At 60.5% G+C, this 139,181-nt stretch overlaps 3 protein-coding genes across 9 annotated transcripts in view; 2 read left to right on the top strand and 1 right to left on the bottom strand.

Moving 5' to 3' along the window:
- The window catches only part of TRAF3IP1 (TRAF3 interacting protein 1), a 59,638-nt gene extending 5,714 nt beyond the window's left edge, over positions 1–53,924 (bottom strand). Inside the window, exons 1-14 of one of the 2 annotated variants that reach the window (XM_062193889.1) lie at positions 53,767–53,924; positions 48,942–49,010; positions 46,123–46,284; positions 42,086–42,229; positions 41,658–41,996; positions 37,429–37,500; positions 36,572–36,647; positions 32,249–32,344; positions 23,501–23,521; positions 20,777–20,858; positions 20,272–20,355; positions 18,623–18,746; positions 18,388–18,424; positions 15,450–15,526 (exon numbers count right to left, since the gene is read on the bottom strand). In XM_062193889.1, the coding sequence (XP_062049873.1) occupies positions 15,450–15,526; positions 18,388–18,424; positions 18,623–18,746; positions 20,272–20,355; positions 20,777–20,858; positions 23,501–23,521; positions 32,249–32,344; positions 36,572–36,647; positions 37,429–37,500; positions 41,658–41,996; positions 42,086–42,229; positions 46,123–46,284; positions 48,942–49,010; positions 53,767–53,889 (1,506 nt within the window). In that variant the 5' untranslated portion in view covers positions 53,890–53,924. The remainder of the gene's footprint in view (positions 1–15,449; positions 15,527–18,387; positions 18,425–18,622; positions 18,747–20,271; positions 20,356–20,776; positions 20,859–23,500; positions 23,522–32,248; positions 32,345–36,571; positions 36,648–37,428; positions 37,501–41,657; positions 41,997–42,085; positions 42,230–46,122; positions 46,285–48,941; positions 49,011–53,766) is intronic. The other variant, XM_062193898.1, reaches the window with a different exon arrangement.
- Positions 53,925–83,852: 29,928 nt separating this feature from the next.
- PER2 (period circadian regulator 2) lies at positions 83,853–128,735 on the top strand. Of its 4 annotated transcripts, none has more exons than XM_062193887.1 (22): positions 83,853–83,901; positions 101,586–101,834; positions 103,513–103,667; positions 105,051–105,172; positions 105,986–106,187; positions 109,046–109,097; positions 109,818–109,960; positions 112,508–112,586; positions 114,018–114,124; positions 114,468–114,621; positions 114,895–115,003; positions 116,049–116,174; positions 116,487–116,568; positions 118,283–118,442; positions 118,519–118,625; positions 119,923–120,087; positions 120,680–120,934; positions 122,360–123,042; positions 123,916–124,084; positions 124,545–124,737; positions 125,531–125,681; positions 127,059–128,735. In XM_062193887.1, the coding sequence occupies exons 2-22, from the start codon at positions 101,605–101,607 to the stop codon at positions 127,191–127,193; spliced, it is 3,579 nt and encodes a 1,192-aa protein (XP_062049871.1). In that variant the 5' UTR covers positions 83,853–83,901; positions 101,586–101,604; the 3' UTR covers positions 127,194–128,735. The 4 variants fall into 4 exon arrangements, with proteins under 4 accessions (XP_062049871.1, XP_062049868.1, XP_062049872.1 ...); XM_062193884.1 differs by having other exon boundaries at positions 123,913–124,084; XM_062193886.1 differs by lacking the exon at positions 83,853–83,901 and adding an exon at positions 84,044–84,115 and having other exon boundaries at positions 123,913–124,084.
- A 6,717-nt stretch (positions 128,736–135,452) lies between these two features.
- Positions 135,453–136,977, top strand: HES6 (hes family bHLH transcription factor 6). Of its 3 annotated transcripts, none has more exons than XM_062202697.1 (4): positions 135,453–135,602; positions 135,679–135,765; positions 135,852–135,927; positions 136,080–136,977. In XM_062202697.1, exons 1-4 carry the CDS (start codon positions 135,522–135,524, stop codon positions 136,502–136,504), a joined length of 669 nt encoding a protein of 222 aa, XP_062058681.1. In that variant the 5' UTR covers positions 135,453–135,521; the 3' UTR covers positions 136,505–136,977. The 3 variants fall into 3 exon arrangements, with proteins under 3 accessions (XP_062058681.1, XP_062058671.1, XP_062058689.1); XM_062202687.1 differs by having other exon boundaries at positions 135,846–135,927; XM_062202705.1 differs by having other exon boundaries at positions 135,846–135,887; positions 136,080–136,208.
- The last annotated feature ends 2,204 nt before the right edge of the window (positions 136,978–139,181 follow it).

The raw sequence follows: 139,181 nt of genomic DNA, 5'->3' as shown, positions 1-139,181 counted from the left end.
CAAGGAGAGAAGCAGCAGCTTCAGGCTTTCAGAGACGGGGCGAGAGCCCAGAACTCAGTTCATTCTGAACTCTGCCAGTAAATCAAGACACGTGCCATGCGAGGGGAAGGAAGCCACAGCCCACTGCATTCGTGAGCATCAATGGGAAACACTAATTCACAGCCAGAATCTAACAGCGGATACAAAGCACAAACCATAGCAATGCTGGGCTTATCCCATGAACGTAAGGAGAATTTAATATTAGAGAAACTACACAGGCCATTAGTTAAGTAAAGAAGAAACATAACAGGATCATCTCAAATGCAACACGCACTCACAACAAGGCCCTACATTAGCAGAAGAAACAGACCTTTCTCAATTTGCTGAGTCACTTAATAACAGAAACGGGAAAATTCTAGAAGCATTCCCATTCAAAGCCAGGAGGGAAGCAAGGTTGTCCACTATCATCACTGCCATACCCACGCACTGTAGGCCAAGCCACAGCAGCCGGACAGCGAGGGAGGAGCAGACAGAGCACCACGCCTCTCAGGCCCAGGATGCCAGCGCCAGGCTGAACCCAGCCTGCTGCTCACCCTCCCGAGACCCAGCCGCCAATGGAGATAACGACCACACCCCTCACCCCGCCCTGCCGTCACCTAGCTGAGCCCCTGACAGCGCTGCTAACCGTGTGCTGGCTTACAGCACAGCAAACAAAAAGAAGCAACAGACGTATTCTTTAAACAAGGGAACTGGGTAAGTCCACAGTATTTCCACCCACTAGCAGCGATTACAAAACACACACAATTTACAACAGACTAAACTACAGAGCGGCAGATGAAAACATGCACAAGACATGAACAACCACACACGCACACCCTAGGATCATTTACTGGGGGCCGGCCGGGGGCTTAAGCTGCTGCTGGAGATGCCAGCACCCCGCATCAGAGTCGAGTCCAGTCCTCACCAGCACCCACATCAGAGTCGAGTCCAGTCCCTGTCAGCACCCAGAGTCAAGTCCAGTCCCCGCCAGCACCCACATCAGAGTCGAGTCCAGTCCCCACACAGCACCCACATCAGAGTCGAGTCCAGTCCCCAGCACCCAGAGTGTCGAGTCCAGTCCTCACCAGCACCCAGAGTGTCGAGTCCAGTCCCTGCCAGCACCCAGAGTGTCGAGTCCAGTCCTCACCAGCACCCAGAGTGTCGAGTCCAGTCCCTGCCAGCACCCAGAGTGTCGAGTCCAGTCCTCACCAGCACCCACATCAGAGTCGAGTCCAGTCCCCACACAGCACCCACATCAGAGTCGAGTCCAGTCCCCAGCACCCAGAGTGTCGAGTCCAGTCCTCACCAGCACCCACATCAGAGTCGAGTCCAGTCCCCACACAGCACCCACATCAGAGTCGAGTCCAGTCCCCAGCACCCAGAGTGTCGAGTCCAGTCCTCACCAGCACCCAGAGTGTCGAGTCCAGTCCCTGCCAGCACCCAGAGTGTCGAGTCCAGTCCTCACCAGCACCCACATCAGAGTCGAGTCCAGTCCCCACACAGCACCCACATCAGAGTCGAGTCCAGTCCCCACACAGCACCCACATCAGAGTCGAGTCCAGTCCCCAGCACCCAGAGTGTCGAGTCCAGTCCCCGCCAGCACCCAGAGTGTCGAGTCCAGTCCTCGCCAGCACCCACATCAGAGTCAAGTCCAGTCCCCGCCAGCACCCAGAGTCTCGAGTCCAGTCCTCGCCAGCACCCAGAGTCGAGTCCAGTCCTCGCCAGCACCTGCGTAGAGCATCAAGTCCAGTCCCTGCTAACGTATCCAGGGCAGCCACAGAGGACGGCCCAGTTCTCGTGCTGCTGCCACCCGGGGGGGAGAGACCTGCAGGAGCTCCCGGCTCCTGGCTTCAGCCTGGCCCAGCCCTGGTTGTTACAATCATCTGGGGAGTGAACCAGTACGTGGAAGCGTGTGCACGCGCGCGCTCGCTCGCTCTCTCCCTTGTCCCTCCCTCTCTGGTGCTCTTTCAAGTAAATCTTAAAACACAATAAACGGAGACGGTCTCGGTCACTAACACGCCGACCACCCCAGGAGGGTTTGCTGGCACCCAGTACTCTGGCTGCAATGTTTGCATAGGAAGCACCAACACATGTCAAGGCAGCCGTGGACACGCGCGTCACCTCTCACGTGTCTTTCCCTGAATGTCCTGGAGCCCCCAGAGCTGAGACGAGGAATGGCGGGGCTTTGCCAGCAGACACAGGCCTCACGGAGCAGCTACAGGCAGAGCAGAGGCCGCCCTGCGGGCCGCCCAGGCAGAGCCCATGGGGTGGGAATGGCTATCATGGAGAAGATGGCCAGCAAGGGCTCAAACGGCAATATTCTGTGAACAAAGCGCTGGACAGAACTCACATTTCAGCCGGCGCCGTGGCTCAACAGGCTAATCCTCCGCCTTACGGCGCCGGCACACCGGGTTCTAGTCCCGGTCGGGGCACCGATCCTGTCCCGGTTGCCCCTCTTCCAGGCCAGCTCTCTGCTGTGGCTAGGGAGTGCAGTGGAGGATGGCCCAAGTCCTTGGGTCCTGCACCCCATGGGAGACCAGGAGAAGCACCTGGCTCCTGCCATCGGAACAGCGCGGTGCGCCGGCCGCAGCGCGCTACCGCGGCGGCCATTGGAGGGTGAACCAACGGCAAAAGGAAGACCTTTCTCTCTGTCTCTCTCTCTCACTGTCCACTCTGCCTGTCAAAAAAAAAAAAAAAAAAAAGAACTCACATTTCAGTGCCCACAAGTCACTAGGGACGCTTTACCGGAATCAGCCCCAAGCCCGAGCTACACATCGTCCATGGGTGCCACTACTCCAGGCACAGCTGAGCGGCCACAAACCCGAGCACAGCTCCCGCAGCCGACAACGCCCATCGCCTGAGCCCTCCCAGAGAGCGTGCAGGAAGGGCCCCGGACGTGGGCACGAGGAGACCGGGCACCCATGCCAGAGGGGCGACCCCTCTGCTCTCCGCCCCAAGACAGGAAAGCCGACTCCAGGGGGACCGAGCACGTAACTGTCAAAACAAAGCTTGAACTTTTACAGGAAAAATACCTCTGATCTCGCCGGGGAGGTCCTAGCTAACACACAGGAAGTACCAGCCCTGGAAGGAAAAGCTGAGGCGTCTGACCGGTTACGACTCAGGAACTCGGCCCTCAGAGCAGAGCAGAGAGCAGAGGAAAACGCGCCTGCGCAAACCATGACCCCCGCACCCCGGTCCTTACTCCTGTTATTTTAACATAAAACCGACTGTTGGGGATCCAGTCAGGGCCTCTGCGGTCACCGGCAGTGCCAGTGACTCTGTTCCAGACGCTCCACTGGCGCCGGAGCTCGGAGCTCATCCGTCCATCCACGCCAACGCCCCAGAGAAGTGTGTGACCACGTACCTCGTGCCAACCTTCTACTGCCTTCTTACTTTATAAAACTTAAAAAGGGCGTAGCTAATTTCAATGACTTTTTATAGCCAGGAGGCCCCTCCAGGTCTCCCACGTGGGTGCAGGGGCCCAAGGACTTGGGCCACCCTCCACTGCCCTCCCAGGTCACGGCAGAGAGCTGGATTAGAAGTGGAGCAGCCAGGTCTCGCACCAGCACCCACATGGGAGGCTGGCACTGCAGGCAGTGGCTTAACCTGCTATGCCACATTGCTGGCCCACCAATGAGTTTATTAAGCCAAATATATCTAGAATACTGTTGCAGTAAGCAAGCAACACAAGAATCACTAGCAGGTATTGGTGCTGCTGCCCGCGAGGCCCAGGCCTGGGTGTATTCACAGGGACAGGTGCCCCTGCGGGGACACTCGGCTGTCGGGATGAGCGGCTGCTCTGCGGGACAGCACAGGCCCACCTCATACCTTGCCTCTGGCCTGGAAAGGGGCTTCAGTGTGGTGTCTATCTTTTTCTCCTGTTTTGTTTTTAAGATTTATTTATTTATTTGAAAGGTAGAGGATTAGAAAGAGAGGAAGAGATAGAGAGAGAAGGATCTTCCATCTGCTGGTTCACTCCCCAAACGGCAGCAAGGGCCGGGGCTGAGCCAGGACAAAGCCAGGAGCCTGAAACTCCATCAGGGTCCCCCACGTGGGTGCAGGGGCCCAAGCACCTGGGCCATCTTCTGCTGCTTTCCCAGGCCACAGCAGGGAGCTGAATCAGAAGTGGAGCAGCCGGGACACAAACCGGTGCTCATACGGGATACCGGGGTTGCAGGAGACAGCTCGACCTGCTGCACCACGATCCTGGCCCTTTATCTGTTTTTCCTAAGAAAAACTCAGAACAATATTTGTTGAGCCCGTGAACACATGGGCGGCCAGCTCTCCATTATTTTCATGTGTGAGATGACAACTGGCCACACAGCATGAATCCTGTCCAAATGCAACAGCAACCGCTCTCTCTGCTGGCACCGAGAGCGGCAGAGGTCTACGGCAACCTGACTGCTCTCTCAACAACCATGTGCTTTTTTTTCTTGCTCTACTTGTAGGATGATTTTTTGTCATTATTGCATTGAGAGAGAGAGAGCGAGCGAGTGAGAGCGAGCCCTTGGCTGTCAACAGCACTGCCAACGTCTGAGTCCCTTTGTACCGGGGACACGGAAGCCGATTTCCGTGCAGACTCACGGCAGGCTAAGGGTCCTTCTCGTCACAAAAGCACCAAGCCCCTCTAAAGGGACACACCTCTGCGTTTTACGGCGCAGTAACTTAGGTCAGAAAGCGACTGAACTTTATCTCCATGGCACATTACTTGGAAGTCTGCACGGAGGAGCCGCTGCTTGGGATGCCTGCCTCGGCGTGCCCGGGTCGAGTCCGGGTCCTCCACTTCCAGCCCGGCTTCCTGCTGAGTGTCCTGGAGGATGGTACCTCCAGGTCGTGGCTCAGGCGCTTGGGCCCCTGCCACACACATCGAAGCCTCAGACCGAGTGCCAGGCTCCTGGCCTCTGCCTGGCCCAGTCCTGGCTGTGTGGGCGTCTGGGGAGTGAACCAGTGGATGGAAGATCTCTGTTTCTCTGCCTTTCAAATAAAACAGAAATTGAAATTTTTTAAAGGCTGTGGGAAATGGTACTAAAAGATAAGTTTATTCATAAAAAAACGAAACCTGTGTCCCTGTCCTAACTGCAGCAGAAAACCACACAGGCTGTGCCCACTCCCCAGTGGGCAGGGACGGCAGGAGACCAGCCAGCCGGTGGGGAGGGGCTCACAGAGTGGTGGGCAGGTGCACAGGAGGAGCCCCCTCTGGCAGACCTGGACTGTGCGTGGTGAAGTAGCTGCCTGCACGCCGCTCAGTACCAGAGATACGGACATCCGGAAACACGCGTGTGTCCCGAAAGCCGACACGGCAAACTCTGACCCCGGCTGCTCCCGGCGCGGACTCCCAGGGCGCATCTTACTTGTAAGGTATTAACAGCGAGCCTACAGTAAACACACTTCCACTTCACCATCTTTTATTGTCTGTAAGGGGCTTACAGAGAGTACCACCTGACCCAGTGCAAGCCCCTCCCCCTGAGACAAGCACCCTCAGGAGGCTTGCCCTTGACCAGCCATGACAGGTGGCTCAGAGACTCTGGCGACTGCAATATGGAAACGAAACGCGACACACGCAGCCTTGCTGTAAACAGGGACTCGAGCACCTCCACGGGCAGCGTTCAGGCCTCTGAAGTCACACAGCTGCGCCACGCTCCACCCACTCAGCACCCTGAGCCTCTTCTACCCACACGGAATTAAAAACTCAGGGGGCCGGCGCTGTGGCACAGCCGGCGCTGTGGCACGGCTGCTTCAACCACCGCCTACAGCACCCGGCTGCTCCACTTCTGATCCAGCTCTCTGCTGTGGCCTGGGAAAGCCGTGGAGGATGGCTCAAGTGCTTGGGCCCCTGCACCCACGTGGGAGACCCGGATGAAGCTCCTGGCTCCTGGCTCCGGCCTGGCCAAGCCCTGGCTGATGCAGTCACTTGGGGGGTGAACCAGCAGATGGAAGATCAATCTCCCCATCTCTCTCCCCGTCACTTTGCCTTTCAGATAAACGCATCTTTAAAAACCGGAAAGAAATGAAAAACCCAGGAAAACCGGGCTCGTTCAGCGCTGCCCTGCTGGTCCAGGTCTTCCCCGGAGGCAGAGCGGACAGGGAGGATAAAGAGATGGGGACTAAAACAAACACGTGTCTCACTTAAAACCCCAGCACAGATGAGCGAGTTCTAAGGCAGGGGAAAAGGAAGCCAGAATCACAGAGTTCCATGAAATAAACCTTTCCTGAAAGTGAGGACAACGCCGCACGGGTCAGGATGATCCCGGCTCTGGACACGGGCGCTCAGCCACGGCCCGCCCTCATGCTAACGAGGTAGCTCCGGCTCTGTGGCCTGCAGAGAGCCGGGGCCGGGAGCTCCCACCTGCCTGTGGCTGCAGCCCTGTGTGGACACAGCCGCTCAGCCACGGCCCGCCCTCATGCTAACGAGGTAGCTCCAGTTCTGTGGCCTGCAGAGAGCCGGGGCCGGGAGCTCCCACCTGCCCGTGGCTGCAGCCCTGTGTGGACACAGCCACTAAGCCACGGCCCGCCCTCATGCTAACGAGGTAGCTCCAGCTCTGTGGCCTGCAGAGAGCCGGGGCCGGGAGCTCCCACCTGCCCGTGGCTGCAGCCCTGTGTGGACACAGCCGCTCAGCCACAGCCCGCCCCCTGTGCTGATGTGGCAGCTCCGGCTCCGTGGCCTGCAGAGAGCCGGGGCCGGGAGCTCCCAACTGCCCGTGGCTGCAGCCCTGTGTGGACACAGCCGCTCAGCCACGGCCCACCCCCTGTGCTGACGTGGCAGCTCCGGCTCCGTGGCCTGCAGAGAGCTGGGGCTACGGCCTGCATGGAGCCAGGGGACAGCACGCAGCAGCTCTGGAGCGCAGGCCTCAGAAGGATCAGGCACTTCAGACTGTGCCGGGCACCAACCTCCTCAGCCCCAGGCCAGGCTCAGCGACAGAACTGTCATCACCACGCTCTCTCCAGGAAAGCAGGTCCCCAGAGGAGCCGAGGGCAAACCACACGCACACCTGGCACAGGCCCGCTGTGTATGTCATTTGAATGTCATTTCTACGACGTTCTTTAAAAAAAATTTTTTTTTCATTTATTTGAAGGGCAGTTAGCGAGAGACAGAAAGAGGCATCTTTCACTCACTGGTTCCTCCCCAAATGGCTGCAACAACCAAACTGGGCCAAGCGGAAGCCAGGAGCCAGGAGCTCCACCTGGGGGGTCTCACATGGGTGGCAGGTGTCCTGGGCTCTCCTAGGCGCCTTAGCAGGGAGCTTGGATCCAAAGTGGAGCAGCTGGGACTCAAGTGGGACCCATGGCAGCTGATCCTGCTGCAACACAGCGCTGCCCTCCCTTTTTATATAGGTTTGTTCATTTGAAAGGGAGAGACAGAAAGAGATCTTCCATCTACTGGCTCACTCCCCAAATATTTGCAACAGTCAGGCCTTGTCCAGGCTGAAGCCAGGAGCCAGGAGCCCCGTCCAGGCCTCCTGCAAGGGTGGTAGGGGCCCAAGCAATTGGGCCATCGCCTGCTGCCTTCCCAGTGCACTAACAGGAAGCTGGATCCGCAGCGGAACAGCCGGGACTCAAACGTGCTCAAGCCCCAGCCTGACCAACGCCCCACCACGCAGGCCCTCCGCTCCTTTTAAACCCTGGCTTTCAGTGTCTGTGAACCTGACGTCTCACGGGGCACGTTCCAAGCTCTTCACGGTTTGTTCCCCATCAGGGTTCACGCGACACCAGACCCTCCTGCCCAGGGGCCCAGAGCCCAGAGCCCAGCGCCCAGCGGAGGCTGCCACAGTGCAGAGGAAGCTCCTTGGACTTCTCCACCTCCTGCGCCCCAGGAGCCGCTCCGCCTGGGTTCTTATCCTTATCAACCCATCTCCATCCCCTGGGGGACACGCCCTCACTCAACAAACAGAAGATAAGGACCACTCAACTCGGAAATGTTTTCAGGAGCCCTGACATGAGGATGTCAGATACCTATCATTCCGCCAGGCAAGGCACCCTGATACTTTACCCGAACCGGGAACGTCGCCCAGGGAAGCCATCCCAGAACTGTCCTCAGGAAGTCCCATCCACGGGATGTCGATGGCTTCCAAGTCATTCTTGTGATCTACAGTACTTCCAAGGCATGTATCTGTGGGTTTTTCTTATTAAGATTTACTCAAAAGGCAAAGTTAGAGAGAGAGAGATTAATCTTCCATCCACTGGTTGTCTCCCCAGATGGCCACAATGGACGGGGCTGGGACAGGCTGAAGCCAGGAGCTTCTTTTGGGTCTCTCACAGGGGTCAGGGGCCCCATTACTTGGGTCATTTTCTGCCGCTTTTCCCTGGCCATTGGCAGGGAGCTGGATCTGAAGTGTAGCAGCTGGGACATAAACCAGTATCCGTGTGGGATGCTGGCATCACAGGTGCTGGCTTCACCCGCCATACCACAATGCCAGCTCTCCATAAATATTTTTAAGTGACACTATTGGTGCCCGATTTTTATAAGATAATGTGGTAACAATTTAATTTTATATCCAAAACTTAAATCCTCCAGCCCGCATAGAAGGTACTACATTCAGAGATCTGACTTGGGAACATAAAACTACCACCTTGCCTTCTTAAAAACTGAAACAAAGTCCCTTCAAACACACCCAGCATAGCCCTTCATGATCAAAATGAACACTTCAGGGTGGGTGTTGTGGAGCAGCTGGGGGAGTCCCAAGATGCTCACATCCCGTATTGGAGTGTCAGTGGAGCCCTCGCTACTCCACTTCAGATCCAGCTTCCTGCTGACGCACGCTGGGAGGAGCAGCCAAAGACTCAGTGCCTGGGCCTCTGCCACCCACGTGGGGACCCGAAGAGAGCGCCAGGCTCCTGGCTGTGAGCATCTGGGGAGTGAACCAGAGGATGGAAAAGCAAGTGATCTGTCTCCCTCTCTCTGCCTTTCAAGTAGATTGAAATAAATAAACAAGCATTTAAAAATAATAAAATAAATTCCAGGGGTGCCCAGACTTAGCTACGGATGTCATCCCAGTAGAGAATTCCTGTATCCTATGTTCCTTCTATTCCTTTCACAGCAGTTTCTATGGAAACAATATTCCTCGCAAGAGAAGCACACCATAACACAGGGGCCACAAACATCCAAACAGCGTATTTTTGTGGGTGCATACCCACAGTTCTGGTGGCGAGGCTGAGGGTTGAGTATTTGTGGTGAAACTGCGCCCCCTAGCGACCAAGGGAAGAAATACTGACAACCTACTCAGATCACCAAAATAAAACAGGGACTGAAATCCAGGACTGTCACACACAGTTTTAGCAAATTATTCACATTAAAACGTGACAAGCTGGTTGCATTTGCCATTTTACCCAGCAAGAGGCCCTGGAAGACACCCTGGCTTCTGTGTCCCCAGATAAACGCTGCTTTAAGTCTCACCCACAATCCCGACCCACATCTGTGTGCCACATGGGCCCTGGTTATGGCTTCCTGTCAGCTACAGACATGCAGGTCAAGTTCAACCCTGCCAGGTCCTCGGGGCAGAGGGGTCTGTGCAAGCTTGGAGCCCCCGCACGGGCGCAGCCTGCAAGAGTGGGTCGGATGCCTTTCTTGAACTAGGGGAAAGAGGCCACAGAGGAGCAAGGGCTCCGAGCTCCCTCGGAAACAGAGCTGACGCGAAAAGAAGCAGCGTCAGAAACTCGCACTGGCGGAGAACGGGTCGAACATGAAGAGAGAAGCATCCAGAAGCTAACGCAGACAAAGCGGGAAGAGGCGTCCGGAAGCGAGCTTTGTAGCCAGGAAGCCACCGTCAAACCGCCGGCCGCTCCTCCACACGGCACCTTCCCTGACAGCATTAAAAACACTGCAGTAAAACTGCTCTGTGAAAACTTCAGAAACCGAGCTAGGAAAAAAATGCTGGCAAGAGCTGGGATCTTCCCATTAACAACGAATATTTTCCTTTGCAGAGAGAGCAAATGTCAGGATAATGAGGAAAACACGCAGCGCATCTGACACACACACTTCTTCTGTGACGTGTTCCCCAAGTCCATTAGTGCAAAAGCAACGGCTTTCCTCCCAGCGCCGCTTCAAAGGCAGGCTGGACGCACGCCCAGAGCACAAATATGTAAAACACTCCCCTCTCAAAAACGAAACACGCTGAGACCACGGCCACGCCAAATGCACGCAGAAGCAGAGAGCGGGCGACCTGGTGTCTGACAGAGACAGCAGCAGAGATCACCATGGCGAGTGCGCACAGATCACTCCCGGCAGACACCAGCGAGCCACACGCCTCGGCCGCCTTCCCGGGAGGTCCACCAGGGTGCACGGCAGCTGGCACCCAGGGCCACGCAGGAGGCCGACCGGCTCTGCCCGCACCCGGCCCCGCTGACGCGACCCAGCAGAGCTTGGCACCCCAAGCACTGGCGTCGTGCGTCACCGTCAGTAAGACGTCTCAGGAACCTCAGTGCTCGAAAACATAAAAAAAGACCCCAGATGTCAGAGAAGTCACCAGGCAGCTTGTCCCGATGAACACTCGGGTCTGAAAGCTCAATACGGATTTAATATTCAAGGCCTGCAGAAGTCAAGGTTAAACCACGCTTAAAAGGAGACGCATAATCTTCAACAAAAGAGGACAAAGACCAGAAATAAAATGAGCGGAATGTTTTACACACAAGGCTAAAAAGTAAACAAAAAGAGGAAAAACAGGAAGAATAAAACGAAAACAAAACGTGATTATCTACAAAACTGGAAGCCGATACTTTGAGAAAGTGTCTCTTTTAACCCTTTGTTCAAAGTCTCACCAAGGAATAAAAAAAACTTCCTGGAAGAAAGGAGGAGAAACTGTAACTTCAGATATAGTGTTCTCAAAATCCTAGAGACACGTTCCACATGTCTGCACACACAGTGTAAAAGGCAGACGGACCTCCCGCGGCAGCCGAGAGGACGGCGGTGACCATGCAAGGCCCTGTCCCGGACACAGCCCCCAGGTAAGGGATGCGCTGGCCCCGGAGCCCTCGGCCCCTGGCCGGCCAGGCTGCCTCCCCCACCTACCCATGGCCGTGCCAATACTGAGCAAGCGGCACGCTCTCATCTGTGGAACAAACCCCTTATCCTTAGATAAGGGGAGCCTGACACAGACTTCACCGTGGTCTCTGCTGACAAAGTTCCAGCGGACACAAGTGAAGCAGTCGCAGTGTCTGCACACACCCTGGAGGAAGGCCAGGCCTCTCCTCCCCCCCTCCTCCTTGCCGCTGGCTGGAGCGCCGTCCTGAGGGCTGGAGCTGGCGCTGCCCTGCTGGCCCAGGAGGGGCCTACACGACGGAGGCCAAGGATGTGGGGGAATGAGGCAGAAGGCCACCTGGCTGCCACCTCCAGACTCACAGGATAAAACACGTTCTACCACAGCGAACCCACTACGGTTCCAGAGTTTAATTCTTTTTTTTTTTTGACAGGCAGAGTGGACAGTGAGAGAGAGACAGAGAGAAAGGTCTTCCTTTGCCGTTGGTTCACCCTCCAATGGCTGCCACGGCTGGCGCGCTGCGGCCGGCGCACCGCGCTGTTCCGATGGCAGAAGCCAGGTGCTTCTCCTGGTCTCCCATGGGGTGCAGGGCCCAAGCACTTGGGCCATCCTCCACTGCACGCCCGGGCCACAGCAGAGAGCTGGCCTGGAAGAGGGGCAACCGGGACAGGATCGGTGCCCCGACCGGGACTAGAACCCAGTGTGCCGGCACCGCTAGGCGGAGGATTAGCCTATTGAGCCGCGGCGCGGGCCCAGAGTTTAATTCTAACCAACCCGCATGGCAAGTACCAAACTGACTCAAGAAGAAACAGAAAAATGGCACCAAACCATCCAAGACGTTGAGCTGGTCGGACAGCCGAGAACAGGAAAGGACGGAGAGGCCGGCGTGGGGGAGGGTGTGGGAGCCCGCGTCCTGCAGGGGGGAGAGGAGGCGGGGAGCTGCTGCTGCCGCACCGCCTGAGCGCTGGGAACGGACTGCCCGCGCTTAGTGGTCTGACCACCCCAGCCAGAGACCTGGACCCTAGACGAAGGGATCGGGCCATCCATGGAGGGCCATCCATGGAGGGTGAGAAACAGGCACCGAGCGGCCGGTCCTGCCCAGGGTGGGGAGGGGGATCTGGGACGAAGGCAGACGAGGTGGCAGAGCGAGAGCCACTGCGAGCTGAAGGAAGCCTAACGCAACTCCATCACACTCCCGGAGCCACACGGTCCGACCGTCACACTCCCAGGCTTCCCACGGAGTCACGCGGCCCAACCGTCACACTCCTGGGCTTCCCACGGAGCCACACGGCCCGACCCAGTCAGACTCACAGGCTTCCCACGGAGCCACGCGGCCCGACCCAGTCAGACTCACAGACTTCCCACGGAGCCACGCGGCCCAACCCAGTCAGACTCGGGCTTCCCATGGAGCCACGCGGCCCGACCCAGTCAGACTCACAGGCTTCCCACGGAGCCACGCGGCCCGACCCAGTCAGACTCACAGACTTCCCACGGAGCCACGCGGCCCGACCCAGTCAGACTCACAGGCTTCCCACGGAGCCACGCGGCCCGACCCAGTCACAGAAGGCCATTCAGACTACCAACAAATTAAGATAGGACAGACGTTTGGGATAAGAGAAAAATACATACAGAATTTTGTATCAAAATACAAAAGCTCTACAATACAAAGACGTGAAATCAGACAAGTGACAGACTGGGAGGACACTTACAACCTTTGCGACACAGGGACCAGATTCCATCAGACACGTAACTGCAATGCATGTGCTAGCCATAGCACGCACAGGACACGTTTTGTGACTAGATGCACAAATAAACAGCAAACAGGCCAGCAACACACGGGCCAGCGGGCAGAGGCGTGACCACGCGCTCCACGGCCACAGCACACGGGGGTAGAGGTGTGAACACGGGCTCCACGGCCACAGCACACGGGGCGGCGGGCAGAGGTGTGAACACACACTCCACGGCCACAGCACACGGGGCGGCGGGCAGAGGTGTGAACACACACTCCACGGCCACAGCGCACAGGGCGGCGGGCAGAGGTGTGAACACACACTCCACGGCCACAGCACACGGGGCGGCGGACAGAGGCGTGAACACGGGCTCCACGGCCACAGCACACGGGGGGGGGGGGGAGGTGTGAACATGCGCTCCACGGCCACAGCCCACAAGGCTCAGCTGCACAAATGAGAGGGCTCGGAAAACGCAGTTTTTTTTTACGAACTTGGCACCAAAATACACCCGAGTCCATGTTCGCGTCCTGCCCAGCCGTGAGGGAGACTTTCAGCTCTCCTGAGTCATGGCACCGACGCCCTGATCTCCTCCCCGGAGGGGGGGGCGGGGGCGAGCACGGCACAGGACGGCACAGAGCAGCCACGCTCCCCACGTGCTGCCTGGGCAAGTTTTGCTCAGCCCTCCGCCTCAGTGTGTCCCCAGCGCTCTTCCTGGCCGTTTCGCAGTCTGAGCCATTGCTGCACAGGGCATGAGGCTGGCGGCATGGCCAGTTACGGGCTTCCTGTTGCACGTGGCGTCCCCGGTCCCAGCGTACTGTGGTGGGTTCTGGGTGCATCTGGCCAATCTGACGGTGTGAGAGCACACGCGTGCTTCTGCTTCTGTGACAACCACAGGGAGGCCCACTGACGCTTCCGGCCCAGCTGGCTCTGCCGCCCTCACCAGCCACACTGTCGCGGCAGTCGACACGCAGCAAACAGGGACATTTTCCCTTTATTCTCCGGTCAGCAGAGCAGCCGAGGGCGCTCGAGCAGTCCCAGGATGTGCCACATGAAACCATGGCTTCAAAATGGAAGCCGGAGGAGGCCGAGACCGAGGCTGACGCCAGCAGGGGCACACCCAGGTTTCCACTGGGGTCTCACAAGCACCGCGGGGACAGCCCCACGCAGGAGGAAGGACCAAGATGACTGACAGCTCCCCAGCAAGACAGCGGCAGCCTGCGGCACTGTCTGCGGGCCACAGTGGAAGGGCGCCCTCTAGTGCCAGCCTCAGCTCTGCAGCCCCCACGGCCACCTGGCGAGTCTTCAGCACTGACCCGACGTTCCAAGAGGAGTCACCCAAGAGAAGCAGCGCCGATCCACCTGGCAACAGTGTGTGTGCGCGCGCAGTGTCTGCACCTTCTTGTATAAACACAGGCATAAAACTTCACACACAAAACTGGGATTTGTGGCTGACAAAGCAAACTATCCAAGAAACTTCCTTCTCTTCGTTCGAAGTGACTGAAGACTGAAGACTGAAGACGAGCCTCCCCTGGCACCCGAGGCACCCCGCCCCCCGCGGGCACTGCCGCACGTCTGTAAGGAGGCCCCAGGAGCCAGGGACAAGCAGAGCACCCGCTGGACAGCCAGGTCGGCGAACTCGCCTGGCGTCTCGCAGGCAGCCCGGTCCCACCTTCCACAAGCAGAGCCTGGGCAGAGGGACAACCAAGGCTGCAGGGAGCAGACGCAGCAGAACAGGCCCTTGGCTCTGAGCTCCTGAAGTAACCACTGCCCCTCTAGGACATGGAAACAGCCCCCCACCCCAGAAAGGGCCTGCCCGGCACTTTCTATCCCGGAGAGGGGTGGCCTAGGACACAGATATGCCCCCCCCTCCAAAGGCCTGCCCGGCACTTTCTATCCCGGAGAGGGGTGGCCTAGGACACAGACATGCCCCCCCCACAAAGGCCTGCCCGGCACTTTCTATCCCGGAGAGGGGTGGCCTAGGACACAGACATCCCCCCCCTCCAAAGGCCTGCCCGGCACTTTCTATCCCGGAGAGGGGTGGCCTAGGACACAGACATCCCCCCCCTCCAAAGGCCTGCCCGGCACTTTCTATCCCAGAGAGGGGTGGCCTAGGACACAGACATCCCCCCCCCCCCAAAGGCCTGCCCAGCACTTTCTATCCCGGAGAGGGGTGGCCTAGGACACAGACATCCCCCCCCCTCCAAAGGCCTGCCCGGCACTTTCTATCCCGGAGAGGGGTGGCCTAGGACACAGATATGCCCCTCCCCCAAAGGCCTGCCCGGCACTTTCTATCCCGGAGAGGGGTGGCCTAGGACACAGATATGCCCCTCCCCCAAAGGCCTGCCCGGCACTTTCTATCCCGGAGAGGGGTGGCCTAGGACACAGATATGCCCCTCCCCCAAAGGCCTGCCCGGCACATTCTATCCCGGAGAGGGGTGGCCTAGGACACAGACATGCCCTCCCCCCAAAGGCCTGCCCGGCACATTCTATCCCGGAGAGGGGTGGCCTAGGACACAGACATGCCCTCCCCCCAAAGGCCTGCCCGGCACTTTCTATCCAGGAGAGGGGTGGCCTAGGACACAGACATGCCCCGCCCCCCCCGCCCAAAGGCCAGCCCGGACCTTCTATCCCGGAGAGGGGTGGCGTTTGCATATGGGAACAGCCATTACTGGTTGGTTCCCAGGGTGCGCGTGGAGCAGGCTGCGCGCCAGCACGCGCGGGAACCCCGTACCTTCTCTCCGGCTCTGGGGGACTGCTGTAGCTTCTCATAATCTTTCTTCGTCTCCAAGATTTTTTTCACAAGTCCACCTGTTGGAAACAACTGTGTTAAAGTTTACTCACCAAGAAGCTGTTTTAAGGCGGGGAGAGTGGGAGAAACGCTGAATTATTACCCTTTTTCTACGCTGAAAAGTTTCTTTTTTTTTTTTTTTTAATTTGACAGGTAGAGTTAGACAGTGAGAGAGAGAGACAGAGAGGTCTTCCTTCCGTTGGTTCACCCCCCAAATGGCCGCCAAGGCCGACGCACTGTGCCGATCCAAAGCCAGGAGCCAGGTGCTTCCTCCTGGTCTCCCATGCGGGTGCAGGGCCCAAGCACTTGGGCCATCCTCCACTGCTTTCCCAGGCCACAGCAGAGAGCTGGACTGGAAGAGGAGCAACCAGGACTAGAACCCAGTGCCCATATGGGATACCGGCACCGCAGGCGGAGGATTGACCAAGTGAGCCACAGCGCCAGCCTGAAAAGTTTCAGATAATCTTTTCATTTGACAAAAGACAGTCTACAACAGAACAGCCAACAGCTGCTGGAGGAAGACAACGGTCACACCTCGTAACGCTGCAGGGAAACAGGCTGTGTCCCCAGAGGAGCAAAGGTGGCTGCCAGCACCCAGGGCAGGGGCCGTCCCGAGTGTGTGAGCACCGCTCCTCTTCGACCCGGGCACGGCACCAGCGCCTTTCAGTTAGGCGGGGTAACATCGCATGCTCCACCCAAGCACGTGCCAACACAAGCCTGACTGCGTCACGGCAGAGCCACGTGTGGCCGTGAGCTGGAGGACGGCCAGTTCCCATCTGCTTCACAAAGCACCGGCACAGACCGTCCCATTACAAATGAAGCGGGCGGCCACGAGGGCACGTGAGGACACAGGAGGACACGCACCCGCACGCACCCACACGCACCATGTCATTAAGGAATGGAGCAGAGGCCACGCTCTGGGCTCTCACACAGGTGAGATGGCCATGTTGTGTACATTTGACCTTCAAACCATACCCACACACAAAATTAAAAGCACCAATGCCCAGAAACTGAAAGCAAGATAAACTTAGTAACACCAAACTGGCCAGCACACACCGAGAGAGGATCATTTCATAATTTTGAAACAGAGTAATGATTTGTACATCCCCAGTGCACTACACCCTGAAAACAAAAAGACAAACAGACGCACAACACAGACCTCAGCATTACCAGCCACCCTGCTGGCACAACCCACTGGCAGTAGCAGGGTGGGAACTGCCCCGGGTGCATGTTGTCAGGTAAATTACACCAACAGCGGAGGCTGCTGGGAGCCAGGGCTGCTGGCAGCAGACAGAGACACAGGTGCAAAACCAAGAACACAGGCAAAACCCTGCCTTGCTACATCGTACGAGCTCAAGACACATTTTCTTACTTATAAATAAATATATGCCTACATGTATGTCTGTAATGTCTATGTGCGCACACACACGTGTCTATGTTCTGGCTTCATACAGTGAAATCGCCCAGAAGCAAGCAACAGCCAGGCTCCCGGGGATACGGCGCGGCCTGGGGCAGCAGATACACAGTGAGCCCGAACCGTCCCGTGCTATCAGAAAACAAGGACACTACAACGTCTACTGCATGTGCCACACGGTCCCCAAAGGGCAACACAAGCAGGCTCCCACTGTTAGTACTAGGCAGGCTGAACACCAGTAAGAAAAGCTGAGACAGAATGAGACAAAACACATCTAACATGTTAAAAATCCATGGCCTCAAATACCTGTGGACAAAAACCAAACCAATAAAAACCACCCAGAAGCAAAACAGGCCTCCTGATCTCTGCTAGGGGCCAGGGACAGTCTCTCCGGGGAGGGGAGGGCAGGGGAGGGGAGGGGAGGGGAGAGAAGAGGCAGCCAGCAGTTCCTGCCTCTGCTGCAGGGGCTGTGCCGGGGGGGGGGGGGGGGGGGGGACCCAGGGTCCAAGGCCACAGGCAGAGTCCCACATGGTGACCACCAGCGCTGACTGGGATGGGATGCACTCTAGCCTCCCTACGCCCACTGCTACGGCTGGGTGTCCTTGGTCCCCTCCGAGGTTCCCGCGCTGGGAGCGGGAGGTGAGGACACATAGGAGGTGGGGTCTAGAGGGAGATCCAGGGTCATCTGGGGGTGAGCTCTCAGGCGGCTTGAGATTCTTACAAAGCCCAAGGGCCCTCCACCCACCCACCCACACACCCACACACCCACACACACAGCTGCCATCATGCCATGTTTCCACTTTCAGCACCCAAAGTAGAAGCTAAAAAACTCCTTCCTAGTAGCCTGCCTTCAGCATTTCCATTCGGTGACAAAAAGCTGATCAAGAACTGGCAGGACACAAAGAAGAAAACAGCCAAACACACCAGAGAGATGACGAGCAGCCCCCAACAGGGAGAGTCAAGGGCAAGCCGGCCTTGTTCCTGTTTGAACACAGCACCGGGGAAAGGACTACAGGTTCAGAGATGGGCGAGTCACACGAACCAGCTGCAACCAAGGGCCTTTGAATCCTGACTCACACAGACACACCAGGAAAATAAACAGCCCACCTGGGAAACCAGGCGTTTGATGACACTAAGGGATTAAAGTTAAGTTCTTGGACACACACGATGGGTGTCTGGATGTGGCCACTTCCCAAGACGAGCACTTCCAGTCCAGGAGTCCAGGCCAGCACTGCCCACCAGCCGCTGGCCTGCTTCTGACCAGAGCCTGGCGCACAGCTGCAGGTGCACCTCGGGAGACACTGCATATGCACACGTGCACACAAATGCACGCGCACACACACGCACACATGCGCACACGTGCACACGCACACGTGCACATGCACACGTGTGCACACACACTCATACGTATGCACACACATGTACACACACGCACACACACATGCACACATGTGCATCAGAACTCACCATGCTTCTCATCTTCCTCGAGTTCTGTTGCTGGTACCTGAGCAGGAGAGGAAGAAAAAAAAAAGATTCAGATTTGCCGAATTCTCAAGATCATGTGTTTGGATCTAAAAAGAGGAACAACAAAATTAAAGAGAGTGGAGAGCTGACAGAAGAACCACAGGAAAACCTTGTCTCCGGGAATCTTCATCCCAGCGTGTGGGCGTGGTCCCAGAGGGCCCCTGCTGTGGGAACTCACCACCTCCAATTCTGACATCTCCGAGAGCTGAGGGGCCGCTGCCACCACGAACTGCTCGTCCTCTCCGTTGTCGGAGTTCTGCGAATCCACGATCACATTCGAGACGGTTTTGCCACTCCCTGCCCTACACAGAAAGAAAGGAGCCTACATGAGACACGCTGTGTCACTCACAAGTTCTCATCAGTGCCGTGCACCAGCAGCTGCCCAGGGACAGGTGGGAGCCGAGGCAAATGCCTGGGAAACGCGTCCCTGGGGACAGCCTCCAGGCCCAGGCGCCCTCAGCTGCCACCACGGATGCCCACAGCCTGGCCTGCCCTGTGGAACAGAGGCTCTGGAGCCTGTCTCCCCACACGGGCCATCTGAGAGCCGTGTTGCTGCAGCCCCCACGCAGGGTAGCCGGTTCTCCCAAGGGGCAAACCTCATGGCAGGAGTGGCACTGGTGCTCCTGTGTGCCTGGGCTCTCCCCAGACCTCATTCCTTCCAACAGCAGCTCCTCAGGACCCCTTACTTGGCCCCAGCCGCTGCCATGGCTCTGTCTGTGCCCAACACCCCACTGAGGCACCCACTATCACCCCCACCCCGCCACCATTCCTGTTGAGTCAGCGTCCAGTAGCCCAGCACAGGAGCGCTGGACCTGTCGCCCCTTGTGGGCACCACCATCCAAGGGCTCTCTTGCAGCCACACTGGGCTCTCGGCCCTGTTGCCTGCCCACTCCAGTTCGCCACCAGCTTCCCTGAGGCACCTGATCCCCCTGCACCAGAGCCCTGACCACTGCGCAGGCTCCTCGTCAGCTCCTCCTGCCTTCAGTTCTTGCCTGTGCAGTTCCCACCGTCAGGGTGCAGGAGGCGGGCACGAGTGTGCACAGTGCACGCGTGCTGTCCTCGGCCTCTGGGTGCAGCTGTCTGCACCACCGTCTCCAACTTGTGCCGCTTATTGCACCTGAAAGCTACCACCCTGACCCAGCCTGGCAGTGGCTCCACTCTGACACAGGACGCTTCACAACCTTCTATTTTTGTGTTGCAATTAAACCTTTAATCCTCTTCTCCCGGGTTTTTCTTCATTGTTCTGATGCTTAGAAAGTCTTCCATGGTGGGGACAGCGCTGTGGCATAAAGATACCGCCTGCAGGGCCGGCATCCCGTATGGGTGTCAGTTCTAGTCCCAGCTGCTCCACTTCTGATCCAGCTCTCTGTTATGGCCTGGGAAGGCAGTGGAAGATGGCCCAGTTCCTTGGGCCCCTGCTCTCATGAGGGAGACCTGGAAGAAGCTCCAGGCTCCTGGGTTCGGATCGGCGCAGCTCCGGCTGTTGCGGCCATTTGGGGAGTGAACCAGCAGATAGAAGACCTCTCTCTCTGTCTCTCCCTCTGCCTCTACCTCTCTGTAACTCTGCCTTTCTAATAAATAAATAAATAAATAAATATTTGAAAGAAAAGAAAGAAAGTCTTCCATGAAGAGGTCAAAGACACACAGCCTGATGTTTGTCTACGTGCCCTGGGGGTTCACTTTACACAGAGCTCCGAGCTCTGGGGCGAGGGCCAGTCCTCACGTCTTCATCCTTAGACAAGTTTTCCCAGCACCTCTGCTGCGTCCCGGGCCCCGCCCCTCAGCGCAGGCCGAGGCTCAGCCCTCCCACAGGCGGCACGGCCTTACCTGTCAATCGCTAACACCTCCACGCTTTCTTGCCGTCTGACCCGGGGAGGCGCCGGTCTTGCACTCCCAGGCCGAGGAATTCTTCTAAACCCCATGTTGGAAGAAAGCAAACAAGTGACAGGAAAGCTTACACGTTTCAAGGGAAACCAAAGAGACCCAGACTAAGGCAGGCGCTACCTCCCCCCTGCGGAGCCGGCTGTGCCAGTGAGGACCCACAGGGTACAAGCGTCCAGCCTTCAATCCTGTATCTGCAGCAACTTCAAGGCCCCGCACAAACAACACTAAGCAAACACAGCACACTTAAGCTGTATCTGAATTTTCCTACATCTATGAAATGTTCCTCAGGGCCACGTAACTCAGGTGCACGAAAATGACATGAAACAGCGTCCTTTTCTTTGTAGAAACAGCTCTGATAACTCAGCTCAGGCATCAGGAAGCAACCCAGGCACGGTGGGAGCATCACAGCAGGTCCCCGAGTGCTCGCCCCCACCCCCACCCCACGCACCTGACAGTGGACGAAAGCCCATTCGGGACTTCCGAGCTCTCGGACGCCTCAGCCTTGTCTTGGCCAGCAGGTCCTGCTTCTTCTAAGCAGAAACACAAGAACGAACACGTATTCAGTTCCTTGTCTACCCAGACTTAACTCGAGTGTCAATACTGGTTTATCAGTTAATTCAAATATATTTGATATATATATCAAATAGCTAATATCAAATAGTTAATTGGTCACTTAATTCAAATATTTGATTCAAATATAAATATTTAAAAAACAGCGATCAAATAATTACAATGAGCTAGCTTGTAACTATCCTTTTTTCTGAAAGGCAGAGAGACACAGAGTCGGAGAGCTCCCGTCTGTGGCTCACCCTCCGAAGTGCCCCTAACAGCCAGGGCTAGAGCCAAGGGTCAGGGCTAGAGCCAAGGCTCTCTAACGAGGGCGGCAGGAACCCCACTACCTGAGCCATCGCCACTGCTTCCCAGCGTCTGCCTTGCTGGGAAGCTGGAGTCAGGAGCCAGAGCTGGGAACCGAACCCCCACGCCCCACTGAAGGTTACACACATCTCACCCACTGAAGGCTACACACATCTCACCCACTGTGGGCTACACACATCTCACCCACTGAAGGCTACACACATCTCACCCACTGAAGGCTACACACATCTCACCCACTGTGGGTTACACACATCTCACCCACTGAAGGCTACACACATCTCACCCACTGTGGGCTACACGCATCTCACCCACTGAAGGCTACACACATCTCAACCACACCTCACCCACTGTGGGTTACACACATCTCACCCACTGAAGGTTACACATACCTCACCCACTGAAGGCTACACACATCTCACCCACTGAAGGTTACACACATCTCACCCACTGAAGGCTACACACATCTCACCCACTGTGGGCTACACGCATCTCACCCACTGTGGGTTACACACATCTCACCCACTGAAGGCTACACACATCTCACCCACTGAAGGCTACACACATCTCACCCACTGAAGGCTACACGCATCTCACCCACTGTGGGCTACACGCATCTCACCCACTGTGGGCTACACGCATCTCACCCACTGTGGGCTACACGCATCTCACCCACTGAGGGCTACACGCATCTCACCCACTGAAGGCTACACACATCTCACCCACTGAAGGCTACACACATCTCACCCACTGAAGGCTACACACATCTCAACCACACCTCACCCACTGTGGGTTACACACATCTCACCCACTGAAGGCTACACACATCTCAACCACACCTCACCAACTGTGGGTTACACATATCTCACCCACTGAAGGTTACACACATCTCACCCACTGAAGGCTACACACATCTCAACCACACCTCACCCACTGTGGGTTACACATATCTCACCCACTGAAGGTTACACACATCTCACCCACTGAAGGCTACACACACCTCACCCACTGAAGGCTACACACATCTCACCCACTGAAGGCTACACACATCTCAACCACACCTCACCCACTGTGGGCTACACACATCTTCACCGCTAGCCTAAAAATCTGCTCCCTCATCATCCTTTCCATTAAGACAAAAAAAAAGTTGGTACCTAAATTGGGTGAAAATTTGAGGATGTGAGCACACTCAAAGCCTGGAAATGCAAACTGGTTTACTACTCAAGAAATAATTCGAAAGTAGGTCAATCAAATCAGCAAGTTCACTTTGGGGAGACACAACCTCAGAAAACAAAGGACAGGTACAAATCCACACGTGTCAAGCCATCATCATCGCTGCTAAGAATGACAGCCGGTAACAAGCAAACCACGGTACAGTCACAAATGTGTAAAATGTCATTATTTGGGGCCAGTGCTGTGGCATGACGGGTAAAGCCACTGCAATGCCAGCATTCCATATGAGCACCAGTTTATGCCCCAGCTGCTCCACTTCCTATCGAGCTCCCTCCTCATGGCCTGGGAAAGCAGAGGAAGATGGCCCAAGTCCTTGGACCCCTGCCATCCACATGGGAGACCCAAGACCTGGAAGAAACTCCTGGCTTCAGGCTTTAGCCTGGCCTGGTGTTGGCCATGTGGGGCACCCACGTTGGGGACCTGGAAGAAGCTCCTGGCTCTTGGCTTCCACCTGGATAGCCACTGCGGTCACCTGGGGAGTAACCAGAGGATGGAAGATCCCTCTCTCTCTGTAACTCTGACTTTCAAAGTAAATAAATAAACCTTTAAAAAAAAAAAAGCACAAAAATCATGTTAATATATAATTAATAAAGTAAATGATATTATCTCCTAATCATATACTCACATATGGAATTCTGGATACTCATTCCAGCAATAAGCGGTAAAATTACCAGTGCTTTTTAGTTTGTTCTTCATACTTTTCTGCATTTAAAAAATTTTCTACATTGGGTATATACCATATTATTTTGAAAATCAGAACAACGTTTTCTTCATTTTGACAAAGAGATTTAATCAGTAAATCACAAACCCAAACTACTAAGCAATTACATTTACTATGCAATTTAAAGTAAAAGAAATTCCTACCTGGAAAAATGGTAAGAAAAAGATCAGATTTTGAATACTGGAAGTGTGTTTCACACTCTTGGAAAGAATCCTGAAACACACTCTCTTCATGCAGGGTTAACAGTTAAAACACAAACTCCACCCCGAGTTGGTAAGGCTGGGACAGGTTTCCTCGGTGTAATTACCTATGTATACGACTCACCAGATACGCAGGAGGCCTTACCTGCATCGCTGGTGGAATCACCTAAAAAAAGAGAAGCACGTATCAGGAAAGTCCGTTCCGTGCTAGCGAGCCTCAGATGTTACAAGATCAGAACAGAATCACAGACAGATCAGCACCAATTCTGGGTGTCCACTAGGAAGGAGGTCACCCTGAAAGCCTTTCTAGGAGGCCGCCACGCCGTGTGCTCTGAGCTGAGGATCCGCACACACACCAGACAGGAAGAGAGATGGAACAGCGCGTCCCGGAGGTCAGCCACGAGACAAGCTGGCAACAAGCAGACTTGGAGGTCAGCCACGAGACAAGCTGGCAACAAGCAGACTTGGAAGAACGCGTCCCGGAGGTCAGCCACGAGACAAGCTGGCAACAAGCAGACTTGGAAGAACGCGTCCCGGAGGTCAGCCACGAGACAAGCTGGCAACAAGCAGACTTGGAAGAACGCGTCCCGGAGGTCAGCCACGAGACAAGCTGGCAACAAGCAGACTTGGAAGAACGCGTCCCGGAGGTCAGCCACGAGACAAGCTGGCAACAAGCAGACTTGGAAGAACGCGTCCCGGAGGTCAGCCACGAGACAAGCTGGCAACAAGCAGACTTGGAAGAACGCGTCCCGGAGGTCAGCCACGAGACAAGCTGGCAACAAGCAGACTTGGAAGAACGCGTCCCGGAGGTCAGCCACGAGACAAGCTGGCAATGCAAGGGAGCCCAGCACAGAGCACATCACCGTGGAGAGAAGGCTGGCAGCGCTGAGCCCCAAGGAAGGAGCTCCCAGGCCACTCCGGGGGCTCAGCCCATGTGACACACAGGCCCACCTCTCCCTTCAAGTGCTGAGCCTTGGGGACAAAGGTGACCCACACAGCCACAGGCAACTGAGTGGCAGCACAGCAGGGCTGGGGTGGATTCTAAGCCGGGGTCCACAGGCCATACTCAGTCCCGTGAGCCCCTGACCGTGCCTGACGTGTCGGCAGGGCCCAGTCGCCTGACACCAAGGACACACTGAGGGAGTAACACAACACCTCATCGCACGTGGCCCCTCCAGATGGGGTCCCACACGGCCCAGAGAAGTCACCCATGCTACACAGAGTGAAAAGTGCCCCAGGACACCTCGAGTTTGCAAAAACCACAGCCAGAGCCCCGAAAACACCCTGCTGAGGGCGTGGCCCCGTGTGGGTAGGGCGGCCACGCTCGGGGGGCTGTGGGACCTGGGAGGCTCCCGGGGACACTGGGTATGCCCAGCAGGCTCAGAGGTACAGGGTGACCAGCAAACAGGACAGCCTGGCATCTGCCAGGATTGCAGGACTTGCAGGGCAGTGAGTGGGGGTCCGCAGAAGTTGGTTCCATACAGAGGGACGGCTGAACACAGCCATGCTGCGGGAGCAGTGCCACTGCAGTCTTGGAGGCCCCAGACAGCGCTCTGGGGCAGCCATGGGGCCCAGCTCCATCCTGGGCTGCGCTGTGGAGGAACAAATGCAGGGCGGCAGACAAAGGTGCCTGGAAGAAGGCGGCCTCTGTCCTCTGTGCTCGCACTCTGGGGGCAGCACAGCTCCACACAGCCCGGGGCAGGGCTCCTGACTCTAGGGGACAGCACAGCTTCACACAGCCCGGGGCAGGGCTCCAGACTCTGGGGGGCAGCACAGCTCCACACAGCCCGGGGCAGGGCTCCTGACTCTGGGGGGCAGCACAGCTCCACACAGCCCGGGGCAGGGCTTCTGACTCTGGGGGACAGCACAGTTCCACACAGCCCGGGGCAGGGCTCCTGACTCTGGGGGGCAGCACAGCTCCCCGCAGCCCGGGGCAGGGATCCTGACTCCAAGCCTCAAGGTCTCTGTCTTCAAACTCAAGTTCAGGGAGGGCGCTTGGCTAGCAGTTAAAACAAGGATTCACATGCCCAGTCCCCATCAGAGGGCCTGGGTTGAAGTCCGGATCTCCCTCCTGACTCCAGCTTCCTGTAGTGTTTGCCCTGGGACCACAGGTGATGGCTCCAGGCAGCTGGGTCCCTGCCACCCATGTGGGAGACGCGGATCAAGGTCCTGATCCCAGCTTCCGTTCCAGCCTACCCCAGCCATTGCAGCCATCTAGGAAGTGAACCACTGGATGGGAACTGTCACTCAAATTAATGCAAAACAAAACAAACACAAGCTGTTGCGAGCACTGGAGACGGAACCCGGGTCCACACAGCACTCAGAAACACTGCTCTGAGGCAGGGCCGCTAAACCAGGAGGCCAACACGCGAAGTACCAATGCACCTGTCACAGACAGGGCCCCTCACCCATCAGACACCCAGGCCCTGTCTCCCAGTCCCCAGGCACCCCCCATGTAGCCAACTCCTCCCTGGTGACCACCTGCCCACCCTCCAAGGCCTCTCAGCTCTGCTCTCGACAGCAGGCCAGGCCCCCAGAAGCCTGAGAGGTCGCAGAGGCCCTCATTTCCCCGCCACAGCCGAGGCTCCCTCCTTGTCTCTGGACTACCCCCACCCTCCCAGGCCAACAGAAGCTCTCTGTAAACTAAGTAGGATGCTGCCGCCCCTCCTCTAGAAATACCCCTGGCCTCTGCCGCTCTTACGATGAAGGCGGAACTCCCTCGCCGGCGACCCAAGGCCCAGCAGACACGGCTCTCAGCTCCCGGTGCGGAAGGAGCTGTGCATCTGCAGGTCCTTCTGCCCGCAGGCTGAGCCAGCCACCCGCAACCCCCAAGTCACCCAAAGTCGCTCCACCCACACTCCCTCGAGCCACCTCTTGTTAAATGGCCTCATCTCGGCTCGCGTGCAAGCCCCAGGGAGACAAGAGGCCGGGCAGACTCCTGCTAGGGACCTGACACACAGTAGGCCTCACAAAGAAATCACAGAGTCAGCCTCCGCCTGCCCAGCCAGCACTGGCACCCGTCAGCCTGCCAGCAGCTCCGTGGGAAAGCAATACGAAGCGTGTATTTTAACCCGTGTATTAAATGCCGGGAGATTTATGCCAAAAGTAGACTCTCACTGCAAGATCGAGACAGACGGACACTGCAGCAGCCACAGCACCGGCAGCTTCCACACAGAGACCCTGAGCCCTGAGGACATGGCGGTGGGCGCTCGGCCCAGTCACGATGCCCGAGCCTGGGGCAGGAGCGCCGGGGTCTGGCTCCTGCCTCCACTTCCTGGGTGTCGCCTCAAGCGGCTATGTCCCTGCCACGCACGGGGGAGACCCAGATGCAGTGCCCAGCTCCCAGCTCTGGACCGTCCACCCCGGCCATTGTGGGCATTTGGGGAGAGAACCACAGGACGAGAGTTACCTAGCGCACGTGTGTTCTCTCTCTCTCTGCTTTCGGTCGCTCATATACATAAATACATTTTTTTAAAAAAAGGAAAAAGAACACACAGCAGGGGTGTGGACGTGAGTCCAATCAACAGGAACCTTGTTCAATTCCAGTTCATGCGAAAATGCAGAAGTGAATCCCTGGGCCGTGCCCGTGAGAAGGGGTACCCGGCCCCTGGCGCCACTCTGGAGAGCCCGCCTGCTCTCCCCAGACAGGTGCGGAAAGGGTCCCTCTTACCTCGCTGCTTCCCGCTGTCTCTGGCTCAGCACTCTCCTGCCACAAACTAGTTGATTTATCATCTCAAATACTAGTTGAGTTAGTATTGGCTTCTTTTGTTCCTGACATAAAACAGTTTAAAATTGCTCACTGAGACTGTACACTGAGGGCGGCGATTAATGGTTAACACGGGGCACTCTGACTGTGTCTCCCACACTGCAAGTTTACAAAGGGCTGACCAAAGACAGCTTTTGAAATTAGGCATCTAGAATGTTCTTCCCCCACATGTGGCTCTGGGATTGGGTGAGAAGGCAAGGACCCCCTGAATGGGAGAAGGGCCAGGATCCACCCAGCCCGGGGAGAAGCAGGGCCTCCCCTTGCCAGAGCAGATGGCCCCACTTCCCACTCCTACAGCCAACTTCCAGGCCAGGGTGGAGCAGCTGCATGTGGTGCCTATTCGGAACAGCAGGAGGGAACAGAAGCATCATTGCCACAGTGCGTCAGCCCAGACACCTGCCGACTGCACAGCACTTATCTGCTGATCGCCGAGAACAGAAACAACCAAGGACCTGGGAGATGAACCACTTTCCCTACCCAACACAGAAGGAATAAATGACTTTCCTTATCAAACACCTGAAAAGTCCATGATTCCCCTGTTAAAAATAAAAAGGGAGAACAGGTGCTGGAGAAACAGGCTTTGAGTCATGACAGGACCCAGAGCTGGAAGCCAACAGCCCCAATACTCTCTAAAAAGAAACCAGATGAACATGCGGGGGGACGGTCCCCTCCCTGAAACCTCGTCCTTTCTTGAAACTATTCAAAAACATTTACATCAGAATCAACCTGTCATTAACTACCAAATAACCATTTAGGTAATAGAGCTATATAAAACAGACAGCGTATAATGCTGTAAGGAAGATCTTTACAACCATAAAATACTCCGATTCAAAAAGCTCACTATTTATATTTTGTAGAAGGTAACCAAAAAAATAAACATAAAATATTAAGTTAAAAAGACCCTAAAGGTGAATATAATCTTAGCACTTGAGGATCATTAAGAAGAAAACACCCCGATAATCTTAAGTTGTATATTTAATTTGGAAGGGTCAAATATTTCCTAGGTTCTACAAAACCTAGCATGACGACAAGTGAACTCCACATGCATCATCCCCTTTCCGTACTTCACAGAATCGATGGCCTTTGGACAACTGCGTCTTCTCAAAGTTCTGCTAGCGCTCCTGAGTCAGTCTTACTAAACCCAAGTTCACGCACAGAGACAGGATGTCACACTATTCACTCGCTGATAACACCATCATCAATTCTGAATCATAGTGGGTAGATTACTTAGCTCGGCAACTAGCAGCTCTGAGAAAATAATTAATGTGCCTATTTGTTTTGAAATAGCTATAAACTGGCAGAAGAAAGTCACACCATCCGCCTCACCAGCTGTCTGGAACTCAGTGGTCCCAACGACCCTCGCGGGGGAGGGCGTGGGCACAGTGCCAAGACGTCCCAAGTTCTGCCCCGGCACCCCACGTCCCGAGCCCCACAGTCCTGGGCCACAGGCGCAGCGTGCAGTGAGACGGCACGTATAAAGCAGGAGTCCTTCTCTACCCGTTACCCCTACGGGCACCAGCATGACCCTCCAGGCTCCAGGCAAATGGCAGCCGCGCTGAGCTGGTGAACAGACCTAAGTGTAAACGGGATCCAATAACCAGTGGTTTCAAATACACAAAATTGCAAAACATAACACAGCCTGGCTTTAGGCGCTCTTTGCCCATGTGGCTCTGAGGAGTCTCTGCCTCTGAGCTGCCTGCTGCCGCACACGAGAGACACGGTGCTGGGGCATGCTTGACACACTCGGAAACAGTTCCTGCAATGAGGTGGATGTGCCAAAACGCTAGGCCTACAGGGCGTTCATTTACTGGTCTTTCCACATTTCTGTAGTTTTTAATAATAAAAGAGCTTAAACAATAAAACAAAAATGGAATGAGAGAAACTAAGCCAAACCAAAGATTTGGGCTAACGTTCCAGGAAAACCTGGAACTGTCAAACAACCACATATCACAGAGACAGCAATTCAACACAGGGTGCAGGGAGGATGCGTGAGTTCCACACCGAACTCGTCAATCTGTCCAAAACAGCAGAAGCGTAACAACAAAACTCGCAAGTTCTCCTAGGCCAACCTTGATGAACCGGTGCCAGTCGGGGCCTGGGAAGCGGGGCCCAATCGGGCAGCACAACAGGGCCCACAGGGATTTCCCTTTGCAATTCCAAAAGAAGGCTCAGACACCAGGCCCAGTGGAAGAAACTCACTCAGGAACCACAGCCAGTGCTGCAAACTGAATCACATAATGCAATGACCGCCAGTGCAGGACAACACTGTGGCCACAGGGCCAGGGTCCAGCACGCACGCAGGACCTGCCCACGCCCAGCTGAGGCCACAGGGGCAGGGCCCAGGGACAGCATGCACACAGGAGCTGGCCACCCCCGAGCTGTGGCCAGAGGGGCAGGGCCCAGGGACAGCATGCACACAGGAGCTGGCCACCCCCGAGCTGTGGCCACAGGGGCAGGGCCCAGGGCCTGGCATGCACACAGGAGCTGGCCACCCCCAAGCTGTGGCCACAGGGGCAGGGCCCAGGGACAGCATGCATGCAGGACCTGCCCACCCTGTGGCCACAGGGGCAGGGCCCAGGGACAGCACACACACAGGACCTGCCCACCCCCCAGCTGGTATCATATTTCCTTCTGGCCTTTGCAAAAGGGATGAGCGTTCAGCCCAGTGGTTAAGGCCCAGTCAAGATGTCAACATCCCATAACGACACCTGGCCTTAACATCTGGCTCTGGCTTCTGGCTTCCAGCTGCCCCCTGACATGGCCCTGGGAGGCAGCAGAGACTGCTCAGTAGTTGGGTCCTGCCAGAGGCCCAGCCTGTGTTCCCAGCTCCGGCTGCAACCCTCCGCACAGCCCTGAGCTCCTGCGGGCAGCTGGAGACTCAGAGAATCTCTGTCTCTCAAGTAACGATTTCAGCAAAGAACTCAACCAAGAAACAATGCGTGCGATTCACGCTTTGTAAAGGTTGAGCGTAAGCTACTTTCACACTTGCACATGGCATCCACAGATTGCTCCAACATGTCTAGAGAATCGCTACCGGGACCCGCCCTGTAACGCAGCAGGTTAAGCCACCATGTGTGACAGCAGCATCCCAAACAGGTGCCGCCTGGAGTCCCAGCTGCTCCACTTCTGATCCAGCTCTCTGCTGTGGCCTGGGAAAACAGTGGAAGACGGCCCAAGTCCTTGGGCCCCTGCACCTACATGGGAGACCCAGAGGAAGCTCCTGGCTCCTGGCTTTGGATCGGCACAGCTCCATCTGTTGTGGCCAACTGGGGAGTAAACCATTGGATGGAAGACCTCTCTCTCTCGCTCTCTGCCTCTCCTCTTTCTATGTGGCTCTGATTTCAAATAAAAAATAAATCTTTAAAAAATATTCAACTATATAAAAAAAATCAGACATGAAGCAAGTTGAGCCCACAAGAAAAAGTGATCTTTCCCTAGAGTCAAAATTAACATTATTTCCTCCTTGAATGCAACTCAAGAGCTCCAGAACTTCTGAAGGGCTTAGAGTCCCAGAAGACAGCAGCACTGACACGCAACCACAGATCACTCGAAGTCTTAGCAGCGTCATGGCACACACCAAGCCATGCCACGGTGAGACACAGGCCAGCACTCACAAGTCTGCACTGTGGAGGATTTCTTCAGAGAACGAAGCAGAGCTGGATGGAAACTCAAAGATCATGTCTCATGTAAGCATCCACATTGCTTTATAAACGCCCAACGGTGAGATTAAGACAGCACTTGGGGCCGGCACCATGGCACAGCGGGTAAACCCACCACCTGCAGTGCTGGCATCCCCTGTGGGCGCCAGTTCAAGTCCTAGCTGCTCCACTTCCAATCCCACTCTCTGCTATAGATTAAGAAAGCATTTTGGGGCAGGCACTGTGGCACAGCGGGTAAACCCACCACCTGCAGTGCCAGCATCCCCGATGCGCGCCGGTTCAAGTCCCAGCTGCTCCACTTCCAATCTCACTCTCTGCTATGGCCTTGGAGAAAGCAGTAGAAGATGGTCTAACTCCTTGGGCTCCTGCACCTATGTGGGAGACCCAGAAGAAGGTCCTGGCTCCTGGCTTCAGATCAGCCCTGCTCCAGCCATTGCAGCCAACTGGAGAGTGAACTAGCTGATGGAAGACCTCTCTTTCTCTCTCTCTCTCTCTCTCTCTCTCTATGCCTTCTCTCTGTGTGTAACTCTGTCTTTCAAATGAATAAATAAATCTTTTTAAAAAAATCATTTTGATTTAAATGTTAAAATAAGTTATGCAGAAAAAGCATGTAAAGATTAATTTAAAGCTGAGTTAACAAAGTTATCAAATAACAGCAAAATAAAGCAAATCAAACAAGGAATTTCTGCTCCGGAGCACACAGTGAAACACTCTGATGAACGTTATGGGAGTTAGAACAGCACAAGGTAACCTCACCATGCTAAAGGGTAGCTGTCCACGTGGCCGTAAACCCCACCACGCTATGGTGTAGTAGTCCACGTGGCCGTGAACCCCACCACGCTATGGGGTAGTAGTCCACGTGGCCGTGAACCCCACCACGCTATGGGGTAGTAGTCCACGTGGCCGTGAACCCCACCATGCTATGGTGTAGCAGTCCATGTGGCCGTGAACCCCACCACGCCATGGTGTAGTAGTCCATGTGGCCGTGAACCCCACCACGCTATGGTGTAGTAGTCCATGTAGCCGTGAACCCCACCACGCCACGGTGTAGTAGTCCATGTGGCCATGAATCCCACCACGCTATGGTGTAGTAGTCCACGTGGCCGAGAACCCCACCACGCTATGGTGTAGTAGTCCATGTCTGTGAACCCCACCACGCTATGGTGTAGTAGTCCATGTGGCCGTGAACCCCACCACGCCACGGTGTAGTAGTCCCTGTGGCCGTGAACCCCACCACGCCACGGTGTAGTAGTCCATGTGGCCGTGAACCCCACCACGCTATGGTGTAGTAGTCCATGTAGCCGTGAACCCCACCACGCTACAGTGCAGCGTCCATGTCCACGTCTGTGAACCCCACCACGCTATGGTGTAGCAGTCCCTGTGGCCGTGAACCCCACCACGCTACAGTGCAGCGTCCATGTCCACGTGGCCTGGTGAGGCGCTCAACTGGAGAAGGCATTTGTCTTACCTGCCTCTGAAGCTGCGGTCTCCTGGCGGGGCTCACTATGTAGCCCAGACACTCCGGGGTCTAACATCTTAGCTGAAATTGTATCCTCCTGCCTTCCTAACATAAAACAGTTAGCAACAGATTAAACGGAGCAAGACTTTGCGGTTGGGCTGCTTCAGTTAGGATTTACAGAGCTATGACAAGGTCCCAGGTCAGTGGGTCTCCTGACTCTTGGAGGAGTCCCACAAGACGCCCTGTCACCTCCCCAGGGCTTCCTCCCCACGTCCCCGCCAGCTCACTGGCCTTCTGTCCTCCTTGCTGGACCCTGCCCCGCCCCACTCGACCCCGGGCAGCCCCGAGCTCACCACCTCCTAAGAACTGTCAAGGCAGCGTTTCCCTCAGTGTCTCCACCTCCCTCCCCGACCCCAGGCCGACACCGCTCTCCTCTACTTGGTTTCACAGACGTCTCAAACTCAAGGTGGCCAGAACAGAATTCCCAACTCTATCCACCTGTCCCACGAGCGAGCCTCTCCCCAGCCCCTCCCAGACACAGCGCACCCCTGATTCCTCCCCTCTCACAGGGGACATCAAATCCACCGGCACAGCCATGTGCCACCATGGGCGTCGGCTGAGCCGGTACTGAGCCCTCTGGACATCACAACAGTTCCTCGCCGCCCTTGGGCCTACAACAGTTCACAATCCCGCGTGAACCTCCACAGCTTGTGCCCACCACAATCCCGTGTGAACCTCCATGGCTTGTGCTCACGCTTCCCACACGGCCTTGGGGGGAGCCCCTTTGCCCCTGCCTGCCCAGCCGCACTTCCTGCCACACACACACACACACACACACACAAGGAAGCCTGTCCCTGGCTCGGGGTCTCTGTACCTCCAGGTCTCCCTGCACCTGTCAGCTCTTGGTCCCGGTGTCCCCTTCAGAGGGACCCTCCCCACCCACGCCCCTCATCCCTGCTTCTTGGGACTTCGCTTTCCTTCAGAACACTCCTCACTATGTAACGCGCATCTTCACACCCCGCGCTCTCCATCAGCATGGGCATCTGCAGAGCTCAGAACGGAAGGTGCACACGGACACTCAGCTGAGGCCAACAGCGCAGGACGCCCGAGCCTGGCTGGGGCAGTCCTAAAGCTCCGTCTGGAGGGGCCCACGTGTCCCCCTGCCCCTGCTCCTCTCCGGCCAGAGGACAGGGCTCCAGAGCTCAAGCAGGCCACACGGTGGAGCTCCACTGCTCAGTGACTGCTGGAAGCAAGGACCAGGCAGAGAAAGGTTTCAGCTCAGTCACCGCCAGCCTACTCTGAGCCCGACCACACTGCTCCCTGGAACGTCCCTCGTCAGCTTTGCTGGGGGAGGAGAAGCCTGTGTTCACGGGTTCTAGAATCCTTTCTTCCTGACACCAAATTGCACAATGAAAATACGTATCAAGTGTAGCTTGTAACGCTGCGCAGTCATGAAGTTAAGATGCACCCAGCAGGGCCAGCATCCCACATGAGCACCGGCTCAAGCCTTGGCTGCTCCACGCCCGACCCAGCTCCTGGTCACTGCACCTGGGAGACAGCAGGAGATGGTCCAAGTGCCTGAGCCCCTGGCACCCAAGTGAGAGACCTGACTGGAGTTCCAGCCTCCTGGCTTCAGCCTGGCCCAGACCTGGCCACTGCAGCCACTTGAGGAGTGAACCAGTGGACGGAAAATCTCTCTCACTGTGTCTCTCCCTAACTCTGCCTCTTTTTTAGAAAAAATAATAAAAGGTGCTCAGTAACGAAACGTGATCAATTCTGCTGCAACGCACAACTCAGAGGGTCATTCTCACGCAGAATGTTCCCGGGTTCCACAGGAACTCAAGCGTGGCTCTCAGGACACCCAGTGCATCATGGGACAGTCCCACACTCTACAGTAAGCGAGGCTCATCCCCTGAACACACACAGGGGTCCCCTGTCCCTGGCACTCTGAGCACTGGGCATCTGTGCAGATGCTGACCTGCCAGAGAGAGCCGTTTGTGTGGGGCACCAGCTTTGCTGGGGAACCCATGTGAGGTCAGCGCCCAGCCAGCTAGCAAGAAGGAAGTCCACCAAGTGGCTACCAACTCAGGAAAGCTTGAGGCCATGAAGCCTGCACATCTCTGATAGTAAAAACCCTTAAAGGGCTGGGCCTGGTGGCACAATGGTTAGGTCACTGCTTGGGACAGCCACGTTCCATGAGTACCGGCTCGAGTCCCAGCTCCTTTATTTCCAAAATCCAGCTTCCTGCCAATGCACCTGGGAGGCAGCCAATGATGGCCCAAGTGCCCGGATCCCTGCTCCCCACGTGGGAGGCCTGGGCAGAGTTCTGGTCCCCGGTTTTGGCCTGCCCCGCCTGGCTGACATGAGCACATGGGGAATGAAGCAGCACGTGGAAGATCTCTCTATCGTTCTTGCTATCTCTCTGTCCCTCTAAATCATTTTCCCAAAAAATCCCTTTGAGATCTTATAAAAAGCTCCCCAGCAGACACAGAGGCAAACCTCCAGAGCAGCCAGAGACGAACAGGTGACAGGAGCACTTAGAAAACCCCACGCAACCGCCAGGCCCGCGGAGTACGACTCAGCAACAAGCTGGACTCAATATACAGCGACAAAAACCAATAAAGCATCTACATGCCAACAATACGCATTACAAAATAAAGAGGAAAAGAAAAATACCACTTTCCAAAAGACTAAACACAAACTGTGGAGCAGTCACCCTGACAGACACAAGCCGCAGCCCCCGGGAGTGGCGAGATGCCTTTACAAACCTGAAGTGAGGAAGCCAATTTCTCAAACTAACAAAGCACACATTTAACACAAGTTCAATTAAATCCTGAGAACACGGGGCCAGGGCACAGAAGGTTACATCTGCCACCGGCAACGCCAGCAGCCCACATCAGAGTGCCAGCTCAAGTCCTGGTGGCTCCACTTCCAATCCGGCTCTCTGGAAAGCAGCAGAAGATGTTCCAATATCTGGGTCCCCACCACCCACGTGGGAGACCCCGATGGTGTGGCCAGTTCCCAGCTTTGACCTGGTTTGGCCCCAACCATCGTGGCCATTTGGGGAGTGAACCAGTGGGTGGAAGATTGATCTGCCTTGTTTATCCTGCTGTGAGTGGACTCTGAGTTGGGAATGATTTTAAAATTCATCTGGGAGAATATTCTATTAAATAAAATGGCTTAAAATTTTTTTTGAAAAGAACAATGATAGGAGTAGTAAACAGAAAACAGAAGTAAAAATAAACAACAGTTCCCAGACCACAAAGGGCCTCACAGAGCAGGAAGGAAGGAGACGATGACTTGGTAAAACACAATAATTCTTCATCTCTCAAATCCTGGACAAATTATCACAAAAGAATTAGCAGCTTCAAGTACATAAAAATCAAACATGCAGGCAACTCAGAAACCAAACCAAATATAATTAGCAGAAATGAACTGAAAAAAACAGAGAAACCAGCCCTCATCTTAAAACTGGCAGCCACACTGTACAGGGAGCGTGTGCAAATTAAGAACACAGAGACCCCAGACAGAGGCACGCAGGAGTCAGCCAAGAAAGGACGGGCCAGGGAAGCCAATGAAGACCAAGAAGACACGCGAGCAAATGCGCAGTCTCCCCAGTGTTTAAATGTTTCATGTCTCCTCTCTGGAGGTGCGAGACAGAGGGACAGCCGGTGGCCGCAAGCTCCCAGGCCCGCCCTGGGCCCCACAGGGCAGGGGCTTCTGGCACACTCACGGTGAGCTCAGCACGTGTGGTTCATGGCAGCCACCACCTGCTTGCACACAGGGAGGGAGAGGAGGACTTTCCAGAAGCCACCCCACTCAAACATCACTCACGTCGGCCTCCACAGCAGCGGCTCCACAGCACGGCCCGCACCTGCCCGCGCGCTCAGGCTGTGTCCGCAGCCTCTCTCGTCCACTGGCCCGAGGGGCTCCTCGCGCAGACCCCGGCCAGGGCTCCCAGCCATGCTTTCTGTTTTCAGTGCAGAAACACCATCTGCCTAGCAACTCCCCACATCAGCCTGCACTGGATGGACCACAGCCTGCCGCTGCTGCAGATGGGGGCCAAGGAACCCCGCGCGGCTCATCGGGGCTTCTGGACCATGAAACTGGGCCCCACCTTCTCTAACCACCCACGTTTCCAGCAAAGAGGGCTGACTCCGCCCCAGTGTTGTGAGCACGCACGTGCGTGTGAGTCACAAACCCCCGTGATTCCCACCGTGACGTCACCGCTCCTTCCCAGACGTGGCCGATGCGTTCCCCAGCCAGACTGTGACAGAGGCAGAGCCGGACATATTTCCAGCTTCTCACACGAGCAGAGCAAGCCAAGCCTACCTTCCACTGAACTTCTGCATCGCCGTTTCGACAGCTTTGATGTCAACGACTTGGGTGCTCGAGTGGAAACCTCAGTCTTAAAGAAAAGAGAATGAAAGGTAATCAACGGACGGTTACACAGTGAGCCCAGAGCAGCCTGAAACACAGCCACAGCGTCCCCCGGCCTCCGACGGGGACTGGGGCCCACGGTGCAGGGAGGCACTCCAGGCCGAGTGGGACCCCTCCCCGATCTCTCTGCAGAGCCCTGCGGCCCCGCTCTCCGAAGCTCCAGGCCAGTGGGACCCCTCCCCCATCTCTCTGCAGAGCCCTGCGGGCCCCGCTCTCCGAAGCTCCAGGCCAGTGGGACCCCTCCCCCATCTCTCTGCAGAGCCCTGCGGCCCGCTCTCGAGCCCCAGCACCGTGCCCTGCAGGTGCAGGAGCACTTCGCCTCACAGGGACATGGCGACAGAGCCAGGCGGTGTGCTGGTGTGAACACCGGGAGGGGACTTCCCCAAACCACGATGGCACAATAACCTCACAGGACCACTGCAGGACATGCAGTCTGTCCCTGGGCAAATCCCATTAAAGGGTCCCGTGGCTGTCACACTGTTCCAATACATCTGCAAACGGCTCTCACAGGAAGAGTTCAAACAGCGTGCGTACAGCCCCTGACGGAGAAGACAGCAGTAACCCAGCGGGCCGGCAGACAATCGGCCTTCTGTTTCGGCAGCCGGTGACCCCTACACCACTGCCGGTCCAACACAGAGAAGTGGACCTAGGAGGTCGGGCGCCCCCGCGGCCGGGCCAGCACACAGCACACCCCTCACCACAGCCCCCTTCTCCCCCCTCCCCCCGTGCTGCCCTTCTTGAAGGTCTACCTCTGTTTCGGCTTTGGGGTCTTTAGAAGATCCGTCTGACAACTTTTTAGATATTTCCCCAGAGCTTGCTGACTACAAAACAAAATCACATGTTAGAATTATTCACATCTGTAACATCTGAAAATGCTTCAAGGTTTTTTTTGTTTTGTTTTTTTCTTTTTGAAAGGCAGAGGTACAGAGAGAGGAAGAGATGGATTAGTGCACTCCCAAAATGGCCACAACAGCCAGGGCCAGGCCAGGAGCTTCTTCCAGGTCTCTCACGCAGGTGCAGGGGCCCAAACACTTGGGCCGTCTTCCACTGCTTTTCCAGGGCATTAGGAGCTGGATCGGAAGTGGAGCAGCCGGGTCTTGAACTGGTACCCACACAGAATGCCGGCTTCACAGGCAGTGGCTTTACCTGCCACGCCACAGCGCCGACCTCGCTCACTGGCCCACAGCGAGGTCCTTCCCCCACACAGCAGCACATCACTGCTCCAGCTGACACTCTGCTGCTGCTGCTGCCTCCAGGGTCCCCACAGGGCGGACTTCATCCCAGTCAGGCAGAGCAGGTGGACAAGGACCAAGAACACTCCCGCCTCCTGGGAGACCATCTGGAACACAGAACTCCACATGGGGCCAAACTCACTGGGAACACAACCCCGGTGATACACAGAGATGGAGTGAGGCGTGCAGTGCACAGCACACCCAACACCCCCAGGAAAATTGTCCCTGTGCTCACAGGGCCCGCTAGGATGGAGCGCCCCTGCTGTCCTGGGCCCGCTAGGATGGAGCGCCCCTCCTGTCCTGGGCCGGCTAGGATGGAGCGCCCCTCCTGTCCTGGGCCGGCTAGGATGGAGCGCCCCTCCTGTCCTGGGCCGGCTAGGATGGAGCGCCCCTGCTGTCCTGGGCCGGCTAGGAGGGAGCGCCCCTCCTGTCCTGGGCCGGCTAGGATGGAGCGCCCCTCCTGTCCTGGGCCCGCTAGGATGGAGCGCCCCTCCTGTCCTGGGCCGGCTAGGATGGAGCGCCCCTCCTGTCCTGGGCCGGCTAGGATGAGCGCCCCTCCTGTCCTGGGCCCGCTAGGATGGAGCGCCCCTCCTGTCCTGGGCCGGCTAGGATGGAGCGCCCCTCCTGTCCTGGGCCCGCTAGGATGGAGCGCCCCTCCTGTCCTGGGCCGGCTAGGATGAGCGCCCCTCCTGTCCTGGGCCGGCTAGGATGGAGCGTCCCTCCTGTCCTGGGCCGGCTAGGATGGAGCGCCCCTCCTGTCCTGGGCCCGCTAGGATGGAGCGCCCCTCCTGTCCTGGGCCAGCTAGGATGAGCGCCCCTCCTGTCCTGGGCCGGCTAGGATGAGCGCCCCTCCTGTCCTGGGCCGGCTAGGAGGGAGCGCCCCTCCTGTCCTGGGCCGGCTAGGATGGAGCGCCCCTCCTGTCCTGGGCCGGCTAGGATGGAGCGCCCCTCCTGTCCTGGGCCGGCTAGGATGGAGCGCCCCTCCTGTCCTGGGCCCGCTAGGATGGAGCGCCCCTCCTGTCCTGGGCCGGCTAGGATGAGCGCCCCTCCTGTCCTGGGCCGGCTAGGATGAGCGCCCCTCCTGTCCTGGGCCGGCTAGGAGGGAGCGCCCCTCCTGTCCTGGGCCGGCTAGGAGGGAGCGCCCCTCTTGTCCTGCGCTCACAGGGAAACATTAGATTATGTACTGGGATTGGCTGATTCTTTTTACACAAACGCTTCAGACTGTAAGTCAGGAAAGGACTCTCATACATACGTGAAATCCATCAATGCCAACTCACACCTTAAACCAAGTCTCTAAGAAAACATCCTGGGGCTGGTGTTGTGGTGTAGCAGTTAAAGCTGGCACCTGAGACGCCAGCATCCTTTATGGGTGCCAATTCGAGTCCGATCCAACGGCCTGGGAAAGCAGCAGAAGATGCCCCAAGTGCTTGGGCCCCTGCCACCCACATGGGAGACCCAGAAGAAGCTCCTGGCTCCTGGCTTTGGCCTGGCCCAGTCCTGGCCATTGTGGCCATCTGGGGAGTGAACCAGCAGATGCAAGATCTCTTGATCTCTCTCCCTATCTCTCTCTCTCTCCCTCTCTCTCTGTAATTCTGAGTTTCAAATAAATGAATAAAATCTTTTAAAAATAAACTCATGATTATAAACAGAACAGATTATCAACAAATTTTCCTCCGTAAGGTCTAAAAAGCAAAGAACACCTATTCAATGTTTCCTTGTTAAAGACGAGCACACAGATTGTATCAGCAGGAATTACCCGGCTGTAGGTCAGGCACCACGCACCTGTTCCCCAGATCTTTGACACCTTCGGCTGCTCTGTCGAGGGCGGGGACGTGCAGATGGGCTCCGTGCCACCCTCTACCCCACCACTCCACCTCCTCAGAACAGCTCCTCATCCTCTCTTCCAGACAGGGAAGTGACCACAGCAGAGTGTGGGTCAGAACTTGGTCTGCTGCCTCCCCAGGTGGGGGCAGAGACCCCCAGAGCTGAGCTGACATGACACTCGCACTGGGGCTCTGGGAGGGTCTCACAGCCCCTCACACCTGCACAGTGCTCGCTCTGTGCCACTTCAGATGCACAGCTCTGTGCAGAGCCCCAGCCGGAGTCACCAGGAGAGACAGAAACCCAACTTCCGTGCTGAATGGAAACAGTCACTGTGCCACGTCTCAAATATCTTCCAACACAACCATCCCTGCTGCGTAGTCTAACACATTCCCAGACACCAGCCAGTAAGACGTTCTCCTTGGAACCTTAACCAGAACACAAGTCACAGCCTCGGCAACTTCAGTGACGGTGAAGGTAGCACGGAGCCCGGCAGCGGGCCCCGGAGCCCATCGGGGCTGTCTGAGTCGGCGTCTCGGGGCTCTCCGGAGAGGCGAAGGGCAAGGGGTCTCTGTGACGTCCAGAACTCACCCGCAGAGCAGGCTTTCGCCACGCGTCCCGGGGGGAGCGCGCTCCCAGCACGTGCACGAGCAGAAAGACACAGCCTGAGGCTCCCAGCACAGCACTACACGCCGCCACTGGCAAAGTTACGGCAGTCTGTGCACACGGCACCCCCCTCACTGTGACCCACAGACCCCCCAGAGAAGGCCTGCTGACGGGATTCCCACGGGGTCAGCCCCCAGACACAGCTGAGACACCAGGCAGGAGAGGGCCTCGGTCAGCTCCCGCCTTGCCCTTGGCCCACCTGCACCACAGATCTCAAACCCTTCCTCCATTCTAGCCAGGGGAGCCCAGGGGCACCACCGCCCTCCCACGAGGCCTGATGAGGCCGTGTCCCTGCCCGAGTGGGCGTCTGAGAAAACAGCCCTGACGCTCATGGTGCTTCAAGTCACTCATGAAAACAGACTTAAAGATACATCTATTTAGGGACCAAAAATTCTGAGAGTATCTTTTAATTGCGTTTTTCCATGAAACGTTTGAATTCCTCTCATAAAGCCTGCGTGTCTGGAAAACACGGCTGGAAACCCAAAGGACCTTCTAGGCAAACCTGAATGTACTGGAAAATCTAGCGAAGTAAGAACTAGCGTAGACGGACGCACTTCTCTGCTGACGCCGCAAAGCCTTCCCAGATAATCCCTGGAGAGCTCAGTGACAGCCGTGCTCCCAGCGACAGCAGGCACACACGGAGACCAGGAGTCACCGCGGCTCACACAGCTAACGTGCACGCTGCTCGCGGCCTGTGGACAAACTCCCAGGGGCTAGACGCAGGACGAACACGGGGTGCCGCGGGCAAACGACCTCAAACTCAGAAAAATGTGGCTCTGTCTACACGTCTGGTAGACGATCACCGAACTCTAAACTGCGAGCACTGGAGGACTTCCTCCTCCAAGAACCGCCCAGTCCCCCGGGATGGACCTTCCAAACACACATCTCACAGACCGCTACCAACCGGCCACCTCCACCCAGCGCTTCCTGATCCAAAAGTGTTCTTGACCCGTCGACCTTACCCCTCCCGTTCGCTTGTCGGGGAGTGTCTGTACTGGCCCCTGCTGGTCAGCAGCCAGCCTCGGACTTGAGACTCAGAAAAAGCTTACTGACTGATGCCTTAATAAAACGATTAGACAACCACCAGCCGGGGACAGAGACAACAACACTGGCAAGAACCCGCACGTCTGCACTTCCGTCGGAGGTCATGACTGCCACGTTCCCAGCTGGTGAAACTGAACACCAGCTCCCCAGCACCGGGCCAAGACGCACTGCAGAGGACACGGCAGAGCTCAGTGAGGGGCTCCAGCAGATCTCACCTTTTTCTCCAGTTTATCCTGCTCTCTGCTCTTCTCCCGGTTGGGGTCCCTGGAGTGCTCCCCGTTCCTCACCCTCCGCTGGTCCCTGTCCTTCCCCTTGTCCCGGTCGTGCTCCCGGTCCCTGCCCCGGAGTCTCTCCTTCTCCCTCGCTGCCTCGCTCCTCCGCGCCCTGGCCCTGGCCTTCTCTCTCTCCCCGTCTCGGCGCCCGTCTCTCTCGGGCTCTCTGGGCTTCTCCTGGTCCCTGTCCTTTTCCCTCGGCTTGCTGTCTTCTTTCAACTCTTCTTTCTGTTTTTGATCTCTGCTTCTGCTTCTCTCTTTTATTTCAGAGTTTCTTCTGTCCTAAAAAAGAACACAGATCTCATTTACGAGGCTTTCCCTAAACCACAGAGAGGCGATTTTACTTCCAAGGTGTGCGACTCGCGACTCACCTCTTTCTCCTTGTGGCCTCTGGGCTCCTCTTCTCTCACATGCTTATTGTCCGACTCCTGAGGCCGTGAGGTCAGGGAGACCCTTCCCTTCACATCCCCCTTCTCTCCAGACAGAACTCTCTTCACTGCGTCCTCACTGGAGAGCTGGTGTGTCCATGTCAGAAAACAAAAGGGGAAATGAGCACATGTAGCAAGTGAGAGGCTCGGCATTCACGGAGAGCTCGATGAAGAGGCGTCTGCCTCCACGGGCACTAACAGGGTAACTCGTGAAAGGAAATAGCCAAAGCACAGCACCTCTCAGGACCTCTGCCAGTCCTGACAGCTAATGAGCCATGGCTTCATGTACGTGGACAAGTGCCCCCCAGAAGGAAGGGAAGGCTGCTTTCGTACAAGTCTAGGGCAATCCGAGTCCCAGCCCAGAGAGCCGGGAGACAAGGATCTAACCACCACACCCATTAGCACAGCTGGTACAGAAAGAAAAAGAGAAAATAACAAGTGTTGACAAGGTTGTGGAGAACTGGACCCTAGAACACTGCTGGTGCAAATTGAAAAATGGTGAAGCTACTGTGGAAAACAGCGGTGAGCCCTCAGGACACCAAACACAGACTTATGGGACCTGGCTATTCCTCTTCAGGTATAAACCCGAAAGGGGTGAAGATGGCCTCACAGAGGTATGTATACATCTGTATTCACAGCAGCACTATACAAAAGAACTAAGATACAGAAGCTAATCACAAGCCCATCAACAGGAGAATGAACAGCAAAATGTGGTACATACACACCGCGGGCGCACCTGCCCAGGGGCTGTGGTACATACACACCACAGGCACACCTGCCAAGGGGCTGTGGTACATACACACCGTGGGCACACCTGCCCAGGGGCTGTGGTACATACACACCACAGGCACACCTGCCCAGGGGCTGTGGTACATACACGCCGCGGGCGCACCTGCCCAGGGGCTATGGTACATACATGCCGTGGGTACACCAGCACAGGGGCTGTGGTACATACACACCACAGGCGCACCTGCCCAGGGACTGTGGTACATACACGCCGTGGGCACACCTGCCCAGGGGCTGTGGTACATACACACCACAGGCGCACCTGCCCAGGGGCTGTGGTACATACACGCCGCGGGCACACCACACAGGGGCTGTGGTACATACACGCCGCGGGCGCACCTGCCCAGGGGCTGTGGTACATACACGCCGCAGGCGCACCTGCCCAGGGGTTGTGGTACATACACGCCGCAGGCACACCTGCCCAGGGGTTGTGGTACATACACGCCGCGGGCGCACCTGCCCAGGGGCTGTGGTACATACACACCACAGGCACACCTGCCAAGGGGCTGTGGTACATACACACCGTGGGCACACCTGCCCAGGGGCTGTGGTACATACACACCACAGGCGCACCTGCCCAGGGGCTGTGGTACATACATGCCGTGGGTACACCAGCACAGGGGCTGTGGTATATACACACCACAGGCGCACCTGCCCATGGGCTGTAGTACATACACACCACGGGCGCACCTGCCCAGGGGCTGTGGTACATACACACCACAGGCACACCACACAGGGACTGTGGTACATACACACCACGGGCGCACCTGCCCAGGGACTGTGGTACATACACACCACGGGCGCACCTGCCCAGGGGCTGTGGTACATACACACCGCGGGCACACCACACAGGGGCTGTGGTACATACACGCCGCAGGCACACCAGCACAGGGGCTGTGGTACATACACACCACGGCACACCACACAGGGGCTGTGGTACATACACACCGCGGGCACACCACACAGGGGCTGTGGTGTGTACATACTGCTGGTACACCTGCCCAGGGGCTGTGGTGTGTACATACTGCTGGTACACCTGCCCAGGGGCTGTGGTGTGTACATACTGCTGGTACACCTGCCCAGGGGCTGTGGTGTGTACATACTGCTGGTACACCTGCCCAGGGGCTGTGGTGTGTACATACTATTCCATACTATGAGAATGTTATTCACTAAAAGGGGGGAAATTGACCCATGCTATAACAGGGATGAACCTTGAAGACATTATGCTAAGTTTCCACACCAGTCACAAAAGAACAAACACCGTATGATTCCACTCTTGTCCCTCGAGGTCCCTACGAGTCAAATTCAAGGAAACAGAACAAAGGTGGGTGCAGGGCGGGGGGAGGGCCAACGGGTGAAGCATCTCAGGTCTGCATGATTCGGAACCCTGTAGCAGGATGGCAGCAGCGAATGCACACTGCCAATGAGTTAACACTAAGCTGCCTGTGGAAAAACAGGGGACACGGTAAAGTCTACGTTAGGTGGATTCTCACACAATAAAAAAAAACTGGGCACAGGCATTCGGGGCAGCAGGGGAGACCCCACCTGGGACATTGTACCCACGTCAGGAGGAGACCCCACCTGGGACATGCACCCGTGTCAGGAGACAGCACCTGGGACATGTACGTGTCAGGAGACACCAGCTGGGGCATGCACCCGTGTCAGGAGGAGACCCCACCTGGGACATGCACCCGTGTCAGGAGACAGCACCTGGGACATGTACCCGTGTCAAGAGGAGACCCTACCTGGGACATGTACGTGTCAGGAGACAGCACCTGGGACATGCACCCGTGTCAGGAGGAGACCCCACCTGGGACATGCACCTGTGTCAGGAGGAGACCCCACCTGGGACATGCACCCGTGTCAGGAGGAGACCCCACCTGGGACATGCACCCGTGTCAGGAGGAGACCCCACCTGGGACATGTACCCGTGTCAGGAGGAGACCCCACCTGGGACATGCACCTGTGTCAGGAGGAGACCCCACCTGGGACATGCACCCGTGTCAGGAGACCCCACCTGGGACATGCACCCGTGTCAGGAGACCCCACCTGGGACATGCACCCGTGTCAGGATGTCTGGATTCAAGTCCCAGCTCTATTCCAGATTCCAGCTCCCTGTTAACGAGCACCCTGGGGGGGCTGCCACTCAGGGGAGACCTGGATTGAGTTCTGGGCTCCTGGTTTCAGCCTGGCCCAGCCCTGGCTGTTGCAGGCATTTGAGGAGTGATCTTTCTCTCCTTACCTCTCTCTCACCCCCTCCCCCTCTTCTCCCCTCTCTCTTTCAAATAAATAAAGTCTTTTTCTAAAAATACGGGAAGAAAAAAAGATAGGATATGATTCAGGCCCCACCAAATGCAAAACTTCCTCTGGAGAAAGCTGGCTCCTGGCTCCGGCCTGGCCCAGCACGGGCCGTGCAGCCGTCTAGAGAGCAAACCAATGGATGCAGGATGAAGCTCTCTGAAACTCTTTCACAATAAGTAAAATACATCTTTGCAAAAACAAGATGACGACAGATCTGCTTTTAAGAAAGAGAAGTAACACAAAGATGCCAGGGAATGGGAGGCGAGGGACCAAGGCCAGAGTCTGGGAAAATCAGCCTCCGAGTCTCCAGGTCTGAGCGCTGGACCTCGGCCACGGCTTTCTTTAGGATCCAAGGTGATGGCCCAACACCACTACCCCACAGCCCACAGCTGTCACACAGGAAAAGGACAAAGGCCAGTCCTGAAGGAGACCTCCTCCAACGTCCAGGGCCTGGGCTGGACCTGCCCGGAGAGGCCTGGGGCCTGCCCTGCAGAGCTCAGAAGGAGCAGCTCCACACCCTGCACCACACAGGCTCTGTGGACAGTCCAGCTTCTCAGGCAGTAACTGGGGAGGCAGGCACAGCGGCTGAACAGAGACCAGGGCCTCTCAGGGGCCGTGAGGGAGAGGAGCAGAAGCGGGGCAAGCAGCCTCCAGCCACGGCCCAAGAGCAGAGGGCCTGGGAAGCGCCCTGTGCGTGACATACCCTTGTTTTATTACAGCTCTAATCCTCTCCTGTAAACTCGGACAGAGGCTCCAGGGCAGACAGGGTCAGACGCAAAGCGCACTGGTAACAGACACACCAACCCCTTCCCCAGCACGGCCCCCTGGTAAGACACACCAACCCCTTCCCCAGCACGGCCCCCGCGTCCCGGTCCCGCGGGACCCGCCCCCACCTTGCTGAGACAGCACTTCCCGATCATCTGAAGCAGCTCATTGGTTCTCTCAGGCTCGTGCCCGGCCACGATCCGGGCCGGCTTCGCCAACAGCGGTTCTCCCGAAACCATCACCACCACGTCTATGGCCTTCTGTAGGAAGCTAATTTTCGCATCTTTATCCTGAAATGTTTCCAATTAAAACACAGATATTAAAATACTTTTTTTTTTTTTTGACAGGCAGAGTGGATCGTGAGAGAGAGACACAGAGAGAAAGGTCCTCCTTTGACGTTGGTTCACCCCCCAGTGGCCGCTACGGCCGGCGCACCACGCTGATCTGAAGCCAGGAGCCAGGTGCTTCTCCTGGTCTCCCCTGCAGGTGCAGGACCCAAGAACTTGGGCCATCCTCCACTGCACTCCCGGGCCTCAGCAGAGAGCTGGCCTGGAAGAGGAGCAACCAGGACAGAATCCGGCACCCCGACTGGGACCAGAACCTGGGGCCCGGCGCCGCAGGGGGAGGACTAGTCTATTGAGCCGCGGTGCCACCCTAAAACACAGATATTAAAATACTTCTAAGAGCTTGCATTATCTTCATGTGTTCAATGGATACAGCTCTTTTTACATAAAAGCTACTCTTAGGCTACAAAAAATTTAGAAATATCTTTTAAAACAAAATATAAACAGTTCATCATCTATTTAACCAAGGGGCTAGCATTAACCTTTAAAATAATAAATTCCACTTTCCAGTAGACAGAATCAGCATGACACACAATTGCCACAAAGCAGAAAATGAAATGAAAAAGGGTATACACTGGGGCTGGCAGTGTGGCTTAGTGGGGAAAGCGGCCGCATGAGACGCCGCATCCCATGGAGGCACCAGTTCAAGTCCCGGCTGCTCCACTTCTGATCCAGAATCTGCTAATGGCCTGGGAAAAGCAGCAGACGATGGCCCAAGTATTTGGGCCCCTGCAACCCACGTGGGAGACCCACATGAAGCTCCTTGCTCCTGGCTTCAGCCTGGCCCAACACTGGCCACTGGGGCCACCAAGGGAGTGAACCAGCGGATGGAAGCTCTCTGTCTCTCCCTCTCTCTGCAGTTCTTGCAAAATAAACAAATTCCAACCATGTCCTAGCATATAAATGATACACGCACACACGTGACAGAGAGGAGCACAGTAAGGACACGCTCACACGTGACAAAGAGCAGCGCAGTGAGGACACACACACACGTGACAGGGCCGCGCAGTGAGCACACGCACACGTGACAGAGCCGCGCAGTGAGGACACGCACACACGTGACAAAGAGCAGCGCAGTGAGGACACACACACACGTGACAAAGAGCAGCGCAGTGAGGACACGCACACACGTGACAGGGCCGCGCAGTGAGCACACGCACACGTGACAGAGCCGCGCAGTGAGGACACGCACACACGTGACAAAGAGCAGCGCAGTGAGGACACACACACACGTGACAGAGCCGCGCAGTGAGGACACGCTCACACGTGACAAAGAGCAGTGCAGTGAGGACACGCACACACGTGACAGAGCCGCGCAGTGAGGACACACTCACACGTGACAAAGAGCAGCGCAGTAAGGACACACACACACGTGACAGGGCCGCGCAGTGAGGACACGCACACACGTGACAGCAGCGCAGTGAGGACACGCACACACGTGACAGGGCTGCGCTGTGAGGACACACACACACGTGACAGCAGCGCAGTGAGGACACGCACACACGTGACAGGGCCGCGCAGTGAGGACACGCACACACGTGACAGGGCCGCGCAGTGAGGACACGCTCACATGTGACAAAGAGCAGCGCAGTGAGGACACACACACACGTGACAGGGCCGCGCAGTGAGGACACGCACACACGTGACAGGGCCGCGCAGTGAGGACACGCACACACGTGACAGAGCCGCGCAGTGAGGACACACTCACACGTGACAAAGAGCAGCGCAGTAAGGACACACACACACGTGACAGGGCCGCGCAGTGAGGACACGCACACACGTGACAGGGCCGCAGGGTGAGGACACGCACACACGTGACAGGGCCGCACGGTGAGGACACGCACACACGTGACAGGGCCGCAGGGTGAGGACACGCTCACATGTGACAAAGAGCAGCGCAGTGAGGACACACACACACACGTGACAGGGCCGCGCAGTGAGCACACGCACACACGTGACAGGGCCGCAGGGTGAGGACACGCACACACGTGACAGGGCCGCACGGTGAGGACACGCACACACGTGACAGGGCCGCAGGGTGAGGACACGCACACACGTGACAGGGCCGCACGGTGAGGACACGCACACACGTGACAGGGCCACGCGGTGAGGACACGCACACACGTGACAGGGCCGCGCGGTGAGGACACGCACACACGTGACAGGGCCGCACGGTGAGGACACGCACACACGTGACAAGGCCGCGCGGTGAGGACACGCACACACGTGACAGGGCCACGCAGTGAGGACACGCACACACGTGACAGAGTCGCGCAGTGAGGACACGCTCACACGTGACAAAGAGCAGCGCAGTGAGGACACACACACAGGTGACAGGGCCGCACAGTGAGGACACGCACACACGTGACAGGGCCGTGCGGTGAGGACATGCACACACGTGACAGGGCCGCGCGGTGAGGACACGCACACACGTGACAGTAGCACAGTGAGGACACGAACACACGTGACAGGGCCACGCGGTGAGGACACGCACACACGTGACAGTAGCACAGTGAGGACACGCACACGTGACAGGGCCGCGCGGTGAGGACACGCACACACGTGACAGGGCCGCGCGGTGAGCACGCGGTCCCCACACCTACCTTCACATTATCAGACTTCATCTCAGCGTCTGTGTAGAGGCCCTTCAGGAAACCAGTCACCCTGATCACCTAGGAACAAGGAGAGGCCATCGCACCCCTCCCAGGCGACAGCGCCTCTCCGGCCCCTGCTCAGCCCACGCTCAGAGCTCTCGGACCGCAGACAGTCAAGCAGAACCCGCCAGGCCCTCAGAGCGCTAACGTGGCTGTGGGGACGGACCAGATCACAGGTGGCAGGCAAGGGCTCTCGATCCACGCCCGGGGAGGGCGCAGGGTGCAAGGAGGCTTCCCAGGGGCGTCACAACAACACACACAACCCACACTGCACACTCCACAGGGCATCACGGCAGGACACACACACACAACCCACACTGCACACTCCCACAGGGCGTCACGGCAGGACACACACAACCCACACTGCACACTCCACAGGGCATCACGGCCCCACACACAACCCACACTGCACACTCCCACAGGGCGTCACGGCCCCACACACACACAACCCACACTGCACACTCCACAGGGCGTTACGGCAGGACACACACAACCCACACTGCACACTCCTGCAGGGCGTAACGGCAGGACACACAACCCACACTGCACACTCCACAGGGCGTCACGGCCCCACACACACAACCCACACTGCACACTCCCACAGGGCATCATGGCCCCATACACACAACCCACACTGCACACTCCCACAGGGCGTCACGGCAGGACACACAACCCACACTGCACACTCCACAGGGCGTCACGGCAGGACACACACAACCCACACTGCACACTCCTGCAGGGCGTAACGGCAGGACACACAACCCACACTGCACACTCCACAGGGCGTCACGGCAGGACACACACAACCCACACTGCACACTCCCACAGGGCGTCATGGCCCCACACACACACAACCCACACTGCACACTCCACAGGGCGTCACGGCCCCACACAAACAACCCACACTGCACACTCCCACAGGGCGTCATGGCCCCACACACACACAACCCACACTGCACACTCCTGCAGGGCGTAACGGCAGGACACATAACCCACACTGCACACTCCCACAGGGCGTCACGGCCCCACACACACACACAACCCACACTGCACACTCCACAGGGCGTCACGGCCCCACACACACAACCCACACTGCACACTCCCACAGGGCGTCATGGCCCCACACACACAACCCACACTGCACACTCCCACAGGGCGTCACGGCAGGACACACAACCCACACTGCACACTCCACAGGGCGTCACGGCCCCACACACACACACAACCCACACTGCACACTCCCACAGGGCGTCACGGCCCCACACACAACCCACACTGCACACTCCACAGGGCGTCACGGCCCCACACACACACAACCCACACTGCACACTCCCACAGGGCGTCACAGCCCCACACACACACACAACCCACACTGCACACTCCACAGGGCGTCACGGCCCCACACACACAACCCACACTGCACACTCCCACAGGGCATCATGGCCCCATACACACAACCCACACTGCACACTCCCACAGGGCGTCACGGCAGGACACACAACCCACACTGCACACTCCACAGGGCGTCACGGCCACACACACACACACAACCCACACTGCACACTCCCACAGGGCGTCACGGCCCCCCCCACACACACACACACTGCACACTCCACAGGGCGTCACGGCCCCACACACAACCCACACTGCACACTCCACAGGGCGTCACGGCCCCACACACACACAACCCACACTGCACACTCCACAGGGCGTCACGGCCCCACACACAACCCACACTGCACACTCCACAGGGCGTCACGGCCCCACACACACACACAACCCACACTGCACACTCCCACAGGGCGTCACAGCCCCACACACACACAACCCACACTGCACACTCCCACAGGGCGTCACGGCCCCACACACACACAACCCACACTGCACACTCCCACAGGGCGTCACGGCAGGACACACAACCCTCACTGCACACTCCACAGGGCGGCCCGGCCCCACACACACAACCCACACTGCACACTCCCACAGGGCGTCATGGCCCCACACACACAACCCACACTGCACACTCCACAGGGCGTCACGGCCCCACACACACACAACCCACACTGCACACTCCACAGGGCGTCACGGCCCCACACACACACAACCCACACTGCACACTCCACAGGGCGTCACGGCAGGACACACAACCCACACTGCACACTCCACAGGGCATCACGGCCCCACACACACACAACCCACACTGCACACTCAACAGGGCGTCACGGCCCCAGACACAACCCACACTGCACACTCCACAGGGCGTCACGGCCCCACACACACAACCCACACTGCACACTCCATAACCCACCCCACACAGCCCGTCGTGGCCCCCATAACCCACCCCACACAGCCCGTCCTAGCCCCCGCGACCCACCCCACACAGCCTGTCCTGGCCCCCATAACCCACCCCACACAGCCCGTCCTGGGCCCCGCGACCCACCCCACACAGCCCGTCCTGGCCCCCATAACCCACCCCACACAGCCCGTCCTGGCCCGGCGACCCACCCCACATAGCCCGTCCTGGCCCCCATAACCCACCCCACACAGCCCGTCCTGGCCCCCATAACCCACCCCACACAGCCCATCCTGGCCCCCATAACCCACCCCACACAGCCCGTCCTGGCCTCCATAACCCACCCCACACAGCCCGTCCTGGCCCCCATAACCCACCCCACACAGCCCGTCCTGGCCCCCATAACCCACCCCACACAGCCTGTCCTGGCCTCCATAACCCACCCCACACTGCCCGTCCTGGGCCCCGCGACCCACCCCACACAGCCCGTCCTGGCCCCCATAACCCACCCCACACAGCCCGTCCTGGCCCCCATAACCCACCCCACACAGCCCGTCCTGGCCTCCATAACCCACCCCACACAGCCCGTCCTGGCCCCGTGACCCACCCACACAGCCCGTCCTGGCCTCCATAACCCACCCCACACAGCCCGTCCTGGCCTCCATAACCCACCCCACACAGCCCGTCCTGGCCCCGTGACCCACCCACACAGCCCGTCCTGGCCTCCATAACCCACCCCACACAGCCCGTCCTGGCCTCCATAACCCACCCCACACAGCCCGTCCTGGGCCCCGTGACCCACCCACACAGCCCGTCCTCGCCCCCATAACCCACCCCACACAGCCCGTCCTGGCCTCCATAACCCACCCCACACAGCCCATCCTGGGCCCCGCGACCCACCCCACACAGCCCGTCCTGGCCCCCATAACCCGCCCCACACAACTCGTCCTGGCCCCCGCGACCCACCCCACACAGCCCGTCCTGGCCTCCATAACCCACCCCACACAGCCCATCCTGGCCTCCATAACCCACCCCACACAGCCTGTCCTGGGCCCCGCGACCCACCTCACACAGCCCGTCCTGGGCCCCGCGACCCACCCCACACAGCCCGTCCTGGCCCCCATAACCCACCCCACACAGCCCGTCCTGGCCTCCATAACCCACCCCACAGAGCCCATGCTGGGCCCCGCTCCCACCCCACACAGCCCATCCTGGCCCCCACCACCCACCCCACACAGCCCGTCCTGGCCTCCATAACCCGCCCCACACAGCCCATCCTGGCCTCCATAACCCGCCCCACACAGCCCATCCTGGCCTCCATAACCCACCCCACACAGCCCGTCCTGGGCCCCGCGACCCACCCCACACAGCCTGTCCTGGGCCCCGCGACCCACCCCACACAGCCCGTTCTGGCCTCCGAGTTGGGTCCCTCTTCCCGCCGTGGGCGCGCCCTCTTCCCAGCCCGGCAGTCACAGAGCCACCTCCCTCCACAGCTCTGCCCTTCAGGGAGCAGGCAGGACGAAGAGCAGACCAGAGTGGAGGGCTCGGTGCTCCCACCCAGGCTTCCAGGCAGGGGACAGCACCTGCCACCTCCCCAGGGGAAGGCGGCGCAGCACCCTGCCCCTGTCCCATGGGGCTCCCCCCACAGCCGGCCCCTTCCCCGACACCGTCCAGGAGAGGCCCTGGGGACTGGGGACACGCACTGGCACACGTTACGAGCTAAGGTAAAGTCTGCACAGGTCGGGCGGCCGACCTGTTGAGGGGTGAGCTGAGGGCCCACAATGGCCAGACCACCCCAGAGTCCCCCTGCCTCCTAGCCCCAGAGCACCCCAGTTCCCAAGGGCCCTCGGCGCGCCCTGGAAACAGCTCTGCACACACACACACACCCCGCGCTGCCACACACCTGACAGTTGCCAGGAGCCATCCCAGACTCCCTGAGCAGTGAGCCAGCGCCGGGCGACTTCCAGGCGCTCACCCACCGCGGCGCGGACCGAGCCTGCACCCACACCAGCCTCCCTCTAAGGCGCTAACCTCCACCCGCAGGGCTCCGCTCCCGGCGGCTGCAGCGCGGGGACCCGAACACCCTAACTCCGGTCTCCACGGGCCCGGGGCAGGCGCGGCCCCGGCCCCAGCGAGGCCCCGGCTCGGCCACGGCCCCAGCGAGGCCCCAGCCCCAGCCCGGCCACGGCCCCAGCTCGGCCACGGCACCAGCTCGGCCACGGCCCCAGCCCGGCCACGGCCCCAGCCCGGCCACGGCCCCAGCCCGGCCACGGCCCCAGCTCGGCCCCGGCCCCAGCTCGGCCACGGCACCAGCTCGGCCCCGGCCCCCGCTCGGCCCCGGCCCCAGCTCGGCCCCGGCCCCCGCTCGGCCCCGCACCGGCTCGGCCCCGCACCGGCGCCCCCGGGCCGCAGGCCGCCGTCCCGGGCCAGGGGCCGCCGCGGCTCGCCCACCCCCCGGCCCCCGGCCCCGGCGGCGCCCACCTCCGTGATGATGTCGTGCAGGTAGCGGAACGGGGGCTTGTTGAGCAGCTTCTCCGTCAGCGGCGGCCTCCGGATCACCTTCCCCAGCGCCTCCTGCGTCCGCCGCACCACCGCGGCGTTCATGGCGGCGGCCGAGCCTCAGCCCGGCTCCCCGGCCCCGCCGCCCGGTCCCGCCGCGACGCGCAGCGCCGGTCCCATCCCACAGTGCACCGGGGCCCGCCACGGCGCCTGCGCGGAGGCCGCGGGCGCTCGGTCGCTAGGGCGGCGCGGCCTTGGCAACGAAGGCGCCCGCGCGCGGGACGCCGGGAAGCGGGCTCTGTCCGCGGTGACCGCGTGAGGAAGGCGCCCCGCACCGGGCCTCTCTGCGGCCGAGGGCTCCCGCCGGCTCCGGCTCGTGGGCGGAGCCAGGACGCGGTCATCCCGAGAGCCGCGTGCGGGCACTGCCCTGTCCGGCGCGGTCCTTAGCCGGTTTTCCCTCGGACCGCGACACATCGCGGGGGCAGGTGGGCAGCGACGGGCCCGGGGTCAGTGTGCAGCCTCCCCGGTCTGCCCTGGTCTGTCCTGGTCTGTCATGCCGCGTGTGCACCTGCACGTCCCCGGGGCGGGGCGGGGCTGCCTGCTGATGTCCGCCTCGGGCGGCGCCCGGGCCCGCTGTCCGCGCCGGGGGCCTCCGCGGGTGACCGGGCAGTGAGAAGGCCGAGCGACGCAGCTGCTGTCCGTGCGCCGGCGGCCGGAGGCGGGCTGGAGGGGGCCCGGGAGGAGCGGGACGGGTTACGAGAAAGGGGCGCCCCTCGGGACAGGCAGACTGGTCACGGCCTGTGCAAGCTGCTGGACGTAGCCGGGCCTGGCCCGGGGGATTGGTGCGAAGTGTTCGCGGTGCCGTGAGGCTCGGGGGTCCCGCTCCCCCGTGTTCCATCCAAGCATCCTAGCCTCCTGCAGGCGGACAGGAGGAAATGGGTTAGTGGGTAGCGGGAAGACCACGCCTTCACACCCCCTGCCTGCCCCCTCCTGTACGCCCACCTGCCAATCAGGCTGCGTGACCACGCCCCTTTGGAAGTGGCTAAAAGGCCCAGAGCGCCCTGAGCCGCTTGCCTGTTCCCCCGGGGCTGGCTCCTGGCCTGCTCTCTGCTTGCTGTGGGCACAACTTAGCTTTCTAGACGTCTTCTCTCCGAAATGAAGCCCTCACCCTCCTGCACATTTCTCTCACTGAATAAAATCATTAAAACTTACCCTGTTGTCTGGTCTATCTAAGCCCATATTCAGAATTCTTCTCTGATTACAGGGCAAGAACCCACAGCTTATTAACATTGAAAAATTATTAATATTGAAAAATATTAATAAGCAGGACATCATTGGGAGAACCCCGTCTAATATTTCTCTTTGCACGGCTCCCCTGGCAATGAATGTGCCTGTGTTTTCTTGTCTGGAAGTCTGGATCGACAGTCCCTCAGTGGGGAGCAGTCACCCAGACTGTCCACCCAGGGCGGGCCCTGTGGAGCCTTCACACGCCCTCCCTGCGACTCCGAGCTTCTGCCCACCGGTCCCCTGCCGCCGCTGCACGGATTCTCTCCGGGAGTAGCACAGCAGCGCAGAATTCTGGGCTGGCGGGTTCCTTCTTTCATTCCGCCTCAGCACGTTGCTGCGTTGGCTTTTGGCTTCCATGGTTTCTGGACAGAAGTCTGCCGTCATTGTTATCCCCGTTTTTCTATTATGTTTCTGGTTGTCTTCAAGATTCTGTTTTTTATCACTGATTTGCCAGACATTTCCCCATGATGTGGAGATTTTTCCCTAACATGTATATTTGATTATTATTTACATACATACATTATTATCTACACATATAAAATTTTGCTAGTTTTTTACAATTATGTTACCACTACCACAATCAAAAAAAGAAACAGCCCTTGACCCCTGAAAACACTTCTTCCTGCTCACGTGCAGTTCAACTCCTTACCCTTGCCCCCCAATCCCAAGCAACTCCCATCTGGTTTCTGTCATAATTTTGTATTTTCCAGAGTTTCATTTAAATGGAATTATAAGTTGCATAGTCTTTTTTGGATTTTACTCCTTTTCTTACAATGTTTTTGAAATGTATGCATGTTCTTACATATATTCCTGCACCGTGCCTTTTTGAGACTGAGTTGTATTTCGTGGCACTTTGTCTGCTAACCAGTTGATGAACATTTGAATTGCTTTCAGTTTTTGGTTATTAATGAATAAGGAGGCTATGACTTTACATACAAGTCTTTGCATCAATATGAATTTTCATTTCTCTTGAACTGGAAGAATATGTTTATATCATGTTTTTAAAATTTTTTACTTACTTGAGAGACGGTGTATGACCCCTGCTAAAAGTAAATATTAAAATAATATTATAGTGAAGGGTTAAAAAGTTTAGCTGCTGGCGGTAGACATCCCTTAAGATAACTGTGTCTCCACCCGCCTGCAGAATAAACTTGGGAAACTGCCTTGTGTGACTGCTCTGTGTAGCTGTCTCACGCGATAACGCTTGCAGATGTCCGAAAAGAGCTGCAATAAGTTTCTGTAACTTAGTGACCATTGTATAAACTGACCCCCTCCCAACACAGGCGCCAGTTGTACCCTAGATTAGCGAGCAGAACATTTTGGGGCTTTTCCAGGAAAGACCATCACCCCTTCCCTCGCCCTTCAGAATAGCCAATCACCAAACGCCCCGCACACGTATGTTAATCAGGTGGCTGTTGTCTTTAAAACCTGCTGCAACCCCTGCTCGGGCTCTCTCGCTCTCTCGCTCTCTCGCTCTCTCGCTCTCTCGCTCTCTCTTTCTCTCGCTCTCTCCACCGCCTGTGGTGCTGGGAGCCCGTTTGCGCAAATGTTCAATAAACCCAATAATCCGCCTCATGTTCTTTGCATCGTCTGACCTGAGGTCTGGGTCTCTGGGGTCGCCATCCTGATGACCACGAAATTGGGGTCGTTCAACGGAATAGCATCTATCCTCTACTTCACTCCCCAAATGCCCAAAACAGCCGGAGCTGGGTTGAGGTCGAAGCTGGGAGCTGGGGACACAACGTGGATGGCAGGAATCAAATGACTGAGTGGTCACTGAGGTCCAAGGAGCTGCCGTAGCAGAAAGCTGGAGCAGGGGCAGGATTCAAGCCCGGGTTCCCCAACATGGGACACAGGCTCCCTGATCACTGGGCTGAACACCCACGCCTGTCCCTTGTTTTCAAAGTGACTGCGTCTTTACCCCTTCACACCACTTACGTAGGAAATGTCCAGTTGTGGGGCTGGTGTTGCGTAGTGGCCTGCGATGCTGCCTACCATGTGGGTGCTGCTCCTCTTCCAATCCAGCTCTCTGCTAACAGCCTGGAAAAAGCAGCAGAAGATGGCCCAAGTGTTTGGACCCCTGCCACCTGCCTGGGAGACCTTGCTCCTGGCTTCACCTGGCCCAGAGCTGTCTATTGCAGCCATCTGGGGAGTGAACCAGTGGATGGAAGATTTCTCTCCCTCCCTCCCTCTCTCCCTCTGTCTCCCCCGCTCTCTCTAACTCTTTAAAAATAAATAAGTATGGGCTGGTGCTGTGGCGTAGCAGGTAAAGTCGCCGCCTGCAATGCCAGCATCCCATATGGGCGGCTGCTCCACTTCCAATCCAGCTCTCTGCTATGGCCTGGGAAAGCAGTAGAAGATGGCTCAAACCCTTGGGCCCCTGCACCCATGTGGGAGACCCTGGAAGAAGCCCCTGGCTCCTGGCTTTGGATCAGCAAGCTCTGGCCATTGCGGCCAATTGGAGAGTGAACCAGCAGATGGAAGACCTCTCTTTCTCTCTTTCTCTCTCTCTCTCTCTCTCTCTCTCTCTCTCTGCCTATGCCTCTCCTCTCTCTCTCTCTCTGTAACTCTGACTTTCAAATAAATAAATAAATCTTTGAAAAAAATAAATAAGTAAACCTTTAGGGGGAAAAAAAGTCCAGTTGTTTGCTGTCCCTGCGGACATCTGGTATTGTCAGTCTATCTTTAGTCATAATAGTGAGTGTGCTATGGTGTCTCATTATGGTTTAATTAGCTTTCCTCCAGTGATCAGTGGGTTTTTTGTTCATAATTGAAATTTATTGGTGTTGAGAATCAATATACAGACATTTCAATTTGTACACAATTCTTAATATACATAGCAAAAATATAAACCCGCATTGTCATTCTTCCCTAAAGTAATTCCAGTGCCTTTCCAGCTGCAGATTTGATGGCGAGTGTTCTTAGGAGAATATCGAGGCCGGTACCGTCACTTGTGGGTCAGCTGGTACGTAAATCCCACCAATCCACAACTGAGTGTCATATTCCTGACATACTCAAATATGTGGATTTTTTACAACACATTAACAAAATTATTGGGAAAACTGGCTGACCACAGCTAAAGATGTTACAGAGTGCACACAGTTCTGACAGAACAAAAAGGAGTGGTTTTCTATAGGAAACAGAGGGGCCGGCGCTGTGGCACGGCCAGTGAAAGCCCCGGCCTGCAGAGTCAGGGGCTCTGTGTGGGCACCGGTTGGAGTCCCAGCTATTCCACTTCTAATCCAGTTCCTTACTAACACACCTGAGAAAGCAGCAGCAGATGGCCCAGGTCCTTGGACCCCTGCACCCACGTGGGAGACCCTGACGAAGCTCCTGGCTCCTACTTCAGAGCAGCCCAACTCCAGCCGTTGCGGCCATTTGGAGAGTGACCCATGGATGGAAGACCTCTCTCTGTCCCTCTCTCTCTGTCTCTCTGTCTCTCTCTCCGTGTGTGTGTGTGTGTGTGTGTTTCTCCCTCCCTTGCTATAAATGTTGATAAAGAAGAAGGCGGCATCCATGCTGTCCACAGCTGGGACCACAGGAGCTTTGCTTGCCCAGGCGGAGGGCAGAGGAGCAGGGGCCACGGCTCATCTCCTCTCCCCTCTGCTCTGCCTGCAGGGGGCTGGCTGTGTGAGACTTGACTGAGAAGCCGAGGAAGCCTAAGAGGATGGCGTTCCTCGAGGGAGGAAGTTTAACAACTCCCAGTAATCCGTGGAGGAAAAGCCCCCATTCATTACACCTCAGAGGGTTCCACCCTGGCTGGCTTCCACCCCCAGCCTGCTCCTGAGCTCCCGGTCCCCGACCCTGCTCAGAGCACCTGCAGCCTGTGATACGCCCGTCAGTTCTTCCTGACCCTCTAGACACTCCAGCCTCCACACACCCTCTTTCCCTTGTCCCCCAGGGGCTGGGACCTCTGCAGGACAGGCCATTGGAACAGACCGGGGTGACACTGGGCACAGAACCAATTCCTTCCAGGCTCCTAGACATGTGACCTATCAGATACATCTCCTGCCTCCCAAGAACAAAAGATTAATTCTCAAGCAGTTCATCAGCCCCCATAAAGGAGAATAAAATGTGCATGGGATGTGTGCGCCTGTGTATGTGATATGCATGGTGTGAATATGTGCATGAGTGTATTATCTGTGTGCTTATGTGTGCGCATGTGAATGTGTGTGTACTGTGTGGCTGTGTGTGCTGTGTGCGTGTGTCTGTGTGAGCGTGACCATGGGTGTATTGTCTGTGTACGAACGTGTGTTATCTCTGTGGATGTGTATGTATGTGAATGTGTGTGTACTGTGTGGACGTGTGTGCTGTGTGCGTGTGTCTGTGTGAGCGTGACCATGGGTGTATTGTCTGTATACGAACGTGTGTTATCTCTGTGGATGTGTATGTATGTGAATGTGTGTGTACTGTGTGGACGTGTGTGCTGTGTGCGTGTGTCTGTGTGAGCGTGACCATGGGTGTATTGTCTGTATATGAACGTGTGTTATCTCTGTGGATGTGTATGTATGTGAATGTGTGTGTACTGTGTGGCTGTGTGTGCTGTGTGCGTGTGTCTGTGTGAGCGTGACCATGGGTGTATTGTCTGTGTACGAACGTGTGTTATCTCTGTGGGTGTGTATGTATGTGAATGTGTGTGTACTGTGTGGCTGTGTGTGCTGTGTGCGTGTGTCTGTGTGAGCGTGACCATGGGTGTATTGTCTGTATACGAACGTGTGTTATCTCTGTGGATGTGTATGTATGTGAATGTGTGTGTGCTGTGTGGCTGTGTGTGCTGTGTGCATGTGTCTGTGTGAGCGTGACCATGGGTGTATTGTCTGTATATGAACGTGTGTTATCTCTGTGGATGTGTATGTATGTGAATGTGTGTGTACTGTGTGGACGTGTGTGCTGTGTGCGTGTGTCTGTATGAGCGTGACCATGGGTGTATTGTCTGTCTCTGTATACGAACGTGTGTTATCTCTGTGGATGTGTATGTATGTGAATGTGTGTGTACTGTGTGGCTGTGTGTGCTGTGTGCATGTGTCTGTGTGAGCGTGACCATGGGTGTATTGTCTGTATACGAACGTGTGTTATCTCTGTGGATGTGTATGTATGTGAATGTGTGTGTGCTGTGTGGCTGTGTGTGCTGTGTGCATGTGTCTGTGTGAGCGTGACCATGGGTGTATTGTCTGTATACGAACGTGTGTTATCTCTGTGGATGTGTATGTATGTGAATGTGTGTGTACTGTGTGGCTGTGTGTGCTGTGTGCGTGTGTCTGTGTGAGCGTGACCATGGGTGTATTGTCTGTATACGAACGTGTATTATCTCTGGATGTGTATGTATGTGAATGTGTGTGTGCTGTGTGGCTGTGTGTGCTGTGTGCGTGTGTCTGTGTGAGCGTGAGCATGGGTGTATTGTCTGTATATGAACGTGTGTGTTATCTCTGTGGATGTGTATGTATGTGAATGTGTGTGTGCTGTGTGGACGTGTGTGTCGTGTACGTGTGTGTGTGGACTTATAGTCTGTGTGCATGCTGTGTGTGAGCCTATGTATATATGTGTTTCTTACGTGTGCACACACATGCAGAGGCTGGTTTTGCAGGCCGGCTGGGTGGGGGCCACATAGCCTATAGAACCCCTACGTTCTCAGGTCCTGAAAGCCAGGAGGAGAAGACAGAAAACATGAAAAGGGCCATTCATTTAAAAGAGACAGTGTGAAGGAACCATTGAACAAACAGCAAAGACGGCGGTTGAAGCATAAAAGGCTGGCGGGCGATGTGTCTGAAGGGAGCAGTTCTGAATGAATGACTGAGATGAGGGGGCCATGAGTCACTCCCCGCAGGAGCGAGGGTCTCTCAGACAAAGCCAGAGTCTCTCAGAGGTAAACATTCCCAAGACAAAGGCCTGAGCACAGGCTGGCCCAACCCTGCTCCTTGTCTTGGGCCAGGATGTGGGTCAAGCTTCGGGAGGGGCGGCTGGGGGGACAAGCAGAGCTCAGCAGCCTGGGGCCCAGGAAGGGCAGTGGCCAGGGCTGCCAGGACGACCCAGAGGCCCAGCACCTCGATTCCAATTTCAGATTTGAGATGAACCATTTTTTTTAGTATAAATGTACGCCAAACAATACTTGGGGCATACTTGCACTGAAATATTTTCCGTTTTTTCTTTAAAACTTCACTTAGCATCCTGCATTTTGAAACCATGGCAGCCCAGGCCGGCGGCTGAGGCCAGGGCGCCTGCGGGAACAGACCTCTCCCGCAGTGGGAGCCCCCATCTTTCTCAAGCCCTGTTCCAAGTCTCCTTGTGCACACCGGGGGTCCTGTGCATTCCGGGGGTCTGGGGGTCTCTGTCCTATGTACACCGGGGGTCTGGGGGTCTCTGTCCTGTGCACACTGGGGGTCTCTGCCCTGTGCATACCGGGGGTCTGGGGGTCTCTGTCCTGTGTACACTGCGGGTCTGGGGGTCTCTGTCCTGTGTACACTGTGGGTCTGGGGGTCTCTGTCCTGTGTACACCAGGGGTCTCTGTCCTGTGCACACCGGGGGTCTGGGGGTCTCTGTCCTGTGTACACCGGGGGTCTGGGGGTCTCTGTCCTGTGTACACTGGGGGTCTGGGGGTCTCTGTCCTGTGTACACTGCGGGTCTGGGGGTCTCTGTCCTGTGTACACCACGGGTCTGGGGGCTCTGTCCTGTGCACACCAGGGGTCTGGGGGTCTCTGTCCTGTGTACACCGGGGGTCTGGGGGTCTCTGTCCTGTGTACACTGCGGGTCTGGGGGTCTCTGTCCTGTGCACACTGCGGGTCTGGGGGTCTCTGCCCTGTGTACATTGTGGGTCTGGAGGTCTCTGTCCTGTGTACACCGGGGGTCTGGGGGTCTCTGTCCTGTGTACACTGCGGGTCTGGGGGTCTCTGTCCTGTGTACACCGGGGGTCCTGTGCATTCCGGGGGTCTGGGGGTCTCTGTCCTGTGTACACCGGGGGTCTGGGGGTCTCTGTCCTGTGCACACCGGGGGTCTCTGCCCTGTGCATACCGGGGGTCTGGGGGTCTCTGTCCTGTGTACACTGCGGGTCTGGGGGTCTCTGTCCTGTGTACACCGGGGATCTGGGGGTCTCTGTCCTGTGTACACTGCGGGTATGGGGGTCTCCATCCTGTGCACACTGGGGTCTCTGCCCTGTGTACACTGGGGGTCTGGAGGTCTCTGTCCTGTGTACACTGGGGGTCTGGGGGTCTCTGTCCTGTGTACACCGGAGGTCTCTGTCCTGTGCACACCGGGGGTCTGGAGGTCTCTGTCCTGTGTACACCGCGGGTCTGGGGGTCTCTGTCCTGTGTACACCGGAGGTCTCTGTCCTGTGCACACCGGGGGTCTGGGGGCTCTGTCCTGTGCACACCAGGGGTCTGGGGGTCTCTGTCCTGTGTACACCGGGGGTCTGGGGGTCTCTGTCCTGTGTACACTGCGGGTCTGGGGGTCTCTGTCCTGTGCACACTGCGGGTCTGGGGGTCTCTGCCCTGTGTACATTGTGGGTCTGGAGGTCTCTGTCCTGTGTACACCGGGGGTCTGGGGGTCTCTGTCCTGTGTACACTGCGGGTCTGGGGGTCTCTGTCCTGTGTACACCGGGGGTCCTGTGCATTCCGGGGGTCTGGGGGTCTCTGTCCTGTGTACACCGGGGGTCTGGGGGTCTCTGTCCTGTGCACACCGGGGGTCTCTGCCCTGTGCATACCGGGGGTCTGGGGGTCTCTGTCCTGTGTACACTGCGGGTCTGGGGGTCTCTGTCCTGTGTACACCGGGGATCTGGGGGTCTCTGTCCTGTGTACACTGCGGGTATGGGGGTCTCCATCCTGTGCACACTGGGGTCTCTGCCCTGTGTACACTGGGGGTCTGGAGGTCTCTGTCCTGTGTACACTGGGGGTCTGGGGGTCTCTGTCCTGTGTACACCGGAGGTCTCTGTCCTGTGCACACCGGGGGTCTGGAGGTCTCTGTCCTGTGTACACCGCGGGTCTGGGGGTCTCTGTCCTGTGTACACCGGAGGTCTCTGTCCTGTGCACACCGGGGGTCTGGGGGTCTCTGTCCTGTGTACACCACGGGTCTGGGGGTCTCTGTCCTGTGTACACCTGGGGTCTGGGGGTCTCTGTCCTGTGTACACTGCGGGTCTGGGGGTCTCTGCCCTGTGTACACTGCGGGTCTGGGGGGTCTCTGTCCTGTGTACACCGGGGATCTGGGGGTCTCTGTCCTGTGTACACTGCGGGTCTGGGGGTCTCTGCCCTGTGTACACTGCGGGTCTGGGGGCTCTGTCCTGTGCACACCGGGGGTCTGGGGCCTCTGTCCTGTGCACACCGGGGGTCTGGGGGTCTCTGTCCTGTGTACACCGGGGGTCTCTGTCCTGTGTACACCACGGGTCTGGGGGCTCTGTCCTGTGCACACCGGGGGTCTGGGGGTCTCTGTCCTGTGTACACCGGGGGCCTGGGGGGCTCTGTCCTGTGCACACCGGGGGTCTGGGGGTCTCTGTCCTGTGTACACCGGGGGTCTCTGTCCTGTGTACACTGGGGGTCTGGGGTCTCTGTCCTGTGTACACCGGGGGTCTGGGGGTCTCTGTCCTGTGCACACCGGTCCTCTGGGTGCCACAGAGAGCAGACTATTATTCTCAGAGCCCTCTCCTTGCTGCAGCCCCGGGCCATTCACTGCCCCCCGGCCAGGCCCCTCCTGGAGTTTTCTGTGACTTGAAGGAGTTGGGGTCTGGATCCCGGCCCCCCAAAGGCTCTGAGCTGCCCCAGATGATTCCCCGCAGCCTAAGCACAGCTGCTCACCAGCTTCCATGGCGCTGGGGACCCTGCGCACTGCAGGCCCCACCCCTGTGGCCAGCTGGGCTCACAGGGGAGCCCCAGTCACGCTCCTGACCGACGCTCTCCACTTGGGTCAGATTTCACGGCACGTATTTTATTGTTTTTTTTATCTGGGGTGTTTTTTTGCCATGTGATTTATTTTTCTCTTTTTTCTCTGGCCTTCTTCAGAGATAATTAATTAAACATGTTTGTATGTATGGTGTGCACGTGAGGCTTTGATACGCTCATGTATTCCGGGGTGAACACAGCCCCACGCTTACCTTTCTTTATGTAGTGAGGACATGTAAGACTCGGTCTCTTGGCGATTTTCAAGCACACAGCACATCGTCATGGGGTTAAGAGTCGCCAGTCCCAACGTCAGTTGTTCTCCTCGCCAGTGGCTTGGAATCTGACTCTGTTGGACTCACGAAGAGGCAAAGCCAACAAAAAGGCCAGCAAACTGGGTTCCCTGTAGTCTGTGATCCCTGGAGAGATTTCCAATATCCACTCACCCACCCACCCATCCACCATCCACCCACCCATCCACCCACCCACCATCCATCCACCATCCACCACCCACCCACCCCTTCATCCATCCACCATCCATCCACCATCCACCCCTCCATCCATCCACCACCCACCCACCATCCATCCATCCACCCCTCCATCCATCCGTCCACCACCCATCCGTCCACCATCCACCCCTCTATCCATCTACCACCCACCCACCATCCATCCACCCACCCATCCATCCACCCACCCATCCACCTACCCACCCATCCGTCCACCACCCACCATCCATCGATCCATCCACCCACCCACCATCCATCCATCCACCCATCCACCCACCCATCCACCATCCACCCACCCACCCACCCACCCACCATCCATCCACCATCCACCACCCACCCACCCCTTCATCCATCCACCCATCTGCCTCATTATCCACCTGTCCATCCGTCCACCCATTCATCCATCCATCTACCCATCCACCCACCCACCCACCCACCCCTCCACCATCCACCACCCACCCATCCATCCATCCATCCATCCGTCCACCACCCATCCCTCCACCATCCACCACCCACCCACCCCTTCATCCACCCATCCATCTGCCTCACCATCCACCTGTCCATCCGTCCACCCATTCATCCATCCAACTGATGTCCCCAAAATGCTCAAGCCATGAAGCCCAGTCCCCACCATTGTTTCCACCAATGAGTGAAAACTTGTTTCTTTTTTAAGACTTTATTTATTTATGTGAGAGGCAGAGTCACAGACAGAGAGAGGGAGAGACAGAGAAAAACATCTTTTTTTCTCTTGTTCACCCCCCAAATGGCCACAATGGCTGGAGCTGGGCCGATGTGAAGCAGGAGCCAGGAGCTTCCTCTGCGTCTCCCACGTGGGTGCCTCGGATGACTGCAATGGCCAGTGCTGGGCCAAGGGCAAGCGCTCAGTACACACCCCGCAGAAGATTCTGGGCAGAGCCCAATTCCACCCCTGCTCTCGCACCCAGGAGCTCCAGGATCTGGGAGCCTGAGGGGCGGCCCCTGCAGGCCTGAGGTTGCTGGGTGGTGCGTTTCCAGACGCCGGGCTGGAGGGAGGGACCACAGTCTCCGTCCAGCACATGGGCAGGCGTCACCCGCTGTTAAAGTCCAAGGCAATTTTTTTTCTAGAAAAGTCTAGTTAACTCATGCCCAAAGTCAGTATCTATCTGCCCTCTCCAAGAATAACTGAGGGCCAGGCACACAAGGTCAGCCCAGGCACGGACATGGACCTGGGAGTCCTGCTGGAGCTGGAAGCAGCAGCCAGGCGAGGAGATGGAGAGAGACACACCTGGGCAGACACAGAGCCCCAGGAACTGCACCCCCTTCCCCTGTGTGCCACGGCCCAGCCTCAGTGGCCATGAGGCCCACAGGAGTTTCAGGACACACAGCTTTCTTCTGAATTGCAGGGGAACTGAGCTCTGCCTAAAATACCGCAGCCTCTCACCCCCGCGACAAGGCAAGCTCCAGGGAGGCAGGACGCACACGCAAGTTCCGGGTATTCTGAACACACATGCACACACGCACACGCAAGTTCCGGGTATTCTGAACACACATGCACACACGCACACGCAAGTTCCGGGTATTCTGAACACACATGCACACACGCACACACAAGTTCCAGGTATTCTGGACACACACACACAGAACACACATGCACACACACACAGGTTCCAGGTATTCTGGACACACACACACACGCACACGCAAGTTCCGGGTATTCTGGACACACACGCACACACACACAGAACACACATGCACACACACAGGACCAAGGCCCTCCTTGCCCAGCTCGCTCCCTGTTGCCCAGGGGCAGCACACACTGAGGCCTGATGACGTCCGCACTGCAAAGCCCGTTTTTTGGGAGCCCCGCCTGAGAGCTGCGGCAAAGTGGGCCGAGGAAGCAGGGTCCTAAGTGAAGACCTGGGCGCTAATCCCCACCCGCCAGCTGTACTGACGGTTCAACATGATTGGGCAAAGGGCTGGGCTGGTGCTGTGGTGTAGTGGGCTAGGCCTCCGCCTACAGCTCTGACATCCCACATGGGCGCCGGTTCTAGTCCCGGCTGCTCCACTTCCGATCCAGCTTCTGCTCTGGCCTGGGAAAGCAGTAGAAGATGGCCCAAGTCCTTGGGCCTCTGCACCCGCATGGGAGACCCAGATAAGGCTCCTGGCTCCTGACTTCAGATTGGCCCAGCCATGGTCGTTGCTGCCATTTGTGGAGTAAATCAGGGGATGGAAGACCTCTCTCTCTCTCTCTCTCTCTCTCTCTCTCTCTCTCTCTCTGCCTCTGCCTGTAACTCTGCATCTCAAATAAATGAAAAAATCTTTTTTTAAAAAATGGGCAAAGGAACCTACGTGGGAGACCCAAATGAAGCTCCTGGCTCCTGGGCTTGGCCTGGCCGGCGCTGGCTATGGCAATTATTTGGGAAGTGAACCAGCAGATGAAAGATCTGTGTGTGTGTGTGTGTAACTGTGACCTTCAAAATAAATACATAAATCTTTAGAAGAAACGAGCAAAGGACTGGACGAGGCGTTTCCCTAGGGGACGTGCAGACGGCCAGCAAACCTGCGGAGCGTGCTCCCGTCACTCTCGTAGCGCCGTGCACACCGAAGCCACGGGGAGATGCACCTCACCCCCCGCAGGATGACTGCAGCCGGAACACAAAGCGCAAGACAGGAAGCAGCCAGCGTCGGCGAGGCTGTGGTGACGGCGGAAGCCTCGTGCTCTCCCGGTGGGAACGTGTACCGCTGCAGCCGTTACGGAAAACAGTTCCGCACGAAGGAAAATACAGAAGTCCCGGGAGACTCCGCATTCTGTCTGTCTGTCTGTCCCTCTCTGTCTCTCCACCCCCCGGGTTTATACTCAAAACTGTGGAAATTGGAATCTCAAAGAGACTGCGGCAGCATCATCCATGGCAGCCCCAGCGTCCACTGAAGACCCCACAGAAGGACTAAACGTGGTGCCCACCTGCCACGGGGCGGGAGCCAGCCTCGCACAGGAAGGCGTTCTGACCCCTGTGGCAGCACGGGTGAAGCTGGTGAACGACGCCCACCACCGGACACCCAGCTCGCTGTGATGCCCCTCCGTGAGGCCCTGCAGTAGGCAAAGTCCCAGAGACAGGAAGGAGCGTGAGGCGGCCAAGGCAGGGGAGGGGAGAAGGGCACTCTGTGTTCAATAAGATGAATGGTGGTGATGGGGTGATGGGGTGATGGGGTGATGGGGTGATGGTGATGGTGGTGATGGGGTGATGGGGTGATGACGTGATGGGGGTGATGAGGTGATGGGGTGATGGTGATGGGGTGATGGGGTGATGGGGTGATGGGGATGGGGATGGGGGTGATGGGGTGATGGGGGTGATGATGGTGATGGTGGTGGGGGTGATGGGGTGATGGGGGTGATGATGGTGATGGTGATGGGGGTGATGGGGGTGATGGGGTGATGGAGGTGATGGGGGTGATGATGGTGATGGTGGTGGGGGTGATGGGGTGATGGGGGTGATGGGGGTGATGATGGTGATGGGGGTGATAGTGATGGGATGATGGTGATGGGGGTGATGAGGTGATGATGGTGATGGGGTGATGGGGGTGATGGTGAGGGGGCGATGGAGTGATGGGGGTGATGGGGTGATGGGGGTGATGGGGTGATGGGGGTGATGGAGTGATGGGGTGATGGAGTGATGGGGTGATGGTGATGGGGTGATGGTGATGGGGTGATGGGGTGATGGTGATGGGTGATGGGGTGATGGGGTGATGGTGATGGGGTGATGGGGTGATGGGGGTGATGGGGGTGATGATGGTGATGGGGTGATGGGGTGATGGGGTGATGACGTGATGGGGGTGATGGGGGTGATGATGGTGATGGTGGTGGGGGTGATGGGGTGATGGGGGTGATGGAGGTGATGGGGGTGATGATGGTGATGGTGGTGGGGGTGATGGGGTGATGGGGGTGATGGGGGTGATGGGGGTGATAGTGATGGGATGATGGTGATGGGGGTGATGAGGTGATGATGGTGATGGGGTGATGGGGTGATGGTGATGGGGTGATGGGGTGATGGGGTGATGGTGATGGGGTGATGGGGTGATGACGTGATGGGGGTGATGAGGTGATGGGGTGATGGTGATGGGGTGATGGGGTGATGGGGTGATGGGGTGATGGGGTGATGGTGATGGGGTGATGGGGTGATGGGGGTGATGATGGTGATGGGGTGATGGGGGTGATGGGGATGATGGAGGTGATGGTGATGGGGTGATGGGGGTGATGGTGATGGGGTGATGGGGGTGATGGTGATGGTTATGGGGGTGATGGGGTGATGGGGGCGATGGGGTGATGGTCAAACAGTGTGAATGTACGCAATGCTACTGGACACTGAAAAATAGTTAGGAGGGTAAGTTTCATGTGAATTTTACCACAATTCAATATTTTTATTTTTTAAAACAATTTATTTTATTTATCTGAGAGGCAGAGTTATAGACACAAAGATCGAGAGACAGAGAGAAAGGTCTTCCATCCGCTGGTTCACTCCCCAAGTGGCCACAACAGCTGGAGCTGGGCTGATCTGAAGCCAAGAGCCAGGAGCTTCTTCCAGGTCTCCCACGTGGGTGCAGGGGCCCAAGCACGTGGGCCATCTTCCACTGCTTTCCCAGAGGCATTAGCAGGACTGGAAGAGGAGCAGCCAGAACATGGTGGCAACTGAGACAGCTCTCTGCTGGGTCCAGGTAGGCGAGCTCACCAGTTGTTACACATTTAAGCTGGGTCCTGCTGGCCGGAAGACCACAGAGCTGCACCACTGAGAGATGCCACTGCATGGGGCCAGGCCCACCTGGACACCCCGGGGGTCCGTGTGCAGGATGAGAGTCAAAGCAAGGGGCTGGCGTCGTGATAGAGTGGCTGAAGTCGCTGCCCGAGGTGCCTGAGTCCTAGCTCCTCCACTTCCAGTCCAGCTCTGGGCGTGGGAGGCAGCAGATGATGACCAAGCACTGAGCCCCTGACACCTACGTGGGAGACCCGGATGGAATTTCTGCTTCTGCTTGGCCCAGCCCCAGCTGTTGTAGCCATTTGGGGAGTGAACCAGCAGATGGAAGATATCTCTCTCTCTCTCTCTCTCTCTCTCTCTGTGATTCAAATAAATAAAATTTTATAAACTTTAAAGAGTCAAAGTGGTTGTTTTTATTGCAAATACAACAAACATGTAAAAAGGAAAAGCGATTCAAGTTGCCGGGACTTCCGGAGAATCTTGACAAACGCTGCTGGGCACCAGGGCTGCACCTGCTGTCTACACCGCTGGCAGGGGAGTGAGCCCCAGCTCCGGGCCCCAGTCCCCAGCAGGGAGTCGTGCTTCCAGGGCCTCCCCTGGGGCCTGCGGGGAGGTCTGCGTTTTGACTGAGAAAAGGGAAATTGTCCAGAAAGAAGGGGGTGAGACTCCCGGGCAGCCAGGCCCACCTGCTAGGACTGCCGCTTCCGTAAACATAAGCCTGGCGCCTCAGGTCTCCCATACAAGACAGAACAAAGGCTGAGTCGGCCACAAAAACATGGTTCCTGAAAATAGGTCAGGGGGCCGGCGCTGTCGCATAGTGGTAAAGCCACTGCCTGCAGTACCAGCATCCCATGTGGATGTCGGTTTGAATTCCGGCCAGTCCACTTCCCATCCAGCTCCCTGCTGCGACCTGGGAAAGCAGTGGAGGATGGCCCAAGTCCTTGGGCCCCTGCACCTGTGTGGGAGACCCGGAAGAAGCTTCTGGCTCCTGGCTTCGGATTGGCGCAGCGCCGGCCGTTGTGGCCAGTTGGAGAGTGAACCAGCTGATGAAAGACCCCTCTCTCTCTCTCTCTCTGCCTCTGCCTCTCTGTAGCTCTGCCTTTCAAATAAATAAGTAAATCTTAAAAAAAAAAAAAAATGGGTCAGTCCTTTGCCGCCAGTGAAGATGCTGGTCCCTGGCAACAGGAACACAACACACAGACATACATGTACACACACATACATGCATATGTACTGGGCCATGCAGCTGGATCCCAGAGCCACCAGGGGCTGAAGTGACCCTTCTAGGTGTCATGTGGCCTTGGCCTGAGCATCTTACACAGGTACAGTGAGCCCAGGGGTTGCCCTGCAGGCTCCGGGTGTCCCGCACTAAGAGGGTCTGAAACCTGAGAGCTGAACATCACCGCACGATGGAGAAGCCGCCTGGGCGGGGTTGGGCGAGGTCGCCGGAGAAGGGGAGACTTAGTCTTCCTGTGAATGAGTTCCGGGCTGACGGGGGAACATTCCCCAGTCTGCAGCCCAAGCCAACACGTACCAAAGTTCAGGAAGGAGAAGCCTTCCAGGTGTGGGAGCCATCAGAAGTTGCTAACAGGGAGCAGTGAGGCCAAGTTCTGACTGTTAACTTGGGAGCCCAAGCAGGTGGAGAGGAGGGGGAGGAATCACAGTTGGGGAGCAGCAGGGGGGGGTAGAGGAGGTGCTGTGGGCCCCGTGAGTCTGGTCCAGGCACGAGCAGAATGAAAGCTGAGGACAGGTGGAGACCTCGTGCTTCGTGGGGTGGCCAGCACTGACTGCTGTCACCACGTTGGGCTCCATCGTCACCCAGATGACACAGGTGGCCATGCCTGGCCTCCACCGGCGAGCGTGAACTTGCAGCAGGGCAGTCCCAGGCCGGCAGCAGGGGAGCAAGCCCTTGACCCACCAGCCCTGCTGCAGCCTCGCGAGGGACTCTGTCCAGGGTCCTGAGCAGGAAGCAGAGCTCCCCCATGCTGACCGGGGCTCTGCCTGAGAGCCCTGGCCCCAAACCTGCACCTCAGAGACACTCAGCCTCCAAGCATGCGCCTGAGCTGGCTTAGCGTCAAACCCAGGTGAGGCTGAAAGCACCAGGATTAGCAGCCCCAACCCTGAAGTTCCGACAGGGCCTCCAGCGAGCCCCGGCAGCAGCGGACAGCTCTGAACCCCGGACACAGGCCATGATGCCGCAGCAGTCAGCGAACCAGCTACCACGCGGCTAGCAGGAGGGTGGAGGGAACAGCCCACACCTGCTGGACGAAGACGAACCGCATCACAGGCCGGGCACACAGATGGCGGGAGCGCTCCTCACGCTACCCGGAATGGCCAGCAGCGGTTTTTGTTTTTTTGTTTTTGTTTTTTTATCTTACTTTGTTTCATTTGTTTGAAAGGCAGAATAACAGAGAGGGGGGAGAGATGTGAGAGAGAGAGAGAGGGAGGAGAGATCTTCCACTTGCTGCTTCACTCTCCACACGGACACAATGCCTGGGGCTGGGCCAGGCTGAAGCCAGGAGCCTGGAGCTCCATCCAGGTCTCCCGCGTGGGTGCCGGGGCCCAAGCACTCCAGCCATCTTCTGCTGCTCTCTCAGGTGCATTGGCCGGCAGCTGGGACAGCCAGGACTCGAACCAGTGCTCATATGGGATCCTGGAGTCACAGGCAGCAGCTTAACCGACTGTACCCCCATACTGGCCAGAATGCCAGGCGATTAAAACTGAAGGGGGTTTCTTCTGGGATTTCCTGTTTCATATTTTCAGGCCACAATTGACCATGGAAACTGAAGTCTCACACACAGCAAAACAAACTGCAGGTGGCAGGGAAGATTCCTGGGAGAGCTTGGAACCCGGCGGGGAGACACCCACCCAGCCTCCCCGACAGAAACACACACACAGACTCCCCACCGGCGTCTTCCTGCTGGCACACGCGTTCTGTCGGGTTGTACAAACCATCACGTACTGACGAAGCGCGAGCTGCCTCCTCTCCCAGCAACACTGCCCCCCTCTTCTTCTGTCTCAGATCAGCCAGTTCCCTTCACGTCATTTTTTCCCTTTCTACAGCATTTTGGTCTCACATGACTTAAAATCTCCAGAAACCGCACGCCTGCCGCCCGTCTGAGAGCCCCCGGCTCTGGCTGCAGACCTCAAGTGGCGTCCGCCATGTCCGTCAGGTGCTGCTCCCGGCTGGTTTGCTTCGATCTGACTTTTCTCGATAGCCTACCTCATCGGTCACATCCACAGAGGTCGAGATGGTAAGTGTGCATTAGGTAGACCCCAGCAGTCATTGTTCAAATAGCGTGGGCCTCATGTTTCCTGATTATTGAAGACAAAAACTGAGAAGTAGGGGCCAGCATTTAGCCTAGCAGCGGTAGCTCAAGCAGCTGCGTTCCCGATACCCATGTGGCACAACTGGGTTGAGTTCAGGGCCTCTGACTTTGGTCCCATCCCATCCCTAGTCATTGCCGTCATCTGGGAGGTGAGCTGTTGATTGGATCTCTCTCTCTCCCCCCCCCCCCACTCCCAGGTAAAACAAAATGACAGTAAGACTTTAAAACACTGGGAATCGGGGCTGGCATTGTGGTGTAGCAGGTAAAGCCACCCCCTATGATGCCGGCATCCCACATAGGCACTGGTTTGAGTCCTGGCTGCCCCATTTCCAGTCCAGCTCTTGCTAATGCTCTGGGAAAGCAGCAGAAGATGGCCCAAGTGTTTGGGCCCCTGCACCCACATGGGAGACCCGGATGGAGTTCCTGGCTGCTGGCTTTGGTCTGGCCCAACCCTGGCCATTGCAGCCATTTCCGGAGTGAACCAGCAGATGGAAGATTTATATGAATAAAACACTAGGAAATGATGAAATCAAATAAAAATAGTGACTTCACAATGTGAATAATTCAATGCATTTGGGTCCTAATAACCCATCTCTGCTAACAGCTGAGCTACAAGGCATACCATCTTATTTATTTATTTATTTTTTTTTTAAGATTTAGTTATTTGTTTGAAAGGCAAAGATACAGAAAGAGGCAGAGGCAGAGAGAGATCTTCACTCCCCAAATGGCTGCAGTGGCTGGGGCTGGGCCAGGCCAAAGCCGGGAGCCAGGAGCTCCATCCAGGTCTCCCACACGGGTGCAGGAGCCCAAGCACTTGGACCACCTTCTGCTGCTTTCCCAGGCGCATTAGCAGGGAGCTGGATCAGAAGTGGAGCAGCCTGGACTTACCGCCTATGTGGGATGCCGGCGGCACTGCAGGCTGTGGCTTAACCCACTGGGCACAGCTCTGACCCCAAGGCCCCCCCTCTTAAACTGGCACCACAGAAGGTTGGGCAGTGCTTTCTGTTTGCCTTGGAGGTGGACTCACACAGACACACGCCCCTAAAACAAAGACTCTGAATTGGTGCCCCCGCGTATAACTGCTGCCTTCCTGCGTAGGTGCCCACGCTGGGTTTCTCAGGCTGATAGTGAGCATTGGGTGGGGGGTGGGGACACTGTCGGTCCAGCGAGTCCCCGGTCAGGGCCCCGACGGGGGTGAGACTTCTCCTCGAGTCGCTGGGGAGGCGATCTTTCAGGCAACTTGTGCCTGGCCTTTGACCCGAGGGCTGCCCTGGGCTTGGGGCTATGAGCCTGCGGTCAGCCCAGACTGCTGGTCTTGCACACCCAGACAGAATCTGTGTCCGGAAGTTCCAAGGGCGGTGGGGCCAGAGGAAAAGTCCCGGATGGGTATTTCAGAGCTGCCTGGCCTCTACCCTCCCCCACCGGCACCCCAGTGACGGACATTCACACTTTGTGCTCACAGGAGTCACTTATGGCCACTAAGAGCAGGAGTGGCTTCACCTTGAGGGCCAGGCCTGGCCACAAATGTTGTCTCAGGAGTAACCATCGGAGCCGGCGCTGTGGCATAATAGGCTAAGCCTCCACCTGTGGTGACAGCATCCTAAATGGGCGCTGGTTCGAGTCCCAGCTACTCCTCTTCTGATCCAGCTCTCTGCCGTGGCCTGGGAAAGCAGCAGAAGATGGCCCAAGTCCTTGGGTCCCTGCACCCAGATGGGAGACCAGGAAGAAGATCCTGGATCCTGGCTTCAGATCAGCTCGGCTCTGGCCATTGCAGCCATTTGGGGAGTGAACCAGGGGATGGAAGACCTCTCTCTTGGTCTATCTGTCTGTCTGTCTCTCTCTCTCTCTCTCTCTCTGTAACTCTGCCTCTCAAATAAATAAAAATAAAACTTAGAAAAAAGTAACCATAAGAAATCCAAAATTATCTGTGTGCTGGCCTCCCACACAAGCCCACAGCAGACGCCACCCCTGGGAGAACGCAGCCCTGGGTGGGGCCCACGGTAATGACAGCCGCATTTAGAATCTTCTAGAATCTTCTAAACTGAGCGTTCAGGAAGACGATTTTCTAGATGTGGAACCTGGGAGGCTACGCCTCCTTGTAATTGTTTACACAAATATAGTTTTTAAGGGGACGCTGAGATTGGCCATGCTGGCCCGAGCCCAGGGGGAGGAGGAAGGAGGGTGGGCTTCTTCCTGTCACACACGTGGCCTGGGTTGGCAAAGCAGGTCTCCAGTCTCATATGTCATGCTGGGAGCTTGAAGCTGGCCCCGGTGGTATTCACACCACAGAAACTGGCAAATGATGCAAAACCAACCTTCCTTCCTCTCTCTCTCTCTCTCTCTCTCTCTTCCTTTTCCCCCCGTCTCTCTTTTACTTCTGTTTTTTTTTTCCTTCAGTCATTTGTCAAACATCTACTTGTACACAGCTGGAGCCATCCAAACGAATTAGAAAACGAGTTCCTGTGTTCTTGCCGAGTCACCGAGTCCTGACCGCAGATGAGCCCACCAACGCTGATGAGTTACCTCTCTCTACCGCCCCCGGCACTCAGGACCCGTGATCCTGTGCATTCCCTCAGGGCCCGCCAGCTTGGGCCAGCCGGCTCTGCCATGCCTTTGGGGAAGACACTGGCTCTCCTTCTTGGTTCCAGCTGTGCCGAGAGCTGCCCCTGGCTGCAGGCCTGCAATCCAAGGCAGGTGCTAAGGGCGGGTCTTAAGGAGACCCAGCATCCGCGGGTGCCTGCCCAGGTGAGGCAGTAAGGACAGCATGTGCTGTGGTCAGGGTACCGTGACCCCTTCTGCTGGCGTGGAGGCTGCAGGGGAACCTGGGGGCCTGAGAGCCTCCGCTTAGCCACGCGGTTATCCATGGCCCTGGCTCCTGCCTGGATGCAGCAGTCCACGTGCAGGCTGCGGTTTGGTGGCAGCCCCACGACCCGCACCTCCGATCCTGGGCCCGAGTCTCAGCAGCCTCCACGGTGGCTGCAGGAAACGCGGTCCCCGAGCCGCCAGCCAGGCCTCCGGCTTCCAGGACCCACCGAAACTTGGCAAGGAGCCGCCCGAAGCTCCCCGTGCGCTGTTCTGTGGGTCTGCAGCTCCGACAGAGGAGCCACCCACCTCCACAATGGCTGTCGTCACCACTGTCCCCTGCAGTGGAAGCCCCACATCTGCTGGCCACCTACAGGCCATCGTAGCTGACCCCTGCACGTGTGCCACCTCCACAGCAGAGGTGGGTACCAGGGTTGGCCCACACCTTCTGTGGAAGGCAGTGGAACCAGGAACGTAGGCTTGGAAGCCTCGTAAGCTCTATCATGCAGTCCATGGCCGTGTCCCCTCACTCTCGTCCTCTTTAGCTCGCAGGCCGTGGGCCAGATTTGCCCTGCAGGCCGTAGTTTGATGACCCCTGGTTATAATAATCCCACTTACCTGTGGCTTTGAGATATATATATATATATAATATATATGTCATATATATTATATATAATCATCCGGCCAGCGCCGTGGCTTAACAGGCTAATCCTCTGCCTTGCGGCGCCGGCACACCAGGTTCTAGTCCCAGTTGGGGCGCTGGATTCTGTCCCGGTTGCCCCTCTTCCAGGCCAGCTCTCTGCTGTGGCCCGGGAAGGCAGTGGAGGATGGCCCAAGTCCTTGGGCCCTGCACCCGCATGGGAGACCAGGAGAAGCACCTGGCTCCTGGCTTCGGATCAGCGAGATGCACCGGCCGCAGCGGCCATTGGAGGGTGAACCAACGGCAAAAAGCAAGACCTTTCTCTCTGTCTCTCTCTCTCACTATCCACTCTACCTGTCAAAATATATATATATATATTATATATAATAATCCCACTTACCTGTGGCTTTGAGATGGGGGCAGCTCGGTTCCAGAACGAACCCTGAGTGAGAACCTGCTCTCCGGAACCATGTCCTGTCTCCGTGCCTAGGTCTGGGTTCCCTAACAACAGGGCCAGGGGAGCGATTTGGAAACCCAGATCCCGTTGGGAGGTACGATCCCAGGCCAGCCCCGCCGAGGAAACGCAAGGCGAGGCACTTCCAGGCTGGCAGCTGCTTGCTGCTGGGTCATACAAGGCACAGCAGGTGTGCGGCAGGGCCACACGCTCAGCCTGTGGACTTGGGGTGGAAAACCGGCCCCTGGAGTGTCACCCAACACAGGACAAAGGGCAAAGGAATTTAGCAGCCGTCTCTGCCGCCTCCCGCGTCCCACGTCCCGCTGGTCAAGCATCAGGCCCTCTCCACGGTGCCCACCAGCAGCCCCTGCACCAGCGACCACTCCTGCTCCGTCAGCGCCAGCCACGGCCCCCAGGCTCCGAAGCCCAGTGCTCTTTCTACCACATCTTCAAAAATTGTGGACAAATGAATTCTAAGGTGAGTTTATTTTGTTGCAAAAACATTTTCAAATCCATGCACAGTTTTTCCTAATGCATATTGTCCATACACTTTTTTTAAAGATTTGTTTTTTACTTACTTGAGAGGCAGAGTTAGAGAGAGAGAGGGAGAAGCAGAGAGAGAGACCTTCCATCTGCTGGTTCACTCCCCAAACGGCCACCACAGCTGGAGGAGGGCGAAGCCAGGAGCCAGGAGCTTCTCCTGGGTGTCCCATGTGAGTGCAGAGGCCCAAGAACCTTGGCCGTTTTTCACTACTTTTCCAGGCCATTAGCCAGGGCAGAGGATTTACCCGCTGTGCCCCAGCGCTGGCCCCGTCCATGAACTTGTGAAGGCCCCTCACATGGAGACAGCGCATTGTCTGCAGAGTCACCACAGGGAGCCTGGGGGACCAGGTCCCACCCTGCTTCACCTCTTTTCTGGTTTGAAAGACTCAAGCTGACCATGGGCCTGGCACAGCGGCATAGTGAGTAAAGCTGCCACCAGCAGTGCTGGCATCCCATGTGGATGCCGGTTCGAGTCCTGGCTGATCCACTTCTGATCCAGCTCTCTGCTGTGGCCTGGGAAAGTAGTGGAGCATGGCCCCAAGTCCTTGGGCACCTGCACCCATGTGGGAGACCTTGAAGAAGATGCTGACTCCTGGTTTTGGATCGGCTCAGCTCTGGCCATTGTGGCCATTTGAGGAGTGAACCAGCAGATGGAAGACCTCTCTCTCTCTGCCTCTGCCACCCTGTAACTCTGCCCTTCAAATAAAATAAATACATCTTAAAAAAAAAAAAAAAAAAGAGAGAGGCCCAGATGGAGACCAGCCTCACAGGATGGATCCCACCGCCACAGGGGTTTCCCTCCGAGATCCCAATTCCTTACCGACTTCATCATCCTCTCCCGAGTCCTCCTCAGACGACTGCAGGACACGGCGCGTGGCAGGGTGCACCGTGAAGGTGAGGCTGAGAGGCCGTGATGGCAAAGCTCCCTCCCCAGGGACCTCCCCTGGTCCCCATGTCCAACAAGGGCTCTGGTGTCTCGCCCTTCTTCCTGCCTCCTCTCCCCATCACCTCCACGCAGTCACTTCCCTCCACGGCCCTTGCCGACGAAGGCCATTGTCCCCCTCATCCTCTGGGTCTCCCAGGCTCTGGCAGCCATCATGTGCCTGGTTCCAGCGCCCCAGCCACCAAGGTTTGAGTGTACAGTGGGGGGTGGCCTCCACGGGAGGCATTAGCTGCTGGACCCCTAGCTGTCTGCCTGTCCCAAGCAGAGATGTGGGCCACCTTTGGGGCACACAGCAGCCCAGACAGGACTGCTCCATCCCTAGCGGTGCCTCGGGCCTGGAGAGCAAAGCAAAGATGGCCCTGCCTGCGGGAAGCCCGTCCGCGTTTTCTGAGCCCCGAGCATGGTGTCAGGGTCCTCTGTGGACTCCCACGTGAACACGCTGGCCTCACCAGCCCTCCCAGGGTGGTGTAGCCTCAAGGGGGTGCTCATGGTCTCAGGGCGCTTTCCCCAGACAGCTCTGCCGAATCTGCTGGGTCAGTCAGTCCAGACCACCGATGGGCCCCTGGCAACCAGGAGCCGCCCCTCACTGTGCACCCCCCCAGGCGCTGGACACAGCAGGGCCAGAGAGGGCTCCGTCCTTCTGCGAACAGCCCCGCCTACACCTGCAGGTTCCCATGGCATGGGAGCAGGTGGGCGCTCCTCTTCCTCATCTTCCTCCTCCTCCTCTTCCTCCTCCTCCTGGGACTCCAGCTGCTGGGGCAGCACAAGCCTGAGCATCTCCTTCCCCTGGAACCAGAACTGTGGCCGGCACCAGGGCCACCGCCACCAGGTACAGGCCACCAGCACCCTGTCCTTGTCACACATCGGCTGATCCAGCACCGCCGCCAGCCAAGCCCCTTGGGTGGGCCTGGGGACATGTGGTGTTGTCCCTTCACTGGGCACCACAAGTAACACATGGTGAGCACAGAGCAGCATTCCCTGCTGGCTTGGACTCGGGCAGGACGCACAGGACTCCCCCATCGCCCTCCTGAGCTCCCGTCCTCCAAGGAGAGGCTCTGTGGGCCCTGCACCCCAGCCATCCCCACCTGCGAGCCCTTACAGCGTTGCAAGGGAGTTGAGAGACGCGGGAGCACCTGGCCCGCCGACTCAGGGAGGTGCTCTGGGGTGGAGAGAATGTTCCAGACAAGGAAGGGGAGGTTGGAGCTTGCACTTTGGACCTGGCGGCCTCCCTGCTGAACCAGCTTGTTCCCAGACTGTGGGGTGGGGCCGCGGGCAAGAGGTCATCTGCAGACAAAGGTTGTGCCTCCTGGATGACATAAGACACAGACCCACACAATTGCTGTTGCGGCGTGAGGTTAAGGACGTCTCCTGCAGGAGGCCACGGGGTGCAAGTGCGCATCTGAGATGGCTGTGAGAGTCGCTAAGGTCGAGGCGGAGGGTGACGTCCCCGCAGGTGAGCACGCACTGAGTCAGCTCATGCATGGGCAAGGGGGTGCCCTGGGGACCACGCACCCCTACGGATGTCACCCCACAGCCAGAGAGCCTGACACTGCAGGGTCGGGATATGCGCCCCAGGACACCCACAGTGACCAGTGCCACCTAGGCTACCCTGCAGGGCCACCTCGAGGGCTACTGGCAGAACCAAGCCGAAGCCACAGCCATGGTGGACACACATCCAGGCAGAAAGGCCCCGGCTGGGGGGGCGTGGCCCAGAAGACCAGCGAGTGGGCGCCCTGACCAAGGACAGACTTACCACCCACTGGAGGAAGAGGACCCTCGGACATGGGGACCACCTTGGACGTGGGTGCCTCGCTAGCAACCTGTCTGTGCTTGAAGCCTTCCAGGACAGCAAGGGTTTTCGTGGCCCAGAGATTCTGGGCAGGGGCTCAAGCTGCCAGAGACCACCCCGTAAGCTCCCGAGGCAGACAACCTGCACCTGAGTCTCAAGCACGGAACGGCGTGGCCTCCCCGCCCCCCCAGCACCACCAGCACCAAAGGGCACAGCTGTCGGCTGGGTTACGTCCATGGATTTTCTGTTGATGTCTCATGACCAGGAAGTTTGAAGTTTAAATCCCTTCTCAGGTGACAAGACAGCAAATAGTTTTGTTGGCTTCGGTTACAACGGTTAAAACCGTGCCCTTCCTTGGCAAAACTGGTAAGAAGAGGAGTGCGTTGGCTGCACACAGATTGCTACAGCAATAAAGGGGGACAGCATTCGATTCATAACGTGTGCGTGGTTTTGCTTCAGAACACAATAGTCTGCACACAGTGCTGTCCGGCAGAGACAAAGCAATGCCGTTTAAAATTATTTGCTTTTAGCACAGCCCTTAAGTCACCACCTGGGACACCCCACATCCAGGTGCCTGCTTTGAGTCCCGGCAACCCTGCCTTCCAGCCAGCTTCCTGTTAGTGTGTGGCCCTGGGAGGCTCCGAGAGTGCTCAAGCACCCGGTCCTGCCAGTCACAACGGGGACACAGATGGAGCTCGGGCCCCTGGCTTTGTCTTCAACCAGCTCTGACTATGGTGGGCATTCAGGGAGTGAACCAGCGGATGGAAGATCTCTCGCCATCTGTCTCTCCGCCTTTCAAGTGAAATGGAAAAAAGTCATTAATTATTAATTGCAGAACTGAAAGTATGACTAGATTTATTTGACAAAAATATTTTTAAAGTAATAATAATTTGCATAGATTAAAATCCCACTGCCCCGTGTATGACAAAACCCAACTCTTAGCAAATTTTAACAGAAGGGAACTTTCTTCCTAAGACAATGAATATGTATAAAAAGCAAAGCACCTGCGGCTCATCACACCCGATGCTGAGATACCGAACACTTTCTCTCTCAGCTCGGAGCAGGCCCGGGATGTCCACGCTCACCACTTCCACTGATGTCACATGGAGGTCCCAGCCTGTGCCACAAGTGCTGTGACGACACGCATGTCCTTTTGGAGGCCACGGAGACATGGACACCAACAACCCAGGCCAGGTGGCTCCGTGCACAGGTGTGCCCAGCTCCTCTCTACAACGTGAGGGGAGGGAGAGGGGCTGCAGCCCACTGCTGAGGGTGCGGCTCCAGATTTCCTGGAGGGAGACGTGAGCACACGCACACCCACACATGCGTGTGTCCACACACACACAACATGCACACATCCCCCCCTGGCTTTGTGTTTAGTCTAAAACTCAGAAAATGCTTCATTTGGTAGCTGGCATGATCGAGAGAACTTCTTTCAGGTCCCCTGGCTGGGTCAGGGGCAGATAAGCCGGGTCTCATCCTGTGGACTGTGGACACAGCTGCCCATGCCCCTGGGCCCACCTCTGGGAGTGGCTGAGGTCTCTCTGTCAAGAGCAGCCGCTGTGCCAAGCTGGTGTCAGCGCTGGGTGCAAAGGAGGCTGGAGTGTGGAGGTCAGCATCTCTCCCTCAAAGGTTCTGGGAGTGGTGGGACGGGAGACTGACAGTGCCCCCCACTCCCTCGTAGGGGACCTTGCTGGCCACGTAGACCCCCATTTATGGAGAGAATGCCCACGTCTCCTGTGCCTTCCCACTTATGCCTTGGTCGTGTGGGGCCGGCCCACAAACCGTGTGATCCGCAAGGAGAGAAGTGGGGGCCAACAGTGCCTGGCACAGAGCAGGTGCATGAGAGGTGCCTGTTAAGGACGCTGGCAAGGGCATGAAAATGCCGGGCAAGAGGAGCCTTCCAGGCAGGGCCCAGGCCCCAGCACAGATAGGCGGGGCTGACCCTGGTCAGCCTCATTGGTGGAAATTGCCCCATGGCAGTGGGGCGGGGCAGGGGCAGGCTGCCTTTGGCTGGGAGACCATAAACTGGCTCCTCCTACCTACAGCAGTCCCCAGGTAGCCAAGGACCCTGGCCAGCCTGCCTCCTCCTGTGCCAACTGGAGTTCACCCAGTCGGGAGCTCTGTGCGCGAGGTGACGGCTGGTCAGGTAGGCTGGGTCGGGAAGGGTTCAGCTCTCTCTGCCCAGTGAGAACGGCATCCTCGCACTTGGCCGCATCCCAGGGTGTGCACCTGCAGCGTTCTCTGTCGGAGCGGGCACGGGGCTTCTGCGCAGCCCGCCGTGTTCTCTCACACTGTAGTCAGGATCCTCTCTGCCCCTGGTTCATCACTCCCTCCACTTCACTCACTCCCCGCCAGCAGGGACCCTGTGAGGTACACATTCAGGGGTCGACCAATCCCCCCAGGGGAAAGAAAGTTTCCAAGAACAGGAGACCAAAACCAGCTACCAGACACTGCAAGCAAATTAGATTCCAGGGTTCTCTAGAGCCCTGTTGTGTTCAATCAGGCCTAAGAGGATTGCTTTCTGTGTCTCCCCAAATCCCCCAGATTTGTTGGAACAGGAAAGGCTGAAGCTAGGAAGGAGCTTGCCGTTGGGAGCCGGATCGGGGCCAGCTGAGCGCAGAGAACCACTCTGAGGTGTGCGTGGGTCTGAGCTGTTGACTCTGGAGGGCAGAACAATGCAACCGCTGACGTCAGGGTAAGGAGGACAAAGGCCCTCGGGTGCGTGCAGGGTGCAGCCTGGTCTGCCTGGCGTGCCGGGGCAGAGGAGCAGGAAGAGGTGCGAGCTGCCCCCAGGGCTGCCCCGCTGGACGTGGTCCCTGCCCCGGCTTGTGTCTGAGAAGTGGCACACGCACCTCGTCCAGCAGGGGGGCAGCAGCAGCACACACAGCGGGACTCCTGCATGGGTGAGCTGGCTTCCGACACCAGCAGCCCGGCGCCCTGGGCTACCAGTTCTTTCCCTTCCCTCCCATGCCTGGCCACCAGAGAGCCCAGCAAAGAAGCAGGAGAGTAAAGGGAGATGCTTCTCGGACAACGCCTGGTACCCCTCATCCCTCCCGAGACCCTGCACTCCCAGAGCCCCTGCCCGGGAGCCTGCATGCCGTGCCATGACTTGCAATGGTGCCAGGCTTCTACAGTCAGTGCACTCTCTCCAGTCACGTCGATGGGAAGTTGGCGGCTTGCCCCGCCCCCATCAGCTGGGAAGTTGGCGGCTTGCCCCGCCCCCATCAGCGCTTGCCCCAGGGTCAGTGCTGTCTCCCTGGAGCCCCTCCACCGCTCTGGCTCCTGTTTCTCTGTGGCTTGTAACTTGCTAAGGCCCTGCTGTTATACTAAACCCGCGTGTTGGCTGATTTATAATCCACACTACCCAGGTTAGTGTGGATGAAGTTCCTGGGACCGCCCTTTCTCCTTAATGATGTGTCTGGGGACAGGGACATCATCTTATTTTGTATCACCCCAAGAACTGCAATGCATAGTTTAAAAAATAAGAAGCTGACCGTCCTGACCAATCGGGGACAAGTGACCGCCACGGGCACCTGGGTGGCCTGTCTTCAGTTCCCTGAGCAGCTCCAGCGCCCAGCGATGAATGAATGAACGAATGAGTAAATAAATTAATGAATGAGTGAACGAAGGACGTCAACAGGGAGCTTCCCGCTGCCCTGGCCGCTGCGGGAGCGCCTCCGGCGGGTCGCCAAAGGCAGCAGCCCACGCAGCCCGGGGTTCTGAGCTGCGGGATCTTCCCTGCGGCGGCCGGTGCGCAGTAGCGCGCCCCGCGCCTAGCTCCCCTGCCCCGCAGTGGTACGCGCCACTCTGCGCTCCCGGGGCCGGTCGACGCGAGGTGTCTTGAATGGAAGGCGCCGAGGCCGGAAGCGGAAGGGACCACTCGGCAGGACGAGAGGGGGGACACGAGCCCGCCGCCTCTTCATTGAGGAACCGAAGCAGTGAACATGGAGTTCCATGTGCGTCTTATGTAAAAAGAGCGACGGGCGCCGCCACCAATGAACGCGCGGCACCCACAGGCCCGGCCCCCCCGGTATGCAGATGAGGCGCAGCCGCGACCAATGGCGCGCCGGGGGGCGGGCGCGGCGCGCGCGGTCACGTTTTCCACTATGTGACAGCGGCGGGCCGGGGCGGCGGCGGCGGCGCCGCGGGCTACGCGCTGGTCTCGGCGGCGGCGGCGGGCGCGGGCCGAGCGGGCGCGCGGACTGGCCGGCGGAGGGTCCGGCGGACGGCTGGGCGGTGAGTGGCGCGGCGCCGGGCGGGCGGCGGGTGCGCGGCAGCCGGCGGCCGCCGCTCGCCTCTTACGTAACCGCCCCGGCCGCCCTGGTATGAGGGGCCGGGCCGAGCCCTGCACGGCCGGACGGCGGCCCTGGGACGGTCGTGTGCGGGAGACCTCGGGCCTGCTGCGGGCGCCCCTTCCCGCCGCGCAGAGCGGGCTTTGCGGATCGGGAAGGTGAGGTGCGGGAAGCCCGACGGCCGGGCTGAGGTCTCGGAGCGACGGGGTGGGTGAGGACCACGCAGGCCCCGCAGCCCTGGGGGGCCCGGGGGGGCAGTCCTGGGCTGGAAAGGCACCCCGGTGGGCGCTGCTCTGAGAGCTCTACCTCGACCCCCGCCCGGCGCCCTGGAGGGGGCGAGCCCAGGTGCCAGAGGGTCGCCGAGCCCGGGGGACCCCCGCCCAGCGCCCTGGAGGGGGCGAGCCCAGGTGCCAGAGGGTCGCCGAGCCCGGAGGACCCCCGCCCGGCGCCCTGGAGGGGGCGAGCCTGGCCCGGCCCGGTGGACCCCCGCCCGGCCACCTTGTGTGCGTCCCTTTCCTGGGTGGGTTGGGGGCTCCGGGAGGGGGGGCGGTCTGGCCGAGCCGCAGACGTGGATCGTGGGGGGCAGGGGCCATCCCCCCTCCGGGAAGGCCGGGGAGAGGATGACGGCTCTGTTGCCAGGGTTTCCGCGGCTACACAGAAGGAACCGGTTTGGAAGGCTGATTCATACTCGACCGCGGAGTCAGCAGGCACCCTGGAGCCGGCGCAGGGGAGCCCCTCGGCTGACAGAGGCAGGCTCAGCTGTGGCGGGCATCTCTCAGGACAGGGTCCCCGCGGGGCCTGAGTGGGCGGGGCCTGGGAGCCCTAGGTGTTCAGGACACAGGGGCAGGGGCCGCTCCCCATGTGTGGTGCACTTCTGTGTGACCCCCTTTCCCAGAGGGGGGACCCACCCTGTACCTGCAGCTGAGGTTCCTGGTCCCAGGCTGGATTGGCTAGGAGGGGACAGGATGCTACCTGCCGGCTTCCCCTGGGATCCCTTTCTGTAGGTCGTGTAAAACCCTGGAGACAGGGCTCCCTGTTGCAGAGGGAGCTGTGTGATGTGCCGGCACAGGGCCCACGCCGTGGGTGTCGGCAGGTACTTGTCACCGTCCTCTCGGCGTGATTCTCCGGGACAGAGCTCGCACAGGCCCGGCTCTCTGTGGAGGCTGGAGTGGGAGGCGGGAAGCCAGCCCGGGCCGGGCTGCGCGGCTTGGCCCCGGCCTGGGCCTGGGTCCCTCAGCTGTGTGGAGGAGCCCAGGCGGGGCATGCTCAGGTCTGCTCAGTTGCCAGGCTGGGGGTCCCTGAGACGCCACAGAGGAGAGCAGGCCGTCCCTCGGCGAGGCCTGGCCGCTGCTGGGGCACACTTACCTTCCTGGAGGCGTGCTGCGGTCTGAATGGTGATGTAGCTTCCCCAGGCCTCAGCAGGGCACAGGGCTCCGGAAGGTCCCGGAGCGGCCACCTGGACCTCTTAGCACTTAGGAGAAGAGTAAGGCCCCCATGTTGAAAAACTGACTCGAACATGGGACCGTGGCTTTGCAGGTGTCTGGTGCCCCACCCTATGGAATCTGGCCACCTGCCAACCCAGGGAGGACCTGGGCCTCGGCCTCTGCCGGGCCCTGCCCCTGAGCCCGTGCGCTCTCCCCCTCGCTTCAACTCTGTTCATTCTGTGCCTGTTCGGTACAAGTTATGGGGCGGGCATTTGGCACCGTGGTTGGTTAGGAGGTCCCTGGCTCTGAGTCCCGGAGACCAAGTCCTGGCTCCATGTCTGCTCCAGCGTCCTGCTGGTACACAGCGGGTGATGGGTCCCCGCCATCCACCTGGGAGACCTGGCTTCAGTCTGGCCCAGGCCTGGCTGTTGAGGGCACCTGGGGAGGTGAACAGCAGATGCAAGATCTCTGTCTCTGCCTTTCAAAAAATTGAAAATTTGGGCCGGTGCCACGGCTCACTAGGCTAATCCTCCACCTGCGGTGCCGGCACCCCGGGTTCTAGTCCCGGTTGGGGCGCCGGATTCTGTCCTGGTTGCCCCTCTTCCAGGCCAGCTCTCTGCTGTGGCCAAGGAGTGCAATGGAGGATGGCCCAAGTCCTTGTGCCCTGCACCCCATGGGAGACCAGGAGAAGCACCTGGCTCCTGGCTTTGGATCAGCGCGGTGCGCTGGCTGTGGCGGCCATTGGAGGGTGAACCAACAGCAAAAGGAAGACCTTTCTCTCTGTCTCTCTCTCTGACTGTCCACTCTGCCTGTCAAAAAAAAAAAATTGAAAATTTCTACACTAAAGTTGCGACTGTGTTCTAAGTCTAGAGCGGAGTAGGAGCAGCAGTGGCGGGAGACAGGCTGTCGGAGTCTGGCGGCTCCCCGGCACAGGGGGCTGCGTCGTGCCCCCTCGAAGGGTTCCTGTGCTGCTCCCGAGAGTGACAGAGACCAGGAGCCGCTCTTGGAGCCGCTGCAGGCAGGAGGAGCCAGAGCCTCCGCTTCCTAGAATCCGCCCACCCCAGAGCCCTGCAGCCGGGAAGCTGCCGCCACTTGAGCGCCCTTGTGAATCTGCGCCGCGCACAGCCCTGGCGAGCCCGCGCCACGCCTCGCCTCGCCTGGCTGGCCTCCTGCTCACATTTTCCTGTAACCCGGCCGCCGTCGCCATGGAGAGGGCAAACATTCTGCGGATTACCCCAGGCCTCGGGAGCTGCTCCTACCAGGAAGTAGCAAGCCTGTTATGATACATGGGTTGTAAAATAGCGCCGCACTCGCAGGCACTGAGACAGGCTTCTGAGCCCTGTTACGTAAAGCTGCAAAAGAGGCAGAACTAGCCAGGCTGGTGGGGCCCGGGGGTGGGCAGGTGCGGGCGGCGGGCAGCGTCCTCCTGCAGATCTGGGGGTCGCTCACTCGGGCGTGCTCGGCTCACCGGCACACGGCAAGCCAGGGCCTTCCACCGAGGGACTTTTGTGCAGCCATCCAGACTTTTCTCTGAAGAGCTGGACCTGTGCGGTGGTCTCCACTTCCCACCAGGAAACGTGCTCCTCCGTGGGTGCCCGGTGTTGAGAACACAGCGCCAGAGAGGCTGGAACTGGGGCCCAGGCTGGGCTTCCGGGCCCTTTCTGTACGGTTTGCTGTGGAGTTCCGAATGTCTCTGGACAGGGAGGAGATGTCACGAGCCCCCATGGACCAGCACTTGACCCCCACCGCTTCCTCCCTTCCAGTCCTAGACTCCAGTGTCATCGCCACGGCACTTTCTGAACGTTCCTCTGTCTGCCAACCTCAGCCCAAAGCTGTGGCCTAGCAAGCGGTCAGGGTCCGAGCATAACCCCTCTCTTCGAGCGTTCTCCAGGGCAGAGCCCACGGGTGCACTTGCACGGGAGGGCAGGGGGCTGGAGGGGAGGCTTGGCCCAGGGGATCCCAGCCGCTCTTGTCCCTGCTGTGCCCTGGCCCCCTCCCTGTGTGGTAGAAACAGGTCTCCCGGGAGCTCCCAGGCCCCGGCACAGCTGGCACGCGTGTGGGATAAATGTTTGCGGAGCGCAGGAGGCAAAGTCTGCTTGGCCCGGTGTGTGGTTTTGCCAGCTTGGCAAGTGAGGCCGGGGCCTAAGCTGGCGCTGCCGGTGCTAAGCAGTGCATGTTCGGGGGTAACCAAGTCCTGGGTGATCTGGCCCCGGTTGCTGTTTCACATCTCTGCCACGCCTGCCTGCCCCCACCACCCTCCTGGGTGACCCGGTGGCCCTGAGGAATCGTATTCAGATAGGCCGGTGCCATGAGCAAAGACCAGGGTTCCAGGAGCTGAATGTGAAATCACAGGGTGCAAAAGTGTGGGGCCAGGAGCCCAGTGTGAACTCACCGTGTGGTCGGGTGTGAGGGCCAGAAGCCCAGTGTGAACTCACCGTGTGGTCGGGTGTGAGGGCCAGGAGCCCAGTGTGAACTCACCGTGTGGTCGGGTGTGAGGGCCAGGAGCCCAGTGTGAACTCACCGTGTGGTCCGGTGTGAGGGCCAGGAGCCCAGTGTGAACTCACCGTGTGGTCGGGTGTGAGGGAACAGGAGCCCAGTGTGAACTCACCGTGTGGTCGGGTGTGAGGGCCAGAAGCCCAGTGTAAACTCACCGTGTGGTCCAGTGTGAGGGCCAGGAGCCCAGTGTGAACTCACCGTGTGGTCCAGTGTGAGGGCCAGGAGCCCAGTGTGAACTCACCGTGTGGTCCGGTGTGAGGGCCAGGAGCCGTGTGAACTCACCGTGTGGTCAGGTGTGACGGCCAGGAGCCCAGTGTGAACTCACCGTGTGGTCCAGTGTGAGGGCCAGGAGCCCAGTGTGAACTCACCGTGTGGTCCGGTGTGAGGGCCAGGAGCCGTGTGAACTCACCGTGTGGTCCGGTGTGAGGGCCAGGAGCCCAGTGTGAACTCACCGTGTGGTCGGATGTGAGGGCCAGGAGCCCAGTGTGAACTCACTGTGTGGTCGGGTGTGAGGGCCAGGAGCCCAGTGTGAACTCACCGTGTGGTCGGGTGTGAGGGCCAGGAGCCGTGTGAACTCACCGTGTGGTCGGGTGTGACGGCCAGGAGCCCAGTGTGAACTCACCGTGTGGTCGGGTGTGAGGGCCAGGAGCCGTGTGAACTCACCGTGTGGTCCGGTGTGAGGGCCAGGAGCCCAGTGTGAACTCACCGTGTGGTCGGATGTGAGGGCCAGGAGCCCAGTGTGAACTCACTGTGTGGTCGGGTGTGACGGCCAGGAGCCCAGTGTGAACTCACCGTGTGGTCCGGTGTGAGGGCCAGGAGCCGTGTGAACTCACCGTGTGGTTGGGTGTGACGGCCAGGAGCCCAGTGTGAACTCACCGTGTGGTCGGGTGTGAGGGAACAGGAGCCCAGTGTGAACTCACCGTGTGGTCGGGTGTGAGGGCCAGGAGCCGTGTGAACTCACCGTGTGGTCGGGTGTGAGGGCCAGGAGCCCAGTGTGAACTCACCGTGTGGTCGGATGTGAGGGCCAGGAGCCCAGTGTGAACTCACTGTGTGGTCGGGTGTGAGGGCCAGGAGCCCAGTGTGAACTCACCGTGTGGTCGGGTGTGAGGGCCAGGAGCCGTGTGAACTCACCGTGTGGTCGGGTGTGACGGCCAGGAGCCCAGTGTGAACTCACCGTGTGGTCGGGTGTGAGGGCCAGGAGCCGTGTGAACTCACCGTGTGGTCCGGTGTGAGGGCCAGGAGCCCAGTGTGAACTCACCGTGTGGTCGGATGTGAGGGCCAGGAGCCCAGTGTGAACTCACTGTGTGGTCGGGTGTGACGGCCAGGAGCCCAGTGTGAACTCACCGTGTGGTCCGGTGTGAGGGCCAGGAGCCGTGTGAACTCACCGTGTGGTTGGGTGTGACGGCCAGGAGCCCAGTGTGAACTCACCGTGTGGTCGGGTGTGAGGGAACAGGAGCCCAGTGTGAACTCACCGTGTGGTCGGGTGTGAGGGCCAGGAGCCGTGTGAACTCACCGTGTGGTCGGGTGTGACGGCCAGGAGCCCAGTGTGAACTCACCGTGTGGTCGGGTGTGAGGGCCAGGAGCCGTGTGAACTCACCGTGTGGTCCGGTGTGAGGGCCAGGAGCCCAGTGTGAACTCACCGTGTGGTCGGATGTGAGGGCCAGGAGCCCAGTGTGAACTCACTGTGTGGTCGGGTGTGACGGCCAGGAGCCCAGTGTGAACTCACCGTGTGGTCCGGTGTGAGGGCCAGGAGCCGTGTGAACTCACCGTGTGGTTGGGTGTGACGGCCAGGAGCCCAGTGTGAACTCACCGTGTGGTCGGGTGTGAGGGAACAGGAGCCCAGTGTGAACTCACCGTGTGGTCGGGTGTGAGGGCCAGGAGCCGTGTGAACTCACCGTGTGGTCGGGTGTGACGGCCAGGAGCCCAGTGTGAACTCACCGTGTGGTTGGGTGTGACGGCCAGGAGCCCAGTGTGAACTCACCGTGTGGTCCGGTGTGAGGGCCAGGAGCCGAGTGTGAACTCACCATGTGGTCGGGTGTGACGGCCAGGAGCCCAGTGTGAACTCACCGTGTGGTCCGGTGTGAGGGCCAGGAGCCGAGTGTGAACTCACCATGTGGTCGGGTGTGCGGGGCCAGGAGCCCAGTGTGAACTCACCGTGTGGTCCGGTGTGAGGGCCAGGAGCCCAGTGTGAACTCACCGTGTGGTCCCGTGTGAGGGCCAGGAGCCCAGTGTGAACTGACCATGTGGTCGGGTGTGCGGGGCCAGGAGCCCAGTGTGAACTCACCGTGTGGTCCTGTGTGAGGGCCAGGAACCCAGTGTGAACTCACCGTGTGGTCCGGTGTGAGGGCCAGGAGCCCAGTGTGAACTCACCGTGTGGTCGGGTGTGACGGCCAGGAGCCCAGTGTGAACTCACCGTGTGGTCGGGTGTGACGGCCAGAAGCCCAGTGTGAACTCACCGTGTGGTCCGGTGTGACGGCCAGGAGCCCAGTGTGAACTCACCGTGTGGTCGGGTGTGACGGCCAGGAGCCCAGTGTGAACTCACCGTGTGGTTGGGTGTGCGGGGCCAGGAGCCCAGTGTGAACTCACCGTGTGGTCCGGTGTGACGGCCAGGAGCCCAGTGTGAACTCACCGTGTGGTCGGGTGTGACGGCCAGGAGCCCAGTGTGAACTCACCGTGTGGTCCGGTGTGAGGGCCAGGAGCCCAGTGTAAACTCACTGTGTGGTCCGGTGTGAGGGCCAGAAGCTGAGTGTGAACTCATCGTGTGGTCAAGTGTGTGGGGCCAGGAGCCCAGTGTAAACTCACCGTGTGGTCCGGTGTGAGGGCCAGAAGCTGAGTGTGAACTCATCGTGTGGTCAAGTGTGAGGGCCAGGAGCCCAGTGTGAACTCACCGTGTGGTCCGGTGTGAGGGCCAGGAGCCCAGTGTAAACTCACCGTGTGGTCCGGTGTGAGGGCCAGAAGCTGAGTGTGAACTCATCGTGTGGTCAAGTGTGTGAGGGCCAGGAGCCCAGTGTGAACTCACCGTGTGGTCCGGTGTGAGGGCCAGGAGCCCAGTGTGAACTCACCGTGTGGTCCGGTGTGAGGGCCATGAGCCAAGTGTGAACTCACCGTGTGGTCGGATGTGAGGGCCAGGAGCCCAGTGTGAACTCACCGTGTGGTCGGGTGTGACGGCCAGGAGCCCAGTGTGAACTCACCGTGTGGTCCGGTGTGAGGGCCAGGAGCCCAGTGTGAACTCACCGTGTGGTCGGGTGTGACGGCCAGGAGCCCAGTGTGAACTCACCGTGTGGTCCGGTGTGAGGGCCAGGAGCCCAGTGTGAACTCACCGTGTGGTCCGGTGTGAGGGCCAGGAGCCCAGTGTGAACTCACCGTGTGGTCGGGTGTGACGGCCAGGAGCCCAGTGTGAACTCACTGTGTGGTCCCGTGTGAGGGCCAGGAGCCCAGTGTAAACTCACCGTGTGGTCCGGTGTGAGGGCCAGAAGCTGAGTGTGAACTCATCGTGTGGTCAAGTGTGTGGGGCCAGGAGCCCAGTGTGAACTCACCGTGTGGTCCGGTGTGAGGGCCAGGAGCCCAGTGTAAACTCACCGTGTGGTCCGGTGTGAGGGCCAGAAGCTGAGTGTGAACTCACCGTGTGGTCGGGTGTGACGGCCAGGAGCCCAGTGTGAACTCACCGTGTGGTCCGGTGTGAGGGCCAGGAGCCCAGTGTGAACTCACTGTGTGGTCCGGTGTGAGGGCCAGGAGCCCAGTGTGAACTCACCATGTTGTCGAGTGTGAGGGCCAGGAGCTGAGTGTGAACTCACTGTGTGGTCTGGTGTACGGGGCCAGGAGCCCAGTGTGAACTCACCATGTGGTCGGGTGTGCAGGGCCAGGAGCCCAGTGTGAACTCACCGTGTGGTGGGTGTGTGGGGCCAGGAGCCGTGTGAACTCACCGTGTGGTCCAGTGTGAGGGCCAGGAGCCCAGTGTGAACTCACCGTGTTGTCGAGTGTGAGGGCCAGGAGCTGAGTGTGAACTCACCGTGTGGTCGGGTATGCGGGGTCAGGAGCCCAGTGTGAACTCATCGTGTGGTCAAGTGTGAGGGCCAGGAGCCCAGTGTGAATTCACCATGTGGTCGGGTGTGAGGGAATAGGAGCTGAGTGTGAACTCACCGTGTGGTCCGGTGTGAGGGCCAGGAGCCCAGTGTGAACTCACCGTGTGGTCCGGTGTGAGGGCCAGGAGCCCAGTGTGAACTCACCGTGTGGTCGGGTATGCGGGGTCAGGAGCCCAGTGTGAACTCACCGTGTGGTCCGGTGTGAGGGTCAGGAGCCCAGTGTGAATTCACCATGTGGTCGGGTGTGAGGGAATAGGAGCTGAGTGTGAACTCACCGTGTGGTCGGTATGCGAGGCCAGGAGCCGAGTGAGAGTCACGGGGTGATCGGGTGTGCGGGGCCAGGAGCCGAGAGTCTCCATAGCCCCCCCCAGAAGAAAGCCAAGCCTCGGCCCAGCCCCCCCAGGCTCTTCATGATCTGGCCTCTCTGCTGCCCCAGCCTTGTCCACCTCAGGGCCTTTGCACTCACGCAGCCCCTGCCCAGGGTCTTCTTCCCCCACGCCCCTCTCCCCCTCTCTTCAGGTCTGAGTTTTTAGACTTCAAAGCAGTCTAGGGCAGGGCAGCAAGAAAGGAGGAGGCAAGTCCAGGATGACCCACAGGAGGGCGCCGGGGGTCAGACGCCTGCTGGCCACGCGGCCTCCTGGGACAGGGCTCCCCAGCAGCCCACTTGGGGCAGAGCTGGGAGCAGCTTTCCTGCCAGCTGTGCCCCCCGTCCAGGCCTCTGGGGAAGTGAGGGCCCAACTGGGGTGTGGGCCTCCCCCAGGTCACCTCAGGTGTGAAGCCAGGGGCACCCGGGGTGTGGGCCTCCCCCAGGTCTCCTCAGGTGTGAAGTGGACCCACCTGGGGTGTGGGCCTCCCCCAGGTCACCTCAGGTGTGAAGTAGGGCCACCCGGGGTGTGGGCCTCCCCCAGGTCTCCTCAGGTGTGAAGCCAGGGGCACCCGGGGTGTGGGCCTCCCCCAGGTCACCTCAGGTTGTAATAGGACCACCCGGGGTGTGGGCCTCCCCCAGGTCACCTCAGGTTGTAGTAGGACCACCCGGGGTGTGGGCCTCCCCCAGGTCACCTCAGGTTGTAGTAGGACCACCCGGGGTATGGCGCCTCCCCCAGTTCACCTCAGGTGTGTAGTAGGGCGACCTGGGGTGTGGGCCTCCCCCAGGTCACCTCAGGTGTGCAGTAGGCCCACCCGGGGTATGGCGCCCCACCCAGGTCTCCTCAGGTGTGAAGTAGGGCCACCGGGGTGTGGTTCTTCACCCAGGTCACCTCAGGTGTGCAGTAGGGCCACCCGGGGTGTGGGCCTCCCCCAGGTCACCTCAGGTGTGAAGTAGGCCCACCCGGGGTGTGGGCCTCCCCCAGGTCACCTCAGGTGTGAAGTAGGCCCACCCGGGGTGTGGGCCTCCCCCAGGTCACCTCAGGTGTGAAGTGTGCCCACCCAGGTTGTGGGCCTCCCCCAGGTCTCAGTTGTGAAGTAGGGCCACCCGGGGTGTGGGCCTCCCCCAGGTCACCTCAGGTGTGCAGTAGGGCCACCCGGGGTGTGGGCCTCCCCCAGGTCACCTCAGGTGTGCAGTAGGGCCACCCGGGGTGTGGGCCTCCCCCAGGTCACCTCAGGTGTGCAGTAGGGCCACCCGGGGTGTGGGCCTCCCCCAGGTCACCTCAGGTGTGCAGTAGGGCCACCCGGGGTGTGGGCCTCCTTCAGGTCACCTCAGGTGTGAAGTGGGCCCACCCGGGGTGTGGCCCTCCCCGAGGTCACCTCAGGTGTGAAGTGTGCCCACCCGGGGTGTGGCACCTCCCCAGGTCACCTCAGGTGTTCAGTAGGCCCACCCGGGGTGTGGGCCTCCCCCAGGTCACCTCAGGTTGTAGTAGGCCCACCCAGGTTGTGGGCCTCCCCCAGGTCTCAGTTGTGTAGTAGGGCCACCCGGGGTGTGGGCCTCCCCCAGGTCACCTCAGGTGTGCAGTAGGGCCACCCGGGGTGTGGGCCTCCCCCAGGTCACCTCAGGTGTGCAGTAGGCCCACCCGGGGTGTGGGCCTCCCCCAGGTCTCAGTTGTGTAGTAGGGCCACCGGGGTGTGGTTCTTCACCCAGGTCACCTCAGGTGTGCAGTAGGGCCACCCGAGGTGTGGCGCCTCCCCCAGGTCACCTCAGGTGTGAAGTGTGCCCACCCGGGGTGTGGGCCTCCCCCAGGTCACCTCAGGTGTGCAGTAGGCCCACCCGGGGTGTGGGCCTCCCCCAGGTCACCTCAGGTGTGCAGTAGGGCCACCCAGGGTGTGGGCCTCCCCCAGGTCACCTCAGGTTGTAGTAGGCCCACCCGGGGTGTGGGCCTCCCCCAGGTCACCTCAGGTGTGAAGTAGGCCCACCCGGGGTGTGGGCCTCCCCCAGGTCACCTCAGGTGTGAAGTGTGCCCACCCAGGTTGTGGGCCTCCCCCAGGTCTCAGTTGTGCAGTAGGCCCACCCGGGGTGTGGGCCTCCCCCAGGTCACCTCAGGTGTGCAGTAGGGCCACCCGGGGTGTGGGCCTCCCCCAGGTCACCTCAGGTGTGCAGTAGGCCCACCCGGGGTGTGGGCCTCCCCCAGGTCACCTCAGGTGTGCAGTAGGGCCACCCGGGTGTGGGCCTCCCCCAGGTCACCTCAGGTGTGAAGTGTGCCCACCCGGGGTGTGGGCCTCCCCCAGGTCACCTCAGGTGTGAAGCCAGGGGCACCCGGGGTGTGGCCCTCCCCCAGGTCACCTCAGGTGTGAAGCCAGGGGCACCCGGGGTGTGGCCCTCCCCGAGGTCACCTCAGGTGTGAAGTAGGGCCGCCCAGGTTGTGGGCCTCCCCCAGGTCTCAGTTGTGTAGTAGGGCCACCCGGGGTGTGGGCCTCCCCCAGGTCACCTCAGTTGTGTAGTAGGGCCACCCGGGGTGTGGGCCTCCCCCAGGTCACCTCAGGTGTGAAGTAGGGCCACCCGGGGTGTGGGCCTCCCCCAGGTCACCTCAGATGTGAAGTGTGCCCACCCGGGGTGTGGGCCTCCCCCAGGTCACCTCAGGTGTGAAATGTGCCCACCCGGGGTGTGGGCCTCCCCCAGGTCACCTCAGGTGTGAAGTGTGCCCACCCGGGGTGTGGGCCTCCCCCAGGTCACCTCAGGTGTGAAGTGTGCCCACCCGGGGTGTGGGCCTCCCCCAGGTCACCTCAGGTGTGAAGTGTGCCCACCCGGGGTGTGGGCCTCCCCCAGGTCACCTCAGGTGTGCAGTAGGGCCACCCGGGGTGTGGGCCTCCCCCAGGTCACCTCAGGTTGTAGTAGGGCCACCCAGGGTGTGGGCCTCCCCCAGGTCACCTCAGGTGTGAAGTAGGGCCACCCAGGTTGTGGGCCTCCCCCAGGTCTCAGTTGTGTAGTAGGGCCACCCGGGGTGTGGGCCTCCCCCAGGTCACCTCAGGTGTGTAGTAGGGCCACCCGGGGTGTGGCGCCTCCCCCAGGTCACCTCAGGTGTGAAATGTGCCCACCCGGGGTGTGGGCCTCCCCCAGGTTTCAGGTGTGCAGTAGGGCCACCCGGGGTGTGGGCCTCCCCCAGGTCACCTCAGGTGTGAAGTGTGCCCACCCGGGGTGTGGGCCTCCCCCAGGTCACCTCAGGTGTGAAGTGTGCCCACCCGGGGTGTGGGCCTCCCCCAGGTCACCTCAGGTGTGCAGTAGGGCCACCCGGGGTGTGGGCCTCCCCCAGGTCACCTCAGGTGTGAAGCCAGGGGCACCCGGGGTGTGGGCCTTCCCCAGGTCACCTCAGGTTGTAGTAGGGCCACCCGGGGTGTGGGCCTCCCCCAGGTCACCTCAGGTGTGCAGTAGGTCCACCCGGGGTGTGGGTCTCCCCCAGGTCACCTCAGGTGTGAAGCCAGGGGCACCCGGGTGTGGGCCTCCCCCAGGTCACCTCAGGTTGTAGTAGGGCCACCCGGGGTGTGGGCCTCCCCCAGGTCACCTCAGGTGTGCAGTAGGGCCACCCGGGGTATGGGCCTACCCCAGGTCACCTCAGGTGTGCAGTGGGCCCACCCGGGGTGTGGGCCTCCCCCAGGTCACCTCAGGTGTGAAGTGTGCCCACCCGGGGTGTGGGCCTCCCCCAGGTCACCTCAGGTGTGAAGTGGGCCCACCCAGGTTGTGGGCCTCCCCCAGGTCTCAGTTGTGCAGTAGGCCCACCCGGGGTGTGGGCCTCCCCCAGGTCACCTCAGGTGTGAAGCCAGGGGCACCCGGGTGTGGGCCTCCCCCAGGTCACCTCAGGTATGAAGTGGACCCACCCAGGGTGTGGGCCTCCCCCAGGTCACCTCAGGTGTGAAGTAGGGCCACCCGGGGTGTGGGCTTCCCCCAGGTCACCTCAGGTTGTAGTAGGACCACCCGGGGTATGGCGTCCCACCCAGGTCTCTTCAGGTGTGAAGTAGGCCCACCGGAGTGTGGCACCTCCCCCAGGTCACCTCAGGTGTGAAGTGTGCCCACCCGGGGTGTGGGCTTCCCCCAGGTCACCTCAGGTGTGAAGCCAGGGGCACCCGGGGTGTGGGCTTCCCCCAGGTCACCTCAGGTGTGAAGTGTCCCCACCCGGGGTGTGGGCCTCCCCCAGGTCACCTCAGGTGTGCAGTAGGGCCACCCGGGGTGTGGGCCTCCCCCAGGTCACCTCAGGTGTGCAGTAGGGCCACCCAGGGTGTGGGCCTCCCCCAGGTCACCTCAGGTGTGAAGCCAGGGGCACCCAGGTTGTGTGCCTCCCCCAGGTCTCAGTTGTGTAGTAGGTCCACCCAGGTTGTGGGTGTCCCCCAGGTTTCAGTTGTGTAGTAGGGCCACCCGGGGTGTGGGCCTCCCCCAGGTCACCTCAGGTGTGCAGTAGGGCCACCCGGGGTGTGGGCCTCCCCCAGGTCACCTCAGGTGTGCAGTGGGCCCACCCGGGGTGTGGGCCTCCCCCAGGTCACCTCAGGTGTGCAGTAGGCCCACCCGGGGTGTGGGCCTCCCCCAGGTCACCTCAGGTGTGCAGTGGGCCCACCCGCGGTGTGGGCCTCCCCCAGGTCACCTCAGGTGTCCAGTAGGGCCACCCGGGGTGTGGGCCTCCCCCAGGTCACCTCAGGTTGTAGTAGGGCCACCCGGGGTGTGGCCCTCCCCGAGGTCACCTCAGGTGTGCAGTAGGGCCACCCAGGTTGTGGGCCTCCCCCAGGTCTCAGTTGTGTAGTAGGCCCACCCGGGGTGTGGGCCTCCCCCAGGTCACCTCAGGTGTGCAGTAGGGCCACCCGGGGTGTGGGCCTCCCCCAGGTCACCTCAGGTGTGTAGTAGGGCCACCCGGGGTGTGGGCCTCCCCCAGGTCACCTCAGGTGTGCAGTAGGGCCACCCGGGGTGTGGGCCTCCCCCAGGTCACCTCAGGTGTGAAGTGGGCCCACCCGGGGTGTGGCCCTCCCCCAGGTCACCTCAGGTGTGAAGTAGGGCCACCCGGGGTGTGGGCCTCCCCCAGGTCACCTCAGATGTGAAGTGTGCCCACCCGGGGTGTGGGCCTCCCCCAGGTCACCTCAGGTGTGAAATGTGCCCACCCGGGGTGTGGGCCTCCCCCAGGTCACCTCAGGTGTGCAGTAGGCCCACCCGGGGTGTGGGCCTCCCCCAGGTCACCTCAGGTGTGAAGTGTGCCCACCCGGGGTGTGGGCCTCCCCCAGGTCACCTCAGGTGTGCAGTAGGGCCACCCGGGGTGTGGGCCTCCCCCAGGTCACCTCAGGTGTGAAGCCAGGGGCTTCCGGGGTGTGGGCCTCCCCCAGGTCACCACAGGTGTGAAGCCAGGGGCACCCGGCACACGTGCTGGCATTGTGAGGTCGGAGCAGGCGGCTGCTGGCCTAAGGACTTAGGGACAGTCACGGAGACTCAAGTGCCTGGGGCCTTCCTGGCCACCCCGAACCTCCCCCGCCGTTGCCTCCATTGCTCTCTTCCTGCCTGCTAGCTGTCTTCCCCACTAGGAGGGGCGCCCCTCGCGGGCGGGGGAGACACCTGTTCCATGGTCAGAGCAGGTTCGTCGGGGGCAGCGGGGCCATCCCGGGGCAGGCTCTGTGTAAGGGGCGCCTGCACGTCTTACTGTTGTTACTTGTTGTTCCGAGACCTGTTTGTTTTTCTCCTACACTCTTCCCACATCAGGGTGCACAGCGCTCCGCGGTGCCGATGGCCTGGCCTTTTGCTCAGTGGCACGAACAGGCCCCGGGGGTCTGGCCTTGGCTAACTCCTCCTTCAGGAGGGGAGGCAGACTGCAGACAGCCCAACGCGCCGTGCTGGGGCGAAGGTGGCCTCTCATCCGCGTGTGTGCAGGGAGAGTGGTGGACACGAGGACAGGGACCCCAAGGGGAGCCTGCAGGGTTGGGGCAGATATGGGAGTGCCCGGGGGTTAGACTCTGCATGCCAGGGTCGTGCTCTGAGCGAGGGTCTGCGCACAGGCCTGGTGGGAACTGGCTTTTCTTTCCCAGATCCCACACTGCTGTTCTGACCACAGCTGGGGCAGGTGGAGCTAGGATCCCCCCTGGAAGCTGAAGGTGGTGGCCCTGGACGGGGGACCCTGGGAGAGGTACAGCCGGTTTCCTTTGGACGGTTCTAGGTGTTGACTGTTCCACGCTCACCCACCTTGTGCACGTGTACATGTGTGTCTGTACCTTAGATCCCTGGAAGTGAGGAGGGCTTCCCTCCAGGAAGACTTGGTTATTGAAGATTTTCTTTATTTATGTGAAAGGTAGAGTTAGAGAGAAAGGGACCGAGGGACCTTCCATCTGCTCATTCACTCCCCAAGTAGCTGCAGAGACTGGCGCCAGGAAGCAGGAGCTTCATCCGGGTCTCCCACACGGGTGCAGGGCTCAAGCAATGGGGCATCTTCCGCCCTTTTCCCAGGTGCATTAGCAGGTAGCGTGACGAAGTGGAGCAGCCGGGACCCGAACCGGAGCCCATATGGTAATCCAGTGTCGCAGGCAGCAGCGTCACTTATATTATTATTATACCAGCATGCATCCTGTGATGTTCTGTAGCCCAGTGGGGAAGCGGAGCAACCCTGGCCTCTGCTCTTCCTGGTGCTGGGGAGGTCAGGCTGTTCCACGAGTTCTTCCGTGATGGGTGTTTGTCTGGGGGAGCGGCCCGTGCGTCGTCACCCTCCGTCTTTCGCAGACTTGGCCGCAGCTCCCGCGAACCAGCAGAGCAGACGTGCTCATTGTGTTGCTGCCTTGAGTTGGAGGGACGCTGTGAGTAGGTGTCTGGGAGCTCAGGGCGTTGCTGGCCACCTGCCTGTCCGGACTGAGACTTGCTCCCCCGGCCTGCCGTGTCCTCCCAGGCTGCGTGTGGCCAGCAGCTTCTGAAGTGGCTCATGGCAGAGGGGAGGTGCGAGAACGGCGGTTTTTCGTCCTTTGTTGGGTGACCTGCTTGTTTTTCCTGTTTGGAAGCCGCTGGGGTTTCCTCGGAGACAGGCAGAGCTTTGCCTGGAGGGGCTCTGACAGCACTTCCACTCTGTCCTCGGCCGAGGGTGGCCGTCCTCGCGTGTGTCTCCTTAGCGTCCCTGTCCTCGGCCGAGGGTGGCCGTCCTTGTGTGTCTCCTTAGGGTCCCTGTCCTCGGCCGAGGGTGGCCAGCCTCGTGTCCTGCTGTGGGGCCTCCCGTCCTCCAGCCTCGTGTCCTGCTGTGGGGCCTCCGTGTCAGCCCGCGGCTCCATCTCCTCCTTCCCCGCTTGTTTCGTGTCCGTCTCCGGCAGCTCTTATTTGTGGCGGTGAGCAGGTGCTGGCCACACAAGGCTGGTCTCCTCTGTGCCACGAGGGCCGTCTTGTTCTCGAAAGCCCCATGTTGGCTTTTCCTGTTTGCTGGCTGTGAACACGAGGAGGCCTTGTCAGCCCCGCGCTGCTTGCCAGTAACGGGGTCACCTCCAGGACCCCCTCCCCGCTGCCGGGTGAGACTCCTCGCTGCCACCAGTGGTTAGAATCGAGTTCCTGCTGGTGAGGCCAGCACAGCGTTGCTGGGGGCGGGGTGGCCCCATTGGAAGGGGACCTCAAGGTGCTGTTCACTGGGGGAGATGTGTCCAGGAAGAGCTGCAGCCCCCCTGGAAGCGCCTTCCTGGGGTGGCCGTCCATGTGTCCCTTCTGTCCCTCTGTGGCAGAGGTGGCATCCCCAGGAGCCAGTGCCACCTTCGGCTCCCCTTCCGCCCACACTGCAACCAGCAGGAAGTGCCTGTGTGTTGTCAGGAGGTCGGGGACCCTTCGGGGTTTCCACGGCTGCAGAAGTGTGATGTGATCCCAGTCATTTCCCCTGGGCTGGAGGAGAGAGCGAGCCACAAGTGCTTCCCTCCTCCGCCCCGCCCTGGCCAGGCCCAGCCGCCGCCGTGTGGCAGGAGCGCTGCCACGCTGGGCCGTAGTCAGTGCACAGAGAAGTGGCCCGGGGTGGGGTGGGGTCCCTGTCTTCACAGTCAGGCTGGTCTGGAAGCCACCACCTTGCACCTGGTGGCTTTGGGCGAGTCACCCACCCCTGCTGGCGTAGCCATGGAAGGGTGCGCTGTATCCAGGGTTACCCAGGACTGCACTGTGGCCGCCGGCACCAGCCAGGCCCCGGCTCAACCCCCCCCCAGGCGCTCTCTGCAGGCCTCCGATCCGTCCCCTGAGCGTCCCCTGAGTGCAGGGAAACTGCAGAGCACACGGTGCCTCGGGACCAGCCAGAGTCAGCATGTCGCTGTAGGCTCTGGCTTCCCTTGGGGGCGGGAAGATTGGAAGGCAGGAGGAGGGAGCTGGGGGGTTATCCGGGTGCTGGGGGCCCTCCGTCACGCCTTCCTCTGGCCACCATCCCCAGGCCCCCATGCATCCCTGGCTTCTGGCTGGGACCCTGCTGGAAACACGTCCCAGGGCCTCCTTTTTCGGCCCAGGGACACATGACGGTCCCCGGCCCCTTGGGCTGTGGCCTCCTCCACGGGACCCCTCCACACCCCAGCTCTCCCACGGTCCCTGCTCACCCCTTGCTTGCCGTCCAAGGTCACTGTGGAGGCCTCTTCCCTGATGGAGCTCTAATTTCAGCCCCCCACACCCACCTACCCTCAAAACAACACAGTTCAGTTTTTCTGTCTGGTGTGGTGGGCATCCGACCATAGCAAACCCAGTCTCATGTTCTGGTGCCCGGGCACTCGGGGATTCCTGGTCACTTTCTGGGCAGAGGTGAGGCCACCTTCCCGTTGTCTCTACCCCTCTTGCACACGTCTCCATCAGGTGCTGGAACCTGCACACCGGGGGGGCGTGACGTGCCCCTGCTGGGCCTGGGCCACGTGGAGCCCCGCGTCCAGCCTCCGCTGCCCCCACAGTCCCTGCACCTCCGGCCTCGCCTGTGGCTTCGCTGTGCTGTGATGGTCAAGATGCCTGACGCCAGTTTCCCCACTGGACCCAGGCCCTGCCACCCGTTCCATGGGCCTCTCCGCTCCCCCCGAAGCTCCCCATCCTGGCTGGGGAGGTCCATGTTCTTGTGTGCCCTCCACTGTCAAGCCAGGGCTGCCTGGTTCCCCTGTCTTCCTGCTGTGTACCCGTCAGCAGGCAGCCCAGTAAGCAAGAGCGGTCAGGTGTCACACACGTGGCCTGTGGAGTGAACCGCACCGCTCTTCCCGGTGCCACCGCTGGTCGCCTGTGCGTGCTCTTTTTAACGATTGGCACCATTCCTCTCATTCCCCAGGTTAATTCTGGAGCCCAACATGAACGGCTACGTGGAATTTGCACCCAGCCCCGGTCACCCCCGCATGGAGCCCCTGGATCCCCGGCCTGGTACAGCCCCTGTCCAGGAAGACGTGGACATGAGCAGTGGCTCCAGTGGAAATGAAGCCAACGAGAACAGCTCCATGGGGCGAGAGTCTCAGGGCAGCGACTGTGACGACAGCGGCAAGGAGCTGGGGATGCTGGTAGAGCCGCCAGACACCCATCAGGGGTAGGTTGAGCTCTGGCCGAGCAGATTGCTGGTTTCCTGTGCGTGTCGTTTCCATGGTAGTTCAATAGTTTTTGTAGTCTTCAAATCGTGCCCTCCAAGAATTTTCAAGAGTTTGGAAAATTTCATTACCTTAGAATAACGAAAATTTGCTAGTCTGCGCTGATAACGGTGCCGCTGCCGCTTGTGCGTCTCTGCAGGGAGGGCAGCGGGATCTGGCAGGTGCAGGTGCAGCCCAGCCAGCAGCTCCTGCCCACGCCGCGGCCGCTGACAGCACGAAGGCGTGGCTCTCACCTTGCGCCTGCACTTGCCAGGCTTCGTTTGCGGAGGGCGGAGGTGCTGTGTTGCAGTTTTCGCTTGGCTCCCTGTTGTGAGTTGTCTCGCAGTGGGCGTTGAAGGCCTGCCCTGCCTGCTGGCCGGGAGCCTCGGCCGCTCTGAGCTGAGCCCTCCCTTGTTCCTGCAGCCCAGCCGCCTTTGGCCTCACGATGGCAGAGTCTGAACACAGCCCGTGTGCCAGCGGCTGCAGGTGCGGCTGCTCCGCCCTCTCTGGGCCTTCAGAGTCACGGAGAGACTGGGGTTGCGGGTTTTCTGGAGTGATGCGACTCTGGAAGCTCTGTGCGAGCCCGTCAGTCTGCACAGCGGTGTCCGCGGGAGGCCGGCCGCGTGTCCCTGCAGGCTGCTCAGGGACCTTGCACGTGGCCCCAGCCCCTGCGCGCCTCCAAGCTCTACAGGAAGCAAACCCTGCCTGAGTCTTGGGCAGCTTCACCTGGAACGTTCTTTGCCCTTTTTCGGAATCTGTGACCACTTTACCCTTTCGTCCACAGACCCTTTGCTGTCCCCTCCAGAGCAGACTCCAGCCCTGCGTCCTGGGCCCCGCACCACTGCCGCAGAGCCGCCACGGCACCACCCTGCACCTCTGCCCCGAACGGCCCTGCCGTCAGCGAGGCCCCCACTCTGTCCCCTCCCAGCCGTGCCCTTGCCCCTCTCAGAAAGCCCCCGTTCTGCCCTCTGAGCGCATGGTTTGCCTTCGTGTCCCAGGGGGTTGCTGCTGTTCTCAGTAACCTGCCTCCCGCCCCATTCCCTTTCTGCGTGGGCCAGGCAAGGACAGTGCAGCGTGGAGGTGCCGTGGTGCCGTCTGGCTGCTGGCCCTTCCTGGGCGAGGTCTCACTCTAACCCTGGAAGGTCCCTTGGGTAGAGCAGGGACTTTTTAAAAAAATAAAATATTTATTTATTTATTTGAAAGGCAGAGTTAGAGAAAGAGAATCCATCTGGATCACTCCCTGAATGGCCACTACTGCCAGCACTGGGCCAGGCCAAAGCCAGGAGCCTGGAACTCCACCCAGGTCTCCCACGAGGGTGGCAGGGGACCAAGGACTTGGGCATCTTCTGCTGCTTTCCCAGGCACAATGGCAGAGGGCAGGATCAGAAGCAGAGCAGCCAGGACTTGAACCTGTGCCCATATGGGATGCTGGCACTGCAGGCAGTGGCTGAACCCCGCTGTGCCACGGCACCTGCTCCAGCGCAGTGATTCTTCACTGCCAGTGTCTGCAGACCCTGTGAGGGAGCTCCTGGCCTGCAGTAGGTGACACCGCCAAACCTGCTGAGAGCCCCCAAGGCACTGCCCGGCCACGTCTCTTCGGGAAGCCAGCATCTGACCTCCTGTCTCTCTTGAATCCCACAGTAGCCAGCAGTCTGCCAAAGCGGACATGCACAGAGAGCTGATCAGAACGCTGAAGGAGCTGAAAGTCCACCTGCCTGCAGACAGGAAGGCCAAGGGCAAGGCCAGCACCCTGGCCACCCTGAAGTACGCCCTGCGGAGCGTGAAGCAGGTGAAAGGTACGGCAGCTGCGCACTGCCCGGGCCCTGGGAGCGCGTCGTAGACCCCCAGACTGCAGCTTGGACTGTGCTCCCGTTCAGAGCTCACTTCTGAATTCTCAGGAGGGCGTGATGGGAGTGATGCAGCCACGGGTGGGGGGAGACCACAGGTCCCTGGACGTCTTCCTGCTCTGGCTTTAGAGGGGACAGCAGGGTGGGGGACGTGTGTCCACAGTATGCACCTCACGCCCAGGGTCTGTGGGGCTCTGGTAGGACCATGGTGTTCAGAGAGGGCCCTGGAGTCAGGGGAGGTCGGTCCCTATCCTCACGCCCAGGGTCTGTGGGGCTCTGGTAGGAGCCATGGTGTTCAGAGAGGGGCCTGGAGTCAGGGGAGGTCGGTCCCTATCCTCACGGCCTATGGCAGGGGCCAGGCACTGTGGGCAGCTCAGGGAAGCAACCCCCCAGCCCCACAGTGCAGACACACCAGAGGTAGGAAGGGCAGGTTCTTTCCAGAGTCCTTCAGGCTCGGCCACAGTGGTGCTGCCCACTCATCTGTCCCCGTGGCCTCCGGATCTCCGGCCCTGCGTCCTGGTGGGCGTGTGTCGGGCAGCAGGATAGGAAAGAGCTGGTGGAGCTGGTCAGTGATGAGCCAGACTAAGACTTCACGTGGAAGCACGCGTGCAGAACGTGTGTGTAGGAGAACACGCATGCAGGACTCCTGAGCCGCACGGCAGCAGTCTGTGGACTCACTGCGTGGTCCAAACTTGGCCACGTCCCGGGCTCAGCGGCCCTCCTGCACATGAACCACACCGAGGGAGTGTAGCCCTGCTTCCGCTGCTCCTGTGGTGGGGCCCTCCTCCTGGGTCTCGGGTCAGGCAGGGGCTCTGTCTGCAGCACAGGTGGGGAGCCCTGGAGGGCTCCTTCAGCATCCTGCTAGGCCGGGAAGCGGTACCCTGTAGCGCAGGCCGCGCGTCCCCAGCCAGCGGCTGCGTGAGCGCCACCCCACTCTGCCAGGTGGCCCTGTTCCTGCGTCCGTTACACACGGGCTGAAGGCAAGACGGTGGCCTTTTCCTGCGAGCAGCCGTGGCTGTCTCGCACGGCGTGAGGTGGGCTCGCGTGACGCTGTGCGGCCGACCACTCCGCGTCTCTCAGCATCTGGGCAACTCGGGTCTGCAGGGAGCAGGTGCTCGCCTGTCTCCGGCCCCCTGACTGAGGGGGGGGGGTGGCCCTGCTGCCCCCTGGTCGCTTGCTTTGCCCTCGGGCTTCTGTGCCTCCATGTCCCGGGAAGAGACTCCGTGTATCCCTCTGTTCCACGGGGAGAGTAGAGTTCCAGGCCCTGGGGGTTCGCCTCGGTCTCGGTGCCCCTGGGCCTCGGCCCCTGAGCGCCAGCACCTCTCTCCACAGCCAATGAGGAGTATTACCAGCTGCTGATGTCCAGCGAGAGCCAGCCGTGCGGGGTGGACGTGCCCTCCTACAGCGTGGAGGAGGTGGAGAGCGCCACCTCCGAGTACGTCGTGAAGAACGGGGTGAGTTCTGCGAGGGGCGGAGCTTCAGGAAGAGTTTACGCCTTTCGGGGAGGAGCAGGGTGGAGGGTCCTGGTGTGCAGCGGTGTTGGCTTCTGTCTGCGGGGAGAGTGCGTGCCCACCCCAGCCACGGCCAGCAGCTCGGGCCGTCGCAGCAAAGCCGGCCGAGACTGAGCCAGGCGAGAGTGTTGTTCTTGTCCTGGCCAGCCGTGGCCAGCAGCTACAGCTGGGGCCCAGGGGGAGGAGACGGATCGGACAGATGTCCCCTTGCCCAGGGCCTCGTGATTGTGAGGAAGAAGCCGAGCCTAGCAACTTGAGCCTGTGTGTTTTAAGTGTCCCGCAGAAGGTGAGGCCCCCTTGGGGGAAATGCCCCAAGCTCTCAGTCCGTGAGAGCAGACTAAGGCCACCGGGTCCCAGCTTGTGCCAGAATCACGCCAGTGCCTCAGAAGGGCCCAGCCCTACCCACCTCTCGCCTGCAGCTGGCCCTACGGAAGCCTTGGCCCTGAGCTCAGAGGCCCAGCCGGCAGGGAGGGAGCACGCGGTGGGCTGGGGGCTGGCAGAGGCCTCCTGAGTCCCCGGCAGCTCCCAGACCCTGGCAGAGAGAAGGCAGCCAGGCGTGCAGCAGGGAGTCCCTTCCGCCTCCCACGCCGGCGCAGCCCAGATGCCAGGAGCTTCGTGGCCACGACAGCAGAGTGGCCTGCACCTGCCAGGGAGGCGGGACCTGGGCTGCTACTGGCAGAGGAACAGGCAGCGTCCTGCCGCCGCCCACGCACGGGACCCCAGCTGCCCTCCACTGGCCGTGTTCTCCCTCCCCAGGATATGTTTGCTGTGGCTGTGTCCCTGGTTACGGGCAGAATCCTGTACATCTCGGAGCAGGTCGCCTCCATCTTCCGCTGCAAGAGAGACGCCTTCAGCGACGCCAAGTTTGTGGAGTTCCTGGCGCCGCACGACGTCAGCGTGTTTCACGGCTGCACTACGCCTTGCAAGCTCCCGGCCTGGAGCGCGTGCAGCCGAGGAGGTGAGGCTCTCGCGGCTGGCCTGGGCCTGGGCCTGCTCCAGGGGCAGGGGTGCTTCTGACGGGCGAGCCGGGGCTGGGTGCGGCGCCGACTCTCCTCTGCCCGCCCCACCTCTGCCGGAGAGGCCGTCAGAGGTGCAGGGAAGCAGGTGTTCATCTCCTCGGAGTGAACACAGGGGAGAATGAGACGTCTTCCGTGTACACGTCTCAGGGGAGAGGTTGCGGGAAGGTTGGTGCTTTGGCAACAAGGCTGCCCCGGGACTGGCATCTTGGCGTGGCTGTGGTGAGGGGCACGGCTCCCCACAGGTGGGCGGCTCCTCACCCCTCCGCAGCCACAGTGAGCAGGCGTGGCGCCCTCACACCGATGTCCCAAGAGCCCTTGGCCTTGGCCAGAGGCAGCCAAGTGAACAGAGACTGTGAGGTCCTCTGGGCTCACGTCACCTGCTGTCCAGGATACAGGCTCAGGTCCCTCTGTGCAGTGGCTGCTCGGCCTGTCGTGTCCAGCTTCTCACCTCAGCCCAGGCCGCCCCTGGGCTTCTGCCTGTACCCCCACGCCTGCCAGACATGTGGTTCAGAGGTGGTGTGCCCCCCCCCCGCCAGACTCGGGCTAAAATCTGCTGTTGTGGTGGGTTGGGGCAGAGCAGGGTGCTAGGAGGGGTGAGTTCTCCCCTCATGGGGCTGGGTTGGCTCCCAGGAGAGCTGGCGGCTGTGTGGGAGGCTGCCCTCCTGCCCTGCCTCGTGCACACCATGCGTGGCCCCCGCCTCCCGCCACAAGCTGCCGCAGCTGGAGAAGCCAGGCAGGGCTGCCGAGCCTTCGCAGTCTCTACAACCCCTGTTCTTCTGAGTCACCCAGCCGCGGGGACCTCCTTACAGCCACAGAAAACGACGGGACAAAGTGTGGGAGCGGCTTTGGAACTGGACGGGGGCAGTGGCCAGAGCAGCGGGTTAAGCGTCTCCTTGTGGTGCCGACATCCCACATCAGAGCTCTGGTTGGAGTCCCGGCTGCTCTGCTTCTGATCAGCTCCCTGCTGGTGCACCTGGGAAGGCAGCAGCAGCAGATGGCCCGGTGCCAGGGCCCCTGGTACCCACGCGGGAGAGCTGGATGGAGCTTTGGCCTGGTCCGCCTCTGGCTGTTGCTGGCATTTGTGGAAGGAACCAGCAGATGGAAGATCTCTCTGTCCCTGTGTCTCTGTCACTCTCCCTTTCAAATAAATAAATCTTAAAAAAAAAAAAAAAAGGAAAAAAAAGAAAGTGGACCCAGAGAGTTTAGAACTTCTCGAGAGCACATGAGCAATTGTGACTGATACGTTGTTGGACGTGGGGCCCACGTGGGGCCCAGGAGAGCCGTTCTCATGGGGCCTCAGTGAGCAGCAAGGACCCTGCTAGGATTCTGCAGAGCCCTCGGGTGCAGGGGACCGTGACACGGACGAGAGAGCCGCCCAAGGGGTGCCGTTGGGCCCCGCCCCCACACAGCAGCCTGGCTGCCCCCAGCAGATGGTTCAGAGACGACCCTCCAAGTCACAAGAAGAAGCAGAACAGGAACATCTGGGAAGCCCGCGGCCCGGCCACGTGGAGAGCGAGAAGCAGTGGGCGTCAGCACGGAGGGAAGAGAGCAGAGAGCTGTCGGGCGGGGCGGCCGGAGGTGTTCCCGAGACCTTCAGGCTGCCCCTCCCAGTGTGCGGGCCTTGAGGGCCACGACGCCCCGAGCTGCTGCCCCCCCCCCCCCGGAGTGGCGCCCTTGTCCTCCAGCCTGAAGTCACCACCCTTGGCACGGCATGGGCAGTGCCAACCCTGCAGGCAGGAGAAGGCGAGCGCTGCGGGGCGTGGCTTCCTCCACTCGGATTCCCAAGGGCGTCACGGGAAGCCTGCCACAGAGGCCGGCTGCACAGAGCCCCCACGACACCTTGCGGAGCTCTGGCAGTGGGAGACCCCCTAGAGCCCACGTGGGTAGAGCCCCTGGCCCGGTGCCTCTCCCACCTGGGACAGCTGCAGGCGCCTGTGTGCGACCCACCGCCAGGAGCCACGTGGCTAGGAGGCGGTGCTGGAGTTAGAGATCCTCCTCCAGCCTTAAGCCTCTGACCGATGCTGGCTACTCCACTCTGATCTGGCGCCTTGCTGATGGCCTGGGAAAGCAGCGGAAGATGGGCCACCTGCTTGGGCCCCTGCACCCACAGGGAGACCCGGATGGGGTCCCAGGCTCCTGGCTTTGGACTGCCCCCCCCCAGCCATTGTGACCTTTTTGGGGGTTAAACCAATGGATGGTAGATCTCTCTCTCTCTCTCTCTCTCTCTCTCTCTCTCTGTAATTCTGCCTTTCAAACAAATCAATAAACCTTCCTAAAAAGAAACAGACTTGCTGGCTGCCTCCCTGGGTCTCACGCATGCCGGAAGCCTGCCGCCTTTCCGGCTGGCCGGGAGTGTCTGCCCTCGCCTCCCTGCGTCGTCTCGGAAGCAGCTCGCTCACTTGGTTCCGCAGGCTCACAGCTGGACTCTGAACTTCTGAGTTGGTGCTGGCACCAGGTCAGACTTCGGGACGAACAGAAGGGAACCTGGAAGCTTTGAAACACTCTGGTTCTAGTGTCAGAACCGAATCTCCCCAGATCCGGAACCTGCCGTGTCGGGGCTGTGGACGCCGGCGTCTGTACGGTGGCCAGGGTGCCCTCCCACGGCAAGGTGCTCGCTGCAGCAGCGTCCCCTGCCAGCCCACAGCGTGAGCTGCTGGCTGGACGGCCTGCTGGGCCGCGCTCTGACCTGTGGGAGCTTCGTCAGAAAAGCCATCAGCGGCTCTCGCTTGTGCTCGGGCAGCTCTGCCGCCCCCGCCCTCCCGTCTGAAGTGGAGACTGACCCGGCTCTCTCTCATAGATTGCTTTACCCGGGAGTGCACGGAGGAGAAGTCTTTCTTCTGCAGGGTCAGGTAAGCCCAGCGCCCCGCGTCCCTCGCTCAGGGGGGTGAGCCATGGCCCCTGCGGCTGTGATGAGCTACGCTGTCAGTGTGGCCAGGGGCTGAGAGAGGAGGGCAGCCGTGGGGCGAGGGACCCAGGATGGCACAGAGCCGAGGGTCCTGCAGTGTGCAGGTGTGTGCTTCTGCAGAGCCCAGCCAGTCTTCTCTCCAGGCCATTGACCCCAGGGGGCCAGGACCTCATTTGGGGGCAGCTCCCCTTCCGCCCTGGGGGTGGGCAGCTCCCCTCCCGTCCCTGGGGGCAGCTCCCCTCCCATCCCTGGGGGCAGCTCCCCTCCCGTCCCTGGGGTCAGCTCCCCTTCCTGTCCCTGGGGGCAGCTCCCCTCCCGTCCCTGGGGTCAGCTCCCCTCCCGTCCCTGGGGCAGCTCCCCTCCCATCCTTGGGGGTGGGGAGCTCCCCTCCCGCCCCTGGAGGTGGGCAGCTCCCCTCCCGTCCCTGGGGTCAGCTCCCCTCCCGTCCCTGGGGCAGCTCCCCTCCCATCTGCGGGTGCCCTGGAAGAAGGTAGGATGGCTTCCCGCTGTCAGCCGCTGGCCCTTGGACTCAGTGTGGGGCAGCTGGGGGACTGAGCGGCAGCCCAGGCCCAGCCCCTCCGCGTGGGCTGCGTCCCGGGGGACGAGCTCGCGCTCCAGCCTGGCTCGGCGCAGCAAACCCGTTGCTTCTGTCGCGACCCCACAGCGTTGGGAAGAGCCACGAGAACGAGATCCACTACCACCCCTTCCGCATGACGCCCTACCTGGCCAAGGTGCGGGAGCGGCCCGGGGCTGAGAGCCAGCTCAGCTGCCTGCTGCTGGCAGAGAGGGTGCACTCCGGCTACGAAGGTAACCGCCCCGCGCCAGCTGGCCCTTCCCCTCGGGGCCCTGCCCACCAAGTGAGAGCAGCCCTGAGCCGGGAGCCCGGCGCCCCGAGCCTCAGCCTCCTGGCCCCTCGGCGCCAGAGCCCCAGTCCGTCAGTGCGCCTCTTGCGCCCCACCGGCCCGGCCACCCCTGCACCTGGCTGGCCCTCCCGCCACACTGCACTCCTCCAGGCAGTCGGCCTTAGCGGCTGCCGTCCTCTGCCTCCACCTGGAACCTCCCCGCCCCAACACCAAAACAGAACCCAGGTTCTTCCCCCAGTGCCAGAGGACCCAGGTGCTGTGCCACCTTGATGGCTTCCGTGTCACAGTCCCTGTGCAGACTGCCGTGTGGCCCCTCGGTCCTCATGTGGCCTCGTTGCCCTGATGGCTTCCGTGTCACGGCCCCCTTGGCCCTCATGTGGCCTCGTCGCCCTGATGGCTTCCGTGTCACGGCCCCCTCGGCCCTCATTTGGCCTCGTCGCCCTGATGGCTTCCGTGTCACAGCCCCCTTGGCCCTCATGTGGCCTCGTCGCCCTGATGACTTCCGTGTCACGGCCCCCTCGGTCCTCATGTAGCCTCGTTGCCCTGATGGCTTCCGTGTCACGGCCCCCTCGGCCCTCATTTGGCCTCGTCGCCCCGATGGCTTCCGTGTCACAGCCCCCTCGGCCCTCATGTGGCCTCGTCGCCCTGATGACTTCCGTGTCACGGCCCCCTTGGCCCTCATTTGGCCTCGTCGCCCTGATGGCTTCCGTGTCACAGTCCCCGTACTGACTGTCTTGTGGCCCCTCGGTCCTCATCACCCTGCATTCTCAGAGCGGCAGCTCAGTGGTTCACACGGTTTCTGAACTCTCTGGAAGCAGGTGTACCAGTGCCAGCTTACACACAGGGACCCCTCTGGGCCATGTGCACTGTGTTTTTAATTTTTATAGTTTTTCTAGAAAGCACTTTTGTGTGTGGCGTTTGGCTCAGCAGCTCAAGCCACCACTTGAGACATGTGCACCCTATGTCAGAATACCTGGTTAGAGGCTGCTCCCGGGGGAAGTGGGTGATGGCTCAAGTAGTTGGGTCCCTGCACCCATGTGGGGACCCGGATGGAGCTCCTGGCTCCTGGCTGCAGCCTGGCCCGGCCCTGGCTGCTGTGGGCATCTGGGCAGTGACTGGGCAGATGGAAGACCTCTCTCTGTCTCACTCTCTCTCTCTGCCTTTCAAATAAGATGAAAGTAAATTTTTAAATATTTTTTACAAAGCATTTCTTAACAACGGCAGAGCTGCTGTTTTACGTGTGCCTTTCTTTATGACACTGAGCGTGGCCCCGTGTTTGGAGTGTTCGCCGCTGACCCACAGTAGGGATCTCACTTCAGTCTCCTTCAGGAGCGAAAGACAGAATTGTCACTGTGTCCCCGTGGCCTTAGCAGTGCAGGAAAATTCTGGATGTGTGACTTCCTGCATCCGAATTACTCTGTCACTTTCGCCTGCCTTGGTGACAGAAGCGCTCCAGAATTCTGAGAATTTTGTTGTTGTTGTTTTTAAGATTGATTTATTTCAGGGGCCAGTGCTGTGGCGTAGCGGGTAAAGCCACTGCCTGCAGTTCTGGCATCTTCTATGGGCACCGGTTCAAGACCCAGCTGCTCCACTTCTGATCCAGCTCTCTGCTATGGCCTGGGAAAGCAGTGGAAGATGGCCCAAGTGCTTGGGCCCCTGCACATGCGTGGGAGACCCAGAAGAAGCTCCTGGCTCCTGGCTTGGGATCGGCACAGCTCCAGCTATTGTGGCCAATTGGGGAGTGAACCAGCAGACAGAAGACCTCCCTCTCTCTCTCTCTCTGCCTCTCCTTCTCTCTCTGTGTAACTCTGACTTTCAAATAAATAAACAAATCTTTAAAAATATATATTGATGTATTTGAAAGGCAGATTTACAGAGAGATCTTACATCTACTGGCTCACTCCCCAAATGGCCACAACGGCCCAACCCTGGCCGAAGCCAGAAGCCTGGAACTTCTTGTGGTTCTCTTAAGTGGGAGTCCAGGGCCCCAAGCACTTGGGCCATCTTCCACTGCTTCCCCAGGCCATTATCAAGCAGGGGGACCGGAAGTGGATCAGCCAGGACTCAAAGCAGTGCCTGTATGGGATGCCGGCATTGGAGGCAGTGGCCTGACCCACTACGCCTCAGTGCCAGCCCCCTCTGCTGAGAATTTTGAATCCAAATATGTGACTCATTTTTCTACAAACAGTTCCTTTGAGACTGCTCATCTCACCGCAGAAGGCATGAAGATGGCCTTCCCGCTTGATTTTGCTGAGAAGCGTCCACGTGGCCCCGTGCTCCTGCCAACGTGGCCCTTCCTAGTTGACGAGAGCTGCCCACAGAAGGCCGGGAGGCTGGCTGGGGCCGCCCCGCGGAGGGCCCGCTCTGCTCTCTGCGCGTGGGCGCTGCGTTAGCTGCCCGGCGCTCTGAATCCACGGGGCGTTTTGTAGCGGGTAGAACTGCACGCACATTTCTCAGGATCAGAAATCTCCGCAAGATTCTGTTCTTTCAGCTCCTAGAATTCCTCCTGAAAAGAGAATCTTTACGACCACTCACACGCCGAACTGTCTGTTCCAGGACGTGGATGAGAGGTGAGTGTCCTCGCTGTCGCCTGCACAGGGCCCGTGGCTGTCGCGGGCGTGGGGAGCAGTGTGCGCTCTGCCGCTCCCAGCGCCCTGGTCCGTCTCCCGTCATCGTCTTGGCATCGCTCACCTCGGTGAAGGCCCACGGGCCTCCACACTGACATTAAAGCTGCTTGGCTAAAGCTGAGGCCCTGTAGGTGTTACGTAACTGATAATTGGTAAAACATCTGCCTGGATGCGGCCACGGGGTTACCCTAAAAGCTTCCTCGGGTGGGAAGTGTGTGCCAGGGCTCTCTGGCACAGCAGGGGTGTCTGCCAGCGGTCAGCGTTGGCACTGGAGCGGAGATGCCACTGGCAGGGTCCCCACAGAAGCTGGTCTTGCAGCCAGCGTGCCGGGGGCCACTCCAGGAACAGGTTCCCTCCGTACCTCTGCCCACGGTGCTGGAGCAGGTGCCGTGGCCTCGTCAGTCAGGAGCAGCCACGTTCTGGGTGGGTTCTGCCCGTGATGCGCCCTCTCCCAGCCCCTCCACACATACAGAAAGACGTGGAGGAGGAGGTGCGTCCTCAGAGGACACGAGAGGAGGCAGGCGGGGAGGCGCTGGCGTGCAGGGCTTCCCGAGATGGGGACGCTGGGGGGATAAGGTCTCCCCCAGTGTCCGCAGCGGCCCAGGGACACCAGGTCCCCACCTGCTGGGGAGGGCCACTCTGGGCAGCCGGTGTGCCCCGCTGATGCCTGTGGCAGAGGTGAGCCGGTCTCAGGGTGCGGCTTCCTGGGCCCCGTCTCTGCCAAGCAGGGGTCACGGGCAGTGGCTTGGGAGCTGTGTTCGTAGAGCAGCCCCGGGCAGGGCGCTGGCGGGAGGTGCATGTGGCACTGCACGCCCAGGGCTGCTGCCCCTCCTCCTCTGGCCAAGCCTTGACCTGGGAGGGCGCCAGGGGTGCTGCGTCCATTCTGTCCGAGGAGAGCGTGAGGGCTGCAGAGAGCGTGCCTCAAAACCCGAGCGACGCCCGGCCTCGGGCAGGTCCCACGCCGCGGGGGTGGGGAAGCAGGAGTGGATTCACGGAGGCAGAGCCGGGTCACCGTGGCAGAGGAGACACAACAGGCACAGAGCCCAGGCCCCAAGCGTGATGGCGACAGCTAGAGGAGCCAGCCTGCACGCGTGGCCAGAGCAGTGAATGGAGGGGCGGCTTGAGCTGGGCAGGAGGCAGGATCGAAGCAGGAATCCAGGCGAGGCCACACCTGCCCAAGGCTGTCACTCACGTGAGAGGGGGAGGTCTTGGGAGAAGAAAAGCCAGGCGCTGCCCTGCCTCACTCCCCCAGCCGAGGCCCCCAGGCCCACCCCTGACCGCAGGGACGCTGGGAGTCTGCCTGCCTTTACCAGGCGCCGAGCCGGTGCTGGAGGTGGCGCCCGCCTGGGCTGACGAGCGCTCTCTCCCCCGCAGGGCAGTGCCCCTCCTGGGCTACTTACCCCAGGACCTGATCGAGACACCTGTGCTGCTGCAGCTGCACCCCAGCGACCGGCCGCTGATGCTCACCATTCACAAAAAGAGTAGGTCCGCCAGTTGTGACAGAAGCCAGCGTGCTGTGTGGGCCCCCTGGGGACCTGTGCCCACCCAGCGGGTCACGCACGGAGGCAGGAGTGGCCGACTGGAGGCCTTCATGGCAGCCCGCGACTCTGCCCTTGGCGTTGACCCCAGGGCCTGGGAGGTGCCGACAGGTGTCCCCCGGCAAGCCCAGCCCCTGCACACCTGGTGACCCCAGAGGTCCCCGACCCCCGGGGTGTGCCGCCTCTGCCGGAAGCAGCCCCTCCTTTTAAAGCAAACAGCTCCATGTTCGTTTCTGCACGACCAGCGCGGTGGCTCCGCCGGATGCCCTGACAGCTGCCCTCTCAGTCCTGCAGGCCGGCGGGCAGCCCTTCGACTACTCGCCCATTCGGTTCCGGGCCCGGAACGGCGAGTACATCACACTGGACACCAGCTGGTCCAGCTTCATCAACCCGTGGAGCAGGAGGGTCTCCTTCATCATCGGGAGGCACAAAGTCAGGGTGTGAGTGCTCCCAGGCCCCCAGGCTGGGCCACCGAGGGGCGCCCCGGGTCATCCTCACTTCCCACCAGCAGGTGGCGCAGGGGGGCCATCTGTAGGGGAGCCCTGGGCAGGCGGACAGGTGCGGGTGACCCGCCTCCAGGTGGGAGGGGCCTCATTCCCGTAGAGTGGGGAGCAGGCGGGGGAGGGGGGCTGCAGGGAGGAGGGGGAGGCCCCGGCATGCAGCAGTCAGAGGGGCCTCCAGCGAGACCTCTAACAAGTAAACAAACGGCGCAGGGGTCCCTTGAATGAGGACGTGTTCGCGGCCCACCCGTGTGCAGAGGAGAAGGCCCCTCACCCTGGCGTTCAGGAGCTCACGGAGCAAATCCATCGGCTGCTGCTGCAGGTGCGTGTGCCCCGCGCCAGACAGCCGCCCTTGTCCCGATGCCCTCCAGAGCGCGTCAGCTCTGCCCCAGCCCTGGCTCCCGACTGCTGGCGTGGCGCCAGTTGTCCTGGGGATGCGCCCGAGGCCCGTGGGGCACAGCCTGCCCCAGCCCTGGCTCCCAACCACTCACCTGGCACCAGTTGCCCTGGGGATGCGCCCGAGGCCCGTGGGGCACAGCCTGCCCCAGCCCTGGCTCCCGACCGCTCACCTGGTGCCTGTTGCCCTGGCGATGCACCCGAGGTCCGTGGGGCACAGCCTGCCCCAGCCCTGGCTCCCAACTGCTCACCTGGCGCCAGTTGCCCTGGGGATGCGCCCGAGGCCCGTGGGGCACAGCCTGCCCCAGCCCTGGCTCCCAACCACTCACCTGGCACCAGTTGTCCTGGGGATGCACCCGAGGCCCGTGGAGCACAGCCTGCCCCAGCCCTGGCTCCCAACCACTCACCTGGCACCAGTTGTCCTGGGGATGCGCCCGAGGCCCGTGGAGCACAGCCTGCCCCAGCCCCGGTGCCCTGCTTCCCAGCCTGTGTTCAGGCCCCCACACCTGAGCTGCAGCCCGGAGGAAGCCTCTTGCCCAACTCAGCCCCCATAGGCCCCACCGAACTTCCACGGTGCCGGCCCTGGGGACCTGGGTCCAAGTGAGCACCGTGCACTCCTGACCGAGCGGGCTTCTGTTTCGCAGCCACGGGGGCTGTGGCACAGCTGCGGTGGCACCGTGTGTGGCTTTAAAGCCCTGGGAGAGAACGAGCTGCCCAGCCGTGTGTTGATGAGCAGGTTAAACAAACGCCCCACTGGGCACCTGCTTGGTGACTGTGCCCGGGGACAGGGCACTGCCAGTGAGGCCGGAGGTCCATCTGTGGAGCAGGACCCCAGGCTTCGTCTTCACCTTGGCAGTCACCCCTGCCACGCTCCGTAGACCAGCACGCGCCTGGCTCCGCGTGAGTGTTGTGGACGTGGTGCCAGCCCCCCCACCGCCATGGCCACAGCACTCTGTGTGCTGTCCCCACAGCCTGTCCCCCACAGTGGCTCCAGTGGCTACGGGAGCCTGGGCAGCAACGGGTCCCAGGAGCACCTGCTGAGCCACACCTCCTCCAGCGACAGCAACGGCCATGAGGACTCTCGCCAGAGGAGGCCCGTATGTCCCCTGTGCCCTTCTCCCTGGGGAGAGGTCTAGGAGTGCGGGGGAAGGTAGACCGTGTGGGCAGCGAGCAAGGGCCACGTGACCCCTGCGGTCCGTGCCTCCGTGAGCCCCTGGAGGCGAGGAGGAAACAGGCCGAGTGGGCGGGGGCAGGGAGGGGCCCCGGGGGCCGCTCGCTCGGCTGCTCCTCCTCTTGGCTGGAGCTGTGCCCCTCGACCTCCAGCCACAGCGCGTGTCGCCGTCTCGGCGGCTCTGTTCCCGCTGAGGGGCAGGCGAGGGAGGGACTGATGTGCTCACTTGTTCTTCAAGGAAATCTGTAAAGCTGACAAGACCAAAGCCAGAGGCCATCATTCCCACGAGTCTGGAGAGCAGAAGAAAAAATCTGTTCCAGGTAAGAAACAGAAGTCCCCACATTTCTCTAACAAAACTGGCATCTGGCAGGGTGAGGAGGGGCCGGGCCCCGTGTGCACAGGGGCAGGCGTCGGCCGCTCGGCTGGGGGCCACAGACCCGTCCTGGCTCAGCATGGCCAACAGAGGCACAATGACTTCACAGGGAGGCCTGGCCCCGGGACCCAGCCTGCCAAGGGTGCCCGGGGCTCCGTGGCCGTGTGCGCACGCCTGCTGAGCTGCGCCCAGGGCTCCGTGGCCGTGTGCGCACGCCTGCCAAGGGTGCCCGGGGCTCCGTGGCCGTGTGCGCACGCCTGCTGAGCTGCGCCCAGGGCTCCGTGGCCGTGTGCGCACGCCGGCTGAGCAGTGCCCGGGGTCCGTGGCCGTGTGCGCACGCCTGCCGAGCTGCGCCCGGGGCTCCGTGGCCGTGTGCGCACGCCTGCCGAGCAGCGCCCGGGGCTCTGTGGCCGTGTGCGCACGCCTGCCAAGGGTGCCCGGGGCTCCGTGGCCGTGTGCGCACGCCTGCCAAGGGTGCCCGGGGCTCCGTGGCCGTGTGCGCACGCCTGCCAAGGGTGCCCGGGGCTCCGTGGCCATGTGCGCACGCCTGCCGAGCGCACAGACACACGTGCAGGTGCCACCTGCCCCACACATGCGTGGGATGAACCTGTGTGCAGTGGACAGCGCGGGCTCTGGGCCTGGCTCACCGCTCAGGGGAGCTCCTGCAGCGCGGAAGCTGTCGGCCCACTCCCCCGCCTCAGCCTTCCTCACCACGCCTCCTCACGGCGCCACAGTCCCTCTGCCCAGAGCGTGTTCCTGATGTGTGCGTGCACACACACACAGGCATGGGCACACACCCACAGGCCTGCACACACACTGACACACACAGGCGTCCACACACAACCACATATACACAGGCATGGGCACGTATACCCACATACACAGACATGGGTGCACAACCACATACACAGGCGCGCGCACACACCCACACACAGGTGTACACACACCCACATACACAGGCTTGGGCGCACACACATACACAGGTGTGCACACACATGCCCATATACACACACAGGTGTGCACACACCCACATACACAGGTGTGCACACACCCAGATACACAAGCGTGCACACACACCCAGATACACAGGTGTGCCCACACATATACATAGGCACGCAGACACACCCACATACACACCTGCAAACACACAGACATGGGCACACACCCACGCACACACAGGCATAGGCACACACCCACATATACAGGCCTGCACACACATACACCGTGTACACACAGACATGGGCACACACACCCACGTACACAGGCATGCACATGCAGCTGTGAGCACACAGGCGTGAGCACACATGAGTGTGCCCAGACCTCTGACCTGGGGGAGTAGAGACCCGGAGCCCATACTCTGGCCTGCCGTGTGTTTCTCCTTGGCCACTGTCACCAGGGTTCTTGGCCTAAGGGACGTGCTGGTGGCCACACTGAGTGTCGCGTGCAGGACACGGCTGTCACTCGAGGGCTCTGAGGGAAACGGGAGTCGGGCCAGGAACAGAACAGAACCCGCAGCACACCGTCACGGGGGCACAGAGGTTACAGTCGCCAACCCCGAGGGGTGCGTTTGAGAACATGGGCGTGCGCAGGAGGGCTTAGGGCACCGGGTCCGTCCTCGGGGAGGGAGGATGAGACGCAAGGATCACTTCGTCGCCTTCCAGACCTGCAGAGCGGTCGTGCGGCTCAGGAGAGAGCGGTCCCTACTGCAGAGGACAGCTCAGCGGACAGCACGTCCAGGGTGGGCTTCCCCGAGGAGCTGGCCTGCAGGCCCCAGCCCGCCTGCTCCTACCAGCAGATCAGCTGCCTGGACGGCGTCATGAGGTATGCGGCGTCTGCCTCCCCCGCGCTGGCAGCCACTCCCCTGCCCCTTAGTGACGCCTCCTGGCCGTCCGCGCAGGTACCTGGAGAGCTGCAATGAGGCCGCCACGCTGAAGAGGAAGTGCGAGTTCCCGGCGAACATCACCACGCGCAAGACCACAGTCAGCCCCGGGCTGCACGCCGCAGGTATCCGGTGGCCTCGAGCCGTGGGTGTGCAGTAGTAACAGTCACGTGGCCGTGGCCTCAGCTGTCATCCAAGTCCTTGAGTGCCCTTCTCGCCTCCCGTGGCTCCCAGTGACCGCCGGGGCACGGGGTAGGGCAGAGGTTTCTCAGACAACAGAAGCTTCGTAGGAACTGGGGACCAGGGGCTTGTGGGCTCGGAGGAGGAGCCCTCGGGCCTCCCCTGTGCCCAGCCCCCACACTGCACTGCTCTGGAGCCCCAGCTGGGCTCACGAATGTCATGAGTGCTGCCGATGGCCCTTGCCAGCACCAGAGACGGGAAGTCCCAGTGCTGGACAGAGCACGGGCAGTGGCCTGGTGCAGGGGCTCCCAGTCCTGAAGGGGGCACGGGCAGTGGCCTGGTGCGGGGGGTTCCAGTGCTGGACAGAGCACAGATAACTGACCTTGGGCAGGGGGTCCCAGTGCTGGACAGAGCACAGGCAGTGGCCTGGTGCAGGGGGTCCCAGTGCTGGACAGAGCACAGGCAGTGGCCTGGTGCAGGGGGTCCCAGTGCTGGACAGAGTACAGGCACTGGCCTGGTGCAGGGGGTCCCAGTGCTGGACAGAGCACAGGCAGTGGCCTGGTGCAGGGGGTCCCAGTGCTGGACAGAGCACAGGCACGGCCTTGGGCAGGGGGTCCCAGTGCTGGACAGAGTACAGGCAGTGGCCTGGTGCAGGGGGTCCCAGTGCTGGACGGAGCACAGGCAGTGGCCTGGTGCAGGGGGTCCCAGTGCTGGACAGAGTACAGGCACTGGCCTCAGGCAGGGGGTCCCAGTGCTGGACAGAGTACAGGCACTGGCCTCGGGCAGGGGGTCCCAGTGCTGGACAGAGCACAGGCAGTGGCCTGGTGCGGGGGGTCCCAGTCCTGAAGGGGGCACGGGCAGTGGCCTGGTGCAGGGGGTCCCAGTGCTGGACAGAGTACAGGCACTGGCCTCGGGCAGGGGGTCCCAGTGCTGGACGGAGCACAGGCACGGCCTTGGGCAGGGGCTCCCAGTGCTGGACAGAGCACGGTCAGTGGCCTGGTGCAGGGGGTCCCAGTGCTGGACGGAGCATGGTCAGTGGCCTGGTCCAGGGGGTCCCAGTGCTGGACAGAGCATGGGCACGGCCTTGGGCAGCGGCTGGCCAGTCTCTGCCCTCACCCACTGAGAGGCGGGCAGGTGGGTGCTGGCACTGCCCAAGCCTGCGTGTGTCTGGGGCTCACGTGCCGTGGGGCCGTGTCACAGCCTGACGTGACCGTGCTCTGTGCGCTCCGTTCTCCCACACAGAGGCTGCGCCGCCCCCCGAGGTGAACAGCCACACGGAGGTCAGCGCTCACCTGAGCTCGCTGGCGCTGCCCAGCAAGGCGGAGAGCGTGGTGTCCCTCACCAGCCAGTGCAGCTACAGCAGCACCATCGTCCACGTCGGGGACAAGAAGCCACAGCCCGAGCTAGGTGAGCCGTGGCTCCTAGAACAAAGCAGCTGTTTGCTATCTCCAGTTTATCTAAGTGCAAAGATCTCTACCTTAGCTGGGTAAGATAAGAGGGACCAGAACCGCCGAAGCGTACCGTGTAGGGACGGGGCTGTGGCGCCCCCTGGTGGCGGCCCTCTGCTCGTGTTGAAGCAGAAGGGTGGAAGGTGAGGCCCCCACCTCCCGGCATCCCTAGGTCAAGGCCAGGAGCAGCTCAGGTTCAGAGGTGTGAGTAAAGCAAATCCTGAGTTTGTTCTTCACCAGGAGAGGGAGCTGGTGAGGGGACGTGTCCGTGTCAGAAACAGTCCCCGCACCCCACCCCCACCCCACTGCTGTCCCCTCTGCTGTCCCGTCCGCCCCCCACTGGGCGTGGTTTCCCCACCGGCCCAGAAAGACACAGACGCTTTGGCCCGCTGCGTGCTAGCAGCCCGGCAGCACCTTCGGCCCGTCCCGGAGGAGGCCCGGGGCTTCCCCCCACCCCTCGCTGCCCTGTTCGCCCCCTCACGCCCTGAGCACGCCCGCTCTGCACGTTCACACGAGTGGTGGGCGTCGAAGGGCCTGGCCTTGTGTTGCAGAGACGGTGGAAGATGCTGCGAGCGGGCCCGAGTCCCTGGACTGGCTGGCGGGCCCCGGGCTGCCCTGCGGCCTCAGCCAGGACAGGGAGCCGTTCAAGCAGCTGGGCCTCACCAAGGAAGTGCTGGCCGCGCACACGCAGAAGGAGGAGCAGAGCTTCCTGCACAGGTTCAGGGACGTGGGGCGGCTCGGCGTCCTCCAGTCGCACTGCCATCACTACCTGCAGGAGCGCTCCAAGGGGCAGTGCAGCGAACGAGGTGAGAGAGAAAGGTCTTCCATCCTCTCATTCACTCCCCTGACGGTGGGGGCTGGGCCAGGCCGAAGCCAGGAGCCGAGAATGTCATCTGGTCTCCCACGTGGGTGCAGGGACCCAAGTACTCGGGCCATCTCCCGCGGCCTTCCCAGGCCATCAGCAGGGAGCTGGGTCGCAGTGCAGCAGCTGGGGCCACCCAGGGCTCACACGGGGACGCTGGCACCGCAGGCGGCTGCCTGACCCGCTACGCCACACGCCAGGCCCAGCTATATGAGCCGGCCCCCCCCCCCCCCCCATCAGAAGCACACCTGTCTGAGCTGCCGTCACACGATCTGCTGTGCAGCACTACACAGCCGGGCCCATACGTCGGGGCGAATCCCACGTTCCAGGCTGTGGTGCTCTGGACAGTGGCTGCAGCCCGGGTGACGGCGTGGGGGCCTCAGAACCGGCCGATTTACCCGAGAGGGCCCGTGCCGAGGGAGCCGCTGGGCCCCAGCGAGGCCCTGCCGTCCTGGGCAGCCTGGCCTGGCGCTGGGTGCTCACCCCTGCCTTGGGCAGCGCCTGTGGTGTGGGAAGCTGCACCTCAGGCCGGAGCCAGCTTCTTCACCTCGCTTTCTGGTCCAGGAGCCCACTTGTGACCCAGCCACCTCCCACACTCAGACAGCACCTGCCCTGCAGGCCCGGGGGTCTGCACTAGTGAGCCCAGGAGACACCCCTCCCCCCAGGACCTGGCTGTCCCAGGATGAGAGCAGGGGGTGCCTAAGAAGCTGTGGAAGCCGTCACCCTCCAGCTGAGGCGTCTGCTCCAGTGTTGCTGCCAGGAACCCCGGTAGAAATTAGGAAAAGGCCCCCTCCCCCGTGGGCAGCTAACGCAGAGCCCCTGCTCCGCTTAGGCTAGCGCCAGAACCGCGCTGTCCAGGCCTGCGTGGCCGTCAGCCCTGGGCCTTAGCCAGCAGCCCCGCGACACGGGTTTCCCGTGGGCAGGACTCCAGGCCGAGGGCCGGATCCGCAGCTCGCCTCGGGCTGGCCGTCACGGTTGCTGCAGGAGCCCCACGTGCTGGGACCGTCCCGGGGGCAGTGGGTCACAGCAGAGCCCCCTCTGCCTGGGCTGGTCCGGGCACCCCCGCAGTGCTGTGGGAGGTGGGAGCACACCACCCCCCCACCTTGCAGCCACCTGACTTCGGCTGTGTTTAAGGAGCAGCCGTGGTAAAGTTAGCAAAACTAGAAAACGAGAGGGGGTCGGCGGCTGGGCCCGCGAGCTGTCACGCGCTCGGGCTTCCCCCGCGATGTTCTCCCTTCACCAAGGTCCGGAGTGCCAAGGTGGCCGAGGAGGCCCTGGGCTGGCCTGGGACACGGGACTCTGGGTCTCTCGGAGCTGGCGGAGTGGGAATCGGTCTGGGGATGTTCACTGTGGTGGTTCCGCGTTGTAGCTTCCCCCGGACTAAGGAACACTTCGGGAATAGACTCGTCTTGGAAAAAAGCCGGAAAGAACAGAAAACTGAAGTGTAAACGGGCCAAGCCCCGCGACTCGTCCGGGAGCACAGAGTCCGGGGGGCCTGCGCCCCCGCGACCGCCACTCGTGGGCCTCAACGCCACCGCCTGGTCCCCCTCGGCCACGTCCCAGTCCAGCTGTCCTGCCGTGCCCGCCTACTCCCTGCCCGTGTTCCCGGCGCCCGTGGCTCCCCACGCCAGCCTCACGGTGCCCACTGTGCCTCTGGACGCCCAGTACCAGCTCGCAGTGCAGGCCCCGCTGGCCCCCGTCATGGCCCTCGTGCTCCCCAGCCACCCCCTCTCCCTGCCCCAGGCCTTCTTCCCCAGCCAGGCCGTACTCCAGTCCCCTGCGGCCCCTGCTTCACAGCCGGAGTTTGCCAGGCAGCCGAGTGCTCGTCCGGCCACCCCAGCCACGCCTCCATTGGCCTCCGGGGCCGGGGGCAGGGCCTCCCCGCCGCTGTTCCAGTCCCGCGGCAGCTCACCCCTGCAGCTCAACCTGCTGCAGCTGGAAGAGGCCCCCGAGGGTGGCGCGGGGGCCACAGGGACCCCGGGGACAGCTGCCGCGGGGCCAGACTGCAAGCCTGCGACGTCTCGGGACCGGCAGCCGAAGGCACCTCCAGCCGTAAGCATTTCCCAATGCGCTTTGCTCCCGGGCTGGCTTGGCTGCTCTTAGACCCCCTTAGATCCACCAAGCCACGTGTGCCGTTTACCCGACCGTGTTGGAGAGGGCTCTGCGCACCTGGCAACAGTTCGTGGTGGGTGCAGAGCCCAGTTGGCCGCGTGGGGGCTTGTGGGAGAACACCTAGGTCCCCCACCCCCGTCTGTGAGCCCAGAGCCAGGCGCCCTGCTGGCTTCCTGGAGTGTGGTAGCAAAGCGGCCCAGGTGTCTGCACAGAGGGGGAGGGGGTGGCCAGGGCCTTCTGCACCTCGAAGCTGGCGACACCCATTTCCATCCAGGGCCTTGAGGGTGCGGCTGGCGTGTCCAGCTCAGCCCCGAAGCTGTGGTTTTATTCCCACAAGGCACAGGGACTTCAGTCTGTAGGGCCTACAGGCGGGGGCAGTCTCGGGGGCCTCCCTGCTTTGCGGGGATCCTGGGTAAGGGCTCCTGGACCCAGGGGGGACCCCGGTGAACTTCCTGCTTCTCCTGGGTTAGCTGCCAACTCCTCACTCCTGGTTCTGGGGTCCTGGGCCGACAGTCCCAGGGCCAAAGATCCGAGGGTCAGGGGCTCTCCCCGTGCCAAGCCCCTCCCTCTTTCTACCCACTGTGAGAGGGGCCTCTGGGGGGCTGCGGAAGCCGTCTCCCTGCCCCACCCCCACGAGCCGGGCGCTGCCGGCCTGGGTGCCCTTCTGCTCACCGGGCCCCTTCCTGCACTCGTGCCCCGGCGAGGACCTGGCACGTGTGGGCCCCCGCAGACCCACCCGGCCCGTGCCCCGGCCCCGCGTGTGCCGTGTCATTGCGGGGCCCCGACTGCGGTGTCGCTCTGTCCCCGAAGCAGGAGGAGCCCTCAGACACCCCGAACAGCGACGCCCTCTCCACGTCCAGCGACCTGCTTGACTTCCTGCTCAGCGACGCCCTGGGCTCGGCCGCGGGCTCGGCCCTGTCTGGGAGCAGCGCCTCGGCCGCCTCGGACTCGCTGGGCTGCGGCGCCTCCCGGAGCGGGGCAGGTGTGTGGTGCTGGGGGCGGCAGGGATGGAGGCCGGTGCCCGTGCTCGGGTCGGGCGTGGCCCTGGGCGCCCAAGCAGGCCACGCCTACAGCTCCATCAGAATTCCACATCCTCCCTGGTCACTTCCCGCCCCATCTCAGAGCCGCCAGCCCCGGGGCCAGGCCTCCCTCGGCCTCCCAGACAGTGGTCCGCCCTCCTGAGTGAGCTGCGTGTGGGTGAGGACCGCCTCGCACCCTCACCAGCAGCTGCCAGGCGGCTCTGAAGCCCCCGGAGGCGCCCACCGCCCTCCCCTCTGTGCTCTGTGCTCCGTGCACGGGGACCACGGACAGTGCACTTGGGAAGACCCTGCTGTTGCCTCGGCAGGCGCGCGTGGATGCCCGCGTTGCGGTTCCCAGGGCTCTGCAGGCGCCCAGCCGGGACCCCGGGCCAGGGCTGACCTGCCGCGCTCGGTGTCTTAAAGGCAGCAGTGACACGGGTCGGAGCAGCAGGTATTTCGGCAGCATCGACTCCTCCGAGAATAACCACAGGGCAGAGAGGCCCCCGCGGCTGGGGGCCAGCGAGCAGCTCCTCAGGTGCGTCCTGCAGGACCCCATCTGGCTGCTGATGGCCGACACGGACGACAGCGTCATGATGACCTACCAGCTGCCTGCCCGGTAACCACTCAGCCCCTGCTGGGAGCACGGAGAGTGCTGGGGGACACATCCCCAAGACGGGGGCCGCCAGCGGGGCGCCCTGCCCTCTGAGAGCCCCGCCTTAGAGCTGGGGAGGGGCAGAGAGCGGACCCTGGGCTGGCCTGGCCCTGTGAGCTGGAGCCTGGCGTAGCTGCCTGCAGCCTGTGAGGAGGGCAGGCCCTCGGTCCCCCCTCGGGGCCTCACGTGAACTGCCCTGAGGGGTTCGTTCCAGCGTCTTCTTGCGCGCTGCTGCTGGGGAGCCCATGGGGTGAATGGGGGTGTGTCTGTCGTCTGTGCAGGGCTGAAGAAGCCGGGTCACAGCCGTCAGAGGCTCTGTGTCCAGGCTGAGTCTGCGCCAGGCCACCCTGCAGAGCTGGACGTGGGTCCTGCCCTTAGCGCAGCCCCTGCAAGGGGAGCTGGGAGGGAAGACAAGATGGCAGGGAGACAGGGTCCCAGGGTCCCCAGTGCCCCCAGTGCCCTGCGCCAGGACCTCCCAGGTCCGCCTGGCCTGTACAGAACCCCGGGCTTAGGAGGCCAGGCTGCACCTGCCGGCACCGGCTCCCGGGCTGAGCTTGGAGTAAACTAAAATCCTGACCTGGGCTCCCGTGCCCGCAGCCACCTGCCGGGAGGTTACGGTTCCTGCAGCAGGGTGGTCTTTGTGGCACTGAACAAAACCATCTGTGGCCACGTTATTCAGACTGGAGAAGGCAGCACAAGATGGAAAAGATGGGAGCCCCCCAGACACTGCAAACCTCTGTCTTGCCATGGCCTGCAGGGACGTGGACACGGTTCTGAGGGAGGACAGGGAGCACCTGAGGCTGCTGCAGAAGTCCCAGCCGTGGCTCACCGAGGGCCAGAGGCAGGAGGTGCACGAGGTCCACCCGTGGCTGCAGACGGGCGGCCTGCCTGCGGCGCTGGACGTGGCGGTAAGCTCGCAGCGCCCCCTGCTGGCCGAGCTCTCGGTACTGGCTCTGCGGCTTCCCTGGGACCACAAAACTTGGGAAACTGAGTTACTCTGTAGGGAAAGCGGTTGTTTCCAAATCTCACTGGAAGTGGAGGTTTTTCCCCTTATCAATTCTGCTTCCTGTTTCAAGAACAAAAAGGAAAACAAACGCAGCAGGCTTGTTGTCAGCCCTCGGCAGCCAGGCCGGTCCCGCCCCCACCCCTCCAGCTGCCCTGCAGGGCTCTGTTCCTCCTGGCCGCTCCTGGGCCGTTTCGTAGCTGGCCCAGGCGTCCTCTGTCCCCTTCCTGTGCCTGCAGCAGCTCCAGCAGGGCCAGCCCTCTCCCGGCACTCCCTCGCTCGGCTTCCTGCTCTCCCGCTGGCTCCCAAAGCTTCCCCCAGGGACCCTGGCCTGCACCCCTCACGTGCTGTTGCACGCTGCCTGTGCACGCACACTCTGCAGTCCAGCCAGACTCGCGCTCCTCAGGACCCTCAGAGAGGACGGGCTGCACCCAGCCCCTCCCCACACACTCGGGGGGCTCCATTCCACAGCTTCTCAGGCCCCAAGCTTTGGAGACACCCTCGGCTCCTCTTGCACCCCATGGAGGCCATCAGCAAATCCTGTGGACTTGACCTTCAGGGTGGACAGGACTGGCTGCTTCATCACCTCCCAGCCCCTCCCAGCCGCCCCCATCTGATCAATTCTGTTTGCCCCTCCCTCTCCTGTCTCACCTCCCCTTCCTTCCCCCTCCCAGCTGTTCCTGGAGCTGCCGCGGCCTCCAGCTGCCCCTCTGTGCAGTGAGAACCTCTCAGAACCCTCTCCTCCACCGGGCACGTGGCTCCGCCTGCTGCCCGGGCCACCCTCTATGTTCTCGCTGTGTCGCCCCTGACCCCACAGCCTGGTGGCGTCTGGCAGTTGCATCCGTGTTGTCTGGCATGGGCTCTGTGAATCAGGAATTCTAGATCAAGTCCCCTGAGGTTGCAGGCAGGAGAGTGGCCCAGGCTCCCATCCCCCTCCCAGGCCATGGAGCCCATGCTGGCTGTGGGCAGGAGACGGCCATTCCTCACCCAGAACCTCCCGCAGCGCTGCCCGGGTGTCCCCTGACACGGGGAAGCTGCACTGTGCTGGCCTCTGAGCCTTCGGAGAAGCCAGCGTGTGATTAGAGCCGCACTCCCGGGCAGGGGAGGGGTAGGCTCCGCCCCTAGGGGAGGGGCACAGAACAATGTGATTCTTGGTCCCGCCCCACCCCACAGGCGAGGCGTGGGCAGCAGCCTGGGTGACCCCGGTCACCGCGCCTCCCTCGGTCTGGGCCGCATTTGCTAACCAGGATCTCGTGTTCGTTGTGCTGCCGCTGCTTTTCAGGAATGTGTTTACTGCGCGGACAAGGACAGGGGCAGCTTGTGCCCGCCGTGCGAGGAAGACGCTGGCCCTGAGAGCCTCGGTGAGGAGGAGGAAGAGGGGCCCGCCCCGAGCCAGGCACAGGAAGGACAGACATAGCTCCCGGTGCCGGCCAGCCCCAAGGCCAGTGACCTTCGCGAGACGGGGCCTGCAGGACAGGGCGGGCCCCACGTCTGCTTCCGCCCCAGGGACAGACTGCGTCCTGTAGCTTTGTGAAAGGGCCGGGAGCGTTTGTGCTCCAGCACGAGCCTGGGTCCGAGGCTGGGAGGGTGGCCCCGGGCAGGCGTCAGAGACCGCGACGAGGACCTCTGGCCCGAGACTTCATGCCAGGCTGGGGCGAGCAGCCAGGAAGCTGCCTTGTGTGGCTCTCAGCTGAAGCTTCCAGAACTTTCCTAGGGAGTTTGATCACGTCCACTTGTGCCCTGTCCTGCAGGCTGCTTCGCATCGAAACTCTCATTCAGTCAAGCTTGATCCCCCACCCCCACCCCCCACAAGTGGAGACATCATGCCCCCAGCCCCTCCAGCAGCTCTGGCTTCCATGTGCCGCAGGGAGAAGGGTTCAGCCTGGCCTTCGCTTGTTAGCTGTGGTCTCACAGAGCCAGGTGGCTGTGTGTCCAACCCATCCAGGTTCCCCCCCGCCCCTGCCCCCTGGATGGCTCCACCTCGTTCAGACTACGTTGGACCATACGTTGCCGGTCGTCTCCTTAGCGTGACCTCTGTACAAACCAGGCCTTGACGGCCACACCTGAGACCCAGCAGTGCTGGCCCAGTGAACAGGTGCAAGGCAGGGCCGTAGGCTGCCGTCGCCCACCCGGGCCGGGGGCCTGGCTACGGGGCATGCTCACGTGCCTGCTGGGGACTGATCTGAACCCCGGGCTACAGAGTGACGCCAGCTTGCCCGGCTTTTCACAAAACCTCACGTTGCATCGCGTTTCCCAAAGATTGTTTGGGAAGATGTCTTACCGGTCCCTGTGTGGATGAGAAGTCGCCACTGACAGAGCAGGTGCCGTAAGATTGGACCAAGTCTGTGACGCTCAGGAGAGAGCAACACAGGGGTGGCGACGAGAGAAGTGCTGTCTGCTCGTGTTCCAGTCGCTTTTCACAAACTGTCTGATGCCGGAATATTAACGTGGTTTCTCAGAACCATGGGAACTCTCTCCAGGTGCCCAAGAGGCAGTAGTCTGAGCCCTGCACAAAGGCCGCCGGGCCGGGGTGGTTTAAGGTTGCGTCCATGTTACCTGAACACGGAACTGCCAAACCTTCGTTCTACCTTGAGATGTTTGCCATCAGCATCCGTTCCTTCAAGCTGTGCTCATGGCTGGGCTGTCATCGCCACAGTGACTTCTAGGATCGCTTCGTGACTTGTTTACACGGTGCCCAGCGCCGAGCCCTGTGTCCGTAGTGTGTGTGCCCCACGTCTCTGTTTGAACTGAGCCTTCTTTTAACGTGTCCCTGAGGAGAGATCAAAGGCTCCCCGGGCTCGTGTGACGCTTTGGTGAGCCTCGCGGACAAGTGGTTTGTCCCGCACAAACCAAACCTTCGTCCCCCAGTGCAATACATTTGTGTGACTGCTTGTGTCTTTTTAAGACTTTTTTGCCTTTTAGAAAATCGGTAAATAAAGCGAGTATATTTTTATTTTCAGTTGTGTGTCTTTTTAGTGTGGCACAGAGGGAACGTCTGAGAGATCAAGGTTTGTCCAAAGAAGATGCACAGGCCTCCTGTGGCCTCTCATGGCCTGGCTGTGGCCCCACGCGGCCGGCCGTCCACTCCCAGCTCCCCCGCGTCCCCCACGCGGCCGGCCGTCCACTCCCAGCTCCCCCGCGTCCCCCACGCGGCCGGCCGTCCACTCCCAGCTCCCCCCGCGTCCCCCACGGGGCCGGCCATTCACTCCCAGCTCCCCCCGCGTCCGGCCGGCCACTCCCAGCTCACCCCGCATCCCCCACACACCCCCACTCCCAGCTCCCCCGCGTCCCCCACGCCCCCCCTGCCAGCTCCCCCCGCGTCCCCCATGCCCCCCCACTCCCAGCTCCCCCTGCATCCCCCACGCGCCCCCCCAGCTCCCCCCATGTCCCCCACGCGCCCCACCGACTCCTAGCTCCCCCCGTGTCCCCCACGTGCCCCCCCACTCCCAGCTCCCCCCGCGTCCCCCACGCCCCCCCTCCCAGCTCTCCCTGCGTCCCCCACGCCCCCCCCTCCCAGCTCCCCCCGCGTCCCCCACGCCCCCCCTCCCAGCTCCCCCCGTGTCCCCCACGTGCCCCCACTCCCAGCTCCCCCTGCATCCCCCACGCGCCCCCCAGCTCCCCCCGTGTCCCCCACGCGCCCCACCGACTCCTAGCTCCCCCCGTGTCCCCCACGTGCCCCCCCACTCCCAGCTCCCCCCGCGTCCCCCACGCCCCCCCTCCCAGCTCTCCCTGCGTCCCCCACGCCCCCCCCACTCCCAGCTCCCCCCGCGTCCCCCACGCCCCCCCTCCCAGCTCCCCCCGTGTCCCCCACGCCCCCCCACTCCCAGCTCCCCCCGCGTCCCCCACGCCCCCCCACGCCCCCCCAGCTCCCCCACCTGCTTAGGCTGTGCACTTGCAGATACAGGGTGCAGCCGCCTGGCTTCCCAGCCCCAGCTCCCCTCCACTCTGCTGTGGCCCCAGGCACCCACTCCGGCCTCCCCGTCACAGGCTCGCGCCTGGCCAGCCTGGCCTGGCTACCCGTGTAGTGGCCACGGGGCTGAAGGCAGAGTCAGAAAGGTGCCAGGTCCTCAAACTTTGCATCCCCCTCCCAGGCGGCCCTCCCACCCCAGCCCCTCTTTCTGCAGAGCTGGGGGCGGGGTAGCTGACCACAGGTGGAACCCGGAAGACACCCTTCCGCTGTTCCCCCATGGCTCCCGTTGTAGGGCAGCAGATGGGATAAAACTGCTCAGGTTTGCGAGCTGGAAGGCCACGCCTTCACCACGCCCTGGTGTGACGGCCCTACCTGCCACACCTGTGCACCCACCCTCCGAGCAGCCTAACCATGCCCCTTTGAAGTGGATTAAAGGCCTGGAACACGGTGGGCCCGGCCTTTTTTCCTTTTGCCCTGGACCCCCTTGCTGCCCCGTGCCTTGGGACCACCCGCCCCATGCTTCCCGGCCTGCGCGCTCCCCTACGTGGCTGGCAGCCGGTGCTCGCTGTGAACCCAGATTTCTCTCCTAGACAGGGCCCTGACTCCCCTATGCATTTCTCTCACTGAATAAAAATGTATCATGCTGCCTTGTGTTTCTGCCAGTATTCGGAATTCTCTGAATACGAGGTGAGGACCCACAAGGCTTATTAAAATTCCAAATTTATTAACAAGCTCCTGGCAACATACATGGCACTCCGTGTTAGGACACTGGCGCAGTTTTATCTATGGCGCCATCTACACCTGATTTACATCCTAGGCCCAGGTTCCCGCCGCCATTGCTGGAAGCCAGGTGGCCACATGGCACAACCGCTATTGTCGGTCCCACCCCCACCCTCATGGGATTCGCTGCTCCTGCTTCCCTGCCCGCCTCCAGCAAAGTTTTAAAAGGACCTGTTCCTGAACACGGGGCTCACTCTCTCTTCTCTCCTGCTCGCTCTCTCTTCTCTCCTCGCTAGCTCCTCTCCTCTCTGTCTCTCTCTCTCTCTTATACTCTCCTCCTCTCTCTTTTCCTTCTTCATCCCTTCCCTCCGGCCTGCTGGGTTTCCCCAGTAAACCCTCTCCCTTACTCCGGTGTTTGCTGTGTTTTGTGATGGCTAATATTGGTGCATTGGCTGGGAAAACCTTACACTGGTGATCCAGCGTCCCCCAGTGACTTTGCTCTCCCTTTGGGGGATCTCTGAGCTGCTCTGGGGTCCTGGATTTCTGCCATTCGCAAAACACACCCCCAGAACTCCTCCACGCCACCAAACACTCCGCAATCTCCATCCACACACCGGCCTGCCAAATTCTGAGGTAAGACGCGGACGGGAAATTCTCACGGCGACTCTACTTCGAGTTGTGGCCCACTGTCTGCTTGTCCGAGGCTGTTCGAAGTCGTAGCACTAGACACTAACCACAGCTCCTACTTAAGGCTTCTAGCCTCTACGGACACTGTGTCCGGGCAACAGTGGGTGTGAGTGACGACTCACCCTCTGTTCCCCTTCTACAGGCTAAGCCCTGGGCTCCAGCGGGCGCCTGGGTGACGACCCCGCCTTCTGCTCCCATATTCTCTCGTTAGTCAGATAGCCGGGGTGCAAGGACTTGCAGTCCACGGATCTGACTCCACAGGTCACTTGGGAACTTTTCTCTAACCGCGTTCCATCCGATTCCTCAAGTAACATGGTCCCTCTCAGATCGGCTCCAGCCCTCAAACACGATGCCTCATCTTTCTCTGTAACCGAGCTTGGCTTGTGTACGACCTAACAGTCAATCAAAACTGGCCCCTCCATGGCGGCCCTGAGGGATCGGCCCAGTCGGAGTGGTTTGACCCTGATAGCATTCAAGATCTTTATCACTTCTGTGAGCGCTCGGGAAAGTGGAAGGAGATCCCATACGCTCCAGGTTTTCCATCTTCGACCTAAACCTTGTGTGTGTACCTTCTGCCCTCTGGCCCAGGTCCTGTTGGCCTCCAAGGTTTCCACTGGAGGTCAGGGGCCTCTGCCTCCCTGGCTCCATTCCTCGCTCTCTCCTCTCTTTCCCTCTTCGCCCCTTCCCTCCGGTCTGCTGGGTTTTCCCCAGTAAGCCCTTTCCCTTACTGGTGTTCGGTGTGTTCTGTGATGGCCTAACACCCGTACTCCAATATTCCCCCCACTTTTAAGACCCTGGGGCTTCAGCGGGGAGTGAGCCGCTCCCGGCAGGGCTGGCTGCCTAAACGCAGTGCCAGTGGGAGCCCAGGCCTCTGCGAGTGGTCCAGGCTGCAGACAGGGCTGTAATTGTCTTTATTTACCATACAACCCGGGCACCCCCTCCTTTATTTCCAAACCAAAGGAGAGTCTCCCAGGCAGATTGGCCTGGGTGTCTGCAGGCTGGCCGCGGCCTTTGTTCCCTGGGGATTTATGGCCTGCCCCTCCTGCTGCTGACTGGTCCCCCTGTGGCCACCAGGCCCTGCCCAGCCTCTGCAGGCCTCTCTTCCTGGCTGTGGGAAGGATCAAAAGGTTCCAGTGCTCAGGAAGTCTGTGCTTGGGCCAACTGTGGAGGCAGCATCAGCCCAGGGAACAAACGGCAGGAAGTGGGTCCAGCAGGGTGGCCGAGCGAGGGCCCCAGATGGGGGAAGCCCGGCTCCTGGGACTAAGCGGCCGAGCCATCCCGAGCCACTAGAGCTTGAAGCTGACGCAAAGACAGACCCTTGGGCAACTTCCAGTCCAACCGATGTAGGCAGGCAGATAGGATAAATTGATTAGGTTTGTGAGCTGGAAGACCACACCTTCACCACACCCCTGTGTGATCACGCCCCTACCTGACCCCACCTGTGCGCCCACCTGCCAATCAGACTAATTAACCACGCCCCTTTGGAAGTGGACTAAAGGGCCCTTTGCCCTTTGCCCTTCTTTTCCCTCCCTGCCCTTGACCCCCTTGCTGCCCTGCACCTTTGGGGCGCGTGGCCGTGGGGCCACCCGCTCCATGCCTTCTGGCCGGCACACTCCCCCACGAGGCTGGCTCCTGGTGCTCCGTCTGAATCCAGACGTCCCTCTCTCTTGGGCAGGGCCCTCATTTCTCACTGAATAAAAAGTTTGAGAAATCTCCTGCTGCCGGTTTACTTGTGCCAGTATTCAGAATTCTCTGAACTCATGGCAGGGGCCCACACGGCTTGTTGACTTCAGAGAGATCAACAGCACAGGGGGGACACAGCCGAGAGACCAGCTGTTTCGGTGGTGCCGGTGGCTCACTCTGGGCTCTCAGAGACACCGCGCACACCGAGGCTGGTCCCAGGGCTTCATCTGCGGCCCGCAACGCCCGCCGGACAAGCCCGCCTGCCCGTCTCCTCTCCCAGCACCTGTTACAAAGTCGGCTTTGCAGAATGGCTGTAACCTTAATTACCGCTCCTTCCCTTCTCAGACCGAGAAGTCCGATCTCTCCATGAATCAGGGCCCCGGCCATCCTCTGCTGCCTTTGTCCGCCAACTCGCCAGTGTAAGAAGTGTCACCAGCCGGCGCCGTGGCTCAACAGGCGCCGGCACACGGGGTTCTAGTCCCGGTCGGGGCGCCGGATTCTGTCCCGGTTGCCCCTCTTCCAGGCCAGCTCTCTGCTATGGCCCGGGAGTGCAGTGGAGGATGGCCCAAGTGCTTGGGCCCTGCACCCCATGGGAGACCAGGAGAAGCACCTGGCTCCTGGCTTTGGATCAGCAGGGTGCGCCGACCGCGGCGGCCATTGGAGGGTGAACCAACAGCAAAGGAAGACCTTTCTCTCTGTCTCTCTCTCTCTCACTGTCCACTCTGACTGTAAAAAAAAAAAAAAAAGAAGTGTCACCAAGGGGCCGGCGTCGTGGCGTGGGGACGAGGCCACTGCCGACGATGCCGAATCCTAACCGGTCACAGGTCCCCGTGCCACGCGCTCCACTTCGGCTAATGCGTCTGAGAAAACAGCAGATGTGCCCAAGGGCGTGGGCCCTGCCACCCACGTGAGAGACCGGGTGGGAGTGCCAGGCTCCTGACTGTGGGCCGGCCCGACTCCAGCCGCTGAAGCCACGTGGGGAGTGAACCAGCGCATGGAAGACCTCTCTGTCTCTCCCTTTTGTGTAATGCCACCTTTCAAATAAATAGATCTTAAAAAAATTAAAATCACCCAGTTTACTTCCCCTATCTCAGTTTCTCCAAGCGGTAGGTGTAGCCACTTGGGGGTCTCCTGTGTGGTGAGGTCTAAGTGGGGAAGGGGAGTCAAGTCCCGGGCCTCCTTGGGGCCCTGCAGCCCCACCCTCTCAGCCTCACTAGGGGTGGGGTGGGGGTGCAGCTGGGCCCCTGGGCAGCCCAGGGACACACAAGGGTGGGAGACAGCAGAGCCTCACGGCTGAGGGGACACTAAACACAGAGGGTGAGGACAGGCAGGTCCACTTCTCCCTAGTGAGGGAGGGTGGAGGAGACGCAGGGCCTGCGCACAGAGGGGCCAGGGAGGTCCAGTGGCTACAGAGCTCAGGAAGGTGACGGGCAACCTCCGGGTCTCCCACCAAGCTCACCTGGACCGGAGCCCGTGTGCTCCTGGGAGGGGCCCCAGGGCCTCTCCAGACAGCGCAGCCGTGCCCCTCACCCCGGGCACACACCCCCTCCCCTTCCCTAGCACCCAGCACCTCCGAGGGGTCAGGCTCTGCTCTGCAGGTGCAGGAGGGTGGACAGAGGGTCCGCGGTCTGGCACGGGCAGCCTGGAGGGCTCAGCACCCTGCACGGGGCAAGTGGTGCGAGGCAGGCCTGCGGCTGGGGGCGGAAGGGGGGCGTTCCGGCTCTGCGGGGCGGCGCGGGCAGCCGGGCGGTGGAGCAGGAGCCGGGCCGGCAGGGCCGGCAGATGGGCGGCCGCGGTGGGGGTGGCGGGCGTCTGGCCGCCCCGAGCAAGCGCCTGCCTGCCGCACAAAGCGGGCGGAGACAAAGGCGCGGCCGACACCTGTCGCTCTTGGCGCGGCTGCAGCTGCCAACTGTCACGGGCATCAAGTTACGGAGCCAGACGGTGGCGCGGCGGGGCGCGGGGCACCGTGGGGAGGTGGGGCGGGGGCCACCGTGGGGAGGTGGGGCGGTGTATGACGGGCAGGGAGGGGCCGGGCGGAAGACCGGGGGTGCGGCCCAGCGAAGGAGGCGTCGGAGCAGGGGGAGGCGAAGGAAAAGGAGGGCTACAGGGAACTGGGGGCGAGGGGACCACCGGCCGGGGGTGGGAGCGCTCAGAGCGGCTGGCGGGGCAAGGGGAGCGCGAGGAGGAACCGGCAGGCGGCAGCGCTGGCGGACTCCGCCCCACCAGGACGCGGGGGCCAATCGAGGGTGGGCGTCGGGGGCGAGCCTGGTGTCGGCATTAGGCTGCCCCCGCTCCCCGGAGCGCAGAGGCACCCTGGCCGGACGTCCCCTCCCGGTCCGGAGGAGAGAGCCAGGCGGACCACGGAGGAGCCCCCGCACGCACGCACGCACGCACGCAGACCTAACGCGGCGGAGGAAGCGACCGGCGCGGCCGGGGTCGCGGTCCTGGGGGCCGCCCCCGCGGGGGTCGCGACGGCGCTCGCGAGGGGCCCCGCCCTGCCAGCTGCCCGCCGCCCGGGCCGCGGGACCGCACAAAGCGCGCCGCTCCCATTGGCTGTGGCGCGCCTCGCGGCCCGCAGCGCCGCGCCCGCTCCGCCAATCGGCGCATTGACATGCAAATGAGCCCCTATAAAAGGGGCGGGGCGGCCGCCGGCCGGAAGACGCGCGACGGCGAGGGCTGCCGCGGGGCCTCGAGGAGCCGGCGCCCACCGCCCGCAGCCCTCGCCGCACGCGTGGCGGGGCGGCCATGGCCCCGTCCCTGGCCCCCGGCCGGGACCGTACGGGCCGGGAGCACGAAGACTGCGGGGAGGCTCGTGGGGACCGCAAGGTGCGGGCCGGCGGCGCGGGCGGGCGGGCGGGGGGAGGCCGCCCGGGGCCGGGGCTCAGGGGCCCGCTTCCCGCAGGCCCGGAAGCCCCTGGTGGAGAAGAAGCGGCGCGCGCGGATCAACGAGAGCCTGCAGGAGCTGCGGCTGCTGCTGGCGGGCGCCGAGGTGCGGCCGGCGGGCGTGGGGCGGGCTGCGGGGCGGGCTGCGGGGCGCGCGCCGGGCTCACGCGCTCCCCGACGGCGCAGGTGCAGGCCAAGCTGGAGAACGCCGAGGTGCTGGAGCTGACCGTGCGGCGCGTGCAGGGAGCGCTGCGGGGCCGGGCGCGCGGTGAGTGCGGGGCGCGCTGGGAGGGCTGAGCTCCCCCGGCCGCTCGGCGCCCAGGGCCCTCCCCGGGGTCCACGGAGGGAGGGGACCCGTGGGCCAGGCCAGTCGCCGCTCACCGGACCCCATGGCTCTCTCCTCCCCTCTCTCGGGTGCAGAGCGCGAGCAGCTGCGGGCGGAAGCCAGCGAGCGCTTCGCCGCCGGCTACATCCAGTGTATGCACGAGGTGCACACCTTCGTGTCCACGTGCCAGGCCATTGACGCCACCGTCGCCGCCCAGCTCCTGAACCACCTGCTGGAGTCCATGCCCCTGCGCGAGGGCAGCAGCTTCCGAGACCTGCTGGGCGGCGCCCTGGCGGGGCCGCCGGGAGCCCCTGGGCGGGGCGGCTGGGCCGCAGGGGCGTCCCCGGGGTCCCCACTGCCCAGCCCCCCAGGTCCCGGGGACGACCTGGGCTCCGACCTGGAGGAGGCCTCCGAGGCTGAATTGAGTCGGGCGCCTGGGGAGCGGCTGCACTTGGCGCCTGCAGCCTTGGGCGGCCTCACTGCAGCCCGAATGGCCCAGAGCGTCTGGCGGCCCTGGTGACTGTGCTGGCCGGGAACCCAGGGGCCAGGCCTTCCCAGCTCCACGCCCGCCACCCTGGGGGGTCCCACGTGGTGGGGCAGGGCCCGAGGTGTCTCCCAGTCGGCCGCCCTCCTCCAGTGGGTTTCTGGCTGGCCAGCACCAGGTGACCGGCCAGCCAGGCCCAGGGCCCTGTTCCTGGAGGGAGCCACTTTGCGCTCAGGGGTGGTGGAGGGGGGAGCTCCAGGCAGGAGGAAGACCCTGGCCAGGGCTCCCACCCCTCTTCCATGTGCACCTCTGCCTGTCTCAGGTGCCGGGTGGGGAGTGAGGTGACCCAGTGGTGCTGAGCCCTCGTGACCCAGGCAGGGGCGCCGGGGCACAGGGGCAGCTGCAGCACTGCCGAGAGAAGCGAGACGTTCTGAACGTCTTGCTGGCAGCACGTGTGTCAGGGTGCGGTCAGTTGTGCCCAGACGCGTTAAATAAAGAGTTTCACAGTACGACGGCCTTGAAGAAACACTGAGTGATGCGGTGTCGTTAATGCCGCGATGTGTGCGTGGTGACCTCAGCACGTCCGCGATGTGTGCGTGGTGACCTCAGCACGTCCGCGATGTGTGCGTGGTGACCTCGGCACGTCCGCGATGTGTGCGTGGTGACCTCGGCACATCCCCCCCTGCAGCTGCAGTGCTCGTGCCATTTAAAACCTCGGCTCTGGGGGGGCGACGTGGTGGTGCAGCGGGTTAAGCTGCGGTCTTTCGGTGCCGGTTCGTTCGAGCCGGTGCTCCACTTCCGATCCAGCTGCCCGGGAAAGCAGTAGGAGATGGCCCAAGTCCTTGGGCCCGGGCACTCATGTGGGAAGCCAGGATGGAGTTCCAGGCTCTTGTCTTTGGCCTGGCCTAGTCCTGGCTGTTGCAGCCAGTTGAGGAATGAACCACTGGATGGAAGGTCAGTGTCTGTCTGTCTGTCTCTCTCATCCTCACCTTCTGTCAGCATAATGAGCAGTGGAGATGGACGCTTGCTGGCTGGCCTCCACCGTGGCTGGGCGGGTCCTCGGGCCAGGCCACGCCCCCTGGAAATGGTGTGCCCCCAGAGGATTCCACTGGCAGGGGGCTTGTCTCCAGGGTGACAGGGATGGGGACGCCACTGTTCTGCAGCTTCCAGGAGTCATAAAGCTAGTGGCCAGCTGCTTGCCATTTGGGATGGGAGCGGCCTCCTCGTTAGGATGCCCAAGTCTGCAGCCAGCGTCCATCTACCTGTGTCAGGCTGTCGGGCTTCCTCCTCGTGCCACTGACTTGAGGGACGAGGGGACCCCACCTGCGTGAGGTCAGAGGGCCACGGCACGGGCAGCCCCTGTGCCCGGAGGTTGGAACTTGAGTGACTGCGGCTCCCACAGTAGGTGACGGCAGCCCTGTGTCCTGACACCACACGCGTTTACCATCTGGCCGTTCTGTATCTGTGTGTTTATGTACACACGTATATTTATTGATCCGAGAGAGGAGGCAGGAACCCAACTGAGCCATCGCCTGCTGCCTCCCAGGTGCGCATCAGCAGGAAACCAGGACCCGAATCTGAGCCCTGTGCAATGGGGGGCAGGTGCCCCAAGGGCGTCCTAACCCTGAAGCCAAATGCTCACAGCCTCGTCTCCTGACCCTCTTCTGCCTCCTCCCTCCTGCTTGTAAGGACCCTCATGTTTGCACTGGCACAGCCATATAACCCAGACTCTATGCCAAACTTCTTAGTCCTCGTTTGCCATATAAAGTAACACGCACAGGTCCTGGGCACTGGGGGTGTGGGCGGGGGTGGTCTGCCTTCCGTCGTGGCCACCCATGTGGGCCTGGGGTCGCTGACCACTGACCCGCTCAGTGCCTGCTCTGCACTGGATCAGCCTACAGTCTGTGATACCTTCCTCTGCAAAGGGGCCGAGAAAACCTGCCGGGGCCCTGGGAGCCTCTGCTCAGAAGCCGGATTCCTTGGAAGCGGCATCTGCACTCACGTCTACACTTCCGCACCCCTGCCCCACCCCTCCGCAGAGTGCTGTCCGGGTCCCTAAGGACAGCCAGGCCTGCAGTCCCAGCTTGACCTCTGGGGGTTGTCCTACCGCGCCTTCCCGCGCTGCCCCCACCTGGTCCAGCCCTCCCAGCTGCTCTCCAGCCTGTGGGCTCCCCATGTCCTCCTGCCTGCTCAGTGTCCGGCAGCCAGCAGGTGGACATCACGCCAGGAGAGCCTGCTGTCAGTCCTGTGCGAAACAGCCTCACCGTCCACACAGGCTGGACCAACGGCCTCCGAGACCGGTGCCTGGTGGGCCGCAGCCCCAGGGCAGTTTACAGCAGGCTGTTAATTTCCTTCCCCCCTCCTCACGGCTGAGTGCCAGGGGCTACAGCCTTCCCGGCATTGGCTTCCTGCGCGTCCAAGAGCCTTCAGGTGCACGTAACCCTAACCGTGAGCCACTGCCGCTTCCGCAGCGGTCGCCACTTGTTGGCACCCAATTCATTAGGCAAATGAAATCACACAAAATCCAGAGGTCAGGGCCAGCGCTGTGGCACAGCAGGTAAAGCCACCGCCTGTGGTGCTGGCATCCCATATGGGCGCCGGTTCCAGTCCTGGCTGCTCCACTTCCGATCCAGCTCTCTGCTGTGGCCTGGGAAAGCAGGGGAAGATGGCCCAAGTCCTTGGGTCCCAGCACCCACGTGGGAAGACCCAGAAG

This window comes from Lepus europaeus, chromosome 1 (genome assembly GCF_033115175.1).
Source record: "Lepus europaeus isolate LE1 chromosome 1, mLepTim1.pri, whole genome shotgun sequence".
In the NCBI taxonomy this organism is placed as follows: domain Eukaryota; kingdom Metazoa; phylum Chordata; class Mammalia; order Lagomorpha; family Leporidae; genus Lepus; species Lepus europaeus.
Note: the sequence above shows the minus strand (reverse complement) of the source record. Positions and strands in the feature narration are given on the sequence as shown.

Excerpts from the sequence above, each read along its gene's own strand:
- HES6 (XM_062202687.1), top strand. The coding sequence starts at position 135,522 with ATGGCCCCGTCCCTGGCCCCCGGCCGGGACCGTACGGGCCGGGAGCAC. Across the intron at positions 135,603-135,678 it reads AGGCTCGTGGGGACCGCAAG|GCCCGGAAGCCCCTGGTGGA; the intron begins GTGCGGGCCGGC and ends CGCTTCCCGCAG. Across the intron at positions 135,766-135,845 it reads TGCTGCTGGCGGGCGCCGAG|GTGCAGGCCAAGCTGGAGAA; the intron begins GTGCGGCCGGCG and ends CCGACGGCGCAG.
- PER2 (XM_062193884.1), top strand. The coding sequence starts at position 101,605 with ATGAACGGCTACGTGGAATTTGCACCCAGCCCCGGTCACCCCCGCATG. Across the intron at positions 101,835-103,512 it reads CCGCCAGACACCCATCAGGG|TAGCCAGCAGTCTGCCAAAG; the intron begins GTAGGTTGAGCT and ends TGAATCCCACAG. Across the intron at positions 118,626-119,922 it reads CCCCGGGCTGCACGCCGCAG|AGGCTGCGCCGCCCCCCGAG; the intron begins GTATCCGGTGGC and ends TCTCCCACACAG.